This window comes from Phalacrocorax carbo, chromosome 24 (genome assembly GCF_963921805.1).
Source record: "Phalacrocorax carbo chromosome 24, bPhaCar2.1, whole genome shotgun sequence".
In the NCBI taxonomy this organism is placed as follows: Eukaryota; Metazoa; Chordata; class Aves; order Suliformes; family Phalacrocoracidae; genus Phalacrocorax; species Phalacrocorax carbo.
The window spans coordinates 163,810-285,705 of NC_087536.1; the positions used below are offsets into that span (position 1 = coordinate 163,810).

Here is a 121,896-nt window from a genome sequence, read left to right on the forward strand (position 1 = left end):
CTGGGCAAAACAATGGTAATCGGCCGAGAACGGGAACGTTTGGATTTTTGGGAGGCTAGGCAGGCACAGAGCCCCAGCGTTGGTGTGCCTGCGCGTGCGGTGCCGGAGGCCGGTGAGGCCCGGCAATAGCTTTTGGCGGTGGCTCTTTTGGTGTGGGAGCCATCCTGCGACGTTTGGTATTTCGGCGGCCGTCTGGGCAAAAAAATGATAATCGGCCGAGAACGGGAACGTTTGGATTTTTGGGAGGCTAGGCAGGCGCAGAGCCCCAGCGTTGGTGTGCCTGCGCGTGCGGTGCCGGAGGCCGGTGAGGCCCGGCAATAGCTTTTGGCGGTGGCTCTTTTGGTGTGGGAGCCATCCTGCGACGTTTGGTATTTCGGCGGCCGTCTCGGCGAAAAAATGATAATCGGCCGAGAATGGGAACGTTTGGATTTTTGGGAGGCTAGGCAGGTGCAGAGCCCCAGCGTTGGTGTGCCTGCGCGTGCGGTGCCGGAGGCCGGTGAGGCCCAGCAATAGCTTTTGGCGGTGGCTCTTTTGGTGTGGGAGCCATCCTGCGACGTTTGGTATTTCGGCGGCCGTCTGGGCAAAAAAATGATAATCGGCCGAGAACGGGAACGTTGGGATTTTTGGGAGGCTAGGCAGGCGCAGAGCCCCAGCGTTGGTGTGCCTGCGCGTGCGGTGCCGGAGGCCGGTGAGGCCCGGCAATAGCTTTTGGCGGTGGCTCTTTTGGTGTGGGAGCCATCCTGCGACGTTTGGTATTTCGGCAGCCGTCTGGGCAAAAAAATGATAATCGGCCGAGAACGGGAACGTTTGGATTTTTGGGAGGCTAGGCAGGCGCAGAGCCCCAGCGTTGGTGTGCCTGCGCGTGCGGTGCCGGAGGCCGGTGAGGCCCGGCAATAGCTTTTGGCGGTGGCTCTTTTGGTGTGGGAGCCATCCTGCGACGTTTGGTATTTCGGCGGCCGTCTGGGCAAAAAAATGATAATCGGCCGAGAACGGGAACGTTTGGATTTTTGGGAGGCTAGGCAGGCGCAGAGCCCCAGCGTTGGTGTGCCTGCGCGTGCGGTGCCGGAGGCCGGTGAGGCCCGGCAATAGCTTTTGGCGGTGGCTCTTTTGGTGTGGGAGCCATCCTGCGACGTTTGGTATTTCGGCAGCCGTCTGGGCAAAAAAATGATAATCGGCCGAGAACGGGAACGTTTGGATTTTTGGGAGGCTAGGCAGGCGCAGAGCCCCAGCGTTGGTGTGCCTGCATGTGCGGTGCCGGAGGCCGGTGAGGCCCGGCAATAGCTTTTGGCGGTGGCTCTTTTGGTGTGGGAGCCATCCTGCGACGTTTGGTATTTCGGCGGCCGTCTGGGCAAAAAAATGATAATCGGCCGAGAACGGGAACGTTGGGATTTTTGGGAGGCTAGGCAGGCGCAGAGCCCCAGCGTTGGTGTGCCTGCGCGTGCGGTGCCGGAGGCCGGTGAGGCCCGGCAATAGCTTTTGGCGGTGGCTCTTTTGGTGTGGGAGCCATCCTGCGACGTTTGGTATTTCGGCGGCCGTCTGGGCAAAAAAATGATAATCGGCCGAGAACGGGAACGTTTGGATTTTTGGGAGGCTAGGCAGGCACAGAGCCCCAGCGTTGGTGTGCCTGCGCGTGCGGTGCCGGAGGCCGGTGAGGCCCGGCAATAGCTTTTGGCGGTGGCTCTTTTGGTGTGGGAGCCATCCTGCGACGTTTGGTATTTCGGCGGCCGTCTGGGCAAAAAAATGATAATCGGCCGAGAACGGGAACGTTGGGATTTTTGGGAGGCTAGGCAGGCGCAGAGCCCCAGCGTTGGTGTGCCTGCGTGTGCGGTGCCGGAGGCCAGTGAGGCCCGGCAATAGCTTTTGGCGGTGGCTGTTTTGGTGTGGGAGCCATCCTGCGACGTTTGCTATTTCGGCGGCCGTCTGGGCAAAAAAATGATAATCGGCCGAGAATGGGAACGTTTGGATTTTTGGGAGGCTAGGCAGGCGCAGAGCCCCAGCGTTGGTGTGCCTGCGCGTGCGGTGCCGGAGGCCGGTGAGGCCCGGCAATAGCTTTTGGCGGTGGCTCTTTTGGTGTGGGAGCCATCCTGCGACGTTTGGTATTTCGGCGGCCGTCTGGGCAAAACAATGATAATCGGCCGAGAATGGGAACGTTTGGATTTTTGGGAGGCTAGGCAGGCACAGAGCCCCAGCGTTGGTGTGCCTGCGCGTGCGGTGCCGGAGGCCGTTGAGGCCCGGCAATAGCTTTTGGCGGTGGCTGTTTTGGTGTGGGAGCCATCCTGCGACGTTTGGTATTTCGGCGGCCGTCTGGGCAAAAAAATGATAATCAGCCGAGAACGGGAACGTTTGGATTTTTGGGAGGCTAGGCAGGCGCAGAGCCCCAGCGTTGGTGTGCCTGCGCATGTGGTGCCGGAGGCCGGTGAGGCCCGGCAATAGCTTTTGGCGGTGGCTCTTTTGGTGTGGGAGCCATCCTGCGACGTTTGGTATTTCGGCGGCCGTCTCGGCGAAAAAATGATAATCGGCCGAGAACGGGAACGTTTGGATTTTTGGGAGGCTAGGCAGGCGCAGAGCCCCAGCGTTGGTGTGCCTGCGCGTGCGGTGCCGGAGGCCGGTGAGGCCCGGCAATAGCTTTTGGCGGTGGCTCTTTTGGTGTGGGAGCCATCCTGCGACGTTTGGTATTTCGGCGGCCGTCTCGGCGAAAAAATGATAATCGGCCGAGAACGGGAACGTTTGGATTTTTGGGAGGCTAGGCAGGCGCAGAGCCCCAGCGTTGGTGTGCCTGCGCATGTGGTGCCGGAGGCCGGTGAGGCCCGGCAATAGCTTTTGGCGGTGGCTCTTTTGGTGTGGGAGCCATCCTGCGACGTTTGGTATTTCGGCGGCCGTCTCGGCGGAAAAATGATAATCGGCCGAGAACGGGAACGTTTGGATTTTTGGGAGGCTAGGCAGGCGCAGAGCCCCAGCGTTGGTGTGCCTGCGCGTGCGGTGCCGGAGGCCAGTGAGGCCCGGCAATAGCTTTTGGCGGTGGCTCTTTTGGTGTGGGAGCCATCCTGCGACGTTTGGTATTTCGGCGGCCGTCTGGGCAAAAAAATTATAATCGGCCGAGAACGGGAACGTTTGGATTTTTGGGAGGCTAGGCAGGCGCAGAGCCCCAGCGTTGGTGTGCCTGCGCATGTGGTGCCGGAGGCCGGTGAGGCCCGGCAATAGCTTTTGGCGGTGGCTCTTTTGGTGTGGGAGCCATCCTGCGAAGTTTGGTATTTCGGCGGCCGTTTCGGCGAAAAAATGATAATCGGCCGAGAACGGGAACGTTTGGATTTTTGGGAGGCTAGGCAGGCGCAGAGCCCCAGCGTTGGTGTGCCTGCGCGTGCGGTGCCGGAGGCCGGTGAGGCCCGGCAATAGCTTTTGGTGGTGGCTGTTTTGGTGTGGGAGCCATCCTGCGACGTTTGGTATTTCGGCGGCCGTCTGGGCAAAAAAATGATAATCGGCCGAGAATGGGAACGTTTGGATTTTTGGGAGGCTAGGCAGGCGCAGAGCCCCAGCGTTGGTGTGCCTGCGCGTGCGGTGCCGGAGGCCGGTGAGGCCCGGCAATAGCTTTTGGCGGTGGCTCTTTTGGTGTGGGAGCCATCCTGTGACGTTTGGTATTTCGGCGGCCGTCTGGGCAAAAAAATGATAATCGGCCGAGAATGGGAACGTTTGGATTTTTGGGAGGCTAGGCAGGCGCAGAGCCCCAGCGTTGGTGTGCCTGCGCGTGCGGTGCCGGAGGCCGGTGAGGCCCGGCAATAGCTTTTGGCGGTGGCTCTTTTGGTGTGGGAGCCATCCTGCGACGTTTGGTATTTCGGCGGCCGTCTGGGCAAAACAATGATAATCGGCCGAGAATGGGAACGTTTGGATTTTTGGGAGGCTAGGCAGGCACAGAGCCCCAGCGTTGGTGTGCCTGCGCGTGCGGTGCCGGAGGCCGTTGAGGCCCGGCAATAGCTTTTGGCGGTGGCTCTTTCGGTGTGGGAGCCATCCTGCGACGTTTGGTATTTCGGCGGCCGTCTGGGCAAAAAAATGATAATCGGCCGAGAACGGGAACGTTTGGATTTTTGGGAGGCTAGGCAGGCGCAGAGCCCCAGCGTTGGTGTGCCTGCGCATGTGGTGCCGGAGGCCGGTGAGGCCCGGCAATAGCTTTTGGCGGTGGCTCTTTTGGTGTGGGAGCCATCCTGCGACGTTTGGTATTTCGGCGGCCGTCTCGGCGAAAAAATGATAATCGGCCGAGAACGGGAACGTTTGGATTTTTGGGAGGCTAGGCAGGCGCAGAGCCCCAGCGTTGGTGTGCCTGCGCGTGCGGTGCCGGAGGCCAGTGAGGCCCGGCAATAGCTTTTGGCGGTGGCTCTTTTGGTGTGGGAGCCATCCTGCGACGTTTGGTATTTCGGCGGCCGTCTGGGCAAAAAAATTATAATCGGCCGAGAACGGGAACGTTTGGATTTTTGGGAGGCTAGGCAGGCGCAGAGCCCCAGCGTTGGTGTGCCTGCGCGTGCGGTGCCGGAGGCCGGTGAGGCCCGGCAATAGCTTTTGGCGGTGGCTCTTTTGGTGTGGGAGCCATCCTGCGACGTTTGGTATTTCGGCGGCCGTCTGGGCAAAAAAATGATAATCGGCCGAGAACGGGAACGTTGGGATTTTTGGGAGGCTAGGCAGGCGCAGAGCCCCAGCGTTGGTGTGCCTGCGTGTGCGGTGCCGGAGGCCAGTGAGGCCCGGCAATAGCTTTTGGCGGTGGCTGTTTTGGTGTGGGAGCCATCCTGCGACGTTTGGTATTTCGGCGGCCGTCTGGGCAAAAAAATGATAATCGGCCGAGAACGGGAACATTTGGATTTTTGGGAGGCTAGGCAGGCGCAGAGCCCCAGCGTTGGTGTGCCTGCGCGTGCGGTGCCGGAGGCCGGTGAGGCCCGGCACTAGCTTTTGGCGGTGGCTCTTTTGGTGTGGGAGCCATCCTGCGACGTTTGGTATTTCGGCGGCCGTCTGGGCAAAAAAATGATAATCGGCCGAGAACGGGAACGTTGGGATTTTTGGGAGGCTAGGCAGGCGCAGAGCCCCAGCGTTGGTGTGCCTGCGCGTGCGGTGCCGGAGGCCGGTGAGGCCCGGCAATAGCTTTTGGCGGTGGCTCTTTTGGTGTGGGAGCCATCCTGCGACGTTTGGTATTTCGGCGGCCGTCTGGGCAAAAAAATGATAATCGGCCGAGAACGGGAACGTTTGGATTTTTGGGAGGCTAGGCAGGCGCAGAGCCCCAGCGTTGGTGTGCCTGCGCGTGCGGTGCCGGAGGCCGGTGAGGCCCGGCAATAGCTTTTGGCGGTGGCTGTTTTGGTGTGGGAGCCATCCTGCGACGTTTGCTATTTCGGCGGCCGTCTGGGCAAAAAAATGATAATCGGCCGAGAACGGGAACGTTGGGAGTTTTGGGAGGCTAGGCAGGCGCAGAGCCCCAGCGTTGGTGTGCCTGCGCGTGCGGTGCCGGAGGCCGGTGAGGCCCAGCAATAGCTTTTGGCGGTGGCTCTTTTGGTGTGGGAGCCATCCTGCGACGTTTGGTATTTCGGCGGCCGTCTGGGCAAAAAAATGATAATCGGCCGAGAACGGGAACGTTTGGATTTTTGGGAGGCTAGGCAGGCGCAGAGCCCCAGCGTTGGTGTGCCTGCGTGTGCGGTGCCGGAGGCCGGTGAGGCCCGGCAATAGCTTTTGGCGGTGGCTCTTTTGGTGTGGGAGCCATCCTGCGACGTTTGGTATTTCGGCGGCCGTCTGGGCAAAAAAATTATAATCGGCCGAGAACGGGAACGTTTGGATTTTTGGGAGGCTAGGCAGGCGCAGAGCCCCAGCGTTGGTGTGCCTGCGCATGTGGTGCCGGAGGCCGGTGAGGCCCGGCAATAGCTTTTGGCGGTGGCTCTTTTGGTGTGGGAGCCATCCTGCGACGTTTGGTATTTCGGCGGCCGTCTCGGCGAAAAAATGATAATCGGCCGAGAACGGGAACGTTTGGATTTTTGGGAGGCTAGGCAGGCGCAGAGCCCCAGCGTTGGTGTGCCTGCGCGTGCGGTGCCGGAGGCCAGTGAGGCCCGGCAATAGCTTTTGGCGGTGGCTCTTTTGGTGTGGGAGCCATCCTGCGACGTTTGGTATTTCGGCGGCCGTCTGGGCAAAAAAATTATAATCGGCCGAGAACGGGAACGTTTGGATTTTTGGGAGGCTAGGCAGGCGCAGAGCCCCAGCGTTGGTGTGCCTGCGCGTGCGGTGCCGGAGGCCGGTGAGGCCCGGCAATAGCTTTTGGCGGTGGCTCTTTTGGTGTGGGAGCCATCCTGCGACGTTTGGTATTTCGGCGGCCGTCTGGGCAAAAAAATGATAATCGGCCGAGAACGGGAACGTTGGGATTTTTGGGAGGCTAGGCAGGCGCAGAGCCCCAGCGTTGGTGTGCCTGCGTGTGCGGTGCCGGAGGCCAGTGAGGCCCGGCAATAGCTTTTGGCGGTGGCTGTTTTGGTGTGGGAGCCATCCTGCGACGTTTGGTATTTCGGCGGCCGTCTGGGCAAAAAAATGATAATCGGCCGAGAACGGGAACATTTGGATTTTTGGGAGGCTAGGCAGGCGCAGAGCCCCAGCGTTGGTGTGCCTGCGCGTGCGGTGCCGGAGGCCGGTGAGGCCCGGCACTAGCTTTTGGCGGTGGCTCTTTTGGTGTGGGAGCCATCCTGCGACGTTTGGTATTTCGGCGGCCGTCTGGGCAAAAAAATGATAATCGGCCGAGAACGGGAACGTTGGGATTTTTGGGAGGCTAGGCAGGCGCAGAGCCCCAGCGTTGGTGTGCCTGCGCGTGCGGTGCCGGAGGCCGGTGAGGCCCGGCAATAGCTTTTGGCGGTGGCTCTTTTGGTGTGGGAGCCATCCTGCGACGTTTGGTATTTCGGCGGCCGTCTGGGCAAAAAAATGATAATCGGCCGAGAACGGGAACGTTTGGATTTTTGGGAGGCTAGGCAGGCGCAGAGCCCCAGCGTTGGTGTGCCTGCGCGTGCGGTGCCGGAGGCCGGTGAGGCCCGGCAATAGCTTTTGGCGGTGGCTGTTTTGGTGTGGGAGCCATCCTGCGACGTTTGCTATTTCGGCGGCCGTCTGGGCAAAAAAATGATAATCGGCCGAGAACGGGAACGTTGGGAGTTTTGGGAGGCTAGGCAGGCGCAGAGCCCCAGCGTTGGTGTGCCTGCGCGTGCGGTGCCGGAGGCCGGTGAGGCCCAGCAATAGCTTTTGGCGGTGGCTCTTTTGGTGTGGGAACCATCCTGCGACGTTTGGTATTTCGGCGGCCGTCTGGGCAAAAAAATGATAATCGGCCGAGAACGGGAACGTTTGGATTTTTGGGAGGCTAGGCAGGCGCAGAGCCCCAGCGTTGGTGTGCCTGCGTGTGCGGTGCCGGAGGCCGGTGAGGCCCGGCAATAGCTTTTGGCGGTGGCTCTTTTGGTGTGGGAGCCATCCTGCGACGTTTGGTATTTCGGCGGCCGTCTGGGCAAAAAAATGATAATCGGCCGAGAACGGGAACGTTTGGATTTTTGGGAGGCTAGGCAGGCGCAGAGCCCCAGCGTTGGTGTGCCTGCGCGTGCGGTGCCGGAGGCCGGTGAGGCCCAGCAATAGCTTTTGGCGGTGGCTCTTTTGGTGTGGGAGCCATCCTGCGACGTTTGCTATTTCGGCGGCCGTCTGGGCAAAAAAATGATAATCGGCCGAGAACGGGAACGTTGGGATTTTTGGGAGGCTAGGCAGGCGCAGAGCCCCAGCGTTGGTGTGCCTGCGCGTGCGGTGCCGGAGGCCGGTGAGGCCCGGCAATAGCTTTTGGTGGTGGCAGTTTTTGTGTGGGAGCCATCCTGCGACGTTTGGTATTTCGGCGGCCGTCTGGGCAAAAAAATGATAATCGGCCGAGAACGGGAACGTTTGGATTTTTGGGAGGCTAGGCAGGCACAGAGCCCCAGCGTTGGTGTGCCTGCGCGTGCGGTGCCGGAGGCCGGTGAGGCCCGGCAATAGCTTTTGGCGGTGGCTGTTTTGGTGTGGGAGCCATCCTGCGACGTTTGGTATTTCGGCGGCCGTCTGGGCAAAAAAATGATAATCGGCCGAGAACGGGAACGTTGGGATTTTTGGGAGGCTAGGCAGGCGCAGAGCCCCAGCGTTGGTGTGCCTGCGCGTGCGGTGCCGGAGGCCGGTGAGGCCCGGCACTAGCTTTTGGCGGTGGCTCTTTTGGTGTGGGAGCCATCCTGCGACGTTTGGTATTTCGGCGGCCGTCTGGGCAAAAAAATGATAATCGGCCCAGAATGGGAACGTTTGGATTTTTGGGAGGCTAGGCAGGCGCAGAGCCCCAGCGTTGGTGTGCCTGCGCGTGCGGTGCCGGAGGCCGGTGAGGCCCGGCACTAGCTTTTGGCGGTGGCTCTTTTGGTGTGGGAGCCATCCTGCGACGTTTGGTATTTCGGCGGCCGTCTGGGCAAAAAAATGATAATCGGCCGAGAACGGGAACGTTTGGATTTTTGGGAGGCTAGGCAGGTGCAGAGCCCCAGCGTTGGTGTGCCTGCGCGTGCGGTGCCGGAGGCCGGTGAGGCCCGGCAATAGCTTTTGGCGGTGGCTCTTTTGGTGTGGGAGCCATCCTGCGACGTTTGGTATTTCGGCGGCCGTCTGGGCAAAAAAATGATAATCGGCCGAGAACGGGAACGTTTGGATTTTTGGGAGGCTAGGCAGGCGCAGAGCCCCAGCGTTGGTGTGCCTGCGCGTGCGGTGCCGGAGGCCGGTGAGGCCCGGCAATAGCTTTTGGCGGTGGCTCTTTTGGTGTGGGAGCCATCCTGCGACGTTTGGTATTTCGGCGGCCGTCTGGGCAAAAAAATGATAATCGGCCGAGAATGGGAACGTTGGGATTTTTGGGAGGCTAGGCAGGCGCAGAGCCCCAGCGTTGGTGTGCCTGCGTGTGCGGTGCCGGAGGCCAGTGAGGCCCGGCAATAGCTTTTGGTGGTGGCTCTTTTGGTGTGGGAGCCATCCTGCGACGTTTGCTATTTCGGCGGCCGTCTGGGCAAAAAAATGATAATCGGCCGAGAATGGGAACGTTTGGATTTTTGGGAGGCTAGGCAGGCGCAGAGCCCCAGCGTTGGTGTGCCTGCGCGTGCGGTGCCGGAGGCCGGTGAGGCCCGGCAATAGCTTTTGGCGGTGGCTCTTTTGGTGTGGGAGCCATCCTGCGACGTTTGGTATTTCGGCGGCCGTCTGGGCAAAAAAATGATAATCGGCCGAGAACGGGAACGTTTGGATTTTTGGGAGGCTAGGCAGGCGCAGAGCCCCAGCGTTGGTGTGCCTGCGCGTGCGGTGCCGGAGGCCGGTGAGGCCCGGCAATAGCTTTTGGCGGTGGCTCTTTTGGTGTGGGAGCCATCCTGCGACGTTTGGTATTTCGGCGGCCGTCTGGGCAAAAAAATGATAATCGGCCGAGAACGGGAACATTTGGATTTTTGGGAGGCTAGGCAGGCGCAGAGCCCCAGCGTTGGTGTGCCTGCGCGTGCGGTGCCGGAGGCCGGTGAGGCCCGGCAATAGCTTTTGGCGGTGGCTGTTTTGGTGTGGGAGCCATCCTGCGACGTTTGGTATTTCGGCGGCCGTCTGGGCAAAAAAATGATAATCGGCCGAGAACGGGAACATTTGGATTTTTGGGAGGCTAGGCAGGCGCAGAGCCCCAGCGTTGGTGTGCCTGCGCGTGCGGTGCCGGAGGCCGGTGAGGCCCGGCAATAGCTTTTGGCGGTGGCTCTTTTGGTGTGGGAGCCATCCTGCGACGTTTGCTATTTCGGCGGCCGTCTGGGCAAAAAAATGATAATCGGCCCAGAATGGGAACGTTTGGATTTTTGGGAGGCTAGGCAGGCGCAGAGCCCCAGCGTTGGTGTGCCTGCGCGTGCGGTGCCGGAGGCCGGTGAGGCCCGGCACTAGCTTTTGGCGGTGGCTGTTTTGGTGTGGGAGCCATCCTGCGACGTTTGGTATTTCGGCAGCCGTCTGGGCAAAAAAATGATAATCGGCCGAGAACGGGAACGTTTGGATTTTTGGGAGGCTAGGCAGGTGCAGAGCCCCAGCGTTGGTGTGCCTGCGCGTGCGGTGCCGGAGGCCGGTGAGGCCCGGCAATAGCTTTTGGCGGTGGCTCTTTTGGTGTGGGAGCCATCCTGCGACGTTTGGTATTTCGGCGGCCGTCTGGGCAAAAAAATGATAATCGGCCGAGAACGGGAACGTTTGGATTTTTGGGAGGCTAGGCAGGCGCAGAGCCCCAGCGTTGGTGTGCCTGCGCGTGCGGTGCCGGAGGCCGGTGAGGCCCGGCAATAGCTTTTGGCGGTGGCTCTTTTGGTGTGGGAGCCATCCTGCGACGTTTGGTATTTCGGCGGCCGTCTGGGCAAAAAAATGATAATCGGCCGAGAATGGGAACGTTGGGATTTTTGGGAGGCTAGGCAGGCGCAGAGCCCCAGCGTTGGTGTGCCTGCGTGTGCGGTGCCGGAGGCCAGTGAGGCCCGGCAATAGCTTTTGGTGGTGGCTCTTTTGGTGTGGGAGCCATCCTGCGACGTTTGCTATTTCGGCGGCCGTCTGGGCAAAAAAATGATAATCGGCCGAGAATGGGAACGTTTGGATTTTTGGGAGGCTAGGCAGGCGCAGAGCCCCAGCGTTGGTGTGCCTGCGCGTGCGGTGCCGGAGGCCGGTGAGGCCCGGCAATAGCTTTTGGCGGTGGCTCTTTTGGTGTGGGAGCCATCCTGCGACGTTTGGTATTTCGGCGGCCGTCTGGGCAAAAAAATGATAATCGGCCGAGAACGGGAACGTTGGGATTTTTGGGAGGCTAGGCAGGCGCAGAGCCCCAGCGTTGGTGTGCCTGCGCGTGCGGTGCCGGAGGCCGGTGAGGCCCGGCAATAGCTTTTGGCGGTGGCTCTTTTGGTGTGGGAGCCATCCTGCGACGTTTGGTATTTCGGCGGCCGTCTGGGCAAAAAAATGATAATCGGCCGAGAACGGGAACATTTGGATTTTTGGGAGGCTAGGCAGGCGCAGAGCCCCAGCGTTGGTGTGCCTGCGCGTGCGGTGCCGGAGGCCAGTGAGGCCCGGCAATAGCTTTTGGCGGTGGCTCTTTTGGTGTGGGAGCCATCCTGCGACGTTTGGTATTTCGGCGGCCGTCTGGGCAAAAAAATGATAATCGGCCGAGAACGGGAACATTTGGATTTTTGGGAGGCTAGGCAGGCGCAGAGCCCCAGCGTTGGTGTGCCTGCGCGTGCGGTGCCGGAGGCCGGTGAGGCCCGGCACTAGCTTTTGGCGGTGGCTCTTTTGGTGTGGGAGCCATCCTGCGACGTTTGGTATTTCGGCGGCCGTCTGGGCAAAAAAATGATAATCGGCCGAGAACGGGAACGTTGGGATTTTTGGGAGGCTAGGCAGGCGCAGAGCCCCAGCGTTGGTGTGCCTGCGCGTGCGGTGCCCGAGGCCGGTGAGGCCCGGCAATAGCTTTTGGCGGTGGCTCTTTTGGTGTGGGAGCCATCCTGCGACGTTTGCTATTTCGGCGGCCGTCTGGGCAAAAAAATGATAATCGGCCGAGAACGGGAACGTTGGGAGTTTTGGGAGGCTAGGCAGGCGCAGAGCCCCAGCGTTGGTGTGCCTGCGCGTGCGGTGCCGGAGGCCGGTGAGGCCCAGCAATAGCTTTTGGCGGTGGCTCTTTTGGTGTGGGAGCCATCCTGCGACGTTTGCTATTTCGGCGGCCGTCTGGGCAAAAAAATGATAATCGGCCGAGAACGGGAACGTTTGGATTTTTGGGAGGCTAGGCAGGCGCAGAGCCCCAGCGTTGGTGTGCCTGCGTGTGCGGTGCCGGAGGCCGGTGAGGCCCGGCAATAGCTTTTGGCGGTGGCTGTTTTGGTGTGGGAGCCATCCTGCGACGTTTGGTATTTCGGCGGCCGTCTGGGCAAAAAAATGATAATCGGCCGAGAACGGGAACGTTTGGATTTTTGGGAGGCTAGGCAGGCGCAGAGCCCCAGCGTTGGTGTGCCTGCGCGTGCGGTGCCGGAGGCCGGTGAGGCCCAGCAATAGCTTTTGGCGGTGGCTCTTTTGGTGTGGGAGCCATCCTGCGACGTTTGGTATTTCGGCGGCCGTCTGGGCAAAAAAATGATAATCGGCCGAGAACGGGAACGTTGGGATTTTTGGGAGGCTAGGCAGGCGCAGAGCCCCAGCGTTGGTGTGCCTGCGCGTGCGGTGCCGGAGGCCGGTGAGGCCCGGCAATAGCTTTTGGTGGTGGCAGTTTTTGTGTGGGAGCCATCCTGCGACGTTTGCTATTTCGGCGGCCGTCTGGGCAAAAAAATGATAATCGGCCGAGAACGGGAACGTTTGGATTTTTGGGAGGCTAGGCAGGCACAGAGCCCCAGCGTTGGTGTGCCTGCGCGTGCGGTGCTGGAGGCCGGTGAGGCCCGGCAATAGCTTTTGGCGGTGGCTGTTTTGGTGTGGGAGCCATCCTGCGACGTTTGGTATTTCGGCGGCCGTCTGGGCAAAAAAATGATAATCGGCCGAGAACGGGAACGTTGGGATTTTTGGGAGGCTAGGCAGGCGCAGAGCCCCAGCGTTGGTGTGCCTGCGCGTGCGGTGCCGGAGGCCGGTGAGGCCCGGCAATAGCTTTTGGCGGTGGCTGTTTTGGTGTGGGAGCCATCCTGCGACGTTTGCTATTTCGGCGGCCGTCTGGGCAAAAAAATGATAATCGGCCCAGAATGGGAACGTTTGGATTTTTGGGAGGCTAGGCAGGCGCAGAGCCCCAGCGTTGGTGTGCCTGCGCGTGCGGTGCCGGAGGCCGGTGAGGCCCAGCAATAGCTTTTGGCGGTGGCTCTTTTGGTGTGGGAGCCATCCTGCGACGTTTGCTATTTCGGCGGCCGTCTGGGCAAAAAAATGATAATCGGCCGAGAACGGGAACGTTTGGATTTTTGGGAGGCTAGGCAGGCGCAGAGCCCCAGCGTTGGTGTGCCTGCGTGTGCGGTGCCGGAGGCCGGTGAGGCCCGGCAATAGCTTTTGGCGGTGGCTGTTTTGGTGTGGGAGCCATCCTGCGACGTTTGGTATTTCGGCGGCCGTCTGGGCAAAAAAATGATAATCGGCCAAGAACGGGAACGTTTGGATTTTTGGGAGGCTAGGCAGGCGCAGAGCCCCAGCGTTGGTGTGCCTGCGCGTGCGGTGCCGGAGGCCGGTGAGGCCCAGCAATAGCTTTTGGCGGTGGCTCTTTTGGTGTGGGAGCCATCCTGCGACGTTTGGTATTTCGGCGGCCGTCTGGGCAAAAAAATGATAATCGGCCGAGAACGGGAACGTTGGGATTTTTGGGAGGCTAGGCAGGCGCAGAGCCCCAGCGTTGGTGTGCCTGCGCGTGCGGTGCCGGAGGCCGGTGAGGCCCGGCAATAGCTTTTGGTGGTGGCAGTTTTTGTGTGGGAGCCATCCTGCGACGTTTGCTATTTCGGCGGCCGTCTGGGCAAAAAAATGATAATCGGCCGAGAACGGGAACGTTTGGATTTTTGGGAGGCTAGGCAGGCACAGAGCCCCAGCGTTGGTGTGCCTGCGCGTGCGGTGCTGGAGGCCGGTGAGGCCCGGCAATAGCTTTTGGCGGTGGCTGTTTTGGTGTGGGAGCCATCCTGCGACGTTTGGTATTTCGGCGGCCGTCTGGGCAAAAAAATGATAATCGGCCGAGAACGGGAACGTTGGGATTTTTGGGAGGCTAGGCAGGCGCAGAGCCCCAGCGTTGGTGTGCCTGCGCGTGCGGTGCCGGAGGCCGGTGAGGCCCGGCAATAGCTTTTGGCGGTGGCTGTTTTGGTGTGGGAGCCATCCTGCGACGTTTGCTATTTCGGCGGCCGTCTGGGCAAAAAAATGATAATCGGCCGAGAATGGGAACGTTTGGATTTTTGGGAGGCTAGGCAGGCGCAGAGCCCCAGCGTTGGTGTGCCTGCGCGTGCGGTGCCGGAGGCCGGTGAGGCCCGGCACTAGCTTTTGGCGGTGGCTCTTTTGGTGTGGGAGCCATCCTGCGACGTTTGGTATTTCGGCGGCCGTTTCGGCGAAAAAATGATAATCGGCCGAGAACGGGAACGTTGGGATTTTTGGGAGGCTAGGCAGGCGCAGAGCCCCAGCGTTGGTGTGCCTGCGCGTGCGGTGCCGGAGGCCGGTGAGGCCCAGCAATAGCTTTTGGCGGTGGCTGTTTTGGTGTGGGAGCCATCCTGCGACGTTTGGTATTTCGGCAGCCGTCTGGGCAAAAAAATGATAATCGGCCGAGAACGGGAACGTTGGGATTTTTGGGAGGCTAGGCAGGCGCAGAGCCCCAGCGTTGGTGTGCCTGCGCGTGCGGTGCCGGAGGCTGGTGAGGCCCGGCAATAGCTTTTGGCGGTGGCTCTTTTGGTGTGGGAGCCATCCTGCGACGTTTGGTATTTCGGCGGCCGTCTGGGCAAAAAAATGATAATCGGCCGAGAATGGGAACGTTGGGATTTTTGGGAGGCTAGGCAGGCGCAGAGCCCCAGCGTTGGTGTGCCTGCGCGTGCGGTGCCGGAGGCCAGTGAGGCCCGGCACTAGCTTTTGGTGGTGGCTCTTTTGGTGTGGGAGCCATCCTGCGACGTTTGGTATTTCGGCGGCCGTCTGGGCAAAAAAATGATAATCGGCCGAGAATGGGAACGTTTGGATTTTTGGGAGGCTAGGCAGGCGCAGAGCCCCAGCGTTGGTGTGCCTGCGCGTGCGGTGCCGGAGGCCGGTGAGGCCCGGCAATAGCTTTTGGCGGTGGCTCTTTTGGTGTGGGAGCCATCCTGCGACGTTTGGTATTTCGGCGGCCGTCTGGGCAAAAAAATGATAATCGGCCGAGAACGGGAACGTTTGGATTTTTGGGAGGCTAGGCAGGCGCAGAGCCCCAGCGTTGGTGTGCCTGCGCATGCGGTGCCGGAGGCCGGTGAGGCCCGGCAATAGCTTTTGGCGGTGGCTCTTTTGGTGTGGGAGCCATCCTGCGACGTTTGGTATTTCGGCGGCCGTCTGGGCAAAAAAATGATAATCGGCCGAGAACGGGAACATTTGGATTTTTGGGAGGCTAGGCAGGCGCAGAGCCCCAGCGTTGGTGTGCCTGCGCGTGCGGTGCCCGAGGCCGGTGAGGCCCAGCAATAGCTTTTGGCGGTGGTTGTATTGGTGTGGGAGCCATCCTGCGACGTTTGGTATTTCGGCGGCCGTCTGGGCAAAAAAATGATAATCGGCCGAGAACGGGAACGTTGGGATTTTTGGGAGGCTAGGCAGGCGCAGAGCCCCAGCGTTGGTGTGCCTGCGCGTGCGGTGCCGGAGGCCGGTGAGGCCCGGCAATAGCTTTTGGCGGTGGCTCTTTTGGTGTGGGAGCCATCCTGCGACGTTTGGTATTTCGGCGGCCGTCTGGGCAAAAAAATGATAATCGGCCGAGAACGGGAACGTTGGGAGTTTTGGGAGGCTAGGCAGGCGCAGAGCCCCAGCGTTGGTGTGCCTGCGCGTGCGGTGCCGGAGGCCGGTGAGGCCCGGCAATAGCTTTTGGTGGTGGCAGTTTTTGTGTGGGAGCCATCCTGCGACGTTTGGTATTTCGGCGGCCGTCTGGGCAAAAAAATGATAATCGGCCGAGAACAGGAACGTTTGGATTTTTGGGAGGCTAGGCAGGTGCAGAGCCCCAGCGTTGGTGTGCCTGCGCGTGCGGTGCCGGAGGCCGGTGAGGCCCGGCAATAGCTTTTGGCGGTGGCTCTTTTGGTGTGGGAGCCATCCTGCGACGTTTGGTATTTCGGCGGCCGTTTCGGCGAAAAAATGATAATCGGCCGAGAACGGGAACGTTTGGATTTTTGGGAGGCTAGGCAGGCGCAGAGCCCCAGCGTTGGTGTGCCTGCGTGTGCGGTGCCGGAGGCCAGTGAGGCCCGGCACTAGCTTTTGGTGGTGGCTCTTTTGGTGTGGGAGCCATCCTGCGACGTTTGGTATTTCGGCGACTGTGCGGGCAAAAAAATGATAATCGGCCGAGAACGGGAACGTTTGGATTTTTGGGAGGCTAGGCAGGCGCAGAGCCCCAGCGTTGGTGTGCCTGCGCGTGCGGTGCCGGAGGCCGGTGAGGCCCGGCAATAGCTTTTGGCAGTGGCTGTTTTGGTGTGGGAGCCATCCTGCGACGTTTGGTATTTCGGCGGCCGTCTGGGCAAAAAAATGATAATCGGCCGAGAACGGGAACGTTGGGATTTTTGGGAGGCTAGGCAGGCGCAGAGCCCCAGCGTTGGTGTGCCTGCGCGTGCGGTGCCGGAGGCCGGTGAGGCCCAGCAATAGCTTTTGGCGGTGGCTGTTTTGGTGTGGGAGCCATCCTGCGACGTTTGGTATTTCGGCAGCCGTCTGGGCAAAAAAATGATAATCGGCCGAGAACGGGAACGTTTGGATTTTTGGGAGGCTAGGCAGGCGCAGAGCCCCAGCGTTGGTGTGCCTGCGCGTGCGGTGCCGGAGGCCGGTGAGGCCCGGCAATAGCTTTTGGCGGTGGCTCTTTTGGTGTGGGAGCCATCCTGCGACGTTTGGTATTTCGGCGGCCGTCTGGGCAAAAAAATGATAATCGGCCGAGAATGGGAACGTTGGGATTTTTGGGAGGCTAGGCAGGCGCAGAGCCCCAGCGTTGGTGTGCCTGCGCGTGCGGTGCCGGAGGCCAGTGAGGCCCGGCAATAGCTTTTGGTGGTGGCTCTTTTGGTGTGGGAGCCATCCTGCGACGTTTGCTATTTCGGCGGCCGTCTGGGCAAAAAAATGATAATCGGCCGAGAATGGGAACGTTTGGATTTTTGGGAGGCTAGGCAGGCACAGAGCCCCAGCGTTGGTGTGCCTGCGCGTGCGGTGCCCGAGGCCGGTGAGGCCCAGCAATAGCTTTTGGCGGTGGCTCTTTTGGTGTGGGAGCCATCCTGCGACGTTTGGTATTTCGGCGGCCGTCTGGGCAAAAAAATGATAATCGGCCGAGAACGGGAACGTTGGGACTTTTGGGAGGCTAGGCAGGCGCAGAGCCCCAGCGTTGGTGTGCCTGCGCGTGCGGTGCCGGAGGCTGGTGAGGCCCGGCAATAGCTTTTGGCGGTGGCTCTTTTGGTGTGGGAGCCATCCTGCGACGTTTGGTATTTCGGCGGCCGTCTGGGCAAAAAAATGATAATCGGCCGAGAACGGGAACGTTGGGAGTTTTGGGAGGCTAGGCAGGCGCAGAGCCCCAGCGTTGGTGTGCCTGCGCGTGCGGTGCCGGAGGCCGGTGAGGCCCGGCAATAGCTTTTGGTGGTGGCAGTTTTTGTGTGGGAGCCATCCTGCGACGTTTGGTATTTCGGCGGCCGTCTGGGCAAAAAAATGATAATCGGCCGAGAACGGGAACGTTTGGATTTTTGGGAGGCTAGGCAGGCACAGAGCCCCAGCGTTGGTGTGCCTGCGCGTGCGGTGCCGGAGGCCGGTGAGGCCCGGCAATAGCTTTTGGCGGTGGCTGTTTTGGTGTGGGAGCCATCCTGCGACGTTTGGTATTTCGGCGGCCGTCTGGGCAAAAAAATGATAATCGGCCGAGAACGGGAACGTTTGGATTTTTGGGAGGCTAGGCAGGCGCAGAGCCCCAGCGTTGGTGTGCCTGCGCGTGCGGTGCCGGAGGCCGGTGAGGCCCGGCAATAGCTTTTGGCGGTGGCTGTTTTGGTGTGGGAGCCATCCTGCGACGTTTGCTATTTCGGCGGCCGTCTGGGCAAAAAAATGATAATCGGCTGAGAGCGGGAACGTTTGGATTTTTGGGAGGCTAGGCAGGCGCAGAGCCCCAGCGTTGGTGTGCCTGCGCGTGCGGTGCCGGAGGCCGGTGAGGCCCGGCAATAGCTTTTGGCGGTGGCTCTTTTGGTGTGGGAGCCATCCTGCGACGTTTGGTATTTCGGCGGCCGTCTGGGCAAAAAATGATAATCGGCCGAGAACGGGAACGTTGGGATTTTTGGGAGGCTAGGCAGGCGCAGAGCCCCAGCGTTGGTGTGCCTGCGCGTGCGGTGCCGGAGGCCGGTGAGGCCCGGCAATAGCTTTTGGCGGTGGCTCTTTTGGTGTGGGAGCCATCCTGCGACGTTTGCTATTTCGGCGGCCGTCTGGGCAAAAAAATGATAATCGGCCGAGAATGGGAACGTTTGGATTTTTGGGAGGCTAGGCAGGCGCAGAGCCCCAGCGTTGGTGTGCCTGCGCGTGCGGTGCCGGAGGCCAGTGAGGCCCGGCAATAGCTTTTGGCGGTGGCTGTTTTGGTGTGGGAGCCATCCTGCGACGTTTGCTATTTCGGCGGCCGTCTGGGCAAAAAAATGATAATCGGCCGAGAACGGGAACGTTGGGATTTTTGGGAGGCTAGGCAGGCGCAGAGCCCCAGCGTTGGTGTGCCTGCGCGTGCGGTGCCGGAGGCCGGTGAGGCCCGGCAATAGCTTTTGGCGGTGGCTCTTTTGGTGTGGGAGCCATCCTGCGACGTTTGGTATTTCGGCGGCCGTCTGGGCAAAAAAATGATAATCGGCCGAGAACGGGAACGTTTGGATTTTTGGGAGGCTAGGCAGGCGCAGAGCCCCAGCGTTGGTGTGCCTGCGCGTGCGGTGCCGGAGGCCGGTGAGGCCCGGCAATAGCTTTTGGCGGTGGCTCTTTTGGTGTGGGAGCCATCCTGCGACGTGTGGTATTTCGGCGGCCGTCTGGGCAAAAAAATGATAATCGGCCGAGAACGGGAACGTTTGGATTTTTGGGAGGCTAGGCAGGCGCAGAGCCCCAGCGTTGGTGTGCCTGCGTGTGCGGTGCCGGAGGCCGGTGAGGCCCGGCACTAGCTTTTGGCGGTGGCTCTTTTGGTGTGGGAGCCATCCTGCGACGTTTGGTATTTCGGCGGCCGTCTGGGCAAAAAAATGATAATCGGCCGAGAACGGGAACGTTGGGATTTTTGGGAGGCTAGGCAGGCGCAGAGCCCCAGCGTTGGTGTGCCTGCGCGTGCGGTGCCGGAGGCCAGTGAGGCCCGGCAATAGCTTTTGGCGGTGGCTCTTTTGGTGTGGGAGCCATCCTGCGACGTTTGGTATTTCGGCGGCCGTCTGGGCAAAAAAATGATAATCGGCCGAGAATGGGAACGTTGGGATTTTTGGGAGGCTAGGCAGGCGCAGAGCCCCAGCGTTGGTGTGCCTGCGCGTGCGGTGCCGGAGGCCGGTGAGGCCCGGCAATAGCTTTTGGCGGTGGCTCTTTTGGTGTGGGAGCCATCCTGCGACGTTTGGTATTTCGGCGGCCGTCTGGGCAAAAAAATGATAATCGGCCGAGAACGGGAACGTTTGGATTTTTGGGAGGCTAGGCAGGCGCAGAGCCCCAGCGTTGGTGTGCCTGCGCGTGCGGTGCCGGAGGCCGGTGAGGCCCGGCAATAGCTTTTGGCGGTGGCAGTTTTGGTGTGGGAGCCATCCTGCGACGTTTGGTATTTCGGCAGCCGTCTGGGCAAAAAAATGATAATCGGCCGAGAACGGGAACGTTTGGATTTTTGGGAGGCTAGGCAGGCGCAGAGCCCCAGCGTTGGTGTGCCTGCGCGTGCGGTGCTGGAGGCCGGTGAGGCCCGGCAATAGCTTTTGGCGGTGGCTGTTTTGGTGTGGGAGCCATCCTGCGACGTTTGGTATTTCGGCGGCCGTCTGGGCAAAAAAATGATAATCGGCCGAGAACGGGAACGTTGGGATTTTTGGGAGGCTAGGCAGGCGCAGAGCCCCAGCGTTGGTGTGCCTGCGCGTGCGGTCCCGGAGGCCAGTGAGGCCCGGCAATAGCTTTTGGCGGTGGCTCTTTTGGTGTGGGAGCCATCCTGCGACGTTTGGTATTTCGGCGGCCGTCTGGGCAAAAAAATGATAATCGGCCGAGAATGGGAACGTTGGGATTTTTGGGAGGCTAGGCAGGCGCAGAGCCCCAGCGTTGGTGTGCCTGCGCGTGCGGTGCCGGAGGCCGGTGAGGCCCGGCAATAGCTTTTGGCGGTGGCTCTTTTGGTGTGGGAGCCATCCTGCGACGTTTGGTATTTCGGCGGCCGTCTGGGCAAAAAAATTATAATCGGCCGAGAACGGGAACATTTGGATTTTTGGGAGGCTAGGCAGGCGCAGAGCCCCAGCGTTGGTGTGCCTGCATGTGCGGTGCCGTAGGCCGGTGAGGCCCGGCAATAGCTTTTGGCGGTGGCTGTTTTGGTGTGGGAGCCATCCTGCGACGTTTGGTATTTCGGCGGCCGTCTGGGCAAAAAAAATGATAATCGGCCGAGAATGGGAACGTTGGGATTTTTGGGAGGCTAGGCAGGCGCAGAGCCCCAGCGTTGGTGTGCCTGCGCGTGCGGTGCCGGAGGCCGGTGAGGCCCGGGACTAGCTTTTGGCGGTGGCTCTTTTGGTGTGGGAGCCATCCTGCGACGTTTGGTATTTCGGCGGCCATCTGGGCAAAAAAATGATAATCGGCCGAGAATGGGAACGTTGGGATTTTTGGGAGGCTAGGCAGGCGCAGAGCCCCAGCGTTGGTGTGCCTGCGTGTGCGGTGCCGGAGGCCGGTGAGGCCCGGCACTAGCTTTTGGCGGTGGCTGTTTTGGTGTGGGAGCCATCCTGCGACGTTTGGTATTTCGGCGGCCGCCTGGGCAAAAAAATGATAATCGGCCGAGAACGGGAACGTTGGGATTTTTGGGAGGCTAGGCAGGCGCAGAGCCCCAGCGTTGGTGTGCCTGCGTGTGCGGTGCCGGAGGCCGGTGAGGCCCGGCAATAGCTTTTGGCGGTGGCTCTTTTGGTGTGGGAGCCATCCTGCGACGTTTGGTATTTCGGCAGCCGTCTGGGCAAAAAAATGATAATCGGCCGAGAACGGGAACGTTTGGATTTTTGGGAGGCTAAGCAGGCGCAGAGCCCCAGCGTTGGTGTGCCTGCGCGTGCGGTGCCGGAGGCCAGTGAGGCCCAGCAATAGCTTTTGGCGGTGGCTCTTTTGGTGTGGGAGCCATCCTGCGACGTTTGGTATTTCGGCGGCCGTCTGGGCAAAAAAATGATAATCGGCCGAGAACGGGAACGTTTGGATTTTTGGGAGGATAGGCAGGCGCAGAGCCCCAGCGTTGGTGTGCCTGCGCGTGCGGTGCCGGAGGCCGGTGAGGCCCGGCAATAGCTTTTGGCGGTGGCTCTTTTGGTGTGGGAGCCATCCTGCGACGTTTGCTATTTCGGTGGCCGTCTGGGCAAAAAAATGATAATCGGCCGAGAACGGGAACGTTTGGATTTTTGGGAGGCTAGGCAGGCGCAGAGCCCCAGCGTTGGTGTGCCTGCGCGTGCGGTGCCGGAGGCCGGTGAGGCCCGGCAATAGCTTTTGGCGGTGGTTGTATTGGTGTGGGAGCCATCCTGCGACGTTTGGTATTTCGGCGGCCGTCTGGGCAAAAAAATGATAATCGGCCGAGAACGGGAACGTTTGGATTTTTGGGAGGCTAGGCAGGCGCAGAGCCCCAGCGTTGGTGTGCCTGCGCGTGCGGTGCCGGAGGCCGGTGAGGCCCGGCAATAGCTTTTGGCGGTGGCTCTTTTGGTGTGGGAGCCATCCTGCGACGTTTGGTATTTCGGCGGCCGTCTGGGCAAAAAAATGATAATCGGCCGAGAACGGGAACGTTTGGATTTTTGGGAGGCTAGGCAGGCGCAGAGCCCCAGCGTTGGTGTGCCTGCGCGTGCGGTGCCGGAGGCCAGTGAGGCCCGGCACTAGCTTTTGGCGGTGGCTGTTTTGGTGTGGGAGCCATCCTGCGACGTTTGGTATTTCGGCGGCCGTCTGGGCAAAAAAATGATAATCGGCCGAGAATGGGAACGTTGGGATTTTTGGGAGGCTAGGCAGGCGCAGAGCCCCAGCGTTGGTGTGCCTGCGCGTGCGGTGCCGGAGGCCAGTGAGGCCCGGCAATAGCTTTTGGCGGTGGCTGTTTTGGTGTGGGAGCCATCCTGCGACGTTTGGTATTTCGGCGGCCGTCTGGGCAAAAAAATGATAATCGGCCGAGAATGGGAACGTTTGGATTTTTGGGAGGCTAGGCAGGCGCAGAGCCCCAGCGTTGGTGTGCCTGCGCGTGCGGTGCCGGAGGCCGGTGAGGCCCGGCAATAGCTTTTGGCGGTGGCTCTTTTGGTGTGGGAGCCATCCTGCGACGTTTGGTATTTCGGCGGCCGTCTGGGCAAAAAAATGATAATCGGCCGAGAACGGGAACGTTGGGATTTTTGGGAGGCTAGGCAGGCGCAGAGCCCCAGCGTTGGTGTGCCTGCGCGTGCGGTGCCGTAGGCTGGTGAGGCCCGGCAATAGCTTTTGGCGGTGGCTCTTTTGGTGTGGGAGCCATCCTGCGACGTTTGGTATTTCGGCGGCCGTCTGGGCAAAAAAATGATAATCGGCCGAGAACGGGAACATTTGGATTTTTGGGAGGCTAGGCAGGCGCAGAGCCCCAGCGTTGGTGTGCCTGCGCGTGCGGTGCCGGAGGCCGGTGAGGCCCGGCAATAGCTTTTGGCGGTGGCTCTTTTGGTGTGGGAGCCATCCTGCGACGTTTGGTATTTCGGCGGCCGTCTGGGCAAAAAAATGATAATCGGCCGAGAACGGGAACGTTTGGATTTTTGGGAGGCTAGGCAGGCGCAGAGCCCCAGCGTTGGTGTGCCTGCGCGTGCGGTGCCGGAGGCCGGTGAGGCCCGGCAATAGCTTTTGGCGGTGGCTGTTTTGGTGTGGGAGCCATCCTGCGACATTTGGTATTTCGGCGGCCGTCTGGGCAAAAAAATGATAATCGGCCGAGAACGGGAACGTTTGGATTTTTGGGAGGCTAGGCAGGCGCAGAGCCCCAGCGTTGGTGTGCCTGCGTGTGCGGTGCCGGAGGCCGGTGAGGCCCGGCAATAGCTTTTGGCGGTGGCTGTTTTGGTGTGGGAGCCATCCTGCGACGTTTGGTATTTCGGCGGCCGTCTGGGCAAAAAAATGATAATCGGCCGAGAACGGGAACGTTTGGATTTTTGGGAGGCTAGGCAGGCGCAGAGCCCCAGCGTTGGTGTGCCTGCGCGTGCGGTGCCGGAGGCCGGTGAGGCCCAGCAATAGCTTTTGGCGGTGGCTCTTTTGGTGTGGGAGCCATCCTGCGACGTTTGGTATTTCGGCGGCCGTCTGGGCAAAAAAATGATAATCGGCCGAGAACGGGAACGTTGGGATTTTTGGGAGGCTAGGCAGGCGCAGAGCCCCAGCGTTGGTGTGCCTGCGCGTGCGGTGCCGGAGGCCGGTGAGGCCCGGCAATAGCTTTTGGCGGTGGCTCTTTTGGTGTGGGAGCCATCCTGCGACGTTTGGTATTTCGGCGGCCGTCTGGGCAAAAAAATGATAATCGGCCGAGAACGGGAACGTTTGGATTTTTGGGAGGCTAGGCAGGCACAGAGCCCCAGCGTTAGTGTGCCTGCGCGTGCGGTGCCGGAGGCCGGTGAGGCCCGGCAATAGCTTTTGGCGGTGGCTGTTTTGGTGTGGGAGCCATCCTGCGACGTTTGGTATTTCGGCGGCCGTCTGGGCAAAAAAATGATAATCGGCCGAGAACGGGAACGTTTGGATTTTTGGGAGGCTAGGCAGGCGCAGAGCCCCAGCGTTGGTGTGCCTGCGCGTGCGGTGCCGGAGGCCAGTGAGGCCCGGCAATAGCTTTTGGCGGTGGCTCTTTTGGTGTGGGAGCCATCCTGCGACGTTTGGTATTTCGGCGGCCGTCTGGGCAAAAAAATGATAATCGGCCGAGAATGGGAACGTTGGGATTTTTGGGAGGCTAGGCAGGCGCAGAGCCCCAGCGTTGGTGTGCCTGCGCGTGCGGTGCCGGAGGCCGGTGAGGCCCGGCAATAGCTTTTGGCGGTGGCTCTTTTGGTGTGGGAGCCATCCTGCGACGTTTGGTATTTCGGCGGCCGTCTGGGCAAAAAAAAGATAATCGGCCGAGAACGGGAACGTTTGGATTTTTGGGAGGCTAGGCAGGCACAGAGCCCCAGCGTTAGTGTGCCTGCGCGTGCGGTGCCGGAGGCCGGTGAGGCCCAGCAATAGCTTTTGGCGGTGGCTGTTTTGGTGTGGGAGCCATCCTGCGACGTTTGGTATTTCGGCGGCCGTCTGGGCAAAAAAATGATAATCGGCCGAGAACGGGAACGTTTGGATTTTTGGGAGGCTAGGCAGGCGCAGAGCCCCAGCGTTGGTGTGCCTGCGCGTGCGGTGCCGGAGGCCGGTGAGGCCCTGCAATCGCTTTTGGCGGTGGCTCTTTTGGTGTGGGAGCCATCCTGCGACGTTTGGTATTTCGGCGGCCGTCTGGGCAAAAAAATGATAATCGGCCGAGAACGGGAACATTTGGATTTTTGGGAGGCTAGGCAGGCGCAGAGCCCCAGCGTTGGTGTGCCTGCGTGTGCGGTGCCGGAGGCCGCTGAGGCCCGGCAATAGCTTTTGGTGGTGGCTCTTTTGGTGTGGGAGCCATCCTGCGACGTTTGCTATTTCGGCGGCCGTCTGGGCAAAAAAATGATAATCGGCCGAGAACGGGAACGTTGGGATTTTTGGGAGGCTAGGCAGGCGCAGAGCCCCAGCGTTGGTGTGCCTGCGCGTGCGGTGCCGGAGGCCGGTGAGGCCCAGCAATAGCTTTTGGCGGTGGCTGTTTTGGTGTGGGAGCCATCCTGCGACGTTTGGTATTTCGGCGGCCGTCTGGGCAAAAAAATGATAATCGGCCGAGAACGGGAACGTTGGGATTTTTGGGAGGCTAGGCAGGCGCAGAGCCCCAGCGTTGGTGTGCCTGCGCATGCGGTGCCGGAGGCCAGTGAGGCCCGGCAATAGCTTTTGGCGGTGGCTCTTTTGGTGTGGGAGCCATCCTGCGACGTTTGGTATTTCGGCGGCCGTCTGGGCAAAAAAATGATAATCGGCCGAGAACGGGAACGTTTGGATTTTTGGGAGGCTAGGCAGGCGCAGAGCCCCAGCGTTGGTGTGCCTGCGCGTGCGGTGCCGGAGGCCGGTGAGGCCCGGCAATAGCTTTTGGTGGTGGCAGTTTTTGTGTGGGAGCCATCCTGCGACGTTTGGTATTTCGGCGGCCGTCTGGGCAAAAAAATGATAATCGGCCGAGAACGGGAACGTTTGGATTTTTGGGAGGCTAGGCAGGCGCAGAGCCCCAGCGTTGGTGTGCCTGCGCGTGCGGTGCCGGAGGCCGGTGAGGCCCGGCAATAGCTTTTGGCGGTGGCTCTTTTGGTGTGGGAGCCATCCTGCGACGTTTGGTATTTCGGCGGCCGTCTGGGCAAAAAAATGATAATCGGCCGAGAACGGGAACGTTGGGAGTTTTGGGAGGCTAGGCAGGCGCAGAGCCCCAGCGTTGGTGTGCCTGCGCGTGCGGTGCCGGAGGCCGGTGAGGCCCGGCAATAGCTTTTGGCGGTGGCTCTTTTGGTGTGGGAGCCATCCTGCGACGTTTGGTATTTCGGCGACTGTGCGGGCAAAAAAATGATAATCGGCCAAGAACGGGAACGTTTGGATTTTTGGGAGGCTAGGCAGGCGCAGAGCCCCAGCGTTGGTGTGCCTGCGCGTGCGGTGCCGGAGGCCGGTGAGGCCCGGCAATAGCTTTTGGCGGTGGCTCTTTTGGTGTGGGAGCCATCCTGCGACGTTTGGTATTTCGGCGGCCGTCTGGGCAAAAAAATGATAATCGGCCGAGAACGGGAACATTTGGATTTTTGGGAGGCTAGGCAGGCGCAGAGCCCCAGCGTTGGTGTGCCTGCGCGTGCGGTGCCGGAGGCCGGTGAGGCCCGGCACTAGCTTTTGGCGGTGGCTGTTTTGGTGTGGGAGCCATCCTGCGACGTTTGGTATTTCGGCGGCCGCCTGGGCAAAAAAATGATAATCGGCCCAGAATGGGAACGTTTGGATTTTTGGGAGGCTAGGCAGGCGCAGAGCCCCAGCGTTGGTGTGCCTGCGTGTGCGGTGCCGGAGGCCGGTGAGGCCCGGCAATAGCTTTTGGCGGTGGCTCTTTTGGTGTGGGAGCCATCCTGCGACGTTTGGTATTTCGGCAGCCGTCTGGGCAAAAAAATGATAATCGGCCGAGAACGGGAACGTTTGGATTTTTGGGAGGCTAGGCAGGCGCAGAGCCCCAGCGTTGGTGTGCCTGCGCGTGCGGTGCCGGAGGCCAGTGAGGCCCAGCAATAGCTTTTGGCGGTGGCTCTTTTGGTGTGGGAGCCATCCTGCGACGTTTGGTATTTCGGCGGCCGTCTGGGCAAAAAAATGATAATCGGCCGAGAACGGGAACGTTTGGATTTTTGGGAGGATAGGCAGGCGCAGAGCCCCAGCGTTGGTGTGCCTGCGCGTGCGGTGCCGGAGGCCGGTGAGGCCCGGCAATAGCTTTTGGCGGTGGCTCTTTTGGTGTGGGAGCCATCCTGCGACGTTTGGTATTTCGGCGGCCGTCTGGGCAAAAAAATGATAATCGGCCGAGAACGGGAACATTTGGATTTTTGGGAGGCTAGGCAGGCGCAGAGCCCCAGCGTTGGTGTGCCTGCGCGTGCGGTGCCGGAGGCCGGTGAGGCCCGGCAATAGCTTTTGGTGGTGGCAGTTTTTGTGTGGGAGCCATCCTGCGACGTTTGGTATTTCGGCGGCCGTCTGGGCAAAAAAATGATAATCGGCCGAGAACGGGAACGTTTGGATTTTTGGGAGGCTAGGCAGGCACAGAGCCCCAGCGTTGGTGTGCCTGCGCGTGCGGTGCCGGAGGCCGGTGAGGCCCGGCAATAGCTTTTGGCGGTGGCTCTTTTGGTGTGGGAGCCATCCTGCGACGTTTGGTATTTCGGCGGCCGTCTGGGCAAAAAAATGATAATCGGCCGAGAACGGGAACGTTTGGATTTTTGGGAGGCTAGGCAGGCGCAGAGCCCCAGCGTTGGTGTGCCTGCGCGTGCGGTGCCGGAGGCCGGTGAGGCCCGGCAATAGCTTTTGGCGGTGGCTCTTTTGGTGTGGGAGCCATCCTGCGACGTTTGGTATTTCGGCGGCCGTCTGGGCAAAAAAATGATAATCGGCCGAGAACGGGAACGTTTGGATTTTTGGGAGGCTAGGCAGGCGCAGAGCCCCAGCGTTGGTGTGCCTGCGCGTGCGGTGCCGGAGGCCGGTGAGGCCCGGCAATAGCTTTTGGCGGTGGCTCTTTTGGTGTGGGAGCCATCCTGCGACGTTTGGTATTTCGGCGGCCGTCTGGGCAAAAAAATGATAATCGGCCGAGAACGGGAACGTTGGGATTTTTGGGAGGCTAGGCAGGCGCAGAGCCCCAGCGTTGGTGTGCCTGCGCGTGCGGTGCCGGAGGCCGGTGAGGCCCGGCAATAGCTTTTGGCGGTGGCTCTTTTGGTGTGGGAGCCATCCTGCGACGTTTGGTATTTCGGCGGCCGTCTGGGCAAAAAAATGATAATCGGCCGAGAACGGGAACGTTTGGATTTTTGGGAGGCTAGGCAGGCGCAGAGCCCCAGCGTTGGTGTGCCTGCGCGTGCGGTGCCGGAGGCCAGTGAGGCCCGGCAATAGCTTTTGGCGGTGGCTGTTTTGGTGTGGGAGCCATCCTGCGACGTTTGGTATTTCGGCGGCCGTCTGGGCAAAAAAATGATAATCGGCCGAGAATGGGAACGTTGGGATTTTTGGGAGGCTAGGCAGGCGCAGAGCCCCAGCGTTGGTGTGCCTGCGCGTGCGGTGCCGGAGGCCAGTGAGGCCCGGCAATAGTTTTTGGCGGTGGCTCTTTTGGTGTGGGAGCCATCCTGCGACGTTTGGTATTTCGGCGGCCGTCTGGGCAAAAAAATGATAATCGGCCGAGAATGGGAACGTTGGGATTTTTGGGAGGCTAGGCAGGCGCAGAGCCCCAGCGTTGGTGTGCCTGCGCGTGCGGTGCCGGAGGCCGGTGAGGCCCGGCAATAGCTTTTGGCGGTGGCTGTTTTGGTGTGGGAGCCATCCTGCGACGTTTGGTATTTCGGCGGCCGTCTGGGCAAAAAAATGATAATCGGCCGAGAACGGGAACGTTGGGATTTTTGGGAGGCTAGGCAGGCGCAGAGCCCCAGCGTTGGTGTGCCTGCGTGTGCGGTGCCGGAGGCCGGTGAGGCCCGGCAATAGCTTTTGGCGGTGGCTCTTTTGGTGTGGGAGCCATCCTGCGACGTTTGGTATTTCGGCGGCCGTCTGGGCAAAAAAATGATAATCGGCCGAGAACGGGAACATTTGGATTTTTGGGAGGCTAGGCAGGCGCAGAGCCCCAGCGTTGGTGTGCCTGCGTGTGCGGTGCCGGAGGCCGGTGAGGCCCGGCAATAGCTTTTGGCGGTGGCTCTTTTGGTGTGGGAGCCATCCTGCGACGTTTGGTATTTCGGCGGCCGTCTGGGCAAAAAAATGATAATCGGCCGAGAACGGGAACGTTTGGATTTTTGGGAGGCTAGGCAGGCGCAGAGCCCCAGCGTTGGTGTGCCTGCGCGTGCGGTGCCGGAGGCCGGTGAGGCCCAGCAATAGCTTTTGGCGGTGGCTCTTTTGGTGTGGGAGCCATCCTGCGACGTTTGGTATTTCGGCGGCCGTCTGGGCAAAAAAATGATAATCGGCCGAGAACGGGAACGTTTGGATTTTTGGGAGGCTAGGCAGGCGCAGAGCCCCAGCGTTGGTGTGCCTGCGCGTGCGGTGCCGGAGGCCAGTGAGGCCCGGCAATAGCTTTTGGCGGTGGCTCTTTTGGTGTGGGAGCCATCCTGCGACGTTTGGTATTTCGGCGGCCGTCTGGGCAAAAAAATGATAATCGGCCGAGAACGGGAACGTTGGGATTTTTGGGAGGCTAGGCAGGCGCAGAGCCCCAGCGTTGGTGTGCCTGCGCGTGCGGTGCCGGAGGCCGGTGAGGCCCGGCAATAGCTTTTGGCGGTGGCTCTTTTGGTGTGGGAGCCATCCTGCGACGTTTGGTATTTCGGCGGCCGTCTGGGCAAAAAAATGATAATCGGCCGAGAACGGGAACGTTGGGATTTTTGGGAGGCTAGGCAGGCGCAGAGCCCCAGCGTTGGTGTGCCTGCGCGTGCGGTGCCGGAGGCCGGTGAGGCCCGGCAATAGCTTTTGGCGGTGGCTGTTTTGGTGTGGGAGCCATCCTGCGACGTTTGGTATTTCGGCGGCCGTCTGGGCAAAAAAATGATAATCGGCCGAGAACGGGAACGTTGGGATTTTTGGGAGGCTAGGCAGGCGCAGAGCCCCAGCGTTGGTGTGCCTGCGCGTGCGGTGCCGGAGGCCGGTGAGGCCCGGCAATAGCTTTTGGCGGTGGCTCTTTTGGTGTGGGAGCCATCCTGCGACGTTTGGTATTTCGGCGGCCGTCTGGGCAAAAAAATGATAATCGGCCGAGAACGGGAACGTTTGGATTTTTGGGAGGCTAGGCAGGCGCAGAGCCCCAGCGTTGGTGTGCCTGCGCGTGCGGTGCCGGAGGCCGGTGAGGCCCGGCACTAGCTTTTGGCGGTGGCTCTTTTGGTGTGGGAGCCATCCTGCGACGTTTGGTATTTCGGCGACTGTGCGGGCAAAAAAATGATAATCGGCCGAGAACGGGAACGTTTGGATTTTTGGGAGGCTAGGCAGGCGCAGAGCCCCAGCGTTGGTGTGCCTGCGCGTGCGGTGCCGGAGGCCGGTGAGGCCCGGCAATAGCTTTTGGCGGTGGCTCTTTTGGTGTGGGAGCCATCCTGCGACGTTTGGTATTTCGGCGGCCGTCTGGGCAAAAAAATGATAATCGGCCGAGAACGGGAACGTTTGGATTTTTGGGAGGCTAGGCAGGCGCAGAGCCCCAGCGTTGGTGTGCCTGCGCGTGCGGTGCCGGAGGCCGGTGAGGCCCTGCAATAGCTTTTGGCGGTGGCTCTTTTGGTGTGGGAGCCATCCTGCGACGTTTGGTATTTCGGCGGCCGTCTGGGCAAAAAAATGATAATCGGCCGAGAACGGGAACGTTGGGATTTTTGGGAGGCTAGGCAGGCGCAGAGCCCCAGCGTTGGTGTGCCTGCGCGTGCGGTGCCGGAGGCCAGTGAGGCCCGGCAATAGCTTTTGGCGGTGGCTCTTTTGGTGTGGGAGCCATCCTGAGACGTTTGGTATATCGGCGGCCGTCTGGGCAAAAAAATGATAATCGGCCGAGAACGGGAACGTTTGGATTTTTGGGAGGCTAGGCAGGCGCAGAGCCCCAGCGTTGGTGTGCCTGCGCGTGCGGTGCCGGAGGCCGGTGAGGCCCGGCAATAGCTTTTGGCGGTGGCTCTTTTGGTGTGGGAGCCATCCTGCGACGTTTGGTATTTCGGCGGCCGCCTGGGCAAAAAAATGATAATCGGCCGAGAACGGGAACATTTGGATTTTTGGGAGGCTAGGCAGGCGCAGAGCCCCAGCGTTGGTGTGCCTGCGCGTGCGGTGCCGGAGGCCGGTGAGGCCCGGCAATAGCTTTTGGCGGTGGCTCTTTTGGTGTGGGAGCCATCCTGCGACGTTTGGTATTTCGGCGGCCGTCTGGGCAAAAAAATGATAATCGGCCGAGAACGGGAACGTTTGGATTTTTGGGAGGCTAGGCAGGCGCAGAGCCCCAGCGTTGGTGTGCCTGCGCGTGCGGTGCCGGAGGCCGGTGAGGCCCGGCAATAGCTTTTGGCGGTGGCTCTTTTGGTGTGGGAGCCATCCTGCGACGTTTGGTATTTCGGCGGCCGTCTGGGCAAAAAAATGATAATCGGCCGAGAACGGGAACGTTTGGATTTTTGGGAGGCTAGGCAGGTGCAGAGCCCCAGCGTTGGTGTTCCTGCGCGTGCGGTGCCGGAGGCCGGTGAGGCCCGGCAATAGCTTTTGGCGGTGGCTCTTTTGGTGTGGGAGCCATCCTGCGACGTTTGGTATTTCGGCGGCCGTCTGGGCAAAAAAATGATAATCGGCCGAGAACGGGAACGTTTGGATTTTTGGGAGGCTAGGCAGGCGCAGAGCCCCAGCGTTGGTGTGCCTGCGCGTGCGGTGCCGGAGGCCGGTGAGGCCCGGCAATAGCTTTTGGCGGTGGCTGTTTTGGTGTGGGAGCCATCCTGCGACGTTTGGTATTTCGGCGGCCGTCTGGGCAAAAAAATGATAATCGGCCGAGAACGGGAACGTTGGGATTTTTGGGAGGCTAGGCAGGCGCAGAGCCCCAGCGTTGGTGTGCCTGCGCGTGCGGTGCCGGAGGCCGGTGAGGCCCGGCAATAGCTTTTGGCGGTGGCTCTTTTGGTGTGGGAGCCATCCTGCGACGTTTGGTATTTCGGCGGCCGTCTGGGCAAAAAAATGATAATCGGCCGAGAACGGGAACGTTTGGATTTTTGGGAGGCTAGGCAGGCGCAGAGCCCCAGCGTTGGTGTGCCTGCGCGTGCGGTGCCGGAGGCCGGTGAGGCCCGGCAATAGCTTTTGGCGGTGGCTCTTTTGGTGTGGGAGCCATCCTGCGACGTTTGGTATTTCGGCGGCCGTCTGGGCAAAAAAATGATAATCGGCCAAGAATGGGAACGTTGGGATTTTTGGGAGGCTAGGCAGGCGCAGAGCCCCAGCGTTGGTGTGCCTGCGCGTGCGGTGCCGGAGGCCGGTGAGGCCCGGCAATAGCTTTTGGCGGTGGCTCTTTTGGTGTGGGAGCCATCCTGCGACGTTTGGTATTTCGGCGGCCGTCTGGGCAAAAAAATGATAATCGGCCGAGAACGGGAACGTTTGGATTTTTGGGAGGCTAGGCAGGCGCAGAGCCCCAGCGTTGGTGTGCCTGCGCGTGCGGTGCCGGAGGCCGGTGAGGCCCGGCAATAGCTTTTGGCGGTGGCTCTTTTGGTGTGGGAGCCATCCTGCGACGTTTGGTATTTCGGCGGCCGTCTGGGCAAAAAAATGATAATCGGCCGAGAACGGGAACGTTGGGATTTTTGGGAGGCTAGGCAGGCGCAGAGCCCCAGCGTTGGTGTGCCTGCGCGTGCGGTGCCGGAGGCCGGTGAGGCCCGGCAATAGCTTTTGGCGGTGGCTCTTTTGGTGTGGGAGCCATCCTGCGACGTTTGGTATTTCGGCGGCCGTCTGGGCAAAAAAATGATAATCGGCCGAGAACGGGAACGTTTGGATTTTTGGGAGGCTAGGCAGGTGCAGAGCCCCAGCGTTGGTGTGCCTGCGCGTGCGGTGCCGGAGGCCGGTGAGGCCCGGCAATAGCTTTTGGTGGTGGCAGTTTTTGTGTGGGAGCCATCCTGCGACGTTTGGTATTTCGGCGGCCGTCTGGGCAAAAAAATGATAATCGGCCGAGAATGGGAACGTTGGGATTTTTGGGAGGCTAGGCAGGCGCAGAGCCCCAGCGTTGGTGTGCCTGCGCGTGCGGTGCCGGAGGCCGGTGAGGCCCGGCAATAGCTTTTGGCGGTGGCTCTTTTGGTGTGGGAGCCATCCTGCGACGTTTGGTATTTCGGCGGCCGTCTGGGCAAAAAAATGATAATCGGCCGAGAACGGGAACGTTTGGATTTTTGGGAGGCTAGGCAGGCGCAGAGCCCCAGCGTTGGTGTGCCTGCGCGTGCGGTGCCGGAGGCCGGTGAGGCCCGGCAATAGCTTTTGGCGGTGGCTCTTTTGGTGTGGGAGCCATCCTGCGACGTTTGGTATTTCGGCGGCCGTCTGGGCAAATAAATGATAATCGGCCGAGAATGGGAACGTTGGGATTTTTGGGAGGCTACGCAGGCGCAGAGCCCCAGCGTTGGTGTGCCTGCGCGTGCGGTGCCGGAGGCCGGTGAGGCCCGGCAATAGCTTTTGGCGGTGGCTGTTTTGGTGTGGGAGCCATCCTGCGACGTTTGGTATTTCGGCGGCCGTCTGGGCAAAAAAATGATAATCGGCTGAGAGCGGGAACGTTTGGATTTTTGGGAGGCTAGGCAGGCGCAGAGCCCCAGCGTTGGTGTGCCTGCGCGTGCGGTGCCGGAGGCCGGTGAGGCCCGGCAATAGCTTTTGGCGGTGGCTCTTTTGGTGTGGGAGCCATCCTGCGACGTTTGGTATTTCGGCGGCCGTCTGGGCAAAAAAATGATAATCGGCCGAGAACGGGAACGTTGGGATTTTTGGGAGGCTAGGCAGGCGCAGAGCCCCAGCGTTGGTGTGCCTGCGCGTGCGGTGCCGGAGGCCGGTGAGGCCCGGCAATAGCTTTTGGCGGTGGCTCTTTTGGTGTGGGAGCCATCCTGCGACGTTTGGTATTTCGGCGGCCGTCTGGGCAAAAAAATGATAATCGGCCGAGAACGGGAACGTTTGGATTTTTGGGAGGCTAGGCAGGCGCAGAGCCCCAGCGTTGGTGTGCCTGCGCGTGCGGTGCCGGAGGCCGGTGAGGCCCAGCAATAGCTTTTGGCGGTGGCTCTTTTGGTGTGGGAGCCATCCTGCGACGTTTGGTATTTCGGCGGCCGTCTGGGCAAAAAAATGATAATCGGCCGAGAACGGGAACGTTTGGATTTTTGGGAGGCTAGGCAGGCGCAGAGCCCCAGCGTTGGTGTGCCTGCGCGTGCGGTGCCGGAGGCCGGTGAGGCCCGGCAATAGCTTTTGGCGGTGGCTCTTTTGGTGTGGGAGCCATCCTGCGACGTTTGGTATTTCGGCGGCCGTCTGGGCAAAAAAATGATAATCGGCCGAGAACGGGAACGTTTGGATTTTTGGGAGGCTAGGCAGGCGCAGAGCCCCAGCGTTGGTGTGCCTGCGTGTGCGGTGCCGGAGGCCGGTGAGGCCCAGCAATAGCTTTTGGCGGTGGCTGTTTTGGTGTGGGAGCCATCCTGCGACGTTTGGTATTTCGGCGGCCGTCTGGGCAAAAAAATGATAATCGGCCGAGAACGGGAACGTTTGGATTTTTGGGAGGCTAGGCAGGCGCAGAGCCCCAGCATTGGTGTGCCTGCGCGTGCGGTGCCGGAGGCCGGTGAGGCCCGGCAATAGCTTTTGGCGGTGGCTCTTTTGGTGTGGGAGCCATCCTGCGACGTTTGGTATTTCGGCGGCCGTCTGGGCAAAAAAATGATAATCGGCCGAGAACGGGAACGTTGGGATTTTTGGGAGGCTAGGCAGGCGCAGAGCCCCAGCGTTGGTGTGCCTGCGTGTGCGGTGCCGGAGGCCGGTGAGGCCCGGCAATAGCTTTTGGCGGTGGCTCTTTTGGTGTGGGAGCCATCCTGCGACGTTTGGTATTTCGGCGGCCGTCTGGGCAAAAAAATGATAATCGGCCGAGAACGGGAACGTTGGGATTTTTGGGAGGCTAGGCAGGCGCAGAGCCCCAGCGTTGGTGTGCCTGCGCGTGCGGTGCCGGAGGCCGGTGAGGCCCAGCAATAGTTTTTGGCGGTGGCTCTTTTGGTGTGGGAGCCATCCTGTGACGTTTGGTATTTCGGCGGCCGTCTGGGCAAAAAAATGATAATCGTCCAAGAACGGGAACGTTGGGATTTTTGGGAGGCTAGGCAGGCGCAGAGCCCCAGCGTTGGTGTGCCTGCGCGTGCGGTGCCGGAGGCCAGTGAGGCCCGGCAATAGCTTTTGGCGGTGGCTCTTTTGGTGTGGGAGCCATCCTGCGACGTTTGCTATTTCGGCGGCCGTCTGGGCAAAAAAATGATAATCGGCCGAGAACGGGAACGTTTGGATTTTTGGGAGGCTAGGCAGGCGCAGAGCCCCAGCGTTGGTGTGCCTGCGCGTGCGGTGCCGGAGGCCGGTGAGGCACGGCAATAGCTTTTGGCGGTGGCTGTTTTTGTGTGGGAGCCATCCTGCGACGTTTGGTATTTCGGCGGCCGTCTGGGCAAAAAAATGATAATCGGCCGAGAACGGGAACGTTTGGATTTTTGGGAGGCCAGGCAGGCGCAGAGCCCCAGCGTTGGTGTGCCTGCGCGTGCGGTGCCGGAGGCCGGTGAGGCCCTGCAATAGCTTTTGGCGGTGGCTCTTTTGGTGTGGGAGCCATCCTGCGACGTTTGGTATTTCGGCGGCCGTCTGGGCAAAAAAATGATAATCGGCCGAGAACGGGAACGTTTGGATTTTTGGGAGGCTAGGCAGGCGCAGAGCCCCAGCGTTGGTGTGCCTGCGCGTGCGGTGCCGGAGGCCGGTGAGGCCCTGCAATAGCTTTTGGCGGTGGCTCTTTTGGTGTGGGAGCCATCCTGCGACGTTTGGTATTTCGGCGGCCGTCTGGGCAAAAAAATGATAATCGGCCGAGAACGGGAACGTTTGGATTTTTGGGAGGCTAGGCAGGCGCAGAGCCCCAGCGTTGGTGTGCCTGCGCGTGCGGTGCCGGAGGCCGGTGAGGCCCGGCAATAGCTTTTGGTGGTGGCAGTTTTTGTGTGGGAGCCATCCTGCGACGTTTGCTATTTCGGCGGCCGTCTGGGCAAAAAAATGATAATCGGCCGAGAACGGGAACGTTTGGATTTTTGGGAGGCTAGGCAGGCGCAGAGCCCCAGCGTTGGTGTGCCTGCGTGTGCGGTGCCGGAGGCCGGTGAGGCCCGGCAATAGCTTTTGGCGGTGGCTCTTTTGGTGTGGGAGCCATCCTGCGACGTTTGGTATTTCGGCGGCCGTCTGGGCAAAAAAATGATAATCGGCCCAGAATGGGAACGTTTGGATTTTTGGGAGGCTAGGCAGGCGCAGAGCCCCAGCGTTGGTGTGCCTGCGTGTGCGGTGCCGGAGGCCGTTGAGGCCCGGCAATAGCTTTTGGCGGTGGCTCTTTTGGTGTGGGAGCCATCCTGCGACGTTTGGTATTTCGGCGGCCGTCTGGGCAAAAAAATGATAATCGGCCGAGAACGGGAACGTTTGGATTTTTGGGAGGCTAGGCAGGCGCAGAGCCCCAGCGTTGGTGTGCCTGCGCGTGCGGTGCCGGAGGCCGGTGAGGCCCGGCAATAGTTTTTGGCGGTGGCTCTTTTGGTGTGGGAGCCATCCTGCGACGTTTGGTATTTCGGCGGCCGTCTGGGCAAAAAAATGATAATCGTCCAAGAATGGGAACGTTGGGATTTTTGGGAGGCTAGGCAGGCACAGAGCCCCAGCGTTGGTGTGCCTGCGTGTGCGGTGCCGGAGGCCGGTGAGGCCCGGCAATAGCTTTTGGCGGTGGCTCTTTTGGTGTGGGAGCCATCCTGCGACGTTTGGTATTTCGGCGGCCGTCTGGGCAAAAAAATGATAATCGGCCAAGAACGGGAACGTTTGGATTTTTGGGAGGCTAGGCAGGCGCAGAGCCCCAGCGTTGGTGTGCCTGCGCGTGCGGTGCCGGAGGCCGGTGAGGCCCGGCAATAGCTTTTGGCGGTGGCTCTTTTGGTGTGGGAGCCATCCTGCGACGTTTGGTATTTCGGCGGCCGTCTGGGCAAAAAAATGATAATCGGCCGAGAACGGGAACGTTTGGATTTTTGGGAGGCTAGGCAGGCGCAGAGCCCCAGCGTTGGTGTGCCTGCGCGTGCGGTGCCGGAGGCCGGTGAGGCCCGGCAATAGCTTTTGGCGGTGGCTCTTTTGGTGTGGGAGCCATCCTGCGACGTTTGCTATTTCGGCGGCCGTCTGGGCAAAAAATGATAATCGGCCGAGAACGGGAACGTTTGGATTTTTGGGAGGCTAGGCAGGCGCAGAGCCCCAGCGTTGGTGTGCCTGCGCGTGCGGTGCCGGAGGCCGGTGAGGCCCGGCAATAGCTTTTGGCGGTGGCTGTTTTTGTGTGGGAGCCATCCTGCGACGTTTGGTATTTCGGCGACTGTGCGGGCAAAAAAATGATAATCGGCCGAGAACGGGAACGTTGGGATTTTTGGGAGGCTAGGCAGGCGCAGAGCCCCAGCGTTGGTGTGCCTGCGCGTGCGGTGCCGGAGGCCGGTGAGGCCCGGCAATAGCTTTTGGCGGTGGCTCTTTTGGTGTGGGAGCCATCCTGCGACGTTTGGTATTTCGGCGGCCGTCTGGGCAAAAAAATGATAATCGGCCGAGAACGGGAACGTTTGGATTTTTGGGAGGCTAGGCAGGCGCAGAGCCCCAGCGTTGGTGTGCCTGCGCGTGCGGTGCCGGAGGCCGGTGAGGCCCGGCAATAGCATTTGGCGGTGGCAGTTTTTGTGTGGGAGCCATCCTGCGACGTTTGGTATTTCGGCAGCCGTCTGGGCAAAAAAATGATAATCGGCCGAGAACGGGAACGTTTGGATTTTTGGGAGGCTAGGCAGGCACAGAGCCCCAGCGTTGGTGTGCCTGCGCGTGCGGTGCCGGAGGCCAGTGAGGCCCAGCAATAGCTTTTGGCGGTGGCTCTTTTGGTGTGGGAGCCATCCTGCGACGTTTGGTATTTCGGCGGCCGTCTGGGCAAAAAAATGATAATCGGCCGAGAACGGGAACGTTTGGATTTTTGGGAGGCTAGGCAGGCGCAGAGCCCCAGCGTTGGTGTGCCTGCGCGTGCGGTGCCGGAGGCCGGTGAGGCCCAGCAATAGCTTTTGGCGGTGGCTCTTTTGGTGTGGGAGCCATCCTGCGACGTTTGGTATTTCGGCGGCCGTCTGGGCAAAAAAATGATAATCGGCCGAGAACGGGAACGTTTGGATTTTTGGGAGGCTAGGCAGGCGCAGAGCCCCAGCGTTGGTGTGCCTGCGCGTGCGGTGCCGGAGGCCAGTGAGGCCCGGCAATAGCTTTTGGCGGTGGCTCTTTTGGTGTGGGAGCCATCCTGCGACGTTTGCTATTTCGGCGGCCGTCTGGGCAAAAAAATGATAATCGGCCGAGAACGGGAACGTTTGGATTTTTGGGAGGCTAGGCAGGCGCAGAGCCCCAGCGTTGGTGTGCCTGCGCGTGCGGTGCCGGAGGCCGGTGAGGCCCAGCAATAGCTTTTGGCGGTGGCTCTTTTGGTGTGGGAGCCATCCTGCGACGTTTGCTATTTCGGCGGCCGTCTGGGCAAAAAAATGATAATCGGCCGAGAACGGGAACGTTTGGATTTTTGGGAGGCTAGGCAGGCGCAGAGCCCCAGCGTTGGTGTGCCTGCGCGTGCGGTGCCGGAGGCCAGTGAGGCCCGGCAATAGCTTTTGGCGGTGGCTCTTTTGGTGTGGGAGCCATCCTGCGACGTTTGGTATTTCGGCGGCCGTCTGGGCAAAAAAATGATAATCGGCCGAGAACGGGAACGTTTGGATTTTTGGGAGGCTAGGCAGGCGCAGAGCCCCAGCGTTGGTGTGCCTGCGCGTGCGGTGCCGGAGGCCGGTGAGGCCCAGCAATAGCTTTTGGCGGTGGCTCTTTTGGTGTGGGAGCCATCCTGCGACGTTTGCTATTTCGGCGGCCGTCTGGGCAAAAAAATGATAATCGGCCGAGAACGGGAACGTTTGGATTTTTGGGAGGCTAGGCAGGCGCAGAGCCCCAGCGTTGGTGTGCCTGCGCGTGCGGTGCCGGAGGCCATTGAGGCCCAGCAATAGCTTTTGGCGGTGGCTCTTTTGGTGTGGGAGCCATCCTGCGACGTTTGGTATTTCGGCGGCCGTCTGGGCCAAAAATGCAACTAGCCAAGAACGGGAACGTTTGGATTTTTGGGAGTCTAGGTAGGTGCAGTGACGTGCGGAAAGCGGACTCCACAATCTGGAAGATTGAATATTAGGTATGTTTATTCATCACTGGGCAGCACAGGGGATAGGCCCACCAAAGTCATGCGCACTCACATGATAGTTTTTCTGGATTTGTAAAGGATTACATCTACATAAGATTTCCCAACACCCATATTCATATGCATGACCTTTTCCGCTTCATATTAGAAGTAGCCTAAAAGAGTTATTTCTATAAATCTTTCCCAACTGTGCTTGCACTGTGCCTCCTCATGGTGGTCATTGGGGGTCGTAGAGGTGAATGCTGATGGCTCCTCTTCATCACTGCTAGTAACCTTTTGGTTTTGTGCAGACTCAGTTATCCCTTGACTCTTGTCCAAACTGCAAAGTCAGTTTTAGCTGGTTTTTGAGACAAGATTCTGTCCTTATCAAGAACTCATCCTTCACTGGCGGATTCCTGGGGGTCCTTGCTAATCATTTTACACAGTAGCCAGATAAGCATTCCACAACAATTAACTTTCAGCTAGCTAAACTTCAACAACAGAACAGTTTTGGTTTTGCATCCTAAAAGCCCCTTCCCCCTTTCAGCAGAGCCCCAGTGTTGGTGTGTCTGTGCAAGGGCTGCCAAAGGCTGGTGAGGCCCAGCAATAGCTTTTAGTGGTGGCCCCTTTGGTGTGGGAGCAATCCTGGGACGTTGTGAATTTTGGAGGCCCTGTGTCCTGGTGGGGCACCAGCATCCGTGGCACCACCTGCTCTTTCCAGCCGTCAGCAGGGAGCCAAGGAGCAGGCATGGTGGAAAGCAGCACCCCACTGGGGAGCTGCACCACCTGCCTGTCATGGTTTCAGCTGGGATAGAGTTAATTTTCTTCACTCTAGCTGGTATAGTGCTGTGCTTTGAAATTAGCATGGAAAAAAAAAAACCTGTTGAGATAACACACAGATGTTTAGGCTGTTGCTGGGCAGCGCTGATACTAGTCAAGGACATGTCTAGCCTCCCATGCTCTGCTGGGTGCACAAGAAGCCGGGAGGGGAGGGGGCACAGCTAAGAGAGGGGATTCAAACTGACCAAAGGGATATTCCATATCATGTAACGTCATGCCCAGTATGCTACCTGGGAGGGGCTGGCCGGGGGAGGGAGGGAGCAATCGCGACTCGGGGACAGGCAGCGTCGGTCGGCGGGTGGTGAGCGGTTGTATCGTTCGTGTTTCTGCGTTTTGTTCCCTGTTTTCCCTTTCCTTCCTTTTCCCTGTTATTATATTAACATTACTGTCATTATTATCATAATCATTTATCATCATCATTCTATTGTAGTTATTAAACTGTGCTTATCTCAACCCACAAGTTCTTTTGCTCGTCCGATTCTCTTCCCCATCCCACAGGGGTGGGGGGGGGGTGAGCGAGCGGCTGCGGGGTGTTCAGTTGCCAGCTGAGGCTGAACCACGACAGTCTATTTTTGGCGCCCAATGTGGGGCGAGAAGGGTTTGAGATAATAACAGTTGCTGGTCACAGCATTGATTAATCTGCTCGCAGTATTAGTTTGTCCAGTCTTTACCATGCTGATTGTAAAGTACATGTTAAAACTTGCTGTTGGTTCTGTCAGCTGGCTGTGCTCTGCAGTGATTAGAGATATTTTGCCTAGGAGACTTGTTATTAAAACACTGGCCTTGACTCTTATCAGTTATTTAGGTTTTGCATGGAAGCCATTACTGTACTACAGCTACCACCTCATGGAGGCAATCAGCAATTATACCTCCTCCTCTGAGGAGTTTTTTATGGAGGAAATACAGAATGGCACCGTAGCTACCATCTTATGTAATGTCTCCTCCCTCATTACAACAACTTTTCAGTATCTTGAACATCCTTGTGTAGTTAAGATACATCTGTTGATATTGCTTTGGCAAGTGGTATCAGATCTGTCTAAGGTTAGTAAGCAAGTTAAGAATATAATCCAGAGATCTGTCCCAAGGCTCGATAGCTATGCGTGGCAGGGTATGTGGGAAAGAATGGGCAAATGCCTAAGACGGTGGGCACCCCCTGTGGTGTGGGACTTCACCCCTGAACAAGTGCAGAATCCTGAAAAATTAGTAGAACATTTGGAGGAAATATGTTGTCACCCTGGCAATTCCAGAGAGATACAGATCACTGCCATGTGCTGGGGTCTGGCTTATGCCTATCGAGCCCTATTTAACACTATTCAGTACCCCCAAGGGAAAGAGAAGGGAGCTACTCCAACCCCCGTGACAAGCACTGCGGCCACCCAAACCCTCACGACAGACACTGCAGTTACTCCAACCCCGGTGACAAGCACTGCGGCCACCCAACCCGCCGCGACAGATACTGCAGCTACTCCAACCCCGGTGACAAGCACTGCGGCCACCCAACCCGCCGCGACAGAGACTGCAGCTGCTCCAACCCCAGCGACAAGCACGGCGGCCACCCAACCCACCGCGACAGAGACTGCAGCTACTCCAACCCCAGCGACAAGCACTGCGGCCACCCAACCCGCCACGACAGATACTGCAGTTACTCCAACCCCGGTGACAAACACTGCGGCCACCCAACCCGCCGCGACAGATACTGCAGTTACTCCAACCCCGGTGACAAACACTGCGGCCACCCAACCCGCCGCGACAGATACTGCAGCTACTCCAACCCCGGTGATGAGCACGGCGGCCACCCAACCCGCCGTGACAGGGAATGCAGTTACTCCAACCCCAGTGACAAACACTGCGGCCACCCAACCCGCCGTGACAGGGAATGCAGTTACTCCAACCCCAGTGACAAACACTGCGGCCACCCAACCCGCCGTGACAGGGAATGCAGTTACTCCAACCCCAGTGACAAACACTGCGGCCACCCAACCCATTGCGACAGATACTGCAGCTGCCCCAACCCCGGTGATGAGCACTGCGGCCACCCAACCCGCCGTGACAGAGAATGCAGCTACTCCAACCCCGGTGACAAGCACTGCGGCCACCCAACCCGCCGTGACAGGGACTGCAGCTACTCCAACCCCAGCGACAAGCACTGCGGCCACCCAACCCGCCACGACAGATAATGCAGTTACTCCAACCCCGGTGACAAGCACTGCGGCCACCCAACCTGCCGTGACAGAGACTGCAGCTACTCCAACCCCGGTGACAAGCACTGCGGCCACCCAACCCGCCGCGACAGATACTGCAGTTACTCCAACCCCGGTGACAAGCACTGCGGCCACCCAACCCATTGCGACAGATACTGCAGCTGCCCCAACCCCGGTGATGAGCACGGCGGCCACTCAAACCCCCACGACAGGCACTGCAGCTACTCAAACCCCAGTGCCAAGCGTTGCAGCTGAACCAGAGGACCAACCTGTGCCAGTATCAGTCACCCCTATACGCAAGAAGAAATCATGGAAGAGAAAGTCAACTCGTTTAGAAAGAGATTACGATGAACCAGGGCCATCACGAGAAGAGGAGGAGGAGGAGGAACCATGTGTACAAGAAACGGAAACTACCCGATCTCTATCCTTGAGTGAGTTGCGGGATATACGGAAAGATTTCGGGCGTCATTCAGGTGAGCACGTTATCACCTGGCTGCTCCGATGCTGGGATAATGGGGCCAGTAGTTTGGAATTAGAGGGGAAGGAAGCCAAACAACTGGGATCCCTCTCTAGGGAAGGGGGCATTGATAAAGCAATTGGAAAAGGAACACAAGCCCTCAGCCTCTGGAGGCGGCTCCTGGCCGCGGTGAGAGAGAGGTATCCCTTCAAAGAAGATATTGTATTTCGCCTAGGAAAATGGACGACCATGGAGAAAGGCATTCAGCATCTAAGGGAATTAGCCGTGCTTGAGGTGGTTTATGGTGACCTGGACGATCAACGGTCCTCCAAAGATCCAGATGAAGCCGAGTGCACACGACCCATGTGGCGGAAGTTTGTACGGAGCGCACCATCCTCGTATGCAAACTCATTGGCAGTGATGTCCTGGAGAGAGGACGAGACACCAACGGTGGCTGAGTTGATTGATAGACTCCAGGAATATGAAGCGAATCTCTCTTCCTCGCTCGTCTCTGCTGTTGAGAAACTGTCCCGAGAGGTCCAACAACTCAAAGAAGATATGTCCTACTCCCCACCAGTACGGACCAGTATCTCAGCCATTAGGAGTAATCGTCCCTTGGCTCAAGAGAAGGGATACACACGACGGGGCACCCTATGGTTTTACCTGCGTGATCACGGAGAGGACATGAAGAAGTGGGATGGAAAACCTACCTCAGCCTTAGAGGCGCGGGTACGTGAGCTGCAAGGGAGAACAATTACTCAGGGAAGTTTCTCCAGGAGAGCTGCTGCCCCAGTTTCCCGTAAGCAATTCTCCAGACAGAGGAGCAGAAGTGCTGATGGCCTGACTGACCTTAACAGAGACACCCGTGATTCACATCTACCGGAAGTGAGTGATGAATACTATGATCAGGACTAGGGAGGCCCTGCCTCCAGCCGGGTGGAGGAAAGGGATAACCGGGCTTACTGGACTGTGTGGATCCGATGGCCTGGCACGTCCGACCCACAGGAATATAGAGCTTTAGTGGACACCGGCGCACAGTGCACCTTAATGCCATCAAACTCTATAGGGGCAGAACCCATCAGCATTGCTGGAGTGACAGGGGGATCCCAAGAGCTAACTGTATTGGAGGCCGAAGTGAGCCTCACTGGCAATGAGTGGCAGAAGCACCCCATTGTGACTGGCCCCGAGGCTCCATGCATCCTTGGCATAGACTATCTCAGGAGAGGGTATGTCAAGGACCCAAAAGGATATAGGTGGGCTTTTGGTGTAGCCGCCTTGGAGACGGCGGAAATTAAACAGCTGTCTACCTTGCCTGGCCTCTCGAAGGACCCTTCTGTTGTGGGGTTGCTGAAGGTCAAAGAACAACAGGTGCCGATCGCCACCACAACAGTGCACCGACGGCAATATCGCACCAACAGAGACTCTCTGATCCCCATCCATAAACTCATTCACCAACTGAGGAGCCAAGGAGTCATCAGTAAGACCCACTCACCCTTTAACAGTCCCATACAGCCAGTGCGGAAATCCAACAGAGAGTGGAGGCTAACAGTAGACTATCGTCGCCTGAATGAAGTCACTCCACCGTTGAGTGCTGCTGTGCCAGACATGCTAGAGCTTCAATACGCACTGGAGTCAAAGGCGGCCAAGTGGTATGCCACAATTGATATTGCTAATGCATTCTTCTCAATCCCTCTGGCAGCAGAGTGCAGGCCACAGTTTGCTTTCACATGGAGGGGCGTCCAGTATACCTGGAATCGACTGCCCCAGGGGTGGAAACACAGCCCTACCATTTGCCATGGACTGATCCATAATGCTTTGGAACAAGGTGGAGCTCCCAAACACCTACAATACATTGACGACATCATCGTGTGGGGCAATACAGCAGAAGAAGTTTTTGAGAAAGGGAAGGAAATAGTTCAAATCCTCCTGAAAGCTGGTTTCGCCATAAAACAAAGTAAAGTTAAGGGACCTGCACGAGAAATCCAGTTCTTGGGAATAAAATGGCAAGATGGTCGTCGTCAGATCCCCATGGATGTGATCAACAAAATAACAGCCATGTCTCCACCAACCAGCAAAAAGGAAACACAAGCTTTCTTGGGCGTTGTGGGTTTTTGGAGAATGCATATTCCACACTACAGCCTGATCGTAAGCCCTCTCTATCAAGTGACCCGGAAAAAGAATGATTTCAAATGGGGCCCTGAACAACAACAAGCCTTTGAACAGATTAAACGGGAAATAGTCCATGCAGTAGCTCTTGGGCCAGTCCGGGCAGGACAAGATATTAAAAATGTGCTCTACACCGCAGCCGGGGAGAATGGCCCTACCTGGAGCCTCTGGCAGAAAGCACCAGGGGAGACCCGGGGTCGACCCCTAGGGTTTTGGAGTCGGGGATACAGAGGGTCCGAAGCCCGCTATACTCCAACTGAAAAAGAGATATTGGCAGCATATGAAGGGGTTCGAGCTGCTTCAGAAGTGGTTGGTACTGAAGCACAGCTGCTCCTGGCACCCCGACTGCCAGTGCTGGGCTGGATGTTCAAAGGAAACGTCCCCTCCACACACCATGCAACTGATGCTACGTGGAGTAAATGGGTTGCACTGATCACCCAGCGGGCTCGAGTAGGAAACCCCAGTCGCCCAGGAATCTTGGAAGTGATTATGGACTGGCCAGAAGGCAAAGATTTTGGATTATCACCAGAGGAGGAGGTGACACGTGCTGAAGAAGCCCCACTGTATAACACACTGCCAGAAGATGAGAAGCAATACGCCCTGTTCACTGATGGGTCCTGTCGCCTTGTGGGAAAGCACCGGAGATGGAAGGCTGCTGTATGGAGTCCTACACGACAAGTAGCAGAAACTGCTGAAGGAGAAGGTGAATCGAGCCAGTTTGCAGAAGTAAAGGCCATCCAGCTGGCCTTAGACATCGCTGAACGGGAAAAGTGGCCAGTGCTTGATCTCTATACTGACTCCTGGATGGTGGCAAATGCCCTGTGGGGCTGGCTACAGCAGTGGAAGCAAAGCAACTGGCAGCGCAGAGGCAAACCCATCTGGGCTGCCGCACTGTGGCAAGATATTGCTGCCCGGGTAGAGAACCTGGTTGTAAAGGTACGTCATGTGGATGCTCACGTCCCCAAGAGTCGGGCCACTGAAGAACATCGGAACAACCAGCAGGTAGATCAGGCTGCCAAGATTGAAGTGGCTGAGGTGGATCTGGACTGGCAGCATAAGGGTGAACTATTTCTAGCTCGGTGGGCCCATGACACCTCAGGCCATCAAGGGAGAGATGCAACATACAGGTGGGCTCGTGATCGAGGGGTGGACTTGACCATGGATATTATTGCGCAGGTTATCCACGAATGTGAAACATGTGCTGCAATCAAGCAAGCGAAGCGGGTAAAGCCTCTGTGGTATGGGGGACGATGGCTGAAATATAAATATGGGGAGGCCTGGCAAATTGACTATATCACACTCCCACAGACCCGCCAAGGCAAGCGCCATGTTCTCACCATGGTAGAAGCAACCACCGGCTGGCTGGAAACATCTCCTGTCCCCCACGCCACGGCCCGGAACACTATCCTGGGCCTTGAGAAACAAGTCCTGTGGCGACATGGCACCCCAGAGAGAATTGAGTCAGATAATGGGACTCATTTCCGAAATAGCCTCATAGACACCTGGGCCAAAGAGCGCGGCATTGAGTGGGTGTATCACATCCCCTATCACGCACCAGCCTCTGGGAAAATCAAAAGATACAATGGACTATTAAAGATGACACTGAGAGCAATGGGGGGTGGGACATTTAAACACTGGGATACACATTTAGCAAAAGCCACCTGGTTAGTCAACACAAGGGGATCTGCCAACCGAGCTGGCCCTGCCCAATCAGAATCCTTACGTACTGTGGAAGGGGATAGAGTCCCTGTAGTGCACATAAAAAATATGCTGTGCAGGACAGTCTGGGTTATTCCTGCTTCCAGCAGAGGCAAACCCACTCGTGGGATTGCGTTTGCTCGAGGACCTGGGTGCACTTGGTGGGTGATGCGGGAGGATGGAGGAGTTCGGTGTGTACCCCAGGGGGATTTAATTTTGGGTGAAAAAAGCCAATGAACTGAATAATATGCTGTTAATTGTAATATGATGTTGTATGTCATCACTACTATGGTTGCATCAGTGGAATGTTATCATGGTGGGAATCTCCCAATTAATAATAATAGCAAATGAACTTTCAATGGAACCGAGCAAAGTGCAGCAGTGAGAGAACAAGAACTACCAGTGCAGCGGTGATGGAACAAGGACTGACATGCAACAATCTGACCCCATGCACACCGCCTCTCTGAAGGACCCTTACAAGAGAGGAAATCCAAAGTCATGGACTAAATGAACTCAATGGACATTTCACAGGCATTCTACAGGGGTGTTCCATAAACTAGTGGAATGATAAATGAAAATCTGTATATATATATATATATATATATTGTTAAAGGATGAGAAGATGGATAAGGATTATTGAAGTTGTACTGAATAGTATGGGACCTGAGCATGATGTCAATGATATGGAATAAGGGGTGGATACTGTCATGGTTTCAGCTGGGATAGAGTTAATTTTCTTCACTCTAGCTGGTATAGTGCTGTGCTTTGAAATTAGCATGGAAAAAAAAAAAACTGTTGAGATAACACACAGATGTTTAGGCTGTTGCTGGGCAGCGCTGATACTAGTCAAGGACATGTCCAGCCTCCCATGCTCTGCTGGGTGCACAAGAAGCCGGGAGGGGAGGGGGCACAGCTAAGAGAGGGGATTCAAACTGACCAAAGGGATATTCCATATCATGTAACGTCATGCCCAGTATGCTACCTGGGAGGGGCTGGCCGGGGGAGGGAGGGAGCAATCGCGGCTCGGGGACGGGCAGCGTCGGTCGGCGGGTGGTGAGCGGTTGTATCGTTCGTGTTTCTGCATTTTGTTCCCTGTTTTCCCTTTCCTTCCTTTTCCCTGTTATTATATTAACATTACTGTCATTATTATCATAATCATTTATCATCATCATTCTATTGTTGTTATTAAACTGTGCTTATCTCAACCCACAAGTTCTTTTGCTCGTCCGATTCTCTTCCCCATCCCACAGGGGTGGGGGGGGGTGGGGGGGGGGGGGGTGAGCGAGCGGCTGCGGGGTGTTCAGTTGCCAGCTGAGGTTGAACCACGACACTGCCCCAGGGCCCTAGTGGGGCCCTGGTACCCCCTGCCAGCTGGTGGGCTGGGCTGGCTGGTGGGTGATGGTGTGGAGCTGGGCAGGCTCACTGGACACCGCCAGTCCTGAGACAGAGGACAGCACACAGGCACTGACCAGTAGCGGCATGGCTCAGGTGGAGAAGCTGGGCACCCCTGATGCCATTGGCAGCAGGAGAGGGAATCTCTGTTTTGGGGGAAGCAAAGCGGGATGGTGGGCAGAGACTTCAAAACGGTCCAGATCTAGTGGACTAACACAATTCAGCAATATCTTTCCTATCTTCACTTGACCAACCTAATGACATGATCCCCAGCCAGATTATGCTATGCTCATACTGAGTCCAAAACACAGCAATATACCAACTACAGTGAAGCAAATTAACTCTATCCCAGCTAAAACCATGACAATATCCACCCCTTATTCTGTACTTAGTATGAAAATAGTGTTGATAACAAGCTGATGCTTAGTTGTTGCTAGGTACGGCTTACACTAGTCAAGGACTTTTCTAGGTTCCCATGCTCTGCCAGGTGCACAAGAAGCGGGGAGGGGAGGGGGCACAACCAAAAGAGCAGATCCAAACTGGCCAAGGGGATAATCCATATCATATGATGCCATGCCCAGTATATTAAATGTGGGAGCTGACCTGAGGATAGAGCAATGGCGGTTCGGGGACCAGGAGCGTGGGTCGGCAGGTGGAGAGCAGTTGCATCCATTTTGGGTTTTTTCCCTTTTTTTTTCCTGGATTTCATTCCTCTATCTTGTTATTTTCCTTTTAATGATATAACATTTATTGTTATTATCATTACCATAATTATCATTACCATTATTACTATTACAATTTTATTTTAATAATTTAACTGTTCTTATCTCAACCCATGAGTTTTCTTGGTTTTGTTTTTCCTATTCTCTCCCCGATCCCACAGGGGTAGGGGCATTGAGCAAGCAGCTGCATGGTGTTTAGTTCCTGACTGGGGTTAAAACAAGACAGACAGAGATGAGTTCCAAAATTCAAAATGTCCAAGGATTGCTCCCATACTAAAGGTGCCACCACTAAAAGCTATTGCTGGTCCTCACAGGTACTTGGCAGCCCTTTCACAGCCACACCAAAACTGGGGCTCTGCACCTGCCCAGCCTCCCAGAAATCCAAACGTTCTCTCCCTCTCATTTGCACCAAAGCCAGGCTCCAAGATGCAAAACGTACAAGGATTGCTCCCAATCGAAAACTACAGCACTAAAAGCTATTGCTGGTCCTTACTATGCCTTGGCAGCCCTTTCACAGACACACCAATACTGGGGCTCTGCACTTGCCTACCCTCCCAAATTATAAGTTTACACTACTGTGTTTGTCTGTCTTTACCCTAAAAGCAATACAAGCAAACACATGTAATAAGGAATCTCTCCACATACAGGAAACAGGATCTACAACTTGGGCCTCAGAAGAATCAACCCCCAAAACAAACTCAAAAGAATCAGCTTTAAAGTTACTATTTTTGGAGTTCGAACCCCATGTCCCAGCAGGCCTAAAAATGTCAGTCTACCTGGGGACAGATCCATTAAAATCTACCCCAGGACAACAAAAACTAACAGCAGCTTTAACAAGAAAGATACAATCAGAATGTCTCTGTAAGCTAATACCCATAAAAAATGTCTACACATTGAAGTCCTAACAAAGAATCAATGCTTTATGGATACTCACATAACAGATGTTCTGCTGGTAGCTTTAACTCCTGCAGCAGGGATTCTTCTACCAATTACCACGGAGTTCTTTGGAATCAGGGCAGTATCATCCGTGTATTCTGGAAACAACAGAAATAGAGAAAATAAATGCTTGAAAATGAACTGGTAGCCAGTACATCTGAAGACCATGCTTTCTTCTCTGCAAAGGGCCATGCAAGGCAAATGAAAGCTGACACAGCAGATCCTGAAACATCTAGCTATAACTCTACTAATTGCATTCCCATACTGGGGGAACACAGTGTGGGAATGCAATCCCATAAATTGGACCCTGTCATTTGAGAAGGATGTGAAGGTACTTTAATGTGTCCAGAGGAGGGCAGCAAAGCTGGTGACAGGGCTGGAAGGCATGTCCTGAGAGGGGTGGCTGAGGACTCTGGGCTTGTCTCGTTTGGAGAGAAGGGGGCTGAGGGCGTGACCTCATTGCTCTGCTCTCTGCAGCTTCCTGAGGAGGGAACATGGAGAGGGAGGTGCTGGTCTCTTCTCCCTGGGATCCAGGGACAGGACTTACAGGGTTAGTTCTAAACTATTCCCATCTTCTGCAGGCATTTAGTGAAGAGGAGGTTGGACTTGATCAGGCTGCCTCCAATCTTGCCATCACCAATTAGCTCACTTGGTGACCATCAGGTCCTATCTTGCATCCCTAACCTCCATGCATTCCATGAGACTCCTGGAGTGCCTACAGCTCACCATGCTGCCTTTCCAGCAGATGTCAGGGTAGTTGAAGTCCCCCAGCAGAACGAGAGAGCCTGCAAGCGTGATGCCTCCTGTAGTTGGAGGAAGAAGCCTTGGTCAATAGGCTCCCATCGATTGGGCAGCCTTTGTTGCGTCAGTCTCTAATTCTTATTCACAGAATCACAGAATCACAGGCTGGAAGGGACCTCAGGGATCATCTAGTCCAACCTTCTGGGAAGAGCAGAGTCTAAACAAGATGGCCCAGCACCCTGTCCAGACGATTCTTGAAGGTGTCCAACACTGCCGAGTCAACCCCTTCCCTGGGGAGATTATTCCAATGGTGACTGTCCTCACTGTGAAAAATTTCCCTCTCGTGTCCAATTGGAATCTCCCCAAGAGCAACTTGTGTCCATTCCCCCTTGTCCTCTCCATGGGACTCTGTGTAAAAAGGGAGTCTCCATCTTCTTTCCAGCTACCCCTTAAGTCCTGGTACACGATGATGAGATCCCCTCTGAGCCTCCTGTTCTCAAGGCTGAACAAACCCAGCTCTCCCAGCCTATCCTCGTATGGCAGCTTCCCAGTCCTCTGATCATCCTGGTGGCCCTTCTCTGGACCCCTTCCAGCCTGGACACATCGTTTTTGTACAGCAGGGACCAGAACTGCACACAGCGCTCCAGGTGTGGCCTGACCAGCGCTGAGCAGAGCGGGATAATGACTTCTTTCTCTCTGCTGGCGATGCCCTTGTTGATGCAACCCAGCACCCTGTTGGCCTTCTTGGCCGCAGCAGCCACTGTTGGCTCATGTTGAGCTTCCCCCCACCAGGACCCCCAGGTCCCTTCCCACAGAGCTGCTCTCCAGCCAGGTGCATCCCAGTCTGTGCTGCACTCCCGGATTATGTTTTCCCAGGTTCAAGACCTTACACTCCTCCTTGTTGAACTTCATAAGGTTCTTGCTGGCCCACTCCTCCAGCCTATCCAGATCTCCCTGCAGAGCAGCTCTCCCCTCTGGAGTGTCTGCTTCCCCACTCAACTTGGTGTCATCAGCAAACTTCCTCAGGCCACACTTGATGCCGGTACCCAGATCACTTATAAAGATATTGAATAACGTTGGGCCCAATATCGATCCCTGGGGGACTCCACGTGTGACAGGTTGCCAGTTCGAGAAAACGCTATTTACCACCCCACTTTGGGTGCGGCCTGTCAGCCAGGTCCCCACCCACCGCACAGACCACTTGTCTAGGCCATAACACATCAATCTCTCCAGGAGGAGACTGTGGGGGACCGTATCAAAGGCCTTGGAGAAGCCCAGGTAGACAATGTCCACCGCCCGCCCCATGTCAACCAGGCAAGTCACTTTGTCATAGAAGGCCACCAGGTTTGTCAAGCACGATCTGCCTTTAGCGAAGCCATGTTGGCTTTTCCCAATCACGTGCTTCACTTGACTTGTGATGGCCCCCAGGAGGATTCATTCCATAACTTTCCCAGGGATTGAAGTAAGGCTGATGGGCCTATAGTGACCCGGATCCTCCCTCGAGCCCTTCTTGTAGGTGGGGTAACATTTGCCTTCCTCCAGTCCTCTGGGACATCCCCCGTTCTCCACGACTTCTCAAAGATTACGGAGAGCGGCCTTGCGATGATGTCAGCCAGCTCTCTCACACCCTCGGGTGGATGGCGTCAGGGCCCATTGATTTGTGGGGGTCAAGCTCCCGTAGTAATTAATATACTAACTCTTCCTTCACCGATGGTGGGTCGGTGTTTGGTTCAATTGGCAATTTTTTTCCCAAAGCCTGGGACCCTACGGTGCTGGTAAAGACAGAGGTGAAGAAGGTGTTGAGGACCTCTGCCTTTTCTGCCTCATTGGTGATTGATTCTCCTTTTTTGTTTAACAGTGGGCCTATGTTTTCCTTCTTTTTCTCCTTATGGTTGATATGTCTGAAGAACCCTTTCTTGTTATTTTTTATGTCTACAGCCAGTTTCAATTCAAATTGGGCTTTTGCTTTTCTGACTGTGTCGCTGCACTCTCTGGCTATGCCCTTGTAGTTCTCAGTGGACAATCCTCCACTTCCTCATTTCTGGTGTGCTTCTCTTTTGGATTTGAGTAGACCCAGGAGGTCATGGTTGAGCCATGGGGGCCTCTTGCTCCGCTTACTTCCCTTTCCATTGTAGGGGATAAACTGGCTTTGTGCTTCCAATAGAGAGTTCTTGAAGAACTCCCAGCTCTCGCTAGCTCCTTTGTATTCCATGGAAGCTTCCCATCGAATCCCTCCCAACTGAGCCCTGAGTGCACTGAAGTTTGCTCTTCTAAAATCAAGAATCCTTGTCTTAGAGGTGACTTTAGGAACACTCAGCAGGATCCCAAAGTCCACAATATTGTGGTCACTGCAGCCAAGGCTGTCACTAACCCAGATATTACAAAGCAGGCTTTCTCAGTTTGTGAATAGCAAGTCCAGCAGCGCCTCCTTCCTGGCTGGCACATTTAACATTTGCATCAGGAAACAGTCCTCTACGCATTCCAGGAACTTGGTGGATGACATGCCAGCTGCCGTATTGTTCTTCCAGCAGATGTCTGGGTAGTTGAAGTCACCCATCAGGACCAGGTTCTGTTGGCCAGAAGCTTGCTTTAGTGCCCCAAATATCACTTAGTCAGCTTCGTCACTGTGGTTAGGAGGTCGATAGCAGACGCCCGCTGTGAGGTCCTGCTTGGATATGACCCCTTTGACTTTAACCCACAGACATTTGAAAGAGCAGTCGCAATCACCATAGTTGACTTCGCTAGATTCAAGGTGTTCCTTGATGTAGAGTGCAACTCCTCCACCTCTTCTACCTTGCCTGTCCTTACGAAAGAGCTTGTAACCGTCCATTGCGATCCTCCCGTCGTTTGAGGTGTCCCACCATGTTCCAGTTACTCCTATGATGTCGTACCCTTCTGAGTGGGCACGGAGCTCCAGTTCCTCCTGTTTGTTACCTAGACTGCAGGCATTTGTGTACATACACTTGAGGTGTTTACTCTTTAGTTTCACCTCTTGGAAGACAGCTAAGGAACCTCTGTCACCACACTGCTTGGCCTGACTTACTCCCCCATTGGATGTGCTGGTGTGAGTGTTTTCTCCATGGATCCCACCCCCCAAGTCCTTTAGCTTAAAGCCCACCTCACCAAATTAGCCAGCCTACTGCTGAAGATTCCCTTACCCCTTTTAGCAGATGGATTCCATCCCTCCCTAGCATGTTGTCGTAATTGAAGAACACCCCATTGTCATAAAAGCCAAACCCCTCATGATGGCACCAACCACGTAGCCAGGAGTTGATACACATTATGCGCCTGTTTCTGGCTGCTCCCTTCCCTCGAACTGGCAAAATGGAAGAGAAGATCACTTGGGCACCAATGTTTTTCGCTTGCTCCCCCCAGGCTCGAAAATATTCTTTGATTTTACCCAGGTTGCGGCTCTCAGTGTCGTTCATGCCTACATGAAATTGTAATAGCGGATAGTAGTCTGTTTTCCTGATGAGTTGTGGCACCCTCTCAGCAACGTCTCGGACCTTGGCTCCTGGGAGGCAGCACACGTCTCGTGACTCCCTGTCAGGTCGGCAGATGGGTGCCTCAGTACCTTTCAACAGAGAGTCACCCACCACGAGCACTCGTCGTTTCTTTTTACAATATCCACTGTGTGTTGCTGGTACAGTTTCCCCTTGTGGGGGACTTTGCAGCCTTTGCTCATGGTTATCCTCAGTCATTAAGGCTTCATATCTGTTTCTAATTCTGATGGTGGAGGGTGCAGGATGATGTGGAATCCCACTCTTGTGAGTCACCAGGGTCCGCGGTGCCTCACTCTCGGCAGTGTCAGCCACAGGAACATGATTCTGAAGCCACCTGCCTATCTCTGCCTCAGCTCCTCTAACACTGCGCAGCCTCTTAACCGTTTCCTGCAGTTCGGCCGCCTGACGTGACAGGTCATCGACCTGTGCACACCTCGTGCAGGTACTTACCTTTTCATCAGAAGGGGTGTTTGGGCATTTGCCGCAACCCACGGCCTGTACTGGTGTGTCCTTTCTTACCAGACCCGTCTGGGTGGATGAGTGTGACATCTCGGGGGCTTTCACTGAACAAACAGTGGTTTTAGCTCTGAGGCGAGTGCTCACCATTTTGCCCAAGGCCGAAGCACTTGCCTGAGCTGTAGACCTACAAGTGGGCTGTGGCGTCCCTCCTGCTCACCCTTCCTGCGCGAACTGCCGTGCAAACTGCCACCCCACGCCCTTCTGACATGCCACGCCCTGTTTGCCCATCCTGTTCACCGTGCTCCTGGTCGCTCGAGCTCCCTAGGGGCCATTTAAATCTCCCGCTGTTGCTTCTGGCAATGACCCACGCCATGCCAGCTGCACGTCAGCCTCGTGAGAGCTACCGGCTCCCGACAGATCCCTCTGCTCACCCCCGGGCTTCTCGGGTATGAGGAACCGCTTTGCCTGCCCCTGATCTAGCGCTGAGCCATGGGACTTGCTCTTGCCGCCGCCAAGCTCCTCACCGACACATAAGCTTCAACCTGCTCGTGCCTATTCTTCAGAGAAGCTCTTCACAATCTATCCTTTTCTTGACGTAGAGGTCGCTTCTGAACAGCATGTAGCCATCGGTAGCTGCACTCCAGTCAGTGGATTTGTCCCACCCAGTTCAGTAGTGGCAACTGGGCCATTCCTTTCTAGCAGCTCGGTGGCTTCCAGCTCCTCCTGTTTGTTGCCCATGCTGTGTGCATTGCTGTAGAGGCACTTCAGCTGGGCTGGTGGCCGTGTCACCTTCTTAGAGGAACAGCCCTTAACTCCTTTGAGGTATTGCACTGGTGTCTCCCTGTTGGCTCTTATTACCTCAGGAGTCCCTGACTCACCTCTGTAAGACTGAAAGAAATACACAAAAAGGTGCACGGCCTCTCTTCTTTGAAAGAGAAGGGGGAGGGAGATTTACAAGAAAAAGTCATGTCAAAATGAAACCTAACATTCCACATGCCGTCACCTCGCTAAAGAGAGCAGAAATGAGTATCAAGTGATCCACAGCTCTGGCTGAAGCTTCACCTTTTGCAAAGGAAGTCTTGAGTTAAAAATTTTCAAAAAAAACCCTGAACCCCTCTGTTATTTCTTGCACGGTCAAACTCTCCACAGAAATCAGCAACACCACTTTGGACTGGGTTTGGTTATGACGACAATTTTATTGTTTCAATCTAAATGACAAGTTTGATGGTCAGCATTCTTTTGAGAATGTTCGCCTGTGGCCTTTGCTGGTCGGTCGCAGGTTGCGACGGCAAGCTCAGGCACAAGTACTGAATGCATCTGTCCATAAGCCACACATCGGAAACACCTGGCAAAGAGTGAGGCAACACTTCCTGGTGATGCTGCAAACTTTGCTTACTTTTTAGTCCTCCTCTACAGAGAACTCTTCGGATTTCTCTTCCTTCTTCACTTCCTTCCATTTCTTTTACAATTTCACATCACCAGAATGCTTGCTTCTGTCCTTCTGTGCCTTCTTTTGGGTGCACTTTCATCCTCCACAGAGGAGCGTTTCCTCCTTCTGTGTGTTTGTTTTACACTTGCCTGGCAAGAACCTGCAGTCTCTGGGTGAACTGGCACTGGTGGGAGCACATGTCATTCAAGCAAGTATTTCCCAGGCTGCTGGTCACCTACTGAACCATGATGTGGGCCTGTTCTGTGGCTGCTCACGCCGTGCACACCTTCCCCTCCTGAGCTTCTGCTCTCACCAGGGCTATTTCTCTTCCCATGGAAAAAGCTGTGCAGGTTCCTGCTGCCTTGCACCAGCTGATGCTGAGTGCGCTTCTGCATTTCCAGGCGCACCGCCGCTTGGGAGGCGGCCGCTCTGGCTGGCTTCCGTTCAGCTTCTCACCCTCCTCAGTGTCAGACCGTGCTCTCTTCCTGCCATGGTGCTGAAGGGGAGTTCCTGCTGAGCCCTGCTTTTTTCTCTTCCCTTGGATCTTGTGCATATTTCCTCTATGTTTTTGATTTCTCAGTCCCACCATGCCTCCAGAAAATGGACTCTTCAGCACTTGACCAAGCCTCACCACAGAAGTGCTCTTTCTCTCTTGCCATCCAGCGCCTGCTCCAGGGGTCAAATCATGGTGCCTGGAGAAACAAGTGTCATCTTAGTCTCAGGTTGTTCTTGCAGCCTCCTCATTACTTCAGTCTCCTCCTATCATTTTCCAGCAGCACTTGACATGACATGCAGAAGCCTGAACCAGCACTAGCAGCTGGAAATTAGGCTATGGTCTTCCAGCCACGTCTGTCCCTTTCAGAGCAGTAACTCATCATTACACCCTCTCGGACCTCCATTTTGCCTCCTGTCGCAGCTAGCCAGTCTCAGAGAGCAGGCAGCTGGCGATTTACACGAGCGCAACGGCTTGTTGCGGTTCCAAGCAAGAAGAGAGAAGGAAGGACCTGGCAAACTGCACGACAGACAGAACTCAACCAGACAAACAGTCATGCTCTCCTAGGACAGAAAGCAAAACCCACTGGCAGCAAAGAGCAACAACAAGGTCAGTAACAGGAGAGGCAGCGTATTCTGAACACCCTTTCAGACCTGTTATTACCTGGCATAGAAGAGCAAATATGCGCGCTGGCACAGAACCGTCTTGATGTCACAAAGACCCACACAGTCATCATCCATCTTGTACCACTGTCCATTGTTGCCCTGCAAAGAAAGGCAACACTATCTTTAGATGAACTGCAGGGTTTTGAAAAGAAAAACGCAGGCAGGACACCACTGAATGACACTCAATACACCAATGCAAATCACAAAGTTGACTTTTACCTTTATGAAGCAGTAATAGTGTCCTGCCTGACAGCTGGAACCTTCAGGCACCAGAACAGCATACAAGGAATAGAGCAGCGGTTCTCCAGGTGCTTCAGACGTGTATGCGCCAAGGTCCAAATATTCCAGATACTCCACATCCTAAAGAGAGATGAAGAAGATGCGGAAATTATCCTGAGAGCCTTTAGGAGACAGCCTGAGAAAACCTGCTCACCAAACACAGGCTAGAGGTCTAGAAATAGGTCTCGCTGCATCAAAAGCAGGTGTTGCCATTTCATCACTGAAGTGGCAGAAAACTCTGCTCGGCCAAACCGGCTCTTTACGAGCACAGTAGAGCTTATCTTCACATTGGAACTTTCCTCTTACTACAAGGGACAGAGCAAGGCATAGCTATGGCATTGATTGTTCTTAGATGGCTGCATTCGACAGTCATTTCGTGCAGATGCTAACAACTTCCAAAAAAGGATCCTTCTCTGGGAAATGTCTCCTTCCAAGCAGACAAAGTCACAGTGCGCTTGTCTACATACCTTGCTAATCTTTCTGCCAGTGAAAACACTGAATCTCTTCAAGCATACTATCAGGACGTTGGAGGAACAATGTATTGTAAGCCTCTTGGATGCAGTGACCAGCTGGTCACACCTTGAAAACAAGCACAGACCCAGATGTTGCAACCTATCTTCTCCCTGCTCCACCCTCCTCCAGGTAGGCTTGAGTTACGGCTTGCTTTGCCCAGCTGTCGGATGCCCGTGTTTGCATCGCAGAGCCCTTCAGCCCGTAGGCTCTCACTGAAGGTACCTTCGGGCTAGGCTGCCTCACTCGGGAGAGCAGCAGGCGACTCTTTACAAGACAAGAACTAGCCACGACACTGCTCAGAGAGCCAGCAGGGCTGCTACGGCTCTGAGGACTGAGGCCTCCCACACAGAGACCCAAGCACCCAAAAACCCTTCAAAATGAAACTGTTGACTGCTTTCTTGAGGAAGCTGCCATTGTCAAATCCCTCTGCAGAGCTCCTCCCGGCTTCGGCTCACCACCGCACAGGGGACGTGTCTTTTCCCTTCTGGCCACAGGGCTCGTTCAGTGGGCAGCTTCAGAGCGAGGGAGGCCGACCACCTCCAGGGCAGGCAATGCCAGGAATAAAATTCTCATCAAATCTTTCCAAACGTTCAGGCAGAAGGGGGAAAAAATACCCGTCTTAGAAACAAATGCATTATTTTCCAAAATCTGGAGGATTCAGGTGGAATAGTTGTATGGGGCAGGAAAAAGAAAAAAGAAAAACCCCAAGCTGTCACATGAGTGGGTTTCCCAAATAAGTCAAAACATAACTAGTGTTCCCAGACACGCAACCCCATAAGCCAGGATCTAATGGGAAGCTGTCATTAGGCATAATCTTACTTGCTACATCTGCAGCCATTTTCACCATCCAGCTGCTCAGGACTGACAAAGCTTTCCAGAGCTTCAGTGACAGAGTAGCGTTCCTGGATGAGAAAGAAAGGAGAGCGCTGAGCTCCTGGAAATGCAGCGTCCCAAGAAATAGCTCCCCTTGGGGTACCAGCGTTATCCCAACAAACAGCTACCCCTGGGCAGCACCAGAGTTGCCTGCAGTACGCGTGGTCAAAAATAACAAAAGTAAGCAGGCCTGTCCGTCCAGCGATCAGACACATGTTGAGGAAGTCCAGAGCAGGGCGGTATGACAGAGTCATCTTGGCTGTAGATACCCTCCTTACTCTTTGCCCAGCTGAAACCCAGCACACAGCACAGGGAGACCATTGATGGGGCTTCCACAGAAAGTGCACGGAAGTCCAGGACCCTTCCCATCCAACACCAAGCTCTTGCGTGGTAACAGCCCACAGGTTCAAGTCAACGTAGTTTACTGGAGATAAACTAGGGCCCCTGCAGGGACTATTTTGCACCACGATTTCCAAACACCTCACCTGGAGATCCAAAGGAACATCCAGGAAGGGCTCATAGGAATCGGAAACTGCTTGGCAGCTCAAGCACATGCCTAGAAGACAAATCAAAATCCTCAGCAACAGGGGAAATCAACCATACTGGTTTATGCTCTCTGTAACTACTATGCCAGTCACACAAGCTGCTCTTTATCACAGGCAGGCAGAAGGGCACAGACAAGTCCAAGGAGAGCGATAGGTGTGGAAAAGTACCTCTGGATCTCAGAAAGCCCCCAAAGATTTGATGGATGATGGTAGTTGATTGAGAAGAGATGCCCAAGCTGGAAATAAATGGTAAGGCAGAGTTATCTCCTCCAGGAGTTTTACTTGTCCTGAAAACCCTGGGCGTAGGTTCTCCTTGATGGGAGCACCTCAAGGAGTCCAAAGGGCTTGGGAACATTGGAAAGGTAATTTGCTTGTGCTTACTCGCTGCTTCCGCTCAGGCAAGCGCTCTGCATGGCATCGACAGTATAGCATAAGAACTCATGGACATCCTCCTGCACGCCAAGCTGGAAATGTTCTCCTATTCCTAAGAAAGAAGTCAGTAGTTCCCTCCTACCAGAACAGAAGGGAACGTGTCAAGGCACCTGAAGTGACTTACATGTCAGAACACTGACGACAGCCCTAGGCTGGATGGAGCTGGCTGAGGAACGCAGGACGATGTTAACGTGCGCTTCCATTCTGCACATCATGCAGAAGCCTTGCTGACGACCTGAAGAGGGAGGGAGAGAGGGAGGGAAGGAATTTCTCAGGTTAGCAAAATACCCATAGCAATGGGAAAACTAATGGAGATCTTGGAAGTTACAAGAACACTCTCCACTATTCCTCTCCCAAGGTGCCAAGGTCCCAACAAGCCCAGGACATTTTAGTGCATAGAGAACTTTCTTCAGAGTGCTGCTTAACAGACAGAAGTTTTCTATGCAGTAAGCAAGGAGGGTTCAACTTGCATGAATAGGGATCAAGTCCGGGGGCTAGAAAGAGCTGCCTTTCTGAAGATGAATACACCTAGATACAACAAGTGGCTTCTAGGCTCGAGTGTTCAAAGAACACCAACTCAGGGGGTTGAGAAAGGAGGGCTGCTGCCCCCCTAAATCAAATTCCAGATTCTGGGAACCCTGGGGAAGAGCCCGACAGATTGACAAGGAGATGTTCGTCAAAGGACTCACACGACTGGCTGTGCTCCCGAGAGAGCAGGTAGTTGGCCAGAGGGGGTGTGTAGGTCAGGCACTGCAGGATGGAGTTGAGGAAGCACGTATTGCCCAGGTTGTGGAGTCCCGCTCCAGCTCCCTGTCGGCGCTGCCAGGCCAGGCAAATCTTCTCCGGGGGAAAGAGGACCCTTTGTGGAGGAGCCACTCCCTCGGCAATGACTGCAGAGAAATTACATTTGAAAAGAGATGAGAAGAAATTGTTGCACAAAAGCCTATTTTAGAAGTCGAGTTCTGTACAGGAGCACCCAGGACAACCAGCCCTCACCTCCAACACAGAAACATCAGGGGAAGCCTGACACTGCCCTTGAAATTTGCTGGTCAGGAAACACTTTTGGAAAACAGTCTGTTCCCACGCTTACTTCGGCCAAAGTCCAGCAAACTCGCAGCCTGATTTCTGTGCCTCTGGCTACCTTCCTTTCCCTCTAGAGACCTGAATTGGATTAGCTGGATTTGGCTGAGGAGTTAACTGTCATCACTGTAGTGTCTGTAAGTAGCCAGGGACCTTTCCAGCTTCCCATGCTCTGCCACATGGGCAAGAGGCCGGGAGGGGTGGGGCGACAGCCAAGACAGCTGACCCCAGCTGGCCAATGGGCTATTCATTCCATATCACGTGATGCCATGACCAGTATATTAACTGGGAGAGTTGGTGCGCAGGGGGGCAGTTGTGGCTTGGGGACTGTCAGCATCAGGTCGGTGGGCGGCTGCGTCACATGCGGTTTGTTTTGGTTGTTCATTCCCCCTTCCCGGGTTTCTCACCTCTCTCATTGTTTTCCTTTCCATTGCATCATTGTTGCTGTTGTTGTTATAGTTTTATTTTAATTATTAAACTGTTCTTATGTCAACCCACAAACCTTACCCTTCTGATTCTCTTCCCCATCCTGCCGGTGGGGGAGTGAGCGAGCGGCTGTGTGGGGCTGAGTTGCCCACTAAACCACAATAGCTACCCACCTCCAAGGTACAACCACCCCTCACCGAGCTGCGCTCTGAATTTCTCTTAGTCTATACCTTGAAATCAAAGCGAGGAATTCCTACACCCACCAGTAACGAAGGTCTCTATCACTTGAGCCACCCAAGCTCCACCTAAACATACAATAGTATAAAAATGCCTCCAAGAGAGAGACGTGAGGGAAGATCCCGTTGTGGGCTGCTGGGATCAGTCTGAGGGCTGAACCTCTCCTCCCCCCATAGCAACGCCATTGGGTGAGACTCGAACACTTGGTTACACCTACTGATAGCCTGGGAAATCGAGAGAACAAGCTCGTTATTTTGTGGTTTGTGTTTCAGGGCTTTAGACTCACGTGTGCTTTGCAGACAGCGCATTTATCACCGGCAATCCGACACAGACCTGTACTTCTGTTGCTGCAATAAACCGCACTATTACTGAATCTGGCCATGAAGGGTTATTGGGCACAACTAGACTAATAGTGATCATACTGTTAGTGAATCCCTCACGGACTGACAGTGCTGAATCAGGGATCAGTCAGAATCTAAGCCCAGCCATCCCCAGCCCCTCTGACATCTGAGGACCAGCTGGGTCGCAAGGGGGTTTATTTTCTGCCAAATTTCTTCACCTATTAACACAACATGCTGCCAGGGTGTTGATGCTGTTTCATCAGAGGTAACATTCACCATAGATAGCCCTGGGATGTCTTTCCTGCCCCCTCTGGGCAGCGTAATCCCTAGTCATCCCTTAACTGGTCACGCTCTACCTTCAGCCTAGGCAGGTTTCTTTTTTCTCATTCCCATCTTTTTTCTGAAGGAAACATCACTGTTGTGATAATCACGAAAAGGCTGAATTTTTGTTCCATTACATCTTGTACATGTGGTTTTCCCTTGTACAAATATTACTTTACATAATAGCCTCTTCATTTCCTGTTCTGTGTTTGTAGCGCTGAGCATTTAATCTGATCTTCCTGAGTCTCCTGAACCCCAAAGTGGTGTTCTGGAGGAGGCCTTATTAGGGATTTCTTCAACAGTGTTAAAATAAAAGCTGCTTGCTCTGCTTGCACAGGCTGCTTGCCAAGTGTCTCACCAGAGCACTCCAGGCTCAGAAGTTGGCTTAAATCAAGGTGATGGAAAAGACCACTCCGGTTTCTGAGTCTTTTTTCCCCATCAATTTTTAATTTGGCAGAAGAAACTTTTGTCGAGCTTTCTCTTTGCCTACATCCTGGTGCTTCCCTCGCCAGCTTTCTTTGCTAAACACAGGCTACTGCTTAAAACTTGCATCAGAGGCATTGGATGCCTGTCACACACAAGAGTTTTTTTGAGTATCGCGTGATAAAAGAGCAACGGTCTAAGGACCAAGTCTGATCAACTTTATTATAATAATATAAGTTGACAATCAATATAATTAAGCCTGAGTGCAGTGTGAGAAATCTAAGCATGAGCAAAAGAGAGAAGGGGAAACCTCACTTGTTGTGTAGGCAAGGTACAGCTCTGTTAACGATTAATCTTACCAGCTGATGAGCAACAGTTAGGGAAATTGTTGACCTGCCATGTTCTCTGTCATGACATAAGGGCATCTCCTTCTCTGGGGAGCACCCATGGACCAGCCAACAGGAGCTACACCTAGTTAGCGTCTGGCACCTTATTTATGGGGCTGCACCTCCTCTGTTCAGTCGTATGACTGACAGGTTCACGTAGACACATCCTTTACATACAAAGCTGGACGTGTCCCAAAAGGGCTGGTGATCCGCAAGTAGTTATATGTGGCTGGTCACTGCTTTCTGTGTGCAAGTGGGTCCGTGCAGCTGTGTGAGCACCACAAGTACGCTGTGTGAGCGCTTTCCACAGCCCCATGCCATACCTGAGGTCAGGAGTGTCTGGCCATGCTCCATGCCTTATGGCATGGCTAATGGCATGATCCAGGGGTTGGGGTACCAGTGCGGGTGAGAAGCTCTCTTGCCTCTACATGTGTGAAATGAACAGCCTGATGGTGAAGGACTTTCCCAAGCAGGTGGCAAATGCAAGATTAATCACTATCGGTGTGTGCGATCACTTGGATATATGACATATAGCAAAGCAAAACCAAGCCACAATCCAAACAAAAATTATTAATAGGGTAAATAATATTATAATAGTAAGAGCTTTCATTAATATTTTTTGCATAATTAAGGAGAGTCTCCAACTAAACAGATCAAAAAGTGAAAATCTGTCAGGAGATATTACAATTTGATGTAACAGTTGTAAATGTTCAGAAATAACATGGATGTCATCACTGATTTGGCAAGATTTGTTCAATCAGTGCAACAGGTGGAATTAATGAATGTACAGGTACCTCCTTGTTGCAGGGTAAGCATTGCAAGTAGTAGACAATTTTGTTCTACTATAATGCTAAAGAAGAAACTTCTTGTTGCAAGGCTCAAATGGCATCTCCTCTGCAATTGTCTGTGGCTTCCACGGTAGCAGATAGATTTATAAGAGCTCTTTCTACATCATTTACCCCAAGTCTGGGAATTAAGGTTCATATTAAACTACTCCATCTGGAATCATTGGGGGTTCCTCATATACTGGGGTGAAGAAGTGGGGGGCAGATCTATGCATGCACAAGGGGCAGCTTTAACCCCCCGCCTCCTGCTGCGCCAATGAGTGCAAGCAGAGGCACTGTGAAATGAACAACAAACTTTTAATGAGTTAAGCAATAAATAGGGAAATGGCAGAGGACTGTGGCTGTGGGTGGGTCCAGGTTTTATATGTCATGGGGATCCAAGGCCGCACCTTCTCCATCAAAAGCATGTGATGGGATGGGGGTCACTTTGCCCCATGTCCCCCAGGGTTCTGGCTCACTTGGTGGGCATATTGTTGCTGTCAGATGTGCTCCACTTGCTTCTGCCCACTGTTGCCCACTGCTGCCTGACACTGTACTGTTCCCACCTGGCTTCCCCTCCCAAAGTGTTTTCCATTGTCTTACCAGCACTCCACCATCTTCTTCTTTTTGGCTAGAATATTGTCCTGTGGAGAAGCCTCTTCTGCCTTGTGGGTACCGGCTGGCACAGGCTGCTTGGCCTGCTTCAGGCAGCAAGAATGCTGTAAAACTAGAGCTGCTTTGCAAAGTTCTACTCTGATTAATAATCAGTAGCATAGGTACTAGTGATTAGTCATGTTGTCTTGTACCAGAACACTTGAAGACCCTTGCATAATAACCCTGTGTAAAGGCACATTCGGGGTGCCCCACTTGTGCTGGGACACAGCACAAGCATTAAAATATATTTGCCCTTGTAATTCTATACTTTGCGCCCCAACCTCTTGCCTCAGTCAGCCCGGTTACAAATTATTTGTGGCAGCGTCTCAGGGCTCACCTGTGGGCAGGGGGTTTTGCCAGATGAGGCCCAGGCAGCACCAGAAGAGGCTGTGGCGGGGGCCGAGTGAGCTGGGTGACCAGTGCAGCACCAGCTCTAGGCTCTCGGCATGCGAGCCCTGGCCAGTGATGCCCGCTCACCTGCCAGGTGCTTCAGGAGCCACCCTGCGCTGGTGGTGCAGCACTGACAGGCTTCCCATGCCTGACTGGTGAACCACAGAAAGGCTTCTCCCATGCTGCCTCGGTGCGAGAGGGAAAGGCTTCCCCCGTGGTCCCCCAGCTGGCAGAGGGCGGCTTCCCCCAGGGGGCAGGACCGACCTCTGCGCGGCCCCCGGCACCCACCCGCAGCACGGCCCGGCTCTGAGAAGGACACCCGCCACCTCGGGCTCCCTCATCAAAGGGGCCACCACTAAAAGCTGTCGCTGGGCCTCACCGGCACTTGGCAGCCCTTTCACAGACACACCACCACTGGGACTCTACTCACCCTGACCCCTCACCCACACCAGAGCCCAGTTTTGTAACCAACCCCAGCCCGCTGCACAAAGGGCCATGGGGTAGTGCAGCTCTGGGTGCAGGCAGCAGGGTGCAGCTCCCAGCACCACCAGTTTCAGGCAGGGGGTATGGGTGCACCCCAAAAATGGGGGTGGGGGGCAGGGGCATGGTCCCTCAGGGTACAGGAGTCTGCCCCTACCCAGGCACCCTCAAACTGGAAGCACTGGGCTCATCCTAGAACTGGGGACCCTTGAACAGGAGGCACCAACCCACCCCACGACTCTTAACAGAGCTGGGACCATTGGGATCCTCCAAACGTAACTCCCCCAGACTGGGAGTGGTGGGATTCTCCCAGAGCTGGACTCTCCCTTACTGGGACCCCTATGTCTCCAGCACAGCACAGACCAGCAGTCCCTAGTGCCACCTGTTGACACAGGCCCACAAGGCACCCCAAGGTGGGGGCACCACCCCTCCCATGCCTGGGTGCAGGTGTTGCAGCCCCACAGCTGCAGGGAAGCTGATGGGAAAAGGGGGGAACAAAGGGGGGCCCTTCACCATTTGCAGCATTTGACACCCCCAGGGATCAGCTGTGGCAGGAACAGCTGCCTGCACCTGTTCACTCTGGACCCTGCTGAGAACCTGATTGTAGCCACACTACGGAAGTCCTCACCCCCACCCCCCAGCACCCCATCCTTCCTCCCCCCCCCCAGCCCCACACCCCACCCCACCCACCACAGTAAAGTGGAGAGAAGGGAGTCACTGTGGTTTAACTCGTTTTATTTAGACTCATAAAGGTAACTGCGGCCCAGCTGGACCATGCACATGGGGCTGAGACCCAGTAGAAACGCAGCAGTAAGTCAGGAGCGGGGTGGGAAAGGGTGAGCTGCAGCAGGGCATGGCACCCAGGCTGCCAAAGGAATGGTCAGTTGTTATGGGGAGGGTTTACGAGAGCTGCCCGCAGTCAGTAATGGTGATCTTCTTGCTTGTTTTGCCATCTTTGGAGCCACAGCGCTCCATGGCCTCCACCACGTTCATCCCCTCCTTGACGCGGCCAAAGACAACGTGCTTGCCATCCAACCTGCAGGAGAAGCACCCGTCACAGTACATGCCTGCCATCCCCAGGTGGGGATCTCGACACATCACCTCTCCCCACCAGCACGGGTGGAGGGACACCCACGCTCATGCTCCCGCTGGCCCCAACTCACCATTCGGTCTTGGCAGTGCAGATGAAGAACTGGGAGCCGTTCGTGTTGGGGCCGGCGTTGGCCATGGACAGGATGCCAGGGCCCGTGTGCTTCAGGATGAAGTTCTCATCGGGGAACTTCTCCCCATAGATGGATTTGCCGCCGGTGCCGTTGTGGCGCGTGAAATCACCACCCTGTGAAAAAGCAGCTTTTCAGGCCTCAGGCACAGAAGACTCTCGAGCCAGGCACAGCAGCTCTGCAGAGGCTGCAGGCAGGAGGCAGAGCCACCTTCCCACCCTGAATCTGCCAGCATCCAACTCCAAAAACCCACGCAAGCACCACATCTCCTCACCCACCCACCTCCCTGCTGCGGCAGGAGTGCCACGCACCTGGCACATAAACCCAGGAATGATTCTGTGGAAGCAGGAACCCTTGTAGCCAAATCCCTTCTCACCAGTGCTCAGGGCACGGAAGTTTTCTGCAACGGAACAGGAAAACCGCAATAAATTATTCGTTTTGTCTGGAATTAGGGAGAGCATCGGTGTTTGGCGCGGCCACAGTGTGGCCGGCACTTCTTTTACTAACCTGCTGTCTTGGGGACCTTGTCTGCAAACAGCTGCAAAGGGAGGAGAGGCTGTTAGTCAGGTTGGGGTGAAGACTGGCCAACTCCCCCGGGGGATTCCCCCTCCACCACCGCTCAGAGCCCAGGGACCCCTTCCGGGAGCGGGGGAATCATGGCCACGACCGGGGCCGCGGAGCGTTCCCCACCTCACGCTTTCATCTGGCAACTCTGAACTAAAAGACATAGCATCCAGACGAGGTTAAACATGCCGCATGTCTCGTCGGCAGGGCAGGTGTGCGTCCGTTCCGCTGGCTGGGATTAAGACCCGAGCCACGCCAGGCAGGGTGCACGCCGCCTCCCGGGTCCTCCCGGAAGGTTCCGAGCAGCCAGCGGCCACCGGCGCGGCGCGGGGAGGGGAGGGAGCGCTCCCCGCGGGCTCTGCGACAGCCGCAGCGCGGCCATTCCCGGAGCGCAGTGCCCGCCATACCGGGGATGCTTCGCGCACCAGGATGCCCGCTCCGCCAGCCGCCAAATGCTTTGCTTCCGCAGTGACAATCCCGCGGCGATCCGGTTGCCGCCGCTCTCGCTCCCCGCCGGAATCCCCAGAACCGGGAGCGCCTCGGGCGCCCCGGGAGCATCTCCCGCCGCCGGCTGGGGGGGGGGGGCGCGGCTCGCTCGGATGCACCGGGCGGCCCCGGGGACTGCCGCCACCCGCCAAGGGGCGGCCCCGGCCCAGGGGAGCGGGCACAAAATGGCGACGCGGGCAGGCGGCGGACGAGGCGCGGGACAGGGCTCGGCCCGCAGCGCGGCCTTTGTTCCCGCCCCGCCGCCGCGGCTCCGGCCCCGCTCCACTTCCCCCTCCCCCCCCCACCGAGCGCGGGAGTCACGGCCACGTGGAGGACGCGCGAGGCCCTCACCGTCCCCCGCCGCCCGCGCAGGCGCACTGCCCACCACCCCTCCCCCCCCCAGCCCCCGGCTGGGAAATGGCGGCACCGCCGCCCCCTCCCCCCCAGAACCTCTCCTTTCCTCCCTCCCCCCCCCCCCCGCACCTCGAAGGTGACGCGGCCCAGGGGCTCGCCGTTGGCGGCGATGTCAAAGAAGACGACTGGGTTAGCCATGGCGGGGCGGGGCGGTTCAGCAGCAGCAGCAGCTCCGGGCGCGGGCGCGGCGCAGCAGAAGGAGCAGGGCTGCCTGCCGCCACTTATATAGGGCCGGGGAGGGCCCGCCTCCCCCGCGCCTCCGGCCAGTTGGTCGCCGGCGCTGTGGCGGAGTGGCGTGGCGGGCGACCAATCGGCGGCACCGCATTTGAAAACGGGGAGGGGGGGAAAGAAAAAAGCGGGGGCGGGGGGCGCGCCGGTCCGGCGGCTGGGCAGGGCGGGGCGCGCATGCGCGGTGCCTGCGGCGGGGTGGGGTGGGGGAGCCGGGTTAGGGCCGAGGGATGTGAGGCGGGATGCGTGGGGCGGGCCCGGGGGGCGGCGGGGAGGCCCGCAGCGGCCCTGCGGTACGGGGCGTGTGAGGTCGGGAGCTGCGAGCTCTCTTTGGGGCGCACCCCCCCCCCCCCCCCCGCCTTGGGGGAGCTGCAGCGACACCCCAGCCCCGGTCAGGGGCCGCCCCGGCCCCGGTTAATGATTGATGGCGGGCACGGCTCCCTGCCCGCAGCCCCCCTAAGACGACAGGACCCTTCCAACCAGGCGCCGGGACCCCCCGCCCGGGTCTGGGGGAGAGGGCGGGGGCGTGGGGTCAGCCCCACAGCCGGGTGACAAAGGACCGAGGAGGACAGGCAGGGGGTGCCCCCTGCCCAGTGACACGCGTGAGCCCCGCCAAAAAGGAATCCTTTAATAGCCAGGGATAAGGAGACAGTACAGGGAGCTCAACGGTGGAGGCGGCCATGGAGCAGCTGGGGGCCGAGCCCCACCCCGCACCCCCCCAGCGTGTATGTTACAAGGGGAAGCAGCGTATGCACATTTATACAGGGAACGCGGGCCGGCCCCGCAACAACACACTTGCCTTTAAATACAGGGTGAGGGGGCTTGGGGGGGCGGGGGGGGCAGTAGTGTTTCTACACTATGTACAGCCTTGTGCTTCTGGGGGGAAGGGGGAGGGGGGCGGGGGCTGAGCCCATCTGTCTGTCAGTCCTATCATGTCCCTTCAGGGGAAGCCTCCTTGTTGGGGGGTGGTCCTGGCTCTGCGGCGGGCAGGGGTATGCCAGCGCTGCCCCCCTGGCGGGGTGGGGGGGGTGAGGATGGCTCAGTTGTTCTCGAAGAGGGAGAGGAGGTCGTCATTACTGCTGCTGGGGAGGTCGGGGGGGCCCAGGTAGGAGAGCAGCTCGTCGGGGTTCGTCAGCTCAGGCAGGAGCTGGGGGCGGCAGCATGTGACGACCAGTCCCCCCGAGCTCCTCCACACCCACCCCACAGCAGCTGGGGTCCCGAACCAGCAGCGGGACCCCCAGCCACCCACCCCCGGGGTACTCACGTCGAGGGCAGGCTCCGACCCATCACCCGCCCCGGCCATGCCAGGTGCAGGGGGGAAGGCGAGGTCGGTGGCGTGTGCTGGGCCGGGGGGTCCCAGGGGGGGCCGTGCTGGCGTACTCCGGTGGTGCAGTGGCTGCACCGGCTGGCTGCCCTGGGGGGGGTTGTGCAGCCCCGGTTGCACTGGGGGGTGGGACGGGTCCATCCGCCCTGGCGGGGGGAGCTGTGGGAGGAGACGTGGCAGTTAGACCCTCCATCCGCTGGCCCCCCCACAGGGAGATGTGGTGCCAGGGGAAGCCCCCCCACCCGCAGCCCAGCTGACCTGAGTGGGGAGAGGGGGCGCGGGGGGCTTCTCCGGGGCCAAGAGGCCACAGGGGATGTCGGACTGGTAGGAGATGGGGGGGGGACCCGGCGCGAAGTCGCTCAGCGTTGGCGTGCCGGGGGCACCGGGCGGGGGAAATGGCTCTGGGAAGCCCCCGGGTCCCGGAAAGCTGGAACCTGTGGGAGGAAAGGAGGCGAATGGGTGAGGGGGAACACGATGCATGCAGGGCCCATGTCTCCTCCCAGGTCCCCCCATACCCGGGGCACCATAGTCGGCAGCAGCACCTGCCGATGGAGGCGGTAGTGCTGGGAAGAGCGCGGAGCTGGGCCCCAGGGCTGCGATCATCTCCATGATGTTGGGCAGCACCATGTGCGTGGGGCTGAGGGTTCGGCACCGCTTCAGCGCCGGCCCCTCGGGCTCCTCCTTGACATGGACATCGGGTTTGACCGGGACGGGTTTCCAGCTGCAGGTCGGGTCAATGGTGATCTCCTCGTGCTCTGAGCTGCGCATGATGGTGAGAGGGCTCAGCTGCATGGCCCCCCAGGGGTGGCACAGCGCTGGCCAAGGACAGATGGACAGAGTGGGGACACTTACTTCTGGATGTAGATCAGGATGCCCAGCATGTACTGGTCCACCTCCAGCCCCTCCAGCAGAGCCGTCTTACTGCAGGCAGGGAGAGGCAGGGTGAGGGCAGGGAAAGCCCCCCACAGGCAGGGAAATAGGGGCATGGCCCTGCTGGGCCCCCACTCACTTGCAGACAGGACACCGCCATGTCCCCCTCTCGCAGTTGAGCTGCAAGTAGGACTCCAGGTCGAAGCACTGTGGGGGAGAGCAGCAGCTGAGCTGGCAGCGGAAGAGGGGGGACACACACAGGGTGGGGGACACCCCTAAGCCCCCAGCCACCACCCCCCCTACCTGTATGTGCCGGCAGTCGTGGCCCCTGGCCGGGAGTTGGATCCTCCGGAAGGTGATGGGACACTTGAGGGACACCTTGATGGCTGTCTGCTCCACACCATCCTCGCCGTTGGGCCCTGGGGTCCCCGGGATGGTCCCACTGCTGAAGTTGCGCTTGACTGTGGGGTGGAGGGGCACCAAGGGTCAGAACTCAGATGCCGGGATGAGGGTGGCACCGTAGTGGCATCTGGGCGTGGTGCCCCATCACCCCCACTGTGCTGGAGCCCCCAGACCAGGGTGCGTCCCCCCCACCCCCCAGAACCCTGCAGGCCAGGAGTGCTGGTGCGGCGCTCACTTTTGGTGATGCAGTGCTCGGCCGGGAGCAGGCGCTTCTTGATGAGACCCTGCAGCACTGAGCGCACCGAGGGCCGGTGCACCAGCTGCAGGACGAAGAGGTGGGACTGCGGAGAGACAGGGTGGGGCTGAGCCATGGCCCCTGCTGATGCCCCCCCCAGCCCTGCGACACCCCCACCCCCCGGTCACTCACGCAGCAGCAGGCAGTGACAGTGATCTGGATGGTGTTCCTGCCGGGCTGGCAGACGTGCTTCAGGTAGAGGGGCTTGTGGGAGGTCTTGTTGTCGCCACGCTCGATGGTGAGCGGCGTGGCGTTGACGCTCACCTGCACGGAGGCCGGCCAGTTGGTGTTCATCTGCCGGTCCTCGTGGTGGTAGCACTTGAACTGCAGCTCCAGGTCAGGCCTGGCGGGGCAGGCAGGGGTGTGGGCAGGGGTGCGGGCAGCCGGCGTTGCCCGCACGCGAGCCGCTGCGCCGGGTCCCACCATGCGATGCCGAGGCACGCTGGGTATGACCGCATGACGCCGTGCTGAACCACACCGTGTGCCGCCGTGCAATGCAGCGCTGTGCCAAGCCGCGCCATGCCACATACCGCCATGCCAAGCAGCGCTGTACAACACCACGCAGCGAGACGCCGTGCCACCTGCGCGGCCCCCTGCCCCCCCACCGCCCCCACCTCATCATGAGGGTCTTGTAGACGGAGTCACGCAGCTGGAAGACGTGGTTGCTGACGGCCAGGTTGTGCTGCAGGCGGAAGGGCTCCAGCACCACGCCATCCCGCACCGGGAAGGTCAGCCGCAGCTCCTCCCCGGGGGCCGGCCCTGCCAGGGACACATCAGGAGGGACCCCCCCCCCACCCCCGGCACCAACGACCCCCCCCCCCCCCGGGGCACCCCACCCCATGCACGAAGCTCCTCCCACTACACTGCCCCACCCCATGCAAGAAGCTCCACCTGCTCAAAGAGGCCCCACCCCCCACAGTGGAGGCCCCCCCCACTCCAGGACACCCACCCTTATTCAGGAAGCCCCTCCCACTATGCCAGAGACCCCTCCTACTCCGGGAGGGCCCACCCCTGTGCAGGAAGCCCCTCCCACTACAAGCGGCCACACCCCCTCAGGCAGGAACCCCACCCACTGAAAGCCCCCCAACTACCCAAGAGGCCCCACCCTTTCACAAGCCCCTCCCACTAACCACAGGCCTTCCCCATCACAGGAAGCCCCTGCCACTGTCTCAATGGGCCCTCCCATTGGGCAATACCCATAACGCGGCCCCACCCCTCCACAAAACCCTGGCAGTGGCCACGCCCCCTGCCCTAAAGCCCCGCCCTTTTCCTTAGATTCCTCCCCACGGCACCCTGCCCTTAAAGGGGCAACAGCCCCCAGGAGGGTCCACGCCGGGGCACGGGTAGGGGGCATCTCTGCGATGTGCCCCCTCTGTCAGCACCCCCATCCCCAGCAGAGGCACCTACCCGAGGGGGACGGGTGCAGGGAGGTGACACTGGGCTTCATGTCCGGCAGGAAGGGTGACTTGACGTCCTGACCCGGGGATGCATATGGGGGGATGCCGCTGCCCGGCGTCATGGGTGGTGTAGGGTTCCCGGCTAGCGGTGAGCTGGGGTACCCAGGCAGCGACCGGCCTGGCTGCGGAGGCACCACACACCCTCAGTGCCCGGCCGGGCCAGCACTGCCCCCCACCGTGCCCGGTGCCGGCACTCACCCCGTTGATGGCTGCCTGGCTGTACGTGCCGAAGCCAGTGCTCTGCCCGTTGAACTGGTCAGCTGGCTGCAGGAGGAGGAAGGTCTCTGGGGGTTGGCACCAGGGGCCCGCAGACACCCCCCTGCAGGCATCCCTTGCCTGCCGTCCCCTCTCCAGTACCTTGTAATAGGGTCCGGCGTTGCCTGAGGTGGAGAGGTACTGGCCCATGCCCTGCTGCAGCCTGTGGCCAGGGTAGGAGGCGGACGGAGCGGAGGGCTGGGGGGCGCTGGGGGCATACTGCGCACCGGCCGCAGCATACTGCCCGCCCTGGAGGTACTGCTGCGCTGAGTACCCCTGCAGGGCCGGGACGGTCAGCGCTGGCAGTGGCGGGGACGTGGTCCCAGCACTCCATGGCCCCCACCAGCGCGGATGCTCACCTCGTTGGAGTATGCCCGCTTGAGGCCCTGACGGGGGAGCTGCTGGCTTGGAGGGGGGCCAGGGTAGGCGTGCTGGGGCATCCTCTGCCCGCCATAGAGGGGGCTGGAGCCAGGTGCCCGTGCGGGGCTCATGCTCACGGGGGAGACGCCGGAGGGAGCCATGACACCTGCCATGCCAGCTGGGCTCATGCCTGCGGGGCCGCGGGGGCCGGTGTGGGGCAGGAACTGGCTGCTGAAGGGCTGCCCCGCACCCATCTGCAGTGGGGAGAGAAGGGGGTCACGGCGGGGTGAGGGCGCCTGCTGGACCCCCATCTCTGTCGCAGCCGGGCTCTTACCGTGCCGTACTGGCTCAGCTCCTGGCTCTGCTTCTCCTGCAGCGCCGCCACTGTCGCCGTAGCCGTGGCCGTGGCTGTGGCAGCTGCAGCGGCCACGGCGGCGGCAGCAGCTGCCTGGGTGAAGTCGGCAGGGGCTCGGCCGGTGTGCGAGGAGAGCCCCATCCCACCGGGGCCGCCAGGGCTGCCGGCGTAGCTGGAGGACAGAGAGGCGGGGAAGGGGCATGCAGTGGCCCCACGGTGGGCCACATGCCAGGATGGGGGGTGCAGGGCTGGCCTTACCTGGTGGCGAATCCCGGCCCGCCAGGGTAGGCGCTGCGGCCATATACACCTGGCTGGACGTAGCCCTTCCCAGGTGCCCCCTCGGCGAAGGGCTGCTGCGGTAGGAACTGCGGCGAGCTCACGCCCGAGCCAGTGCCGGCCATACCCGGCAGCAGTGGGGTGCTGGAGCTGCTCCCCCCGGGGCCCATGGGGCTGCCAAAAACCTGGGGGATAGGGGAGGGGGAGGCAGTGGGTCAAGGTGGGGGCAGCCAGGCCCGTTTGCGGGGCGGTCCATGGGGTGGGGGACGAGGATGCTGGGGGTACCTGGCTCTGGGAGGTGTTGCTGACACCCCAGACGGTGGTTACTACGGAGAGGGATCCCGCCGGCTGATTGGTGCTCGGTTGCCAAGGAACAGCCTCGTATGCAAATGAACCATCACTAGAAAGAAAAACAAATTAATTAAGAGGAAGGGCAGAGGGAGGGAGGCCGCGGGGCAGGGCAGCAGCAGGTGCAGCCCCGGGGTGCCCGGGCTCACCCGTGGGGCGTGGGCGGCAGGGAGGGTTTCATGGGATTCATGGAGCTCGGCGGCAGCAGGCGGGCGCAGGCTGGGTCTTCCGAGGCCGCGGCGGGCGCTGCGGGACGGCGTCACCGTCACCGGGGCTGCGGGTGGCAGAGGAAACGGCGGGTGAGGGGGCGGCCACCCCCAGGAGGAGGCTCCGGGGCACCAGGGGGGAGGGGGGCTGAGGCAGGGGCGGGGGGGGGACGGCCCGGAGCCTGCGCGGCCCCCCCCGGCACCGGGACTTGGTGTCCTGCCCGGGCCTGGCACCGGGACGGCCAGCACGCGCCCGCCCCCGGGCGGGGGGAGGGGTCCATGGACACCACCCCACCTCAGGAAGCCCCCCCCCCCCCCCCCCCCGTGCCGGCCCACCGCGGCATCCCCCCAGAAATCCCCGCGGGCACAGTGTGTGTGTGTCCCCTCCCCGGGCCGTGGGCTTTCCCCCCGCCTGTGGGTGGGGGCGGCCGCGGGGACTTTCCGGGGGGCGGGGGGTGGACGGGACACGCGGCCCCCCGGCATCGCCCTCAGCGCCCGCCGCCCGGGGTATTTCCAGCCCGGCCCGGCTGCGGGGGGGCCCGCGGGGTCACCCCGGCGCTTTCGGTTCCCCACTCGGCCCCGCGGGAAGGCGGCAGGGCCTGCCCCGGCCCCCCGGGAGATGCCACAGCGGGGCCGCCAGCCCCGATCCCACGGCGCCCCCCCCCCCCCGCCGCTGGTGACAGCCGCCCCCCCCCCCCCCGCCCGCCCCGGTGGCACCGCGGGGACAGGCCGCGGGGCCGCGCCTGCCCTCCCCCCCCCGCCGTTGCCATGGCAACTGCCCCCGCCGCCCCCGGCCCGGCGCAAAAGGGGGCGTTCGGGGTGGGGGGGCGCGGGGCCACTGCCAGCCGCGGCGCGGGGCTGCGCGCGGGGACCCCCTGCGCGCGCTGCCCGCCCGCCCCCGCCCGCCCGGCGCTGCCCGCACTCACCGTCGCGAGCGGCCCAAAATGGCCCTGGCGGCGCCGGGCGCGCGCGGCTGCGCGGAAGCTGCGCGGGATTTTCAGCCCGCGCGCGGCCCCGGCTCCATGGCGGCGGCGGCGGCGGCGGCGGCGGCGGCGGCGGCGCGGGGGGAGGCGGGGCCGCGCGGGGGCGGGGCGGGGCGCGCGGGGCCGAACCGGGCCGGGCCGGGCCGAGCCGAGCCCGCGCCCGCGCCGCCGCCGCGCACAATGGGGCCGCGAGCTCATCAGTATGCACGGCCCGCCCCGCCCCGCCCCGCCCCGCCAGGCGCGGGCAGCTGAGCACCGAGCGGGAGGGGCCGTGCGTGACGCGGGGGGCGGTTTGGGGGTGGGGGGTCCGTGCGTGACCGGCGTGCAACAGCCCGTGCGGGAAGCAGGCGTGACACGGCGCGCGGCCCCAGCGCGCGCTCGCAGGGTGTCACCCGCGTGTGCGACGGCGTGACGGGCGCCGGGGCGGGGTGACCGCGTGACGGTAGTACGGCTGTGCGACAGCCTCGAGAGGTCGCACACGTGTGTGCAAACAGCCGTGGGTGCGCGCACCCGCCCCCCCCCCATCCCCGCCGAAGGAGGACCCGCGTGGGGCCGGGAGCCAAAAGCGAGCCCCCGCTGGGGATCGCCCCGCACCCAGGGCCCCCCCAGGACGCAGTCCCCGGTACCCACGGTGCCCCCAGGGACCCTCAAACCACCCCACGGGTGCCCGACAAGCTGGGGGTGGGCGGGCAGTACCCCCAGACCTCCCCAGACCCCATCTCCCTCCTCCGGAGAGGCGGCGACTGCAGGGCTGCACCACACCAGACTGGGAGGAACTGGGAGGTGGCTGGGCACCCCCCGCCCAGGGCCCGGCGCCTCCCGGTGGCTTGGGGGGCTCTGAGGGTCTCACCCACGGGCGTGGAGGGAGGCAGCAGCCAGCCCCTCTCGCCCGCCAGGGCAGCTGCACCGTGCTGGCCCCGGCACCAGCCAGACAAGGACTCCAGGCGCCGGTGTGGGGTTTTACAAGGTCTGTAGTTAAGGAGGGAGGAGGGGAAGGTGAGCGAGGGACAGACAGATGGACAGACAGACGGACAGAAGCATGCTGCCGTCGCCCAGCTGATGCTTAGGCCAGGTCCTTGAAGGCGTCGAGGTTGAAGGCTGTGTCGAGAAGCCGCTGCAGCTCCGTCAGGTGGGTTTTCTTGTTGCCAGTGGCAGGGGCAGCTGCTGGCTCCCGCCCTGCGTACCTGCAGGGGAGAAGGGGGGGGGGGTGAGGGGGGGGGTGAGGGGGGGGGCTGCAGCCCCCAGACCCCACCCCCAGCATCACGGCCCCCTCCCCCAGAGTCCCTACCAGACAGGCTTGGCGCGGTTGATGGTGGTGCGGAGCCGGGGTTTGACGTAGTCATAGTAGCCCTGGTTCTTGTGTTCCTCCTGGCACCACACCAGCTCCGCAGCTGGGTACTTCTGGGCTTCCTGCTCAAGGAGGTCGAAGGGGAACGGGGAGAGCTGCAGGGGACACAGAGCGGTGTCACAGGACGTCACAGGGGCCACAGCACTCCCACTCTGCGGGCTTGGAGGTGGCCAGACCCTCTGGTAAGCCAGACCTGCGGCTTACCTGCTCCACCCTGGTGATGGCCACGTCGGCCTCCATCTGCCGGGCCTTGCGCTCGCGGGTCAGGTCGTAGTAGACCTTGCCAGTGCAGAACAGGACTCGCTTCACCTGCTTGGGGCTCTGTGCCGCGGGGCCACTGTCAGGGATGACGCGGAGGAAGTGGGTCCCTGCCAAGAGAGAGGACCTTGCCGTCACCTGCAGCAGCCTGGGGCACTGTACCCCATTCCCATGCCAGCCCCCGCTGGGGCCCTAGCTAGGGCGGGTGGACCAGAGAGGCAGAGCCAAACCAGCTGGTACTGGGTCCAACTCCCTGCACAAACCAGCATGGCTCGCCGGGACTCGCAGCTGCCCAGCCCCGGCAGCACCGCTCCGGTGGGGAGCGGCTGCCAAGGGAAGAAGCACCACGGCAATGCCTGGAAAGCCGAGTCCCGTCTCCCTGGGGTGCCAGACTTGGCATGAACAAGGGGTGACTCCGACTGGCTGGGTAGATGGCCACAGCCAGCGCACCCTGGCCGCGGCAGGGGCGACCATGCTGCCTCAGCACTGGAGGGGAGCAGGGAGGGAGGAAGGCAGCCCAGGTACCGTGCCAGAATCAGAGCTCCCCACACGGGCTGTCTGCGATGCCCCGAAGCCGGTGGCATGAGCCTCGCTTGACCGCTCTTCGGCATGGGGAGGCTGCTGCCAAGCGGACTTTACCCAAGACAGCCAGCTCCTGCCCTTCACCCTCATCCCACAGAGCAGCACAGGGGGTAAACACATGCCACCGCGCTGCTCTTACCTGGCAGCATGTCATCAAAGCTGGAGCGGGCTTCAGGGTGGCGCAGCAGTGACTTTGGAGTGAAGATTATCAGCTGGAGGTAGGGAGAAGAGGCAGAGCAAGGCAGTCAGGCTCACCAGAAACACCCTGCTGCAAGCAAAGGCCAGAGCGCTGACCTGCCTGTCCTGCCTGCCCTCCCCTGCCCACGCATGGGAGCAGCCACAGGAGATTTGCTCCTCGCTCAGCTGCCATGCGCTGCCAGATTGGGCACCAGTTTCTGACAGCACTGCCTTTCCCAGTCTGGGTTTCCACTGGGGAAGAAGATGAGGTGCTGCCGGGTGGTGCCAGCCCCACGGCCGGAGCTGAAGGCAGGCGGCTCGAGTGGGTTATTGACCCATGCCCACTGGCCCCGACGCCTCAGACCTCCCCATATAGTACAGGAAGGGGTTGCAGCCACCACGGACTGCAAGAGCCAGCCAGCGGCACGTCATGTACTGAGCCAGCCCCGAGCACCAAGAGGTCCTTGGACTCTGCAAACTGCCCGTGTTTGCTGCCGAGGCGCAAGAACAAGCACACCCCGAGTCCCGTCCCCAGGCTCGGAAGGGATGTGGGGCTGCCCTGCCCTGGCACCGAGCCAGGCATGGAGCTGCCGGCACTGACCGGTTTGCGGAAGGGCAGGAGGATCTGGCGCCGGAGGACATGGAAGAAGTTGGCTGGAGTGGAGCAGTTCACGACGATCCAGTTGCAGTCGTAGAGCTGGCGCACGTCAAAGTCGTCCAGTTTCTGCCTCAGCGAGCGCAGTCGAGGGGATTTCAAGAAACACAAAGTGCCTCTTGGTCTCGGAGCTCCAGCAGTGGGGAGAGGAGCAGCACCCAGCCCCCCCCCCCCCGCCTCCAGAGCACACTGAGACCCACGGAGACCTGGGAAAGGCCGCGGGTCTCTGTCCCCCCACCTTGAGGCAGCCACAGGGGTGGCCAGCAGCCCCCTCCTGTTCCACTTTTGGGGACACCGCCTCACGCTGCAGCAGCCCCACGTGTAGCCAGGGCAGAAGGTTCACCTCCTTCCCCCAAACCCTCCCAGCTGCAGTACGAGCCCAGGGCATCCCATGCCTCCTGCTACCGGCTCTGACACCTGCCCCAACCGCAGCGTTGTGCTGAGCCCACCCGGGTGTTATTGCCCCCCTCCCCATTTCAAGGCAGCGGTCGGATCCAGGACACAGGAGGGCCAAGCTGAGCTCAACGCAGCCGCCACTCACGGGGAAGACGTCGGGATCATCATTGCACATCTGTAAGAATCGCTCTGGGCGGGCGGAGGAGTGCTCGGGACCCTGCAGGGACCAAGCAGGGGGGAGTGAGCAGTGGGGGGCAAGGCTGGCACAAGAAGCCGATGCTGGGCACAGCCAACGCTGCGAGCAGTGCTACCTGCCACTGCTGCCCTCGGCTCTGCTTCAGGTGCAGGCCAGCCAATGGGCACCCCTGGGTACCCACAAGCTGGGGGGGTCCTTACCATGCCCTCCATGCCGTGGGGAAGGAGCAGGACGATGCCGTTCTGCCTGACCCACTTGGCCTGCCCGGGACAGATGAACTGGTCGATTATGCACTGAGCGGTGTTGTGGAAGTCCCCAAACTGGGCCTCCCAAAGCACCAGGGCATTGGGGCTTGCCATGGCAAAACCTAGCTCAAATCCTGAGGGATGGGAGAGAAGCGAGGCGGTTATCACCCTGGAGCAGCCTCACCCCCCCCGGGCGGCAGGCGCAGACCTCCTCGCTCACCAAGGACGCCATACTCTGACAGAGAGCTGTTGCAGACGGTGTAAGGAGCCTGGTTGGGCCAGAGGTGGTTCATGGGGATACAAGTCCTCTTGTCCACATTCTGATCATGCAGGACATGGTGGCGATGGCTGGAAGAGGGGAAAGCGTTACTCTGTCATCACCCCTTGGATCCCTTCTGGAAAGGCTGGAATTGCCTTCATGGCCACCAAAAGCACAGCTTTACCTGAACGTCCCCCTCTCAACGTCCTGGCCGCTCAGGCGGATGTGGATGCCCTCTTTGAGCAGGGAGCCGAACGCCATGTACTCTGCCAGGGCCCAGTCCACCGTCCGGTTCTTCACCATCTCCCCACGGGTTTTCAGAATACGGCTCAAACCTGCCAGGATGGGACAGAAGCCGCTTTGTGGCCGGCACAGGAGAGAGCTCCAGCAACATCGTGTTTGTCCCACAACCTGCCCACAGACTGACAGACTGCAAATGCCCAGGGGCAGAGGAACAAATCCACCTCTGCCAGAGGGATGAACCAGGGACAAGGAATCAGGACTGCAGGAAGGATCAGCTCTGAAGAAGAGCTACTCCGCAGTTCACTTCCCTGAACCACAGCTCCCTCGTGAATTAGCTCTTGTTGACTCACAGAGTGGTTTGGGTTGAGAGGGACCTTCAAAGGCCAACTAGTCCAACCCCCCTGCCATGGGCAGGGACATCTTCCACTAGATCGGGTTGCTCAGAGCCCCGTCCAGCCTGACCTTGAACACTTCCAGGGATGGGGCATCCACAGCTTCTCTGAGCAACCTGTGCCAGTTTCTCACCAACCTCCTTATGTGCAGTCTAAACCTACCCTCTTTCAGTTTAAAACCCTCACCCCTTGTCCTGTCACTACAGCCCCTGGTAAAATGTCTCTCTGTGTCTTTCCTACAAGTCCCCTTCGTATGCCGAAAGGCTGCAGTAAGGCCTGCCCAGAGCCTTCTCTTCTCCAGGCTGAAGACCCCCAACCCTCTCAGCCTGTCCTCACGGCAGAGGTGTTCTATCCCTGGGATCATTTTTGCAGCCTTCTCTGGACCTGCCCGAACAGGTCCATGCCTTTCTTGTGCTGGGGACCCAGAGCTGGATGCAGTGCTCCAGGTGGGCTCTCAGGAGAATGGAGTAGAGGGGGAGGATCACCTCCCTCGACCTGCTGGCCACACAGATCGAAGTACTGTAACAGGTCCCTTCCTTCCAGGCCACGTTCCAGCCCTATCCCACATCTTCTCTGGAACAAATGCCCAGTCTGGCATAACTTCCGCAAGCTCCTACCTCCATGTATAGTGAAATCCTCCACCGGCACCGAGCTGGCCACTTGACCAATGTGCGTCAAGTCCTCTTCGTTCAGACCGGTGGAAGGGCAGGTCATGCTCCGGGGTTGGCCGTCCAGAGTGAAGAAACCTGCAGGAGCAGGAGCAGTCCACCGTGTTTTGGGAGCCGTGCTCAGCTCGGTGAGAAGAGCTGAGGTCATGGACACCCTCAAGCAAGGGCAGGGTTGCCAGGAGCAGAGAGCAGCACCCCACTACCCCACCAGGGTGATTTACTAGAACATAGCTGTATGGCTCTAGAGAAGCCAGGCTCTTTGCTAGGGACCTCCAAAATGTTCCTAGTGTCTTACCAGGCCAGGGTGAGTCCAGCCAGTGCTTGATGTGCAAGATCTTTTCATCCTTGGATCTCGCATGGGCCTCCTCACAGATCTTATCGTACTTGGCAATCTCCTCCTGAGAGGCAGAACCAGGAGGCAGAAAAGCATCAGCGAGGGGCCTCCAAACAAGGGTGCTGAGCCTGGGGGCCTCAACTCAAGCTTGCAAGGGTGCTGGTGGGCACAGCTGGTCCCCACAGCGAGGGAGCCTTAGAGAGTCTGCCTCTCTCAACCTTGGAGAGCAGAGCTGCTGCTGGAGGCCCGTCCCCCAAGGCACAGCTCTGCTGTAGCCCAAACTGGCAGCTCGCATTCAACCCGAAGATGCTGCAAAGTGGTACCAGGGCAAGGAAGAGGCAGCAGAGCCGCTGCCACGCTTGCTGCCAGGGTGGCAGAACTGGGGCAGGGGACCTGCCCCAGATACCCCCAGGCCCCAGCGAGCCCGAGTGCTGCAGAACCCAACCCTCCCGTGGGTCCAGCCATGCTGCAGTGGCCCAGCGCTGTGTGGCCTGTGCTGCACTGATCATGGGGCAATCCTTGAACTAGATGTTCCTGCGCTATTCAGAGCTGGCACAGTCCAAGGACGAGCCTCGGCACCTAACCCGTCGCTGCCAGGACTGCAGTGCTTGCCCAACCCTAGCACAGCTCTGCCACCTTTAGGTGACAAGCACAAGCAGAAATAGGCCCTGTCATATAGTTCACACCCAGGTCTGAACCAAACATAGCTTTCCCCAGAGAGGCAATGTGCAGTTTTCCTCCCAGGCCCCAAGAGACAGTACCTCATACTCTGGCTGATTTACCACCCCCTGGGAAATCAGCAGCTCTGCGTATTTCTGCAGCACCGGCTTCTGTTTCCGGATCTGTTTGTACATCAGGGGTTGTGTGAACATGGGTTCATCCATCTCGTTGTGACCATTGCGCCTGTAACAAACCTGCCAAGAAGGGAAAGGGCCTTTGAAAGCAGCTGCTTGCAACTCGCGGCTCCAAAAACAGTCAGAGGTACCTGCATCTCTGTGCTAGGAAGGGTCTGAAACAGCCTGAAACCCAAGCGTCTCCTCCCCAATGTGGAGGCAAGGGCAGGCTCCATACACAGTGTCACCTCTCCAAGTGCTATTACAGCCTCGTTGCCTTGCTTTACAACACCTCCCCCCTCCCCTCATGTCAAAAGGGCCAGACAAGCCCGGAAGAGAAACCTCAGCTTTCAGAAAATACACCTGAGAGGTATCAGCCAGCACCCACAGCAGAGCCACAGCTTTAAGATAAAGCCTCATGCCACGTTTCTTACCAAATCCACCACCACGTCTTTATGGAAGGTGCTTCGCCACTCTGCTGCCACGTTGCACACGTAGACGACAGCCTCTGGGTCATCCGCATTGACATGGAAAATGGGCGCGTTCACCACGCGGGCAACATCGGTCGGGTATGGGGAGGAACGGGCCATCCGGGGGTCTGTTGTGAAGCCGATCTGTAGCAGGTGAGAGGGAACAGGACCAGTGCAGTGGTAAGGATTTGGAAAGCAGCACATGCAGCTTTGAGGGCAGCTCGGCTGCTGAACCGAGCTCGCGGTTTCCCCACGGCTGCACTGCTCAGTCGTAGCACAACCTACCCAACTCCTGCACCCCAGGTACCGCAGCCCACCCTGGACCCTGTGCCTGGGCTGTCGTCCTGCTGCACCCGTGGGATGGGCTGGTCCCAGTGAAATGTCTCTGGTTTACGTGCGGGCAGAACGGAGCAGCCCTGCCTGATCTCGCACGCTGAGCATCAGGTTGCACCACCTCTGTGCCAGCCTGGACTCAAAAGCTGCTACTGTTGAGCAGCTGGGTATAAAGTACCCCCTCTGACCCCAGGATTACGGCTCATGCCAAGAACATCAGCTGGGAAACAGCCGCTGCCAGCTACCACCCAGACCTGAGCTGGCAGAGGCTGGTCTGCGAGGGACCCCCATGGACGCAGGGGATTTGCTCCTCACCTGATTGTTCACCACGACGTGGACGGTGCCGTGGGTGGTGTAGGAGGGCAGGTCGCTCAAGTGGAACGTCTCATACACGATGCCCTGCCCAGCAAAAGCGGCATCTCCATGCAGGAGGATGGACATCACCTGGGAGACACGAAGCCACAGCGGTCAGCAGGGGCTCTGCAGGGATGGTGGGCAGGGAAAGCCACAAGGAGATGGCCCAAGTCTCATCCCCATGAGCCTTGGCGCCCCAGAAAGGACACGGAGCAGCTCGTCAATGCATCCGATGCTTTCTCAGGCGATCAGAGTGGAGCCAGCCACAGTTGGCGTGACTGCCAGGAGAAGGCCGTGGCCACCAGCTGTCCCCCTGAGCAAGAGCGGCACACGCAGGGTGCCTCAGTCGGGCAGCAGGATGGCACCTGGTGCACAGCAGCTAGGAGGCAAGTCCCATTCCCAAACACACACATCCCAAAGCAAAGGCTTTTTCTAACTGGGAGAAGATGAGAAAAATGCCCCTTTCCCTCACGCTTTCACCCCAGAAGACCTTTGGGCAGGAGCCAGGCCAGGAGCTCACTCCAGCTTCTGTGACGTTATTTTGCTATCATACCCAGGGGTTGGCTGAGGATGCCGCCTGTCAGACAAGGACAGAGTTTGTCTATTTATATCCAGCCCTTGGGGTGTAGGAGGAAGGGAAGCACTTTTGATCTCACCCTTCCACTTCTTGGTGTTGGAAACAGGTCTGCAATGAATCAGACCACAAATAAACACGGCCCCCGCAGCCTGTTCCCCGTCTGCTCTCTCACCTGGGTGCAGAAAGCTGCCTCCTGCTGCCCACTTCACCTTTCCCAGCCCCAGGAATGGTTATCCCTGGTCACACTGAGATCCTTCAGCTTGATGCTCCTGCTGCCAAGCACCCCAAGCCGTGCAGCTCGGGTTGGCTTTCAGGAGAGCCCCTCATTTCCCTGCTTTCCAACCCGGGGTCTGGGTGTCTGCTGCTCCCCACAGCCCGGCTGAGCTGGTCGTTCAGAGACAGAGGAAGCGGCAATGGGAGCCCAGGGTGGGCAAGCCCCTACCAAAATTATCCCCAAAGGCAGCGGGGAAGGATGGGGGGAGCAAAGTCAGGGTGACAGCAGGGTGACGGCAAGGGAAAGGGCACGGCAAACAAAAAGAGCTGGGTTTCTTCGCTTTCCCACCAGCCTGCCTCCACTAAACCCTGTCCAGCCTGGGACGCTTCACTGCAGGCATCTCAGCACAACTCACCTTCTTCCCTTCCGTGTCCCCACAGTAAAACTGCTCTGCTTTAGTCTTGCCTTGAACAACAGGATCAGCTGCCTCCAAGTGAGAAGGATTTGCCACCAAGGAAAGGGTGATGTTCCTGTCGGTGACACGGTTAATCCGCCGGTGGTACATTCCTAGGTGGTACTTCACGTCACCGGAGCCCTGACAGAGGGGAGAGGAGAGGAGAGTCACCCCCAGGAAGGTGAGCAGCTTTTGGGGCATAGAAGGAGACCTGAGGCAGGGCGGCGCTGACCCCAGGGGCTGGAAAAGGGGGGCATTTTCTGGAGGCACTGTCAGGAAGCAACAAGCGCTCACTTTAGGAGCCAACCTGGCATCCAGCAAAGCAAAAGCAGCCTGTTCCAGGTGCCAAACCACCAACAAACTTCAGACGCACATCAAGCCCATCTAGGTAAGGTCGTAGGTGCAGGGGAAGAAACAAGTGTGTGGGTTTGAGGAAGACACTGGAAAACAGAGTTGGGATAAGGCTCACCCAAGCTCTGCCCGCACTGCAGTGGTGCCATGCCTGGCACCACTCACAATATGCTGCAGTTCCCAGCTGGGGCATGTCAATGCCCCAGGCTGCTGTGTTCTCACCTCAAAACCCCACCTGAAGGGCACGGCAGGACAAAGCCAGCCCAGCCCAGCTTTCCGAAAGCCAAATCATCCTGGCTTATGATGCGGGAAGCTTTGAAGCACAAATGCATCGCAGCATCAGAACCCGCGGCACAAGCGATTTGAGCCTTGGGGCTTTTGGGGCTGCTTTAGGGCCCCATATGGGGACCAGGGGCTGCTGGAAGGGTACAAGCCAACCTCTGCTCCTGGCTGCCTTCCCCTCACCTTGCCGTTCGCTCCAAGGCTGCTTTAGGCCCATGAAGAGCTGCTGACCACCTGCCTGCACTGGACACACCAGCAGTGGCCAGGGCACACATCACCCCTGGGACAGGCAAGGACAGACCAGCACCAGCACCGACACGAAGGCTTCAGTCACATGAGCATGTGTGTGACGTGGAAATCCTTGCAACATCAATGTCACTGAGTGACACCACGAGCAGTGGCACAACCCAGCTCACGCTGCATGGCCACAGCCTCCAGGGACCGTACAGGGACAAGCAACAGCAACCTGCTACAGGCAGAGGAGGAAACTCACCTCATCAGCAGCCTCCAGCTTGGAGTCGAACTGGCAGAAGATCTGCTCCAGCTCTTTCCTGATCACGTTGGCAAGAACATTCAGGCGCCCCCTGCAAAAGCAAGACCGTTGCTGGCAACCAGCAACACGAGCCTGGCATCAAGCACCAATGGTGACCCACCAGCCCCACCATCAAGCAGGGGCAGTGCAACAACCCCACAACCTCTGGCAACGGCTGTAGGGTTAAGCGGGGAGGGGGCTCTGTGGTTTCACCTGAGAAGGAGACTGCAGACCCCTCAGCACAGGGATGGACCGGCCGCCGCCGCGTCCCGACAGCTGCCCCAGGGTGGGCAGACCGAATCCTGCTCTGGGATTCAAGCTCTGCCACTCGAGCCACCACCCCACTCCAGATGAATTTACAAATGAGCTGCAGCTGACAACACCACGATGAGCAGAGCGCAGCCCAGGCCTGAGCTCTCCAGCTAAGGCTCACCACCAGCCAAGACCAGTTAGGTGATGGCAGAAACCAGTGTCCCCTCCAGTACCGAACACTGGCAGCATCCCCCTCCTCCGCACCCCAAGCACCGCCATGGAGAGGGGCAGGGTTACCTGTGGGGCATCCCCATGATAACATAATCCACTCCCTTCTCACTCGACTTATCAATAATGGTCTTTAAGGCTGGGATCAGCACTTCACAGCCCTCCAGACCGAAACGCTTCTCCGAAGACCATTTCCGATGGAGGAACTCCTCAAATCTGGAAGGCAAAGGGAGAGAGGGATCAGTGCCAGAGCTACAGCTGAGGGCAGAAACCAAAGGACAGGGGCTGCACCAAGGGAGCCACAGCACCCAGTGATGCTTAAGCAGCACCACGCCGCAGCCTGACAGCCTTCCCAGTCACCCCAGACTCCTGCAGAGCGCAGCTGACTGCTCCCCCACCCCGACACTGTCCTGCACCTAAACCTTATTTTTAGACCTTTTGTTTCAGCATCATCTATGTTTTTGGGCTCGTTGCCAGCATCTGAGCCTGCCAGCCCGGCAGCTCACTGGCATCACCTGGCAGATTAAGCCAACCATGACAGATGACATCAAGATGTGACTCAGGCGGTGACCACGTTGCTCTGGCTGGGAGCAAACCACCCTGTGCAGCAAGCGAAGGTAAGGGGAAGGTGAAGACCACCCGCCAGGGTACCTGGTAGAGCGGACCAGCCTGGCCAGCAGCGTGCGTTTCTCTTCGTTGGTGAACTGCATGATGCCTGGAGTCTCAAATTTCTGCCGGATCCACTGGCACTGCTCCAGGTCGTTGATAAACATGAACTCCACGCCGATGTGCTGGCAGTACGCCATCTGCCCCAACAGGAGAAGAAGGGCCGTGAGACAACAGACGAAGCTTTAACACCTCCTCACCCCCCACAAAGACAGGCACACGAGGCATCACATCGGACCACGGGGCCAGAGACTCTCTCGTTCCCCTTTTTAAACTTTCAGCAAGACAAAGAGCCCTCCTGCACCAGCAGAGACATGAACCCTCCTGCCTGGCAGCCACACCACGCTGCCCGAACACCCGCAAGCGCTGCCCACGATGGCAGCCTGGGGGGACCCAGGAGCAGTGTCCGGCAGCCAGCACCGCGCCAGCCCCATTTTGGGAGCCTGGTTTGAGCTGTTTTTCTGGGAAAGGGGACGCTGCAGGGGAAGTCCCGGGATGCTGTACGGCAGCTCGGACCCTGCACATGACCAACATAAAAACGTTTAATTCCCTTTTCCCAAGGGGCCCAGGATCAGACCCTTGAGTCCTTTACATCCACCTCAGAGTCAAGATTTTCCCTCTCAGCTGTGACCAGGTCCACAACGCCACTTTGAATGGCGGGGAGAGAATCAGCAAAACAACCTCCCCAAAAAAATAAGAAGCCTGTTCTTGCAACTTATGTAAGATGTGGACGCAGCTTTGCCTCTCCCAAGGTCAGCCTGTCTCGGCAGAGACTGAGCAAGCCTGCAGCTTGCCTGGGAGCCGTCCGCACTCTCACAGCAGGCAGGGCAGGGTACAAAATTTGGCAGCAAAGGGGAACCGGCCACAAGACCTGGAAGCCTCAGCACCAGGTTGGAGCTGCTCCTGCACCGAGACCTTCCAAGGGGCCACCACGCAGGATAGCAGCACCACAGCAGTGCACAGAGAGGGGTATCACCTGCCTCCAACCCGCTCCTGTGCTCTCCCAGCACTATTTGCTGCTTTAAACTGGAAAATGTAGCTGGGGAGGTTTCCAAAAACGCAATATTTAGTTGCCTGGGGTTTCCTCCACCTTGGGCAGACCAAATGTGTTGCCCCAGTGCAGCATGAAGCTGGAGGTGATCAGAGATAATCACGTAACACAGGGCGGCTGCTACGAGTGGGGCAAGCGCCGATGAGCAGCTCCCAACCTGAAAAGCTTAAAATCTGAGGGTCGGGCCAGGCTGCGGGCAGCAGCAGGGCCCAGGACCTCCAAAAAGCAACTGCTCTGCCCCCACCCCGGGCTGCAAAAAGGCCTCGCACAGCCCTCCCTGCCCTCCTCACCTCCAGCCGACGGATAATTTCCCGGAGTGGAAGAGCCGATTCATTTCCACCGATGAAAGTGGTTGTGGGCAAGTGGAAGACCTTGTCGAGGTCAGATTCATCCAGCCCGTAAAAGCCTGCAGGATTTTTCATGGGTGGGACAAGCAAAAGCAAGAGAGAGAAGGAAGGAAAGGGGATGGGGGGGCACCATCACACAGGGACAGGGTGTGTTTGGGAGAGGTGGGGAAGGGACAAAAAAAGCAGCATAAAACCAAAAATAAGCATGAAGGAGGTTTTATATGGACAAAAACCAAGCCGTAATTAAACAAAAAGACATTAAGCATGGAACAACAAGGTTATTACAAAAGGTAATGCAGGAAATGAAACACAAAGCAATATATATGGCATATAAATCAGTAATTAAAATCCACGGTGAGAGTCAGGAAGTTTGTAGCCCCAAGAACACAAAAAATACACCACAAATTATAACAGAGGGGAGAGAAAAGAAACAGAGGAATTGAGGAGTCACCGAGCACAATGGAGGTGTTGTCACATGGTGGGAATTAAAAATGAAGAGTCAACGCAGAGAAGGAAACAGTTAAAACAGATAAACCCCAAAGAGGGAGAGAAAGAGAAGCAAGAAAAAAAAAAGGCATCAGGGCTCTGCAACGGACTCTCCTGAATAGCTCATCCCGAGAGTGGGGCAGCCAGCCGGCCCCTCAGGGGTTTTGCTGCCCAGATTCCCCCTCGCCCAATTAACAGCCATTTAATGCGGGGTTGAGCCTAGCTCTGCTCAGCAAACCCCTTCCTTTTCGGTGCTGGCACCTCGCGGTTCGTAGGCAGCTCCTGCTTGCGGGGCTGCGGGGAGCTGGGTGCGCCTGGAGAAGGTGCCAAGCAGGGCTCGGAGCCGAACGACAGGTTTTAGAGCTGCAGATGAGCCCTGCCGCCGCCTGCTGCTGCTACAGCATCAGCAGGTCCCTGCCAGGGCCTGCAGCAGCTCCACAGTACCCCAGAGCCATTGGAGGTGCCTCAGCACCTGCTGAAGCTCATGGTTGTCTTTGGGGAAACTGAGGCACGGAGGAGGAGGGACGATGAACTTGCTGAACTGATGCAGCAAGGCAGAAGCAGAGGCAGAAGGGGACTGGGGAGCCCCAAGACCCTTCTGAAGCAGGAGCTCCACACCAGCCCAGCACCTCAGCCGGGGTCTCTTTGGGAAGGTATGAGGGATCCGGCCTCTAAACGCTGCAGGGCAGCGTAACCCACCTTCCTCCAGGCAATGGGAGGCAAAAACTGGCCCCTCCAGAGCTGGCCCTCCTCGAACTTAACCTTTAAAGAGTCTATCCCTCACCCTCTGGTCAGGAGTGGAAGACGAGCTGGAGACGGGGCTGGCCACAGCTCATCCCTGTAGAGCCTCAAGGACAGCGCTTGCCGCAGGCGGGGAAGACCCACAGCAAGCCTGGAGCCTTTCCTGGTTGCCACTGCCGTCCCACCCCTCCTCTGCCCACATCGCCCTCCTGGACGCTGCTAGTCCCAGGGGAAGGGATTAAGACAGATCCGCTGGAGCCGTGCCTGGCAGCGCTTAACCCTGGCAGGAGCTGAACGTTTTGACTCTGTGTCTGCAGGACTTCTCTGGGGTTCCTACCCAAACTGAAGTCCTGGAGAAAGGCGGTATTTGTACGGAACATCCCAGATAAGCTGCTGGCTGGAGGTTTCAGAGAAGCCTCAGTAATTTGCTGTGGCTCCCAGCCCCACAGCACAGGGCTTTGTCTCGCCCTGCCATGCCAGTTTGAAGACCCAGGCATGCTTTGTGGGTATCAGATTTTACAAGGACTTTTCAGGGCTCTAAGCATCTCTGCTTCTGCTTTGCTGCAACCTGCCAGCTTTTCTGACGTTGCTGAGTACTTATAGGCAGCAACACCATCAGATGGGGGAAAGGCTAGGGGGCAGCTGCCAGATTGCACTGGGACAAAACCAGGGCAGAGTCAGAAGACAGCTTGGATTTTTAGGAGACTCAAACGAATCGGGGAGATTGAGGCCTCGTAAAATTAGCATTCACAACAAAACCTGTACTCGAGCAAGCTAGGCATGCAAACATGCAGTACGGAAAAGGCCAGCAGGGCTCTAAATTGCAGATCTCTAGAGGTGTAGCATCACTAACCAAGTGCCTACATCGAGACTTTTAGTGCGACAAAAATAAACACATTACAAAACTCAAAAAGTGGTGGCAAAATGGGAGGGGACCGCTTTACTGGCTTGGTTCATGCCCAGAATAACCTATTCAAAGAGAGTCCTGCACTCCAGAGGGTTAAAGGCTCATTAATTGCATACCTCCTACTGTTAACACTCTCAGCCGCTCCTTGAACACTGCGAGATCTGGGGTGGGCAGGGAAAGGGGTGCAGAAAGGGAGAAGATAGAGAGGCGCAGTCAAAGTTAGTAAAAAAAAAAAAACCTGGAACCGTGAAAACTAGTAATGGAAAGCACAAGTCAAACAATAGAGTATTTAAAATACAGTCAAAAACTATCAGAGGCAAAAGGGTTGGGATGGAGGATGACTATGCACTAGGCGGAAAAGAAATCCCAGAAGAAAGAAAGTCTGGTGAGAGGAGGGAGGAGCAGGGAGGGGAACGGGGGGTGAGGGGGGGCATCAGATACTGGGGAGTAGTTGAGCTGCATGGTTTGAGTCATCCTCTCGTGTGCACATCTCGGACATGAGAGGGAGCCTGCCCAGCACAGCGACTTCACCTGCTACAGCCAAAAGGCATCTTCCCATCAAGCTGCGTCGAGAGGAGCATTATCCTCTGCAGAGCAGGGAGCTGCCTCCCACCGACGTCTGCTCCCAGGGGGTTTTGCTCTGCTCGTTGCTACCAGGAGGATTTCAAGGTCACCTCCAAGGAAGCACTGCTGCTGCCTACACACAGGCAGGAGGGGGACTGGGGTTCTAGCGAGCACGTTGTTAATGAGGAAGACCAGCGGCGAGGCAGGCACGCACAACGCCATCACTTCTCGAGCATGCTCGGTGCAGGCGCGGGTGCCAGGACACCGTGCCGGCTGCAGGCAGGGCTGCCGGAGCAACGGGCAGCGTGCGTCACCGGAGCCGCGCTCCCCGGCTAGGTTAGGTAACCCGAGAGCCTCAATCTCTCCCGGGTTACAAGAAAGGCTTTGGAAACACTCCTCTTTTTGGTCAGCGGGGAAAAATCGTATGTCAGTTTGAGACATTTCGTTAGCAAGGCCTCAGACTGGGGAAAGGGGAGGTGGCAGCACTCCCAGCCCATCTCCCCGCAGGGGCTTGCCTGGCCCTGCTCGAGCTGGAAGACAATTTCCATCAACTCCCCTGGGCATGAGGCAGGAGCAGCTGCCTTCCACACAGAAAGAGAGAGACAGACAGACAGACAGACAGACAGACAGACAGACAGACAGAGGGACCCTCAGACACACACTGCCTTCCACACACCACCTTCCACACACCACCTGCATTTCAGCGTGCTAAGGTATTCTTTCCTTGGACAGGTCACATCAAGTTCCTGCAGTCCTTTTGCCCTTGTTTTACACCACTTACCATGCCAGATCAGCTCCAGAAGAAGACCAGGACGAGATTATTTGGTTTTTAAAAAGAAAAGACAAGAGAAAGGGAATTTGGTGGTTCCAGCCCCACCACTCATCAGACCGAGTACCCCCAGGCGGGTTTTCCCCTCCTTGCATTTTCTCCAGAGCTTACACTGCTTAATCCAAAGACAGCTTCCAAACCAGACACAAACCAGTTGCTAAACAAAAGGCAACTGAGAAGAAAGATCAATTTCTGAGATTAACTGTGCAACTCCTTTGTATTACAGTGCTGCCCAGCCATGGTTTAAGCTGTTGGCAGCAGAGCTTGCACCACAAAAGCTGACCTTTAAGGATTTCACTGCTCAGAAAGAGGAAGCAAGATTGTTTCCAAGTTTCAAAACCACTCCTGTTAATAACTGTTCTGTCAAGTGTTAAGAAATACTCTTTCAAAGCACAAAAAGCCAGCAGGATCTGCTTAGAAATTGGCTTTCTCTGCCACAAGCAAGCGACACCCGATCTTAGGCTCAGCCAGAGCTCTGCCTATGCTCTGCACCAGCACTGCCCTCCTCCCCTCTTGCTGAGCGCTGTTTTCAAGCTATGCTCGCCAAGCTGTATTTTAAGATTGACTAGATGAGGTTTTCCAGGATAAGGATACCAGGGGACAGTCTATTCAGTATAAATAATACTTGCAGCAAGATAATAAAGCCTCCTTTGATTAGACACAGCATTTGAGTCTGGGGTCCTACCATGGGACATAACCCCAGCACGTGCTAGCGGCTGATACCAGCATAGCTTGTTCTCAGCACTTGTTATTTCCTATGAATTCATGGATTCCTGGTAATTAAATCAATACCAGGAGCCACAATGGCATGTATTTTAGTCTGAAAGCCCCAAAGAAAAAGAAATTAAACTTAACGCCTGGCTCAGTCATGGAGGTCACAGGCTGAGATTCTCTTCCAGCTGATGACTACAGACCAGCCATGCCTGAACACTTTCCGCTGCGGCAAGCTGGGCTAGGTCATGCTGCTGGGCTCGTGACCGCTCACCCTGGAAAAGCAGGAAAAATAGAGCTTATGCTACTGCTTTACCCAGATTCTGTTACAGCCGTGACGACACTGTCAGCCCAGCTCTGCAGCTGGGGCTCCAACGGAGGACCTGTTCTTGGGCTGCTTAGGGCTCCTGGGCTCTTCTGCGTCTGACTGGAGCACACCTTGCTTCAGAGGAACCACACGGTCAAAGTAGAAGAAAAACCCTCTGAATTGACTTTCCCCACTGAAGCAGGCCAAGTAGAAGCCAGTAAGAAGCAGTGTCCCTGAAGGGCCCATATTGGGACAAATACGGTTTAATATCTTCGTTGATGGCACAGTGGGGTCAAGGGCACCCTCAGCCAGGCTGCACGTGACACCAAACTGAGTGGTACAGCTGATATGCTAGCGGGAAGGGATGCCATCCAGAGGGAGGAGTGGACCCATGTGAAGTTCATGAAGTTCAACAAGGTCAAATGCAAGGGTCAGGCAATCCCCAGTCCCAGCACAGACTGAGCAATGGATGGATGGACAGACCAGCCCTGCGGAGGAGGACTTGGGGATGCTCGTAGGTGACAAATTCGACATACTCCATCGACGTGCAATTGCAGCCCAGAAAGCCAAGCATCTCCTGGGCTGCATTCAAAGAAGCATGACCAGCAGGTCGAGGGAGGTGATCCTCCCCCTCTACTCCATTCTCCTGAGAGCCCACCTGGAGCACTGCATCCAGCTCTGGGTCCCCAGCACAAGAAAGGCGTGGACCTGTTCGGGCAGGTCCAGAGAAGGCTGCAAAAATGATCCCAGGGATAGAACACCTCTGCCGTGAGGACAGGCTGAGAGGGTTGGGGGTCTTCAGCCTGGAGAAGAGAAGGCTCTGGGCAGGCCTTACTGCAGCCTTTCGGCATACGAAGGGGACTTGTAGGAAAGACACAGAGAGACATTTTACCAGGGGCTGTAGTGACAGGACAAGGGGTGAGGGTTTTAAACTGAAAGAGGGTAGGTTTAGACTGCACATAAGGAGGTTGGTGAGAAACTGGCACAGGTTGCTCGGAGAAGCTGTGGATGCCCCATCCCTGGAAGTGTTCAAGGTCAGGCTGGACGGGGCTCTGAGCAACCCGATCTAGTGGAAGATGTCCCTGCCCATGGCAGGGGGGTTGGACTAGTTGGCCTTTGAAGGTCCCTCCCAACCCAAACCACTCTGTGAGTCTATGAATTACTGAGCAGCATGGTAACTCTGCTCCCCACCTCTGGCTCCCTTTTCTTGTGAGGGAGAGCTGTCACTGCAACCACCTGAAGCCAGCCAGCTCTCGGTTTCATGCAGACCCTGCTCTCTTCTCAAAAGGGAAACATGTCCATCTGGCACAGGGCTTCAGGTCTCTCCTCTGCTGCTCTGCTGACAGTAGTGCCCACAGCAGAGGCCAAAAACCCTGAGCTAGAAAAGGTTTTCCTCACCCTTCCCTCTCCCCAGCCACTGGGAGCAGCTTCAAAGTCACCTAAAAAAGTCTCCCTGCTCCCCTCGGAATGCTAACTATGAGTACTTGTGTCCTTTCCTGCACCTGGGTTCATGGCCATCATCTCCCCACCTAAACCACCCAGGCACAGGGCTTGCTCCACCCCAGAGCTGGCTGGCTCCCAAGGCACAGTCAGGGCTTGGTCCTCCAGACAAGCATGTCAGAAGTCCAGACCTCGGGATGAAGCAGCTTTCCCATCATCCAGCGAGCCGGGACAACCAAAACCTAATCCTTCCCTACCACTCCCAGTACACGTAATCCTGTACGAAGGTCCAGCAGGTCCAGGGCTGGTGTCCCTGCACTGGCAGCTGAACAAGGAATCAAGATCGTTTACATGCACCGTACGCTCTGATCAGCTGTTTCAGTTGTGCGAGGTTAGTATCATTACTGCTGCTCTACTCTAAGTTAGAAGCATGCCTCTCGAGCGCTTGTAGTGCCAGGGTAACGACCCTTGGAAAGCACCAGCAAGGTGAAAGAGCTCAGTGCCGCAACCTCGTTCTAGCTAGAAGAATGGCAGCATACTACAGAGATCAAATCTAAAGCACGTTCAGAGGTGCTGAGTTTAAGCACTTTTACATTAGGATTTCAAGTCCTAGGCACCACACACACTTCTGTGCAACACTCACGCATCTTTCGCTCAAAGGCATTGGGATTTCCACCTCTCTACTCGGATGGGAATGCATCCCAAAGCTTCCTTGTCATGATCACCAGCAGGGACTCATAGCTCAGTCTTGGAAAAAAGGGGGCAATTAAGGGATTTACAGATGCTGCAGCAAGCTGCGAGCGAAGAAGGGCAGGGCGTCATCGCAGCGGCACACCAAGGGGTGCTTCTCAGCCCTGCAGAGATGAAGCCAGCCCATTCCCCCCAGCTCTTGGGGCCCCCAAGAGCAGCAAGAGGAGCTGAGGGAAGAGACCGCCAGCTCTCACCAACACAAAACCTCTCTGCTTTGCATTTCCAGAAGATGCAATTGCTTCCACCCCTGGATGAGTGAGTTCAATGACATAATTAATTGGCGCTGGTTGGAGGAGAAACATGAGCTGAGCAATAGGGTTTTGGCACAAGACCCATTCACCATGACAGCCAGAGGGGGGCAGAACTGCTCCGCGGTGGCCGGTCAACTGGTCGACTATAAATTTAGAGTGATCATTACTAAGGAAACTTAAGACCTTTCCCCCCTTACTGGTGAAGCAATCTACCTACAAAGCTGTGAAAGAGGGAGGAGCTCAAGCAATGCAGCACTAACTACACTCCAAGCCCTCACCCAGTTTGTCTGTGGATGTGATAATATCGGCTGGAAGGGAGGAGTCCAGATCTGCATCCAAGATGCCCAGTGGGTCGAGTTGTGCTACATGATGCCCTCGAATCTATGAAATGGGCCAGGAATGGCAAGGAGAACAGGAACCAAGAGGGAGAGCAGAAAAGGAGAAAAACAAAAGAGGGGAGGGGTAAAAAAGTTAAATTACATTAGAATTAATTTGCAGAGTAATTCTCACCGACGTTTGGAGAAACAGTTACTGGTGCATCATCAAAATTTACACAACTAATGCCGAGAGGATCAAGCTTTGCAATGTGATGACCCCTGACCTGGAAGCAACAACACAGATTAGCATTAAAACAAGTTAATTGAAGAGACCTTCCTTAACAACAACAAAAACAAACAAACCCAACAAAAAAAACCCCAAGTCATGCACAGTTTCCCTCCACATTTTCTGCAGAGCCACCCCAATTTCTGTCTGCAACTAAAGCCTGGAGAAGTTGGGTTTACTGTCAACTACAGCATGTAGGTGTGAGTGCCACCAGCTGCAAGGCCCACCCTGCTCTCCCTGAAGCCAGCCCTCAGCAGGGCAGGCAGGGGGAAGGCCATCTTCACAGCAGACCTTCCAGAATTGAGGTGCTCAGGTCTCCCACTGCTTGCCTGGTGTCCAACCCAAGCATCTCCTCTCTATGGGTGAAATAACTCCACATCGATGGTTTCCTCCTAAGCATCATAGCAAATGAAGAGGCAGTTTTCCAGATTTTGGCAGATCTAGGTGCTCTCCTGCCAATGAGGCAGTGAAAACAAGCGTCGCCACCAGCAGCGGTAGCTCCTGAAAGGCAGAAGAACATGTCTGAGGAACATCTGCCTGTCTGTGCTGTTAGAGGTCAGCAGCTCACAGCACCCTTTTGGAGAGAGGAGCCTACAGCAGGACTTGGAACACCGACGTTGCTCTTCTGGGAAGGGGCGGGTGTGGAAACACCAGAGAGCTTTGGCACCAAGAGAACCTTGATGCTCCTGGTGGCAGCGGTCAGGCCAGGAGTCACCACGCTGGGTTTGAATCCGCATCGCGAACCAAAGAGAACCATGAGAGGTAATGAGGGGTCTTCCTTTTCACCTTCACAGGTGGAGATCCCACGGACAGACCCCACCACACCTCACTGGGCAAACTCAGCGGCCAGCAACCCCCCATTGGCAAGCCACAGTTTATTTCTTGACAGCTCCTGCTCTCAAAGCTTCAGGCTCAGCTATGCTGGGAGTGGGGCAGGAAACACTACTGCCATGGTTCAGGGTGCGGTGCCTTCTTTGTGCTGTGAAAACAATACTCACGGCCATCAAATCTGTTACCAGTTAGAAATATCACTCATATACGAGGGGATTACTAAACCTCTTGTACAAACCAGACATACTGATCTGACCTTATTTACCAGAAAAGCAATCCTATTCAGACTATCCCAAGGGGGTTTTAGGAAAGGATTTTTGTTGTTTCACCAGCCAAAGAGCCTGAAAAATCAGCCATCGATGCTGAGGCACCGATCCCCCCCATGCTCTCTGCAGGGCCAGATGACGACACGCTTGAGGAGTGGTGGCCACACGGAAAGCTCTTCTTCTGGGCCAGCTTTGTCTGGGAACTATTTGCTTGTCCATCTTGCAACAAAGCACAGAGGCTAGCCCATTATTTAGCAGTCGGCAGGACGCAAGCTCACCACACTCTTTCCCACAGCCAAGATGCTCCCACCAGGACCAGAAGGCCACTTTGTCCGGCAAACAGCTTTGAGCTGTGGGCACCCCGTGGCTTCGAGGTCAACTCAACAGTTTGCAGGTACGCAGCAAATCCTCAAATCTGTGCAGAAGCGAGGTGGTCTTTTCCCCAACAGGAGCTGTGCTGCTTGTTGTTCTCCACACACAAGGCAAGCCAGGCAGATTTTTTCCCCCCAACCCAAAACAAGACCACAGCAGGTACCTGCAGGAAGCATGCTCGCAGGTCCTGATCCTGACAGGGCACTTCAACCACCTGACGTCTGCTGGAAAAGCAGCACAGCAAACGGCGAGCAGTCCAGGAAACTACTGGACTGCATTGAGGACAACCTCCTAGCAGAGATGATGGAGAGCCCAACCAGAGCAGAGGCGCTGCTGGACCTGTTGCTCACTAATGTGGAAGAACTTATCACAGCGGTCAAGCCCGGAGGCAGCCTAGGCTGCAGCAATCACGCCCTGGTGGAATTCTCAATCCTGAGGGGTAAAGGATGAGTAAAAAGTAGAGCCAGGACCTTAAACCTCCAAACTACAAACTTTGGGCTGTTTAGGCAGCTAGCGTGTGGGATCGCTTGGGAAACTGCCCTCAGAGGCAAAGGAGCGAACAAGAACGGGGAGATATTTAGAGACATTTTTCTTAGGGCACAAGAGCTCTCAGTCCCGACATGCAAGAATTTGGGCAGGGGAGGCAGGAGTCCAGCTTGGCTAAGTCAAGGCCTCTTAGCCAAACTGAAACACAAAGCCAAAATGCATAGGCGGTGGAGGCAGGGACACACGTCCTGGGGAGATGACAGGGATATGGCCCAGGAGTGCAGGGAGGGGATCAGGAAAGCCAAGGCACAGCTGGAGCGGAACCTGGCTAGGGACATGAAAAATAACAAGAAGGGTTTCTTCAGGTATGTACGACAACAAAGACAGACAAAAGAAACTGCACCCCCCGATGACTGAAACAGGAGACCTGGCTACAGCCGACATAGAGAAGGCTGAGGTACCCAACAACTGTTTTGCCTTGGTGTCCACCGGCACGTGCTCTAGCCACGTCGCCCAATTCACAGAATCCAAAGGCAGGGGGGCACGGGGAGAATGAAGTACCACCCACCACAGGAGAAAATCAGGTTCAAGACTACCTAAGGAACCTGAAAGGGCACAAGGCCATGGGACCTGATGAGATGCATGAGGATCCCAAGGGAACTAGCAGGTCACGTTGCTAAGTCACTGTCAATCATATCTGAAAAGCTGTGGCAGACTGGTGAAGTTCCCAGTGACCGGAAAAGGGGAAACATAACCCCCATTTTTAATAAGGAAAAAAAAAGGAAGACTGGGCGGGTCTACTGGCCAGTCAGTCTCACCTCTGTGCTGGAGAAGATCACAGAGCAAATCCTCCTGGAAACTGCGCTAAGGCTCACGGAAAACAGAGACATGGCTGGTGACAGCCAGCATGGCTTCACTAAGGGCAAGTCCTGCCTGACAAACTTGGTGGCCTTCTGCAATGGGGTTACAGCACTGGTGGGCAAGGGAAGAGACACTGGTGGCATCTACCTGGATTTGTGCAAAGCATTTGCTACGGTCCCCACAGCATCCCATCACTAAAATGGCGAGACACGGATTTGGAGGGTGGATCACCTGGGGGATAAGGAATTTGCTGGGTCATCATGCTGAAAGAGTTGTGGTCAACAACTCGGTGTCCAGGTGGAGACCAGTGACAAGTGGGGGCTCTCAGGGGTCTGTACTGGGACCAGTATCATTCAACATCTTTGTCGGCAACATGGACAGTAGGACCGAGTGGCCCCTCAGTGCATTTGCCAATGACACCAAGCTGAGTGGTATGGTTGATACTCTAGAGGGATGTCATCCAGAGAGACCTGGACAAGCTTGAGGTGGGCCTGGGAGAACCTCGTGAGGCTCAAGGCCAAGTGCAAGGTCCTGCCCCTGGGTCGGGGCAGCCCCCGGTATCAGCACAGGCTGGGGGGATGGAGAGCAGCCCCACGGAGAAGGACTCGGGGGCGCTGGGGGACGAAAGGCTGGACGTGAGCCGGCAACGTGCGCTCGCAGCCCAGAAGCCAACCGTGCCCTGGGCGGCATCCCCAGCAGCGCGGGCAGCCGGGCGAGGGGGGGGATCCTGCCCCTCTGCCCCGCTCTCTGAGACCCCCCTGCAGCGCCGCCTCCAGCTCGGGGCCCCTCAGCACGGGACAGACACGGGGCTGTGGGAGCGGGGCCAGAGGGGGCACAGAAATGCTCCGAGGGCTGGAGCCCCTCTGCTGCGAGGCCGGGCTGGGAGAGCTGGGGTTGTGCAGCTGGAGAAGGGGAGGCTGCGGGGAGACCTTATTGCGGCCTCCCAGTGCTTAAAGGGGGGCTGTAGGAGATGGAGAGCGATGCTTTATAAGGGAGTGTACTGACAGGACGAGGGATAACAGTTTTAAACTGAAAGAGGTAGATTTAGATTAGATATTAGGAAGAAATTCTTGACAGTGAGGGTGGTGAGGCAGTGGAACAGGTTGACCAGAGAGGTGGTAAATGCCCCATCCCTGGAAACATTCCAGATCAGGCTGGACGGCGCTTTGAGCAACCCAGTTGGAAGGTGTCCCTGCCCATGGCAGGAGGAGTTGGAACTAGATGCACTTTAAGGTCCCTTCCAACCCAAACTGTTCTACGATTCGAAAAGAAATAATGATTTGGACATGCAGCCACAGCCTCAATTAAGAAGCCATCGCTGATACCGCAGCAGGGCAGGGTCACTGCTCACAATCCAATCGCAATCCACAGGGACAATCCAATTAAGAAACTGCCTGGTGTTTTAAGTAGGTTACTGATCACTGGCAGGGCTTCCTCCTGCCTTCCTACTCTTTTGTACCTCCGTACACTGTGCTGAACTTCCCCACGTGGACACCTGTAGTAGCTACCGCCCTACAGTAATACCAGGGTAGGAAGGGAAATGGATTTCTCGCTGCAGACAGCTTATAAAAATACATCTAAGAGCAATCGCCTCACAGCGCTGCCATTCGGAGACTGAGGAAGTGACAGGAATGCAGAAGAGATTACAAATTTTTCTGTTCAAATCACTGACTTGGAGCTGCTGCCTCCAACTAAATCCGTCACCACTTGTTTGAACTTGGCATCTGCCCGCTTGTTCCACCAGTGAGAGCTGCACGGCCTTTAGAAACGGCTTGCCAGGATCCGCCCAAGCTGGAGAGAGCTGGCAGGGTGCTCACCTCCCACGGAATCAGCCACGAGGGAAGATACAGGTCCTTACAAACACGTCCCACCTTCCCCTTCTTAAAGAAGAGCAGGGCAGTGCCCCGGCACTGGTGTCAGCACCTCGGCTGCAGAGGCAGGCAGGGCAGGGGCACTTTCTTCATGCCACAGAGCAGGGCCAAGGCTGGGCAGACCCTTGGACTTGCCCAGTGCTGCAGTTCTTGCCTTAATCTGTGGCCTTGTACATTGGATTTTGCCCATACCTGAGCAGAAACATGACTTGTAGTGGGTGCTTCTTTGCAGGAATAGGTGAGAAGACCATGGCTGCACCTCCACGGCAGCTGGGTTTGTTAACTTCTCACCACAGCCCCAGTTAAAGCCCCCACACTTGACAAACCAGAGCGCAACCAAAGGTGAAAGAGTGACACAGATGTAGAAACGCATTTAAATGTTCTCTCAAGTTAAAATATTGGCTGGCCATCCTCTAGCCAGAGGATGTTTCCTTCCTGCTCAAAACTTGTTTCTTCCAACATGCTGACTTTGGCAGCATCAGTCTGAGTTGCAGCCCAGTGGCACCACAGCATTCTTCCTGATCACAAATCTCAAGGAAATGTTTCCTGAACTTTTATTTTAAGACCTCAGAAGTTCTCTCAGCAACACAAGGGAAGCAGGATGGGTGTCCCACACCGCTGCTGAGTGTGGCAGGATCCCACAGCACAGGAACGTCATTCCAGAAAGCAGCAAACCACCCTGTGCAGAGACCTCCCCCTCCCCATCACCGTAATCGCTCTGTTTGGGTGACAATAGCGTTAATCTTCCTATTGTCCAGCAAAACATCAGCTGAGCGTCTGCCCCAACAGATCAGCAGCTCCTGTTAAAAACCAGACAGCCCAGCACGCGTCCTGCACGCTGTCCCTGCACAGCGCGCGCATCAACCGCACTGGCTCCAGCCCACCTCGGCCTCTGCGTGCCTCCCTGAGGAGGACACGCTCCTCCTCGGTGCAAAGCCCATCTCCTTACCTGATATGCCCTGATGAGAGATTGCACTGCAAGATGGTCCTCCACCAGTTTATCTACATTGGGCTGTGCTTGAACCAGGAACTGGGCTTGGGATAGGGTGGAAAGGCTGGTACTCAGTGGAGGGGGGCTTTGGTAAGCGGTGCCTGGAGCAGCTCCAGCATTGGCGTTGCGAAAGAAGATGTCCCACGACTAGGAAAAGAGAAAGAAAAGAGGCATCAGGGTCATCACCTGTGACCAAAAACACCTTGTCACTGGAGGTTACTGGGGTCTCTGCTCTATTGCCACAGCAGGGAGTAAAATCCCCAGGGGACAGAGCTGCATCCTCCCCTGCGCCCCAGCTCCATGCAGCTGCTGCCAAAGGCACCTGCCTTGGACAGAACACCAAAGCTCTCCCACTACTCCAGTTACACCATTATCCTACTTCCCATCCATCTGGATTGTTTCTTTTGGCATGAGACTGTCCCCAAAGGCACCCCTCCCTCGGGGGCCGCGCTGAGGACAGGGCATGGGTGACACCCCTCGCCCAGCTCATCTCTCGAAACCGCTACTCTGAGCAATGAGCCCCAGCCTGGCCTTCAGGATCTTGTTTCCCTCTCTCCAGGGCAGCAGACTGCCCTCTAAACACCCACAGTATTTTCTGAAAAATATTTTTGCCATGTAATCAAATACAGCTCTTCCTCTTTCCCATGGTCTAAATGGCCTGAGACCCAAGTCCCAGTATAAGCCCTGCTGTGCAGCCCTCGACCAGCAATGGCTTTTTCTGTCCCCTCTTCAATTTTTTCCCCATCCTTTCAGTGACACCAATGACAGCACTATATGGATACTCCCTCCTGAGCCAGCTCTCCCGTGCCCGTGGCAAGGCATATAGCACCTCTGCTCCTGTTCTCCTCTGCAGATGGGCATTTCTAGGTGTTAAGAAAATAAAGCAAAAACCCCAAAAAAAGCCCTGGACAGACATCATGTAACTTTGTGGTACTTATCCAGCACTGCCTGAAGAGCCCAGAGCATCCCAGGCCAAACCCAAGTTAATTCTGCCTACATGGAGAGGGAGCAAAAGACGCGGGGAAGGGGAGAAACCAGCAGAGCGAAGTCCAAGCCACGTCCTCCCATCACGTTCCCACCCCTCCCGCTTCCCACGTGCCACAGAGCAATAGCAAATGACGAGGGCAAGGCAGAGCAGCATCTGTGTGCCAGCACCTACCTGAGATGCCAACCACAGCAAACAAATCCCATCAGATCCGCACGCTGGTTTCAGCCCAAGGGTGTCTCCACCGACCAGGAGCAAGAGCCCAGCGTTCAGCACCCTGCACACCCCTGAACATCCTGTCTGCGGAGAGCACCAAACCCGACCTCGGTGATGCGGAGATGGGCAAAGCGCTGCCCAGCCAAGCCCACCGCGTTCAAACCAAGTCAAAAAGAGCTGTGAGAACAGCTCCAGTGGTGGTTTGGGGCAGAAAAAGCAGCTTTTGCACCCTAGTAGTAGAGTGGAGGGGACTGAAAACCTGACCTTTGCCAGAGGGGTACCAGCTCTCCCCTTTCCCAGGAGCTATTTCCAGCCTGGATTTACCCAGACGCCCCGTCGCACAGCTGCGCAAGGTGATTAAATTTAGAAACAGGTCATGCTGAAGGAACATAAATAAAATCTGGAACAATTTGACACTGTAACTCATAAACAATAGCTCCTCCGCCTGCCCCCCCACCAAAACACCCAAACCAAAAAATGAAAAGCAAAGACAGAAAACACCCAACCCCATTCTGACTGCTGTCTGCTAGAGGAAATTTCAGTAGGGAAGGAAGGAGAGCTGCTTTTTGTCTGATCCTTACTCCCATGCCACTGGTGAGAGCAGCCAAAGCCCCTTCCCTTCCGCAGGCTTACAGAGCTCACAGGTGCCCCAGAAGCCATCGGCTCCTGCGAGCCAGCGGGACGAGTACCCCGGGATGGGCTCTGTGCCCTTGGGATGGGAAGGAATCTGGCTGGATGCTTTGCTTGGTGCTTTAAGGTTGTTTAATGTACTGGAAAATAAGGACAGGTGCGTGAAAGGGAGCATCTGCTAGCCCAGGGAGGGGACTGGCAGCGGTGCTGGGGAGACGAGGACAGAGCCAGGAAGCAGAAGTGTTGCCTTTATGACCTCCTCCCTTCTGACATTCAATAATATTAACCTCTCAGAGATGCAATTTGCTCCTGAGTTCATTTTAAGCTCTCCAAACAAGGTACGGCACTGGCTCAGACAGCTCGGGCACTTTCACTAAATGCTTTATTGCCCAATGTAATTACAGAGTATTTCAGGCTACCTGATCGCAGGCTTTGCCCCCGCTGAAGGCTGGGCCCTGATAAGCGCTATAAAAACATCAGCTTCCAAGTTGCTGATGTGGTTTCAAATTCAAGGGCCACCCTGGGAGTTTCTGATGACCCATGGAGGTGCCTCTGGAGCTCACGTATCCCATGGGAGAGGCTGAACACCCCCATCAGCATTATCCTGCTTTATCACGGGAAGGAGGACTTTGCCTTAATCCAGCACTTGCCGAAGGTAACAGCAGTAATAAAGCTTATCAGGTTATTCCCCTCCGATCCTCTCCGTGCTGGTGGCAGCCCTGCAAGTGCTCCTCTGGCTCTTATACCCTCTCTGTATAGGGTATAATATATATATATTGGGTATAAGAGAGCTCAGATTCACCTCATTTTTACCAAGAGGGCTCAAAGCTCCTAAGGGCACAGGCAGCCACCAGGTCTCAGTACCCTCAACGCTCTCAACACCAGGTCCCTGCTGTGACCGTCCCACGGCCACGCGTCCCACCACGACCACAGCACAAGGCATTAGCCCAGACCAGCTTTCCCACCACTCCTCTGTGCCGCTGCTCGTGTGCTGGCAAAGCAGGACAGGACAGCCAGCTGGCTGCAGCAAGCCCGGATAGTTCAGGCTTTAGAGGGATTTTGAGAACAGCCTCGAAAGCAGCTCACCAAGTGAAAGCAGCGCCTTTCACTTCGTGCATCAGACTTGGTTCCTGGAGAAGGCTGTGGGTCACAGCCTCCACCACAAAGCCAGCTCAGAGTCAGGCACGCATGGCAAGGGGAGAGGATCGACATCTCCCACCCGCCACAGGGCACCTCAAATTGGGCTGGGGCTGCTCCAGGCTGGGAGGTGCACAAGGGAGACACAGACTCTACCTCCACCTCAGGCTGCATTCCTGCTCCTTCTCCTGCCATGGACTCCAGGGGACAGAAAGCACCAAGCAGACCTGCTCCACGCGGTCGGCAAGCCAGGCAGAACCTTGTGCTTCAGCTGGGAGGAGGTATATTCAGAGTTCACACTGGAAGAGCCCGAACCAAATTCATGGCAGGTAATCTTTGCTAAGAGTAGGGGGCCAAGCAGAGATTGATCAGTTTGTGCTCTGCACATCACCTTGGCCCTTATCAACACAAAAAAAACCCGTGCAGTTCTCCAGGGTACACACTTCTGGAGATGGGGAATGAAATGCAAGCATTTCAAACTCTCAAGTGAGGCTCCTAGAAATTCAGCCTGGGCCCCTATTTGGGAGCACGAGCGCAAAGGACGCAGCCAAAGGCACCCCCCGGGCCAGGCGCAGGGCTCCGGCCTCGCTCGAGGCTGTGGGTTCCTGCTGTCATGTCAGCGAAGCTGGCGTTACGCTGCACGGGCTACACGCGTTGCCATATAACCACTTTCAATATTAAAAAAATCAAAACACTGGCACAATAAGAACCCATGTTAAAATGGAGAGCTGTATCCCTCCACACCAGTTCAACCTGAATGCAGGGGCTCCTGGTTAAGAAGGCTAAACTTGTCGCAGATATGTGACTGCAGGTATCATCCACCTGCAGCCGAAGCTCTCTGGCCACCTGCCCTGAAGCAAGCAAGTTGCTCGGGGTCCTGGGGAGACGGCATGGGCTGTGCCAAGCATTGCTAGTAGCCAGCACCATGCCCGAGCTGGCAAAGAGCCGCCAGACCATGTGGGGCAGGAGGAGGGCGTCCCCGCTCCCTTGGGAAGAGGTCCCAGAAGAAAGCAGCACTGACCCTGTGGCAGCCCACCGGCACCAATCCCCGCACCCTCGCCTCCTCTTTCCCCAGCTCTGCTCTTCTTTGCCCATCAGACTCAGAAACGAGTTCAGCTGAAGGACTACACACAGGATAAAAAAGCCTGAAATAGCTTATTGGGGTTTTGGGTTGGTTGGTTTGTTTGTTTTTCACAGACTTCCCTATTCTAAACAAACACTTAAGCATTTTCTGCAGTTTAAGCCACCAGTGTCTGCACAAAGCAAGTGAATTCATTGTGCTCAGCCAGGACAGCCGTGCCAGCTGGAGTCCTCACAGGTTTTTGGTGACAGCAGCAAAGACACCCCAGCTCTTGCCTGGCTGAAGGTCTCGCCCTCACCAGCTAAAGGCAGCACGGTGAGGTGCAGCCAGCCCCCGTTCCATGCAGGGAACAGATAAGCCACAGCCAGGCCTGTGCGACAGCCCAGCTGTTTTTGGGAACTCTATCCTCAGATCTGACCCTGTGTCTAATGGGATGGAGGCCAGCACTTATCAGGGGATGACACGCTCCACTGCCGCGCTGGAGAGGCTGACGGGGACCACTTGCGAGCTGAGACCAGGGACGGCTGTGACCCCGATCCCACCGCAGCAGCTCAGCATCCCGGAGGGGACAGGGTGAGCCATGAAAGTGTGGAGAGGGGAAAGGGGCAAAGCTAGGAGCTGGGAAGGGACCTTGGTAAAGGGGTCACTGGAATGATGTGGGACCCACCCAGGAGAGATGAGTCAAGGACGAGGGACAAGTGAGTCAGGGAGCAACAGCAAAGCCAACGTCAAACCTCAGGTATCAGCCCCACCAGAACTTCTGTGACCTGGAGCTGGATTTCATAGGATTGCAGAATGGTTTGGGATGGAAGGGACTTTCAAAGACCATCTAAGTCCAACCCCCCTGGTCCAAACACCTTTCTGCTAAGCAGGATGCCAGCTTGGTTTTGGTTAAAAAGCATTCCCTAAGACCTTCTTTTTACAATACTGACATCTGTCAGGTTCACTTTCTGGCAACAATAAGACCCTGTTTCATTTCACACCGATTTTCCTACTGCCACAAACCAATCCCAGCCATGCTGGAGGCAAAATCTTATTGCAACTCCTGCACTGCTCTCTAAGCACTTAAAAGTACTTCAAGGGACACTGATTTCCAGGGGTGGCTAATACACACTTGCAATTCTTCACCATAAACATTGGACTGGGGGCCGGGCGGGGGGGGCAGGCTCCTGCCTTGTAGGTGATCAAAACTTGACCACACGAGGCCCCGAGTCACCTGATCTAGCCATGAAGCTAGATGTCACCTCCAAGCCAACCACACCTGGGTAGAAGCTCCTTCCAACCTGAACTCCCCTCCAATTTCTTCAGCCAAGCATGCATGAGGACTCCTGTACAGCACCGCGTGCACTGCCTACCTATAGACAAGCTAATGAAGCTACAGGGGCTACATTAAAGAGGAGACAAGACCAGAAGATACCCAGAGGTCTGGTCTCAGAACCCAAATACTCTTCCCAGCCAGCTGCCCCAGTTAGTCTTGATGTTTACTCTCACATCTGCTCAGAGCAACATTCAAGACCGAGCAGGGTCTGTAGATCAAAGAGCCAGTATCAAATCGTGAAGACTCTGCCAAAGACACAACTGTGCCTGTCACTGGGACAAGCATGGTGTCACCCTCACTTGTTTTAAAATGAGCCTACAGCATTTAGATTCACGGCTTTTAATTCCATATCCCGCCTCTGAAGGACCAGGTTGCACCACGTGCAAGTGCTCAGGTAGCTTTCAAGTCACTATTTGACAAAGGGCACAGCCCAAATCAGCATATTTCGTGCTTTCCGAGTCTGAATTCCTTGGCTCAGCCACCCGTTTGCCTCGAAAGAAGCATAAAGTCAACATTGTTTGTGAAAATCCAGCTTTGATCCTACCTTAAGACCTTTACAGCGCCCTTACCATGCGTTTTGGGTGCGTGGGATCCGTGCCATCAAAAACAAGCTCAACACTGATGCAAGCATTGGAGCATGAGATTCCTTACTCACCCTCGACTGCTCATTTAACCATCATGTTCTGGTTTGCAGACTGCTCATGTGCTACCGAATAATAAATATACATGTGAACAGAGCCCTGCTCTACATCAGGACATGTATGAAACTGTCTTAAAAATCCCCTGCTGACACTTAGTCACTAAAGGAACATTTTACTTGTGAAACACTAGGGATGGGGAATGCAGTCGGGTTTCAGAAATCCTCTTCCCAGCTAAGCCCTCACCTACTGGGCTTAAAGAGCCAGCCTTCTCCTCGCTGGTGGAGCTTCAGTAACTCAGATCAAGACAGACCTCTGCGCATACTGCCCACGGCTGGGTTGCTTTCCCAATTTTAAGTCTGGGAGAAGCTCGTGGCAATTCCTTTGGCCACCAGAGCCAGTCCCCCTCCCCAGGCTGCAGATCAGCAGCCTGGCTTTATGCACACAAGCTCAGAGCCAAGCTTAGCAAAGCCCATCTACCCAACACGTAACACCACCCATGCCTGAAGCAAAAAGGAAACCAGCCACGACGTAGAGCATACCCTCCCGGCCTCCCCCACATCCTCCGCTCCAGAATGAACCCTCCTGATGAGCCATCAGAGATGGAAAAAATAAAGCATTGGGAGCTTGTTAAAGGTGGATTCCCAGGAGAAGTCATTCCTTGTATCCGCTTGCGATCCAGGGTGCTGCCCGCGTCCCACAAGCCCACGGCGTTCCCTCTTCAACAGAGAAACTCCTCTTGGCTCTTGCTCAAGGAACCACTGGTGTTTCTTTCGTGCAAAGCGAGGCAGAAGGACCATCCGTAACTGCCTGGCCCCTCCAGCTGGATTCAATCCTTGAGGCACGTGCACTTACCTGAACCCACTGCCCAGACACACAGAGAGAGAAGCGAAGGCGAATTCCTGGCGAGGTTGCTCCTTACCTTATGTACACTTTTGGGATTTTCCAGCCAAGCATAATACATTTCCTCCACGTAGTTTGAACTAGTCCCGCTCAAAAAAGGCTCAGCAGCCACTGGTGCACTGTAGCACCTGATCTGTTGAAACGTCCTGGGTGCTGCCGGCCTGTGTTGGGAAATTGTCTTTACAGTCTGCGAGGCCGTCAACGGCCTCAGCTTTGCCACACAAGTCCTTAAGTTAAGCATGTTTGTTCTGTCGCCTCACACAAGTTCCTGTCAGGGGAGAAGGGAAAAGTGGGTTAAAAATTTTTGCAGGAGAGCGCAGAGCAGAGACCATCCCCACTCCGCCCCGAGCACGGAGAACTGAGCTTCGGATCAGTTTTTAGTTCAGATTAATCCACCCACCCCGTCCCATGGCTGAGTCCCCAGTCGCTGGGAAACGCATTTTCACTCAAGATGCTGGGCGCAGCCGGGGCTGCCTCCCCCACCCCTGCCAGCACAGCACCACCACCTCCCCTGGCACGACGGTGAAAAGCAGAGCCACTCGCTGGGGTGCCCAATACCAGCCTCAAACAAGCCGCTGCACGTCAAAGCCACGCGCACCTTTTTGTATCACCACCTTCGTACAAAATACGCAATGTTGGGTAGTGAAGCGTAGCCCGGATTAACAGTATAAGGTATCGGGTTCCCCCAGTGCTTTCCTCTTTAGTTCCTAGCCAACATCATCTACTCATTTTCCATTAATAAGTCCATAAACTATTCTTTGATGTCTTTTGATTTTTCTGATTTTTCCTCCAAGAATTGTCTTTGTTTTAAACAGGAAAATCCTCTCTACAAAACTCAGGTTCCAGCAGGAGCTGGACACTTTGGCTCTTCAATCTCCCATTTGCAGAACTGCACTCAGCCGTACAAGTTTAAAGAAAAGCAATTTCAAGCACCATGCTCAGAAGGGTGCTGGAAAAAGAGTTGTTACTAGCTGGATTTTAACACCAAAAATCACATTTTCCTTCAGGTCAAGCTGATCCAGTCTAGCGGGGCACGCTCCTCCAGGTCTGCGCAAGCCACAGGAGGACAACTCTTGTTACGCCAACCCAGTACGGAAGTTTTTTCCATCAGTCTCTCTCCCATGTAAAGGGTCTTGGCTTCAATTTTTGCTGCATTACTCACCCCACGACTACTCTGTTTGGCCAAGGTTTTCTTCTCACCAGTTTGCGTTACACGCACCACAATAAAGCTGGGAAAGAAACCGCCTACAGGAAGACCCCTTGCAAGGTAGAGGTATGGTGGCACAAAGCACTTGGGATGTGGGCTCCAGCACAGACCACTTCAGCGCTGCTTCTTAAAAGCTCATGCCCAAGAAGGCCAATGCAGTTGGAAGACCCTGAGATGGGCTCTCCCCTGCCAAGAGAGCCCAGAAAAGCAATACGGAGCCGGCACAGGACCTCTCAGAGGTCCCCCAGCAACCTCCACCTTGCAGCTCTTGATAGGGCGCAGCCCCGCGTGTCAGGGGAGGCCTGGGGTTAACAATGCTCCTCTTTACACACACCCGACTGACAGCCGCAGCCCAAGGGAAAGCGCTGGAGCACAAGCATCTTGAGGAAGCACTGCCACTTGGAAGCAGGTCTTCTTGGAGCCGCCCTTTCAACCCAGCTCCTCTTGCAAGAGGCAGGACCCAGGGCTAGAGGTGACCCAACTGGCTGGTGTCCATATCCCCGACCAGTTTAACGAGCAGCAGCCCGATGTCAAAGCAGCTATCGCACATTCACCAGGTTGAAATTAAGTTTCACAGTGGACTGGAGAAAAAAAAATACACCTTCATTACTGGCATTTCATCTGCCAGGCTTCCAGATTTGCATTGCTGGATCCAGTTCTGACTGCTCGGCACGGCAGCGGCTACGCTTCCTGCCTCAAAACACAGGATTTTGGTCCAAAGAGCCTGAGGAAGATCTGGGATCGCTCTAATTCAGCCGAAGCGTTTTACAGATTTACGCAAGGGGAAAAGGGAAGACCTCTCATCCTTTCCACCCTGCTTGCTCATTTCTGCCCGCACTCAAACCAAGACCATAACAGGCAAGAAATGGCAGGCAGGCGCAGGACAGCAAGCGGGGCAGCACCAGGTGTTTTCCCAGCTTACCCTCCTCAGATTTAAGCAGGACAACACATGCAGAAATTTTAGAGAGCCGACTGAATCGGGTGCACAAACACGCACGCAGCAGGGGAAAAGCTTTAGGATGAAAGCAGCAGCGGCGTCTCCGGCTTTGGTGTCCGGTTTCTGTGCTGCACTCGGCAGCGTCCCAGTGACCTCTCTGAAAAAAAGCAGGGTTAATGCCAGGGTTTGACCCAAAATGAGCAGAACCAGGCGATCTTTGAGGGCCTCTCGAAGAACGGGTTGGCTTCCCAGCGGCGCCGGAGCCCGTGCTGTGGCGCCGGGCAACCTCAGAGCAGGGATGGTTCCGAGGTAAATCGAAATAGCGCACGATGACCGGGAACAAGGACGTAGGAAACTGAGCCCAAGATAACCGATACAGGGGTCACACATGAACACAAAGTTCACGCACTGAGTTACAGCAGAAGAGGCGTTAAGGAGAGGCAGCCCGGGCTTGTCAGCTGGGGCCTGGTGGCAACACAACCCAAATTTCACTGCGAGGTCAAACAGCACAAATATTCATAATAGATTAACGGCTGGGAGAGCGTACCGTTAAGCAGATTAAGGTACTAAATTCGACCTCTGTCAGCCGGAATCTGTGACACCCGCCCAGAAGGCGGTTAGCCGGGAACTGCGCTTTTTTTTTTTTTTGGGGGGGGGGGGGCGGTTAAAACCAGAACAAATTCGGCGGTAAGGCAGCGGCGGGGCCGGGGCCGTCCCAGGGCCGCGGGGTCCCGGCCCCGCTACTCCAGCACCAGCCGCTGCCGGGCCGCGCCCGCCGAAGGCCCCGAGCAGCCGCAGGCAGGCGCTGACCCCCTCCGGGGCGGGGGGACACCGGTGACCCCCCCCGCGTGCTCTTGCCCTCCGAGGCCGCCCCGGGCCGGAGCGAGGGACCCACCCGCCGGGGCGGGCGGGGGGCCGGGGGATCCCGGGGTTCCCGGCGCGCCCCACGTGCGGGCTGGGCGGGAAGGGGGCGCGGGAAGGGGGCGCGGGAAGGGGGCGCGGCCCGGCCCCCCCAGACACACACAGACGCGCGCGGGCGCCGGGGCCGCCTCCGCTCGGCGTCCGCCAATCAGCGCCCGCCGCCGCCAGCCGGGGTTTGCGACCCTCGCGGCCTATCGGAGCGGCGTGAGGCTCCGAGCCGCCATCTCATTGGCCGCGCAGGGCTGCCCTTCTAGCAGCAATCCCGCCCCCCCCCCCCGCCCCGAGGCGCCCGGGCGGCGGCGCCAAGGACACCGAGGTGCGGCTGCGGCCCCCCCCCATCGCCCGCCCGCGCGCGCGCCCCCCGCCCCGCCCCGGCCCTCGCCCCTGCCCGCCCGGCCCCGCCCCGGCCCCGCTGCCCACCTCAGCCCCGCCACGAGACCCACCGGCACGTCCGTCCGCCCCGCTCGTGGCCCCGACTCTGACAGCGGCCCCAACCGCCGGCTGCGCCCCGCCCCGCCCGCTGCGTCACCGCGTCGCCACGCCCCACCGCCCGCCACCACGCCCCCTCACAGCCCCGCCCAACGCGCCTGCGCCACCGCCTCCGCGCGCCGGGCGGAGCGGGTCTCCAGAGGCGGGTACAGGACTTGGGGCGGGGCTTGGGAGGAGCGGGCGAGGGAGGGGCGGTTGCCGTGGTTACCGGGCGGGGCCCCGCCTCCGGCCTCGGCGCCACGGCCTGGAGACCCCCGGTGTGGCCTGGGGACCGCCGGTATGGCCTAGAGAACCTGCCACAGCCTCGGGACCTCACCAGAGCTGGGGTACCCCTAGTATGGCCTGGGGACCCCCACCATGGTCTGCAGACCCCCACCACAGATTGAGTACACCCACCACGGCCTGGGGACCCCAGCATAACTTGGGACACCCACCAAGGCCTGGGTACCCCCAGTATGTCCTGGGGACCCCCGCCATGGCCAGGGACCCCCAGTATGCCCTGGGGACCTCAGCACAGCCTGGTGACCTCCAGTATGGCCTGGGGCCCCTCATATGGCCTCAGGACCCCCACCAGGGCCTGGGGACCCCTAGTATGGCTTGGGGATCCCACCAGGTCCTGGGGACACCTAGTATGGCCCGGGGACCCCCACCATGGCCTGGTAGCCCCACTATTGCCTCGGGACCCCTAGTATGGCCTGGGGACCTCCACCATGGACAGGACCCCCCAGTATGGCTGGAGACCCCACCACAGCCCAGGGACACCCACGACATCCTTGGGACCCCCAGTGTGGCCTGGGGACCATGCTATGTCTTGGGGATCCCTAGTATTTACTGGGGACCCTCACAATGCCTTGGGGACCCTAACATCACCTGGGAACCTAGTATAGCCTTGGACACCCACCACGGCCTCAGGACCACTAGTATTGCCTGAGGAAGCTCAGTATGGCCTGGGGACCCCCAGTATGGCCTGGGGACCCCCACAATGGCCAGGGTCCCCCACCACAGCCTGGGGCCCCCAGGATTGCCTGTGGAACCCCAGTATGGCCTGGGGACCCCTAGCATGGCCTGGGGACCCCAGTATGGCCTGGGGACCCCTTGAATGGCCTGGGGACCCCTAGTATGTCCTGGGGCTCTGTGGAATAATCGCTGGAGGTTACTTAGAAATTAAACACGATTTTAGAAAAGGTACAGCCCTGAAGAAGCTGCCAGGTGAAGTGCAGCTGCTATGTGAGGAATCCATTCTATGGAAGTTCCCCAGTAACCACAGATGTCGGCAATGCCAGGAGAACTTGGCGTCCTGACTCTAAGAGGAGTTGCCCGGAGGGTGGAGCGGTGTGGAGGCATCGCAGCCAGGCTCTGTGATAAATGGGAACTCGAGGTACCCTGGAGCTGGTGCGCTGCGTATTTGCTACCCTGAGCCAACAGTCCGTCATACTTCTGACGAAATGCTGTCCTTTCAGTGAACTTTGCTCATTTTAATATCATTATAATACCAAAACACACCTCCATCCCAAAAGTTACCCGCCTCTCAGGTGTGACCACCCCTCACTGGGCATGCGCTTGGAATTTCTTCTAGTCTATCCTTTTAAAAGCAAAGTGAGGAAATTCTACACCAATCATAATAAAGGTATATATGACTAGAGCCACTCAAGTTCCACCTGAAAGATAAAAAATAGTACAAAATGTGTGAAGAGAAAGAGGGTGTTGGGGACAATACCATCGCGAACCACTCTGACTTCTGGGACCAGTTGATGGGCTGAGCCTCCTTTCCCCCCCACTGGGACACCTTTGGGTAAGATCAAAACATCTGGTTATACCAAATGTTTCCCTGGGAAAACTTAGAAACCTCCCTATAGCTTCACTTTAAATCTCCAATGCTTCATATTTGTTTAATGCATTTGCAGCCTAGCAGCATTACTCATCTTAGTATTTTTGTGTGCCTTGTAACCATCAATCTTATCACCAGTAATCCAAAGAACCTCTGTGTCTGTTGCTTTAATAAATTGTCCTATTCATTAACCTAGCTGTGATCATTCTCACTGAACGCCACCGGCTGGGGCATCTGGCAAATTGGTTACTAACAACAAATACTCCGATGAGTGGTTACATCTACAACCCTTAGAAAATAAACCATTGACCAAGTCTGAGACTAAGACTGGACTTAGCTGCACCTAGACTCCTCTCTGAGAAGTTTAGAAAGCAAGGGGGTCCTGTCTGAACCCTGTGACTCAACGGTAGGGTCTCTCCCTAGCCACTCCTCAAACTCCTACCATTAACGCAACAGGCCCCCACCATAGCCTGGGGACCCCTAGTATACTCTGGAACACACACCCTGGCCTTGGGACCCCCAGTATTGCCTGGGGAACCCCAGTATGGCCTGGGGACCCCACCATGGCCTGGGGACCCCTCATATGGTCTTGTTATCCTGAAAAGTAGGTTCGTTTGCCCAGTGTGGAAAACACCAAACTACACACAGAGCAGAGGTTTTTTCTTCATTTCATTTTTGTACAAAGAAAAATCTCAGAGATTCCCTCTGGAATACCAAATCTAGGAATAATTTCTTTCAATAAAATCCTGAGCACTTCTCTAGCTTTCTTTGTGTGACACAGGAAAGCCTCTGGCCAACCAGAGAAAGTATGTACTAATACCAATAAATATTTTTGCTGATTGCATCTAGGTAAGTGAAAAGTCTATCTGCCAGTATTCCTCGTCTATACGCCAGTTATTCCTTGTCTTACAAGTGCTCCATTATCTTCTTCCCAATTTTGGGGTTATTAGCACAACAGAAAGTACATCTTTTCACTACAATAGTTTGCATCTTGGGCCCAAAAAGCTTCTCTTAGCAGTTAATATCAGCGCATCTGCTGCTGTATGTTCTTCTTGGTGCAGCCTCGTAAGAAATATTTCCATCATTTTCTGAGGAACCAATAATTGTTTCAGTGGCATCACCCACCCACCTTGATCATTTTTGGAGCAATCCAATTGTTCTGCTAACTGGTTTTCTTTCTCAGCATATTTTGGTGGTGATAATTCTAAATGAGATCCTGGAATTAAGGCTCCTTCAAATTTTGGTTCCTTCAGGGCTACCTCTTTAGCTAACATATCTGTTTTTCAATTACCTTTCACAATTTCATTATTTCCCTTTTGGTGAGCTTTACAATGTATTATTGCAGCCTCCTTTGGTTGGAGAACTACTTGCAGAAGTCTCATAATTTCTGTTCCATATTTTATTGGAGCCCCTTGTGACTTTAATAATCCTCTTTCTTCCCAAATTGCCCCCTGTGCAGGTACCACTCCAAATGCATACTTGGAATCAGTATATAGATTAACTCCTTTCTCACGACTCAGTTCGAAAGCTCGAGTCAGTGCTATGCACTCCACCCTTGGAGCAGATGTATTACCAGGCAGTGCTCTGGTTTCTGGTGTCTGGGTATTTGTTACCACCGTGTATCCAGCTCTGCGTTTCCTTCCAGCAGGTAGCTGCTACCATCGGTGAAAAGTTTCACTTCCATGTCGGGCAGAGGCTTGTCCTGTAAATCTGCTCTGCTGGAATACACTTGCTCAATGGTGGTTAGTCAGTCATGCTGTAATTCATCAGACTCAGAAACTGGGAGTAAAGTGGCAGGATTTAAGGTAGAGGTTAGAGGAAGCATGACATCATCTTGTTCTAGTAATACGGCTTGATATCTCACTAACCTATTCAGGGAAATCCAGTGGTGTCCCTTGTTTTCAAGGAGAGACGATACAGCATGAGGTACAAGCACAGTAATCGGTTGGCCCATTGTCAGTTTCCGAGATTCCTCGATTAAGGCTACAGTGGCCGCTGCTGCCCTCAAGCAGGCAGGCCAGCCTTTACTGACCTCATCTAGTCATTTGGAAAAGTATCCCACGGGTCCCTTCCAGCTCCCCAGCTTTTGTGTCAGCACTCCCAATGCCACTTGTCATCTTTCGTGTACTTATAACTGAAAGCATTTTCTCAGATTCGGGACCCCCAAGGCAGGGGCTTCCATTAATTTTCTCTTCTATTCTGACTGACAGTCCCTTAATTGTCCCTGTTCTAAAAAGGAATTCTAATCCCTTCTGGGCTTCCAGTTTAATAGGGTATTGTTTCTTTCTTACTGGTTGAGTTCCCGGTTTTAGTTCAGTCTTTATCAGAGTCACATTCTTGGCCCATCCTGGCATTCCCGATGACCACACCATGGGTATTACCGCATCTGATACCTCGTCTGCAATATCTCCTTCTGCAGGATCCTTCTCAGTCAGCAGGCATATCTGGGCTCTCCATGTGTTCTCTGAGGGAATATGTAACAGGACAGAATCTTCAGAGAAGGTTAATTGTGCATTTAATTTACAGAGTAAACCCCATCTAAGTAATGGGAAAGGAAATTCTGGCATATAGAGGAGTTCATGTGTTAATTTAGTGTCCCCAGCTGTGAGCTCCATAGCCTGTGAAAATGGCCTCAACGTTCTTTTCCCTGTAACACCAACAATGCTTACCTTAGTCTCACTTAAAGGTCGCTTACAACTAGTTATCATCCCATATATTTCTGATTGTGGGACACCAGCTTGTACAAAGATCATTCCACATTTGACTCCTCGTGCCGTAACTCCTTTCGGTTTTGCCGGCTTTCCTTTATTCACCACCTGAACAGATGCTCCCGAAATTACAGCCCCCATTTCCCTCAGGGTATTTGCTAGGGCGCCTGCGTTACCTGCTGCCTCTGGTACAATCAAGGGCTTTAGTGAGGCAGGCGCTCCTCTCAAAAACTGCGTTTTGATACTCCTCATTACTGCTGCCCTGTCCGATTGGATCCCGTAACCCACACACGAGCCATCACTGTTACCAAACTGTTCCCCGGCACAGCAGTCAGATGATCAGTGGTACAGCAAGCAGTGAAAGCAAAAAGCAGCCACTAACGAGCACTAAACTCTACCATACAGTGAGGCAAGCGAGCCCCACAGCCGGCAGAGAAGCCTGCCCACTAATAGCTGAACAGCAATATCAGCTATAAATTCAATCTAGCACATTCCAATCAAACCTGTCAGGCACCACTCTGCTTGAATAGCAGTTACTTCCTGTGTGACCGCCTTTGCATCTTGTGAAGTCCCGCCTTCCTTTTCCAGTTCTCTTATTTTACTCTGTAACGCAACAGCTTCACAGCCAACAGTAACTAAGAACCATCCCAATCTCCCCACTAACTTGCGCGAAGAATCCGATGCCGTTTTCCATGGCAGCCCATGCACAGCCGTTTCGATTGTCTGGGAGCAGTAACCTCCGCTGTCATCTATTTCAGGCCATGCTGCTGGTGGAGCCAATGTAGCCAGGAAAGTGGCCGCGGGGTCCAGTGCTCCGTACTGGGCCATCCCGGAATACGGGGAGTCGCCACTGTGGCCTCCCCAGTCCCTGGCATTTTCCAGCCGTGCTGGGGTGTTTCTGGATCCCGCCGACTGCGCCACCACAGGCAGGACAGTCGCAACACAATGGTTGAAACGCAAAGAGTAAATTTGTTCTCGTTACATCACCACCTGGGGGATCCCCGAAGCAGCCCCGGGCAGAGGCACACAAGCGGGGGCGCAGGCACTGCGGAGCTCCGTCCTTCCGAGGGGATCACCAAACCCTCCCTGTTCGCCCATATTTCAGGGAGTCGCACAGGCGTAATTTACCGCTGTGCTATGATCTTTCCCATGGCAGGGCAGGAATCTCAGGCGTGTTCAATAGGCTGCCTCTAAATCTGTCCAAGGCTTATGTTATCATCTTACAGATGTTTTACTTGTCTGACACACAGGGCCAAGCAACAATTAGTGTGATATATGTGTTTTTCAACACCCCAGCTGTAAGTCAATTGAGCAGGTTTATGATGCTCCTCACTTACGGACGCCAATCCGAATTGTTTCCGAGGGGTTACCAAGAGCCAAGTACCTTCCTCCATATCCTCCAACCTCTTTTTTTTTCTTTTTGTCTTACAGCCAGTATAGCAGAAACTCTCTTTTTCCTTTTTTCCCTTTTCTCAGTTAAAGAATATATTCCATCCTGGTGTTTCAAATCCACCAGACCACATTTCTTTCTATTATCCCAGTCATCTCTTAATGTAAAGAACAAATCAACATGTGGCATTTCATCCTATTTCTCATTTTTCTGACAAAACAACATTAGCTATAATATAGTGTTATATTTCAAAGACCCTTTTTCAAGCCATATTTCACCATTTTCCAACTGATATTGTGGCCGCCATTGATTGCAATACCATTTTAATTTATCTTTAGTCATGGGCTCCCCTCCAAATTTACTCCAATTCTTTAGGATGTGTCCTAAGGGAAAACAAAGAGGAGCCTTCCTGGAAACAGTAGAAACCAGTTCAGTACCGAAACACAAACCAATGTTTCATACACAACAGCTTCTGAATTCCATGCAGAGGGAGGGATTTTCTCCCTACGTCATGAATTCCAAATGCAGATACAACATGTAGAAACAAAACCGCGCTGCTGCTGCTCCTGCATACCTTTCCTGATGAGTCTTATGCAGAGGAAATACCAAAGCACCTCCAGCTGCTTCCTTAAGATCTCACTTTTCCCCCCTTTTCCCCTTAAAATACCTCTCTGAATAGCATTGCACCGCTGTGTCACTCACCGCCCGACTGCAGGAGAGAGGAGCCGGTGGAGCCCCTGATCAACAGGTCAGTGCACGCAGGAGTCCAGTCGGTTGCTTCTTCTCATCGGCACGGCGAGACGGTCCGGGCAAGGCTGTCCGCGCAGCCCCGCCTGGGTCGCCAAAGCTGTTATCCTGAAAAGCGGGTCCATTCGCCCGCTGTGTAAAACGCAAACTAAGGTGCTAGGTGGTAACCCACAAAGCTAGCACCCTGCACCAAGACACTACGAGGCGTTTGTATGGTTAAATGTGCTGGTCACAGTCAGTACTCATATGCCTCTGCTAATAACTGGGTAGTTTCTTTCTCACTTGACCTTTAAATTTATCACGCATGCTCAGAGAGTGAGGGGCTTATTTGAGTTTTCTGGCCTATGGGTGTGATTTTTAGTATTATAATGAGGATAGTTCATCTAAAGGACACTCAGTTTTAGTTCTTATCAACATCCCAATTAGTTGTCTGCCGTGACTATACACTTTATCACCCAGCTTTCTGTGTCTTCTGAGGCGGAATGTTCCCTTTTATCAGTCTCTCAGCTCTCCTCAAGGATATAGTCTCAAAGCAAATGCTTCCCAGTCTCTCAGCTGCCTTCTCTGGCCACGAAATTCTATTTTGCTAGCTCACATGGGTCATTGTTATTACTTAGAAGAAAAATCTATTTTCTTTGGGATATCAGCCTGGGAACCATGACCTGGGGACACCTAGTATGGCCTGGGGACCCTCACCATGGTTTGGATGACACCCTGGCATGGGGGACCTCGTGGCCTGGGGAACCTCCAGCTTTTGGGAGCATCATGGTGTGGGCGACGGGCAGTGGGCCCTGCCCCAGGCTGAGCTGGCGGGGGGCGCAGCAAGGCTGGGCAGGCGGGAGGTGCCCCAGGAAGTTTCGGGCAATTTCCTGAAGGCTGAGTCATAGCTGAGAAAAGCAGGGTATGGTTTTGGGCCAGCACTTTGGAGAAGTGAAAAAGGAAATGAGCACAACCCAACACTTGCGACCACGCAACACAGGCACGCACGTCCCCGCACTGGCTGCGGAGTCATGAAAATGAGTGTCCTCAAAGGTACTGTGTCCCCAGACGCCACGTCCCCAGGGTGGCTAAAGGGACCGAGGGGGGAGTCGGGTCCTGTGCCCTCTGATATTGGGGTGGTGGGGACAGAGTGGCCATGGTGCCGCAGGCCTGGGCTGCGCAGGAGGTAGCTGTGGCGAAATGGCAGAGTGGCAGCGCTTGCACCACCAGCTGCTTCCGGGGCAGCTGCGGTCCCTGGCCCTGACGAAAGTAGTCATCGTCACAGCCCTGGTTCGAAGGGGATGGGGAAGTTCCAGCTGGGTCAGCTCAGCTGCCAGAGGTCTGGCACACGAGCACCGGCCCCACACATTAACCCCAAACGTCACCCCTACTCTGTGCCCCACACACCGGCCCCGGAGCATCGCCCCCGCTCTCTGCCCCCTACACCAACCCCAGTGCATTGCTCCTGCTCTGCCACACGCACGGCCTGTCACTCAGCTGTGCAGCCAGGCCCCCAGTCCTCCCGGTCTTGCAGGGAACTGGGAACATTGCGAAAGCTGGAAATCACTCTCTGACGGCACTTCCTCCAGTGGCTCTTGAAAACCTGCTCGCGCCGGGCTCAGAGAGCACCCAAGAGACGCTGCAGGTGGGACAGGCAGGACACGCAGCCAAGTGTCGTTGCACTTGACAGATACTAGTAGGTCTCTGACCTCGTTTTTGCCTTCAGCAGCAGAGATGGCGTTCGTCCCTGATTTGGACACACTGGAGAGCAGCAGGTAAGCATGGCCATCCCAGAGGGGACACTGGGGACATGATGCTGCCCTGGTGCCATAGTAGCCCTGGCTTCACCATCTCCCTTTGCCTTTCAGCCTGAACGAGGAGACGTTTTATGGCCCTGACTGCCTCTGCCTGCAGAAGGTACCACTGGGGTGGTGGGAACGGCGAGACCCCCATGATGGTGAAGCTGGGCCCTCACCCCACATCCCCTTTCCTCTCCAGAAACCCCACCTGGACTTGGACGTGACATCGCCTGGGGTGGGCATCCAGATGACAGTGACCAATGAACACCCTGCCAGGACCTTTTGGCAGTCCGCCATCCGTGTGGTGACTGTGACCAAGCTCCTGGAGCAGCCGATGCATGAGGACTTTGCCGACGGTGACCTTGGTGGCTTCTTGGATGAAATTTTCGGTATGGGAGGGTGGTATCAGGGGTGTCACCCCAGCTGGCAGATTCTCTTGGACCCAGGTGCATCAGCATCTTCCTGACCATCTCCCTCCCTGCAGAGCCCGTCCCCTTCCAGCGGGTTGAGGAGAGCTATGCCGGGGCGCCCATCTACCGCTACACCCGCTCCCAGTCCTTCGACATCCTCGACATTGCCCACAGGTGCTTCGTACTGGAGTCGCCCACCCAGCTGGTGGCCCTGCACCTGCAGGGACCCGCTGCCAGTCAGAAAGGTGAGGGGACACAGTCCCGACCCAATGTCCCCATCCCCATCCCTGGGACCACCCAGGAATCACAGAATCACAGAATGCCCTGAGCTGGAAGGGACCCACAAGGACCATCGAGCCCAGCTCCCGTCCCTGCACAGGACACCCCAAATTCACACCGTGTCTCTGAGGGCCTTGTCCAAGGGCTCGCTGAATATCGCCAGGCTGGTGCCGTGATGCCTCCCTGGGGAGCCTGTTCCAGGGCTCCACCACCCTCTGGGGGAAGGACCTTCTCCTAATACCCAGCCTAACCCTCCCCTGGCACATCTCCCTGCCATTCCCTCGGGGCCTGGCGTTGGTCACCAGAGAGCAGAGACCATCCCTGCCCCTCCTCCTGCCCTCGGGAGGGAGCTGCAGAGCGCCATGAGGCTGCCCTCGGCCTCCTCTGCTCCAGCTGAACAACCCCAGGGACTCCAGCCGCTCCTCGTACGGTTTCCCCTCTAAACCCTTCCCCAACTCCGTGGGTTCCTCTGGACACTCTCCAGTAGCTTTGTACCCTTCATGTCCTGTGGTGCCCAAAACTGCTCCTAGCAATTGAGATGAGGCCACATGAGCGTGGAGCAGAGCGGGACAATCCCCTCCCTCGCCTGGCTGCAATGCAGGGCTTGATGTACCCCAGGGCATGGTTGACCACCCATTAACCCATCCCTCTCTCTGCAGTGAAGCTCAACATTGCTCTGTATCGTCCCCGGTCACCACATGGTGGCTTGGGCACTGGGAGGGTGCCAGTGGCACTGGGCATCAAGGGCTACCAACTCTACATGTCATGCGTGATGAGTGGTGCTGAGCCCATGCTTCAGCTGGAGGTGAGCAGGGGGTCCCGCTGGATTCATCCCCTTGGGGCTGGGGGCTCCATCCCACCCTGAACCTCATTTCACCCCCTTGGTTGTAGGAAGCTGACATCAGGAGGGACATCGAGAGCACGGAGCTGACCCGCTTTATCTTCTACCGCCTGGACAGCCCAGATGAGGACACCACCCGCTTCGAGTCAGCCGCCTTCCCCGGCTGGTTCATCTGCAACTCCTTGCAGCCTCGGCAGCCTGTTAGCATCACCAAACATCCTGACCAGGTCAACATTGCTACCTACAAGCTGAGTGGGCGCTGAGGAGCCCTGCTCCCAACCCAACCCAACCGGCAGTCACCGGTTTTCAGGCTGTATGTACCAAGTACAAACCCTCCTAGCTGGGACCCCCATCCCCCCCATCTATTTCAGGTGAAATAGGAGCTCTGGGCCCCATGGGCCTGAGACACTGCAATTTATACATATTTATTGCGTTTGTCCCATGTTTTTATACTAATTTATTGTGTCCACCTCTTGCTTTTAACTTCTGTACATTTTATTGGAAATCTTGTGGTTTTGTTATCAGGAGTTGGTGTATTTGTTAGTGATGGAGGTGGAAATAAAGGGTTTCCCAGGATGGTGTTGCTCAGCTCATTGCTTTCACAGGGGTTAAATGATGTGGGGTGGTTTATGGATGGGAAAATCCTGCTGTTTCAGCTGCTTTTGGGGGCTTTCCAGGCCTAGGCTCAAAGCCCAGGGGGTGGTGGGCCACCCCACAGCCCAGGGGCCACCCCACAACCCAGGGCTTGGCTGGCCCCATGCAGGACCCTCGGCCACCCCGTCCCCATGCCCAGCCCACAGCCGGGGAGGTGGCTGGGGTGGGCATTCCATGGGTGAGGGTCACCCACAACCCCTGGCAGCCACCCAGGGCTGCCACCTCTGCCCCAGCCACTGCCACCACCCACCACTGAGCGTGGTGGACCGTAGCATGGCATGACATCAGGTGGTGTGGCATGGCATGGACTGGCATGGTGCAACATGGTGTGGCGTTGCATGTCATGGCATGGTGTGGCGTGGTGTGGTGTGGCATGGCATTGCATAGCATGGCATGTGTCATGTTTTAGCCCCAGACAGCACCGGAGCCCCACGCAGCCACTTGCTCACTCCCCCCACCCCAGTGGGATGGGGGAGAAAATCAGAAGAGCAAAAGCAAGAAAATTCATGGGTTGAGATAAGAACAGTTTAATACTGAAAATAAAATAGTAATAGTAATAATGGTAATGATAATAATGATTA

At 57.0% G+C, this 121,896-nt stretch overlaps 4 protein-coding genes across 13 annotated transcripts; 1 reads left to right on the plus strand and 3 right to left on the minus strand.

Annotated features, from left to right (window-relative positions):
• Positions 1–64,929: 64,929 nt before the first annotated feature.
• On the minus strand, positions 64,930–67,109 carry PPIA (peptidylprolyl isomerase A). The gene is made up of 5 exons (XM_064472674.1): positions 66,965–67,109; positions 65,939–65,969; positions 65,743–65,831; positions 65,375–65,547; positions 64,930–65,247 (listed from the first exon to the last, which is right to left on the minus strand). Exons 1-5 carry the CDS (start codon positions 67,031–67,033, stop codon positions 65,112–65,114), a joined length of 498 nt encoding a protein of 165 aa, XP_064328744.1. The 5' UTR covers positions 67,034–67,109; the 3' UTR covers positions 64,930–65,111.
• A 621-nt stretch (positions 67,110–67,730) lies between these two features.
• ZMIZ2 (zinc finger MIZ-type containing 2) lies at positions 67,731–74,360 on the minus strand. 2 transcript variants are annotated; one of them, XM_064472672.1, is made up of 19 exons: positions 74,198–74,360; positions 73,215–73,339; positions 73,003–73,117; positions 72,700–72,902; positions 72,421–72,613; positions 72,086–72,340; positions 71,829–72,002; positions 71,670–71,735; positions 71,422–71,593; positions 70,629–70,773; positions 70,147–70,357; positions 69,955–70,060; positions 69,621–69,778; positions 69,457–69,524; positions 69,300–69,368; positions 68,963–69,207; positions 68,706–68,881; positions 68,388–68,606; positions 67,731–68,270 (listed from the first exon to the last, which is right to left on the minus strand). In XM_064472672.1, the coding sequence occupies exons 2-19, from the start codon at positions 73,253–73,255 to the stop codon at positions 68,163–68,165; spliced, it is 2,724 nt and encodes a 907-aa protein (XP_064328742.1). In that variant the 5' UTR covers positions 73,256–73,339; positions 74,198–74,360; the 3' UTR covers positions 67,731–68,162. The 2 variants fall into 2 exon arrangements, with proteins under 2 accessions (XP_064328742.1, XP_064328743.1); XM_064472673.1 differs by having other exon boundaries at positions 68,990–69,207; positions 74,198–74,359.
• An 847-nt stretch (positions 74,361–75,207) lies between these two features.
• On the minus strand, positions 75,208–110,731 carry OGDH (oxoglutarate dehydrogenase). 8 transcript variants are annotated; one of them, XM_064472664.1, is made up of 25 exons: positions 110,631–110,720; positions 109,256–109,427; positions 107,146–107,394; positions 100,177–100,365; positions 94,216–94,318; positions 89,202–89,246; positions 86,895–87,010; positions 85,539–85,693; positions 84,957–85,103; positions 84,369–84,459; positions 83,204–83,383; positions 81,959–82,087; positions 81,275–81,454; positions 80,769–80,921; positions 79,969–80,071; positions 79,623–79,751; positions 78,555–78,705; positions 78,332–78,459; positions 78,067–78,245; positions 77,816–77,887; positions 77,221–77,343; positions 76,582–76,654; positions 75,807–75,970; positions 75,543–75,697; positions 75,208–75,438 (listed from the first exon to the last, which is right to left on the minus strand). In XM_064472664.1, the coding sequence occupies exons 3-25, from the start codon at positions 107,365–107,367 to the stop codon at positions 75,318–75,320; spliced, it is 3,108 nt and encodes a 1,035-aa protein (XP_064328734.1). In that variant the 5' UTR covers positions 107,368–107,394; positions 109,256–109,427; positions 110,631–110,720; the 3' UTR covers positions 75,208–75,317. The 8 variants fall into 8 exon arrangements, with proteins under 8 accessions (XP_064328734.1, XP_064328735.1, XP_064328733.1 ...); XM_064472665.1 differs by having other exon boundaries at positions 110,635–110,652; XM_064472663.1 differs by lacking the exon at positions 109,256–109,427 and having other exon boundaries at positions 110,631–110,731.
• An 8,237-nt stretch (positions 110,732–118,968) lies between these two features.
• Positions 118,969–121,237, plus strand: LOC104041833 (interleukin-1 receptor antagonist protein-like). 2 transcript variants are annotated; one of them, XM_064472588.1, is made up of 6 exons: positions 118,969–119,107; positions 119,201–119,249; positions 119,331–119,520; positions 119,616–119,786; positions 120,480–120,625; positions 120,712–121,237. In XM_064472588.1, the coding sequence occupies exons 1-6, from the start codon at positions 119,067–119,069 to the stop codon at positions 120,922–120,924; spliced, it is 810 nt and encodes a 269-aa protein (XP_064328658.1). In that variant the 5' UTR covers positions 118,969–119,066; the 3' UTR covers positions 120,925–121,237. The 2 variants fall into 2 exon arrangements, with proteins under 2 accessions (XP_064328658.1, XP_064328657.1); XM_064472587.1 differs by having other exon boundaries at positions 119,201–119,520.
• The last annotated feature ends 659 nt before the right edge of the window (positions 121,238–121,896 follow it).

What these genes read in the sequence shown, in the direction of transcription:
- OGDH (XM_064472663.1), bottom strand. Translation starts at nt 107,367, where the DNA reads ATGCTTAACTTAAGGACTTGTGTGGCAAAGCTGAGGCCGTTGACGGCC. An exon ending in TAAATCAGCCAGAGTATGAG is followed by an intron (nt 80,072 to 80,768) that starts GTACTGTCTCTT and finishes TCTGCCTCTCAG; the next exon opens with GAGGAGATTGCCAAGTACGA. An exon ending in CCCACGGCATGGAGGGCATG is followed by an intron (nt 77,888 to 78,066) that starts GTAAGGACCCCC and finishes TGGTCCCTGCAG; the next exon opens with GGTCCCGAGCACTCCTCCGC.
- ZMIZ2 (XM_064472672.1), bottom strand. Translation starts at nt 73,255, where the DNA reads ATGAATCCCATGAAACCCTCCCTGCCGCCCACGCCCCACGG. An exon ending in GCAACACCTCCCAGAGCCAG is followed by an intron (nt 72,903 to 73,002) that starts GTACCCCCAGCA and finishes CCTATCCCCCAG; the next exon opens with GTTTTTGGCAGCCCCATGGG. An exon ending in GGGCCGGGATTCGCCACCAG is followed by an intron (nt 72,614 to 72,699) that starts GTAAGGCCAGCC and finishes TCTGTCCTCCAG; the next exon opens with CTACGCCGGCAGCCCTGGCG.
- PPIA (XM_064472674.1), bottom strand. Translation starts at nt 67,033, where the DNA reads ATGGCTAACCCAGTCGTCTTCTTTGACATCGCCGCCAACGGCGAGCCC. An exon ending in TGGGCCGCGTCACCTTCGAG is followed by an intron (nt 65,970 to 66,964) that starts GTGCGGGGGGGG and finishes CTCCCTTTGCAG; the next exon opens with CTGTTTGCAGACAAGGTCCC. An exon ending in TGCACTGCCAAGACCGAATG is followed by an intron (nt 65,248 to 65,374) that starts GTGAGTTGGGGC and finishes CTTCTCCTGCAG; the next exon opens with GTTGGATGGCAAGCACGTTG.
- LOC104041833 (XM_064472587.1), top strand. Translation starts at nt 119,067, where the DNA reads ATGGCGTTCGTCCCTGATTTGGACACACTGGAGAGCAGCAG. An exon ending in CTTCTTGGATGAAATTTTCG is followed by an intron (nt 119,521 to 119,615) that starts GTATGGGAGGGT and finishes CCCTCCCTGCAG; the next exon opens with AGCCCGTCCCCTTCCAGCGG. An exon ending in AGCCCATGCTTCAGCTGGAG is followed by an intron (nt 120,626 to 120,711) that starts GTGAGCAGGGGG and finishes CCTTGGTTGTAG; the next exon opens with GAAGCTGACATCAGGAGGGA.